The sequence below is a fragment of the Garra rufa genome, chromosome 15 (assembly GCF_049309525.1).
Source record: "Garra rufa chromosome 15, GarRuf1.0, whole genome shotgun sequence".
Taxonomy (NCBI): domain Eukaryota; kingdom Metazoa; phylum Chordata; class Actinopteri; order Cypriniformes; family Cyprinidae; genus Garra; species Garra rufa.
In genome coordinates this window covers 12,408,771-12,550,050 of record NC_133375.1, presented here as the reverse complement: position 1 = coordinate 12,550,050, position 141,280 = coordinate 12,408,771, and the positions used below count along the sequence as shown (strand labels likewise).

The 141,280-nt window shown below is 36.4% G+C and overlaps 7 protein-coding genes across 7 annotated transcripts in view; 3 read left to right on the top strand and 4 right to left on the bottom strand.

Moving 5' to 3' along the window:
• cabp1a (calcium binding protein 1a) overlaps nt 1-3,969 on the bottom strand; it is a 29,663-nt gene extending 25,694 nt beyond the window's left edge. Inside the window, exon 1 of the mRNA XM_073819154.1 lies at nt 3,070-3,969. Within this exon, the coding sequence (XP_073675255.1) occupies nt 3,070-3,762 (693 nt within the window). The 5' untranslated portion in view covers nt 3,763-3,969. The remainder of the gene's footprint in view (nt 1-3,069) is intronic.
• A 7,033-nt stretch (nt 3,970-11,002) lies between these two features.
• On the bottom strand, nt 11,003-19,847 carry asphd2 (aspartate beta-hydroxylase domain containing 2). The gene is made up of 4 exons (XM_073819279.1): nt 19,406-19,847; nt 17,537-18,722; nt 16,623-16,736; nt 11,003-12,183 (listed from the first exon to the last, which is right to left on the bottom strand). Exons 2-4 carry the CDS (start codon nt 18,429-18,431, stop codon nt 12,074-12,076), a joined length of 1,119 nt encoding a protein of 372 aa, XP_073675380.1. The 5' UTR covers nt 18,432-18,722; nt 19,406-19,847; the 3' UTR covers nt 11,003-12,073.
• A 7,822-nt stretch (nt 19,848-27,669) lies between these two features.
• ggt5a (gamma-glutamyltransferase 5a) lies at nt 27,670-38,252 on the top strand. The gene is made up of 12 exons (XM_073819387.1): nt 27,670-28,001; nt 30,653-30,780; nt 30,869-30,964; nt 31,186-31,375; nt 31,495-31,655; nt 31,735-31,881; nt 32,783-32,913; nt 33,210-33,394; nt 33,540-33,631; nt 36,759-36,871; nt 36,951-37,061; nt 37,152-38,252. The coding sequence occupies exons 1-12, from the start codon at nt 27,835-27,837 to the stop codon at nt 37,296-37,298; spliced, it is 1,668 nt and encodes a 555-aa protein (XP_073675488.1). The 5' UTR covers nt 27,670-27,834; the 3' UTR covers nt 37,299-38,252.
• Nucleotides 38,253-50,361: 12,109 nt separating this feature from the next.
• ggt1a (gamma-glutamyltransferase 1a) lies at nt 50,362-69,157 on the bottom strand. Its single transcript, XM_073819318.1, has 14 exons — nt 69,129-69,157; nt 65,757-65,858; nt 65,297-65,473; nt 65,075-65,205; nt 64,497-64,586; nt 62,425-62,617; nt 62,013-62,173; nt 61,774-61,923; nt 57,948-58,084; nt 57,526-57,713; nt 57,240-57,367; nt 57,029-57,141; nt 53,245-53,358; nt 50,362-53,155 (listed from the first exon to the last, which is right to left on the bottom strand). The coding sequence occupies exons 1-14, from the start codon at nt 69,155-69,157 to the stop codon at nt 53,009-53,011; spliced, it is 1,860 nt and encodes a 619-aa protein (XP_073675419.1). The 3' UTR covers nt 50,362-53,008.
• Nucleotides 69,158-75,234: 6,077 nt separating this feature from the next.
• lrrc75ba (leucine rich repeat containing 75Ba) lies at nt 75,235-123,431 on the top strand. Its single transcript, XM_073819347.1, has 5 exons — nt 75,235-75,831; nt 93,985-94,113; nt 98,076-98,188; nt 119,543-119,888; nt 120,927-123,431. The coding sequence occupies exons 1-5, from the start codon at nt 75,559-75,561 to the stop codon at nt 121,155-121,157; spliced, it is 1,092 nt and encodes a 363-aa protein (XP_073675448.1). The 5' UTR covers nt 75,235-75,558; the 3' UTR covers nt 121,158-123,431.
• Nucleotides 123,432-133,598: 10,167 nt separating this feature from the next.
• gpx8 (glutathione peroxidase 8 (putative)) lies at nt 133,599-136,104 on the bottom strand. Its single transcript, XM_073819202.1, has 3 exons — nt 135,853-136,104; nt 135,445-135,706; nt 133,599-134,203 (listed from the first exon to the last, which is right to left on the bottom strand). Exons 1-3 carry the CDS (start codon nt 136,057-136,059, stop codon nt 134,040-134,042), a joined length of 633 nt encoding a protein of 210 aa, XP_073675303.1. The 5' UTR covers nt 136,060-136,104; the 3' UTR covers nt 133,599-134,039.
• A 3,471-nt stretch (nt 136,105-139,575) lies between these two features.
• LOC141287648 (uncharacterized) overlaps nt 139,576-141,280 on the top strand; it is a 45,666-nt gene continuing 43,961 nt past the window's right edge. The window contains exons 1-2 of the mRNA XM_073819798.1: nt 139,576-139,681; nt 139,784-141,276. Of these exons, the coding sequence (XP_073675899.1) occupies nt 139,617-139,681; nt 139,784-141,276 (1,558 nt within the window). The 5' untranslated portion in view covers nt 139,576-139,616. The remainder of the gene's footprint in view (nt 139,682-139,783; nt 141,277-141,280) is intronic.

The window sequence follows — 141,280 nt, the reverse complement described above, 5'->3', positions numbered from 1 at the left end:
ATGACGATATCAAACAATAGGTCTTCCGGGCTAAAAGTGTAGTTTTTAAAATATATTTAAACTTCTTATTCTAAAATAAAAGGTATTTAAAGTTGTGATTTGGGCCATTGGCACAGTATCTGTCAAACTAAAACCGAAAGCACAATATGGCTTAATCCCTTCATCAAGTCTGTTTTTGTTGTTTTGCTCGTGATCCGGTGTTTTCCGCGCCTCAGAATGGCTCAGTTCACAGGGAATACAGTGAACTTGTTTATTGCATGTGTTGTGAGTTTAGCATGCATTTTGGGAATGCAACGACCACCATTTTGTCAGGTTATGTTTTATTTTTGTGGCAGATGATTATAGCATTTCACTAGATTTGTAGTGAGACATGATTTTGTAAGCCTGTTTTCACTGAAGCTGGAGTTTGCTGTCAAAATAAAAGCTTAAAAGTGCAGTATGAATTGCTGACAGCTAGCGGTGTAAAATGGGTAATGTTACTGAAGTTCAAATTCAAAACATCTCTTTCAAGTGTAGAAATTAGGAAAGAAGTATTGTTATTTCCCTATACTGTAGTGTACAGCAAAAAATAATATACCTATGAAATATTTATTTTTATTTATTTTACAGTGCAATTGTTTTATTTGTGAATGTAATTTAGACTAAGACAGTATACCACAAATAAAAAGAGAGTCTGACTTTTTTCTGACTTAAGTTTTCTTAGTTAAGAACATAGGTTGGAGCTCTATACTTTTGAACTCTCAAAGTGCATTAGATAGAATAATTTAACTTTAAAATGTACAGAAGTAAAAAAACTTTTCAAGCCTTCATTTGATTTTTTTTATCGCAATGAATATTGCAACGTGGACTTCATATCGAGATATTATCGTGTTGTGAGATTTTGATATCGTTATCCCTAGTGGTCACATTTACCATTGCTCGGCAAATTTGAAATTCAGTGATTTCAATAGGAAAAGTAGGTGATCGGGAATTCCACATGAGGGCGAAAGATTTGCCCACACAGATTTTGCAACAGGTTGGTCAAGATTCAGCACATTGACCAACAGAAAGCTGGTTTAAAAGTATGTGTCTGCTGTGTTTTATTGCTACACTATTGGTAATAGACAATAGACTTTTTGGCCTGCAAAATTTCACTAATTTTGCTAATGTGACTGCATCTTAATGAAGGCCTATGTGCAAGTGGACTGCCTCTGCCCAGTCTCTGATGATATGCGTACTACATCTACCAGGTTGTTACTCTCACATGACCTACCAGGCTCAGTAGCATTGTTTCAGTGTCATTCACAACTCATCTCTTGTGGCCTCATGGTATAGTAAAGTGTCCACTGAATGTGCACTCTAGAATCTTGGTGGAACTATTTGGTCATCTGGGAATTGTTTTATATTTTACTATGAATTTGGACATATACTCTTTCAGTGCATTGTTTTTCGCATATTATACTAATGGCATAGGACGTATTTAGACAGCATATGCATATGTGAGCCTGCCTGGACCACAAAACCAATCTTAAGTAGCATATCTTTGTAGCAATAGCCAAAAATACATTATATGGGTCAAAATTATTGATTTTTCTTTAATGGCAAAAATCATTAGGATATAAAGTAAAGATCATGTTCCATGAACATATTTTGTAAATTTCCTACCTTTAATATATCAAAACTTAATTTTTGATTAGTAATGTGCATTGTACTTCATTTGGACAACTATAAAGGCACTTTTCTCAATATTTGGATTTTTCTGCACTCTCAGATTCCAGATTTTCAAATGTTCCGCCAAATATTGTCTTATCCTAGCAAACTATACATCAATGGAAAGCTTATTCAGGTTTTTGTTTTGTGGTCCAGGGTCACAAATGACAAAATTTGTTTCGGCATATGACAAAACTTGTTACGTGTGTGCCCTGGGTACCTGGAAAGTTCAGTGATGGCACCATCTTAAAAACACTAAACTGTTTGAAACATTCTGATTAATTCTGCCTTTTTTTTTTTTTTTGAATAATTTGCTTATTTGGAATATGATATCATCCATTTTTCTACACGAAATAGCCTATGGCATTGCCTGTCCACCATTTTGAATTTAATTGAAACTTTTTTATACCATTCATTAGATTTTCAACACATAAGGGGCAGATTATGTTTAGTCCATGCTGGACAAAACATATCAAAAACATTTTGATAAATTCAACTGTTCTCATGAGACACATGGAAAGAACTTATTAGTGCCAAATTTATACCCATTCTTCCCTCTAAACATACCATTACTCTGACTTTAATAGTAGTGGACAACTCTTGCGATACTTTTATAGTGCATTACCTTCTCGAAAAGAGTACATGAAACATTTACATGAAACTTTTTGTCATTAGCACAATGCTCAATGACTGTACCACCATATAAACTTGGTGAGTGAACTGAAAGCATTTGTATGATACAGTCAAACCAAAAATTATTCAGACATCAGATATAATTTTTGATATATTTTTTTACTAGTGGGTGGAGGACACTTCATTTGTGTACATAAGGAAAGCAAAATAAAGTAAACTGTGACATAGTATACCCAAAAATGTGTCATACAGTGGACTACCAATAACACTGATAACAATTTGGGACCAAAAATTATTAAGACACATTGACCTGACCATGTTTTGCTTAAGTGTTTTTTTTTTTTTTTTTTTTTTCTTTAATTGCTAATGCATTTTTTCACACCACAGACTGAACAAAATTAAGCATTGCTTGGTAATTGGTCAACAAAGTATTTATAGTTGTGTAAATATTGTCATATGATCCATTGTCAAGATGAATTTGTTCTGACACAGTGAGTTATTGTAATATTTTATTACTGTTTTCTAAACTATAGTGAATAAACTGTGGTAATGTGAGAAATGTTGAAGGTGTCTGAATACATTTTGGTTTGACTGTACGTTTAAACCTTGCTCAACTAAAATCATGACTGGCTACTGACATTTACTATAGCATAAAGTCTATGTCGTTGGCCCCATAAAAGCAGCTTACAGCGATTTAAACAAGACCCATTATAAAACTCGTATTATCAGCGTGTGTTCAGGTCTTACCTGTCCAAACACTGAGCTGAGGAACGGCCGCAGGTTGAAGTCCGCTTCAGAAGATGCTGCGCTGGACCTCCCCGATCTCCGGGAGGAGCGGCTGGAGGATGCGGGCACCGGCGAGGATGAGGCGGTGGAGGCTGGACACGCCTCTCTGCTCGATGAAGACCCCGGTCGAGCCAGTTGAGGTGACTCAAAAAAGAGAGTCGGTTCGTCCCTGGACTCGGAGAAAGACTGAGTTCTGGTGGGCATGCGAGCAGCGTGAGAGTGCTTGGGTCGGGGCTCCTGAGGCAGGTCGTCCCGGGTAGCTCGGTGGCGGTGATGGTGATGATGACGGTTGTGGTGATGATGGTGATGATGATGGTGGTGTCGTCTGGCTGTCTTGCGCTCCCTTCCATCTGGAAGCTCCGACAGGTCCTCCTGACTGTGAGCCGTGGAAAGAGCGTGTCCATGGGAGTGGGAGTGTTGTGGGTGGCTCTTCTCTGCGCTATTCCGGGTACCGACCAGTGAGGGGTGACAAAGGGGTCTCCGCGAGCTCGCATCGCAATCTGCCGTCTCCGCTCCAGATGCCGTCGCCGCGGAACGCTGATGGTGTATCCGCCGGGCTCCGGGATGATCAGGCGGCTGAGCCGCGCTCCTGGCCGGTGCGGTGGATCTCAGTAGGGAGGTCGTTGATTCGCTTTTGGGGAGCGTGAAACTCATCCTCAGCTTAGTAAAATGCCCTTGAAGGTAAAGGCTGACCTCTGAGGTGTCACATTATTATCGTTTGAATATAATAGCCCGGTGTAGAGTGCTGAGAGTACATCGGCACCTCCTCGATGGCATGTTGGGCTTGAAATGATGCTGCCGAGATCTTCTCCTCTTGGAGTTGGTGCCACCTGATTGCTCCGTAAGGCGGTATAAGCGCTATTCTGGTAGGACGCGTAGGTAAGGGGAGATGGGCTAGAGAATAAACCAAAAATGATTCAGAGAGAGAGAGAGAGAGAGAGAGGACACGCGGAACGTATGGTGTGCATCATCAGATGCCTGTGGGTGACACAACACAACATGCAATGTATGGACCAAAACAAGGTTCTCATTCATTGTCTAAGCTTCATTTGTGATATTTCGTTTATAGGTTAACGATACTTAAGTATGCAAAAGAGAACTTCAAAAGCATGATTCATGTTGATCAAAGTCTTTCCTAGACGTTTAGAAATTAAGCAAATTAAATATTATTCTGGGACAAAAAAAGCAATTGCTTTATTCATATGCAAATTTCTGAGCTAACAGGTTTATCAGATAAAATAGTTTCATCTAAAACATGTATTTAATATTTAATCACGTTCTATGTAAACTTCAGAGGTAGCAGGTTTATATCTAATGCATAATGAAAAACCTGCATTTAATATTTAATTATGTCCTATATATACAATTCTGAGCTAACAGGTTTATCAGATAACATATATTAAAAAAACAAAGTTTACAAAGCATGTTTAATGAAAACATGTTTAATATTTAAATACGCCCTATATGTAAAATTATGAGCTAACAGGCTTAAAATGAAATATACACAAAATTATAGTTAACAATGCATGTTTATTGAAAAACGTGTATTTAATATTTTAATATGAGTAATACTGATAATCAAGCTTTCATTTAAAATTGGTATAGGCCTATTAAAAATCTATTTTTTTGTAACCTTCTATAATGATAAATGTAAAAATGTGACCCTGGACATTTTGCACCCTCAGATTCCGGATTTTCAAATAGTTCTATCTCGGCCAAATATTGCCCTATCCTAACAAACCATACATCAGTGGAAAGCTTATTTATTTTCAACTTTTTTATTTATTAATTTTCCTTAAATGATATAAATCTCAATCTCAAAAAATGACCTATATGACTGGTTTTGTGGTCCAGGGTCACAAATACGATCATAAAAATACTGATCATTTTTCAGCTTCATTCTTATATCCTAAAATATGTATTTTATTTCTAACCCCCAAAATCTTACACTAATGACCAATAAATATTGTGTGCGTTGTTCTGACTACATGGTAACATGCACTTTTAATAATAAAAACTAAAATAAAATAAAACACATTTCAAATTAGTTTGTGCAATATACTACACTATGTATAATTTGCTTGCAGTAGCTATATCCATTAAGTAGGACTGTAACCACAATGAATATTCAGATATTCAGAAAAGTGGTTGTTCCTAAGTGTTTGGTTCCGCCATTGCCTTAAATTAAGAAACATATTTTCATCAACTCCAATAAAACCTCCCCATCTACGCAGGGTTTTCAACCATCTTAAATGTGTTCTGTGTCCCCAGGGTGACAAAGTTTTCAGTACGCATCATGTTAAGGAGTTCTCTTCTCTCGCCCACATATTTTCACTTGATTAAACACAGCATCCCATTGCGCTGCGTGTGCAGGACATCCCAGCCTCAGGCCACTCCATGGTCCATTTATTCCTTATGAACCAGAACTGAGATAACCTGCATAAAACATGACATTTAGACCCAAATTCCACCTCTGCCTTGCTCATTCCAAGCCAAGCCTTATTTTTAAAAGCCATATTCAAAAGATGTATGCAAACATACACAACATTAATCTAAAGGGTAATGCCATAGTTCAGTCTAGGGTCAAAGTAATGTTACTAAGATTTTGTCTTTTGAAATTGTGCAGTAAATCATGCATAAGACGAAAGAGTAATTAACATTTTTATTAGATGTTTCTTACAATAGCGATCAGAAGAAGCCTATTTCTGTTTAAACGTCTGATCTATTGAATTTATATCATTTTTTTTTTCAGCAAAGGGCTCTTTTTTAGTTAGTTAAGGCCTTTAATACCAGGGGTTGATGCAAATTACAGGACTATGATGTGGTAATATCTAAACAGGTGGTTAAATTGTTCTCAATATTCATGAATGATTAATGAATGTCGCCTAAATAAATGTATTAATACAAAAATTTCATTTGATATTATTTAGCATACTTTTCTCCTACCTTTCTCACATCTTTTGGATTCAGCAGTGGTTGTTAGGGGAAAAAATGTTTGTAGTGTATGTGTGTGTGTGTGTGTGCTGAAGCACATACTGAGAGCTTGTCTGCTGTAGTGCTCAGGGAATGTGCCCTGCAGTGTCCCTGTCTGCTTCAGAATGTCGCTCCACTATGTTGCCAACCTCCAACATCCGTCACTGTTTTCTTTTTCAGACACTGCTATTGGTAAAAGGTGGCCTTTTGTGCTGATGCAGGCCTTGCTCATCCAATTAAAAATCTTAACCTTCACCTTGAAAAGATGAGTGGAAACATTCATCCAGACTTGTTATTAGCTGCTGTGCAGTCGCCCTGTCACTTACACTGAGAAATGGCTGTCTAGCTCCCTCTTGCGTCAATAACGCTGTAATGCAATAAATAGGCGAACGTTCTGTGCTGGTACACTCAGAATGAGTTTTTAAAGGGTAATTATTTGAACTTAAATGGCGCGTTTTAGAACGCCGTATCACGTGACACACGACCGCAACGGTTACAACGTATAGACCTTTTTCCTGAGTAAACGATGAGCGCCGCCATTACGAATTCTAACGTCAGATTGAATGCTTTTCTGTTCCGGTTTCCATAGGAACTCATTCAAATAGCGTCCATCTGTTTTTAATGTAGCTAACGTCCGCTGCTTCGTGTCATCTACACACTCATTAAAGTGAGGCACTGACAAATGACGGTCATTGCGACATTGCCAAGAGATGGCGCTATGGAGCCATGTGCTTTTTAAAAACATTTGAATAGGTTTAACATTAGTTTATTAGCTCGGAATATACCCTAATTTGACTAGAAACAATGCAGACCGGAAATGCAAAGCATTCTTTCAGTTAAGAGCCGGACTTACTTCCGTGTTCAGGAAAAAGGTCTATAGAGTGTGTTTACACAACGATGAAAAGCAGCGCGGCGTTGTGCGGTATGTAAAGTTTTCTTTTACATACATTTGAATGTATAGTGAACTTTGCTAAAAAAAAAGTATGGCCTGGGGCTAAATTATTGCAAAAACATTCGGTTGGGAAATACATTTTCAGTTTTTAGAAAGGTCTATTCATCGGAAAGGTTTTACTGGTTGACTTGTATTGGTTTTAATGGAAACTGTAATGGACCCTGTGGCCTTCTATTGTTGGCTAACCACTAAATCCTACTGGAATATGTCCCAAAACACACTACATAAAACCATTTTATGGATTTATTAGTTCAAAGTTGATGGTTTGTAATGTCTGTAATGATATCTGTTTTGGAATTTTAGCAGAAAAGTGTATCTGCCAAAAGTGGTTTCAACACATTTTACATGTATGTTCAAAGTCCATTAATATTAATGTAAGGAAACTATCATGTGAGCCTTTATGTGGATGTAAGTGTTGCTGTAATGCTATTCTAATTATTTTCTGCGTTATTAAAGACTTATGACACTAACAGAATATTATCAGATCTGCAACCTCTGCAAAATGCCATCCAGAGAACAGATATGGACTGTAGGTGGATTACATCTGCCTTTCATCTGCCGTTTCATTCATCTACTATTTATCTCTCTCCCCTCTGTGTTAGGCAAAAGAGGTTAGTTATGTAAATCTCCAGAGCTGCAGTCTGATAATGGATAACAATTGCAGCACTACCCTTCTATCTGCCACCCCCATATACAAAATCCTCCAAACATCCAGCATGTTGCGTGAATGTTTGTCAAAAAGCAGGTATGTTTTTGAGAAGCTCATTTTGTTGTCACCAGATCTCTCTTTCATAAACACCCACAGTTAATTTGCATTAATACAAAAGACTATGGTGCCTTATGCTATTTTTGAACATATTTAAATAAAAACATTGCCACATATGACAGATCCAGATATTAACCTTCAAATGTTGTATTCAAATCACTTTGACCCAGAGAGGACTCTTTCTTTCTTTCTGACTTTGCTCAGACATAGTATAACATCTTCCCCCAAAATTTTGTTATTTTTTGTTTGTTAGGTTTTTTTTTTTTCAAAGATTTTTCCCCCTACTTTGTTACATGTGTAATGTTTCTGGTCAAAAATGACTGGCCTACAAAATTGTTTGTCTCATTTTGCTATAATATCACTAGATACTGGATTGATTTTTTTTTTCATAACAATGACGTCTATGATCAGCCAGTTTCAAAAAAAGATATAGGCATACCAAACCTGTGCTAAGTGAATGAAAATTGACAAAAACAGACGGAATCCAAGTATGGCTGCCCTTGGCTAAAGACTTTTCTGGTCGACTAGTAGTTGTTCATTTTAAGCATTAGTCGACTATTAGTCACACCTTTATTAATAAACCATATAAATCATAATAAGCCTTTAATTGCCTGACATAGCCTAATAAGCGCTCAAGCGCACACAAAGGAAGCTTGCCACAGCACACCGGCTTATAATAATAATTATGAATGTCATGGAAAAAAGCATTAACGTTTTAATAATTTATTGTAAAACTAGTGCTTTCTTTGTTTTCAGCTTAATAGATGAAATCGGCCGCACTGACTCGTCATCTGCAGTAGTGATGCACCTGTATGAATGTTTCATACGGATTACATAATCTGAGAATATTTGTTTTCTATTTGAATTGGTTCACTTAAAAGTAGCCATTTCACTCTCTCTATATATATATGTTTCATGTCTGTAAGGCAAGTATACAAAGAGTTTCAAAGTTTTGCGCTCAAGTTCACAGAGACTAAGACGGCACAAATCTCATACTGTTTGCTTTATTTTACAAAAGTGCAACGTTTCGTTGTTATTCGGAGTGCACACAAATAAACATATAAGTCTTTACAGATTCGAAAGATGTATTACTTTTATCAATATGACCAAAAATGAAGGAGTATTTTAAGAGGAAGTGACTGCACCAGCGCCACCATCTGTCATGCAGTAAGCGCGCTACTGTTCAGCTTCCACACATTTTTCTAGGTTAACATTAGATTGAGCTGCTACGTAAAGATGCTTTCAGATGAAAAGCCATACTTGAGGTGGATAAAAGATAGGTGAGCGTTTAGATGTCCTGCCCAATGTACTACATTACCACATAGACCAGCCGTTACCAATCTGTCCGTCACAGACTGTGTGACTTCACCACTTCCTGTGTTTTTTATAGGGGTTACACCGACTAGCCAACTAGTCGACTTGTGCTAATGCACTACCATGACGCTTTAAGCTTGATGTTGACTACTCGCTGGTCCTATAGAGGGCACAACAGGATAAGAAGTCTTTGAAGTTCACATTTTCACATTTTTTACGCTCTGTTTCAAAACAGCTAAAATGATAATTAAATGCATACTCCGAAAGTGATACACAAGACGTGTGATTACACCATCTGGATGCTTGAAATTGAACAGGAGAATGCACGTTTTAAACAGCTTATTGTAATTGCCGTTCTGATCTAATGCACTGCTGTGTTGTAACGCACACACATAGGCTACAGACAGTAGCTTGTACATCATGTGCAGATTGTGCGTACACAATCATTCAAAAGTGTGGTGCGGAAATGAATTGTCAACTCTGTTCTATGACTTCTCAGTAATATAGCTTAGAAACTGAAAAGTTCTAGCATATATTTCTTAGTAATTAAAACCCATGGCTTTATTATTAGGCTAGAGAGACACTGCCAGGTGGAATTAAATCACACACGCAATTGCTGTCTTACTAATGACTATATAAATGTAATCTTTACAGTACTTCTTTATCTGTATCTGATTTAGAACGAGCAGAAATCTGAGCGAAAAATAACGACCCAAAGACAAAATAACTGATAAAAGCGAGCTATTATAGGAGCAGTATCCATGTAGGCAGCGCTGTGTCATATGCCATAGCTGTGCACCAAGTGTTCGAGTCTCAGTTCAAGGTTTAGGCGTATTTGTTCATTAATGACGTCATAAGCGACTATGTCGACTCGAATTTTATCACATAAATGTCAACTTAAAAAAATCTGAAGTTGTTCAACCCCTAGCGACTAAGCAACTAATAAACTTTTGGTCAACCAAGCCTCTTCTCATCGACTAACAGTTAGTCGGCTATTAAGGGGCAGCACCCCTAGCACCCTAGTCACTTGCGTCAGAAAGTTGTGATTGGCCCCGAGTAGACATTTAGCGCGTTCTGAACTCGCATTTGCTCATACCAGTAATCTCTTCTGCATTCACACTAGGGATGGTTCGATACGTGTATCAGTACCGTTCGGTTCTCGGACAAATTCCAAATGGAAGTGATCATCCCTATCACCTTTGTGGGCGGACTAAGCGAATCTGCTTAGTGCTGACAGACACGGGTGTGTTTGACGCTGCAGGCACCGATCGGTGTATGACATCAGAGCAACGCGATTATAATGAGAATATGGAACCATCAGCTGTCAAGCGCTTTCGCAGTATTTTGATGTCATACACATATCGGTCGCTACAGCGCCGCTTCAAGTCGAACACACCCGTGTCTGTCAGCACTAAGCAGAGTCGCTTAGTTATGCTAACAATAAAAAGACATTAATGACATTAAAACAGCGACATCTGCTGACAGAGACCATGCTGTGTTGTCACGTAAACATCCCAGCTGAAGATAATGATGAAATTACATCGCTCCCTTTGCTAAGTGCATTGCAAACGTCTGCATTATGACATGCACGTGCCCTAAGTTCCCCCCTAAAGGTGATAGGGATATCACTTCCATTTGGAATTTGTCCGAGAACCGAACGGTACCGATACACATATCAAACCATCTCTAATTCACACAGAGCACATTACTGGTAATTTACTGATCATGTTACAACTTCTTATACCAGTAAATTGCCAGAACAAATTTACCGCATTTCTCGGTAGGTCCTGCTTACACATGATCTCTTAACAGTAATTTAAAGGTGAAGGCTGTATGTGTGAAAAGCAATTTTTAAAACGAGATAAAGGATTTTCAGCATGGCACAAGGGTTAAATTAATTCTTTATTAAATCTACAGAATTACTCATTCATTGCAAAGTGACTCCATGGCACACAATTTGGAAACATGGAAGTAGGAACGTTGTCATAAAATTGATCTGCAACTCCAAAAGTCTCACAATGATATAAAATGTCACTTCTCACGAAACGGTCTCAAAACTGTCTGTCGTCTTACAAAAGGAATGTACCAATATCGATGCGACAACCACGAAAGCTCTGCTTACAAGCAGTACGACAAAGCACAATAAGGTAGAACCTAGCACATATTAACAGCCAGAACATTGTGTTTTCCAAAACAATAAGCGCCACGTCCCTCTTTAAGTTTCACAGAGATACAAAGCGATTTCGATTTGATTCGAAAATTCAGGGTAGGAAAGAGTTAAAGTGGAAAGCAGGCTGATTTGATGTGCTTGTATTCTTCCCCCATCGGAACGATCCGACCCTGACTCAGGTGTGGCAGCAAAACAACTTGCCACTAGTGCGTTTAATGGAGGTCATTTTACACAACAGCTGGTAGTGCTTCAGTTCACTTCGCATAACATCTCTGCCATATATCCACGCTCCTTCACGGGAAATGTCAAATCCCTTGTCATTGCAGCATATGTCATTTTACGACTGTTTAGTTTAGCTTCTGTAAGCCAACCTCAGTAAAAATGTACAGACCAAACAATGTGCTGTGCTTCCTATACAATCCTACCTGGCTTGGCAAAAAGTGCATTTCCATGTGCGATTGACTGTCGATGCTTTAGGTGAAATGATACTATGGTTTAAATGTGACCCTGCAGCTAAATTGTAGGAACAACATGAGGGCTTCGTCTCAAGCACAGTTCACCAGCAGGTTTTTGCTATGGTTAGATTTGAAGAGTTCTGTAAACACTGATAATGTACAATAGTGACGGTACATTGAAGTCTCTACTGAAGCAGTGCCAATAGGGAAAGTGAGAGTAAAGGTACGCATACTAGAGGAAGTGACTCATGTTCTTCACACTCTGTCTTTCCCTTTGCACTCATCTCATACTGTTACAATGGAAACTGTTGACCATTTTGTCCTCGCGGCTCTTTTCAGCGCCCAGGGGTGAAGATGTAGTCCAGAGCCTGTCTTTCAGCAGCGGCCACGTTTGGATGCCACAGGTCCACCATGAATACCACTCTCGGGCCATCTTCTGGAGAACCTGAGCACACATATATGCATATATGGAATTCATGAAGGAAGTGATAAATACTAACACTTGGTTCACTAAGTTTTCATATGTACAAATCTGCATAAGAACATGTTCACTAGCCATGATTCACCAATTACTTTCATACTAAAATGTATTTCAAATTTATAAAAACTTACAATTGAACAGTTCACGCATGGTTCTATATTCATTCATTGTGTGTATATTTCACTACATGCCAAATTCTGTCATGAAACTCTAGATGGCGCAGGCTTCACAGCTTTAAAGTACTTGACACAAGCTGATTGGTTCAAGCTGCATACGCAGCCAATACGATTCCTGCTTTACATTTAAATGGCTGGTTAGCATTTACTAAAGAATTTTGCAGTGCTCTTTGAGAGTTACTCTGAAACCCTCCACCTCCCCAGCTCCACCTGTATAGGTCTGCTACAGGTTATTTTGTATGCTATTTGTGCAGCAGCAGTATGTCTTATATACTCAGAGAACCTCTGCAATAATCTACAGCAGCAGCAATTCAGCAAAGTACAACGTACGCAAATACATTAACGTCATATTCCATTACCATGCTAAAATCTAAACTCTTCAGAAAGTTGTCATGATAAATATACAGTACTGTCATAGCTCAATCTGAGAGGTTTATTTGTATAACAACACAGTATATGTATGTTCCAGCTAGCTAGTTAGAGGTCTTTATCAAAAGCAGGGGTGATAGCGTTCCGGCACCACGCCGGATTTCCGGCGTACTGTGGCTGCGGGAAGAAAAAAAATCAGGTTTGCGGATATTGATCTGTCATTTCTCTGAGATGTGCAGGTCAGAGAGCAGCTTGACGCTCAACGACTCCAACAAGTCACATTCTAGCCGATGAGCCAATCAGAAGTAGGGAAGGGGCGGGCCTTGTGTCTTTGTCAAATAGATTGATACAGGTTAAGGCAATGCTCCATGCGCGAAGGTGTTTTTAGCTCCCATACTGTACAATTGTCTCCTACTGGCAACTCAAACCGTAAGTCATGGCTATGTTTATGAAGCCAGGGGAAGACATTAAGGATTTCGATAAAGGCATATTTACAGGGCTCGCAAAATCGCTAGCCCGACGTCCCGGAGCTATTGGGTTTTCCAGTCGGGCTACCAACATTATTTGACCGGCTGCCCGACGGGCTATCCTGAGTAGAGGGCTCATGGGGTCCTTAAAACTCCTCAATTTAGTTGTATCAAATTTAAGGCCATAAAAAGTGGTAAATATTTTAAATAGTAAAAGAAGAGGATTAATTATTTTAAGAGGTCTTACAGTTGGGGACGGAAAGACGAGAATCGCGATAGAGCTGGATTAAACTTTAAGAGGCAATGATTTCATTGAATAAATATGCTCACTGCACTTTCAAAGTCAAAACGCGGCACTGTTGTCTTTATATGAATGTATCTGAAGTGAAGCGACTGTCCTCAGAAACGTGTCGTTGGCATTTTCATTTCATTACTGATAAAACAGCGTTAATGCTGCTTTGCTTTCAGCCATTCTTAGGGAAACCGTAATATTTCAGCGCTCCTAAAGCGCCCCCTCGTGACATAGAATTAATTTGCACGTCCAAATTTTTAGCTGTTTTTGGTCAGATTATTGCAAATCTCGACCAATGTTTTTTATGCAAACACAGAGTTGTAAATGTGAAAGAAGTTAATGTGCTTTCTAAAAATCTAAACAATTAGGACATTGTTTTAAATAAATGTTATGCATTATATACTTGATTTATTCATTTTAATGGGATAAAGGCTGAAATGCCAATCTATAAGCTTTTTTTGTAAAAAACCTTTATCTGACTGAACTGAACCAACAAGTTATGTGTTAAAAGTGCGTCGCATACATAGTACCTCCACCCCACTCACCTCGGGGGGCACAGGGGAAAAAAGTTCAGGCTCAGGAATTTTTTCCACTATCAGGCCTGCAAAAGTGTCCATTGTATTTGAACTGGTTTTGAGGATGGTGCACTTGGCTTTGCTTGAGGATCTTGCCCTTTTTGAGAGCATCATATGTTTGCTGGGAGTCACAAAAGACTGTAAAGGTTGTTTGGAAAACCCTTATATGGTGATGGTTTAGACATGTTTTATGCAAATTTCTCATTTAGAATTCTTCAAATTCAATAACATTCAGAACAAATTCATGTGTGTAAGCATGTGTTGTGAATAAGGTGGACATTTTTGTAGTAAATACAAAATAATCCATTGAAATTATCAGTGAATGAGACACATTTCTTGCCCCTGTAAAACATTTTGACATGTCTCGAGTAGTTGCCAGAGTGTTGCCAAGTGACAGCTGTTTGGAGTAGTTTATCCACCACCTTATTCTTTAACACAGAAATAAGCCTATGAGTGAGATTTAATTAGCTGCTATAGGGAAATAATGAAGAAAAACAACATGCAGTAAACCGTAAAAAATGTTTGCACTACAAACCATTGTGCTCATAATTAAGACAGTGCATTAAAATAATATGGTAAAACACACCAATTTGCAATATCAAGCAGCAAAACTAGTTTTGGACAGCTAAAAAATGCTGGATGCAGATGAGACGCTCAAGCCAGACCCATAAAATTTACGGGGAGAAAAGGGTGGATAGTAGGGATTGTTTTGGGCTGCCTAATCGAGCTGTTTATGAATGCAAAAATGCATCCAATGTAATCACCTCCTAATTACACAGGGCCTCCTTACAACTGATTAATTGCAGACTCAGCGGAGCTCCTATTCTCCAGCTTTATTAGTTTACTTTTTCTGTTTAACAGTTCTGTGTAATAATTCAAAGGCAAATGCTCAAATACTTCTTTTCATTATCATATCCAGCTGTTAAATCTTCTAGTGTGCATAGCCTGTAATAAAAACCAGGCTTTCTGCAGGTCCCTAAAAAAAGTCTTACATTTAAAGACTTTTTAAGGACATAAAAAGTCTAATTATGATTTCAATAGGTCTTACATTTGGGAACGAAAAGATTAAAATGTCAATATTGCTTAATGTGACGATTAAATTTCAAAAGGCTATGATTTTATTGAATATGAGCGCTGCACGTCTGAAAGTCAGCTGGTGTGCTGCTTTGTGTACTGCCATTACCGAGGAAACAGTTATATTTCAGCTGTTCCAAAAGTGCCACCTGCTGGCAAAAATTGAATGTGGATTTTCAGCAAGCCTGTTGGTTTTGTTCAGACCAATGCGAAAATTGACGCATGTTTTTAACTTGCAAACACACAGCTGTAAATGTGAACTGGTAGATCGATAAGAAGAGAATGAGAAAAACAACTAAAATCAGCCTAAACTGGTTGGCTGGTCTTAGCTGGTTTAAGCTGGAACCAGCTGGTTTTAGCTGGTCTTCCAGCCTGGCTAGGCTGGTCAAGATGGTTTTAGCTGATTGTTCTAGCTGGTCTCCCACCCTGACCAGCTAAGGAAGTGGCCAAAGCCCTCTAAAACCAGCCTGCTGACCAGCTAAAACCAGGCTGGATGGCCAGCTGGTTTTAGCTGGGTTTTTTTTTTTTTCAGCAGACACTGCCCTACCCCACTCATATGGTATTAACTTTATTTGTGTTAGGCTTAAAGGCCCGGTTTCGCAAGCAAGGCTTAAGCCTAGTCCTAGACTAAAATGTAAGTCTGAGTTGTTTCAACTGAAATAAAATTGCACTGATTGATTTTAAAATATATCAGTGTCTTTGTTTTGTCTCAAGATGCACACCAGTAATGTTTTTTTTCTAAGCATGTTTATAAAAATTACTTAAATGTCCTAATTGAACTATGGTCTAATCCTGGCTTAGTCTAAGTCCTGTCTGGGAAACTGGGCCAAAAAGCCTTAAATTTGAGCTTATAAATCCTGCAGAAACCCTGAAAAACACATGTAGTTTATGCGTAATGATCCGTTCATGCGGACAGATGTGTTCTGCTGTCACTGGGTACTCACGAATGAACTATAAATCCTTAATTTCAAACTATGCTGTGCTATATCCAGTTTGCTCTGCCATATCATGAAATATTCACTGTGTACTGTATGTAAAATTAGCACTGGCTTGTTTTTATTTGAGAAAAGAGGATTCCCACCATGCACAAATTCACCAGATTACTGAGTAATCTATCAATTTCTATCTACAGAATAAATCTGTTCATTTTAAAGTTTATTTTTAATCAAGTTCAATTCATTTATTTTCAATCTATTTATTACTTATTATTTTTAGAATATATTATTTAAAATAAACCTAAATTGGATTGCAAATATGTAAATTTTAAACTTTAAATTAAATAGTGAGAGGTCATATATACTGGCTCTATATCAACCACATTGAAAAAATATCTTGGGCATCAGAAAGCAATCGCTAACTACTGCACATTTAGGTGTTTTCCTAATACTGGACAAAGACTTATGCACGACTATCTATTATATTTATTCTACACATTATTTCTGTTTCTCACCATCATGGAAAGCAGTGTGAAGAAAAGAGTCATCGAACAGCAGGCAGCTTCCCTCAGACCAGCACTGCGGCTCTCCACCAACTACCAACTCACAACCAGAGGGCACCTTCAATCCTGCACACACAGAAAATAGCTTACACACCTTAAACAGCCACACACAGCCAGATATATTGCTGCACTTAAATATAATGCTTACATTACCAGTCAGACATTTGGACTGCATTTGACTGAATTTATGTCTCTTGTGATCTTAAAAGCCTTTGCTTTAAAGGTTAATGTTTGAAATCAGTTTTGTAGAGAAGTATAAACTGTATGTATGAATTGATAATTTTAGCATTCAAGTGTCTAGAATACGTGTGAACTTCTTCAATACTGTTTAAAAAGCATCCCAGGATGCACATCATTAAGTTGCTTGAGTGGGTTGCAAATTTGAACAAGCTCAAACATATAATGACTTTCAAACATATAAAAACGTTTTAAATACATTACTGTTTTTACGATTGTGGGTTTGTAAATCTCTTATGCTCACAAAGGCTGTAATATTGTGAAACAGGACAATTTAAATAGCTGTTTTCTATTTTAAGATATTTTCAAATGTAATTTATTAATGTGATGGAAAGCCATTACTTCAGTCTTCAGTGTCACAAACTCGTGGACACCATGTTTCATTTTATCACAATTCTTTGATTAATAGAAAGTTCAAAAGAACAGTATTTGTTTCAAATATAATTTTTAGTAACATTATAAAACTTTCACTTTTATACAAATTAATGCATTCTTGCTTGATAATGTATGTACTAATCCCCTCCATATATTTTCATAATTTCTATACCGTTATTTGTGATATTTCTAAAATGTGAAAAATAGTTTTAATAAACAACAGGTACATATATTCACACCTTTTGACTTCTTACCAAGGTGGCAGCGCAGGCGTACATTGGTTGGCCCATAGTGCTCAGTGATGGTGGCTCCAGGACTGAGAACCGAGAAGCAGGCGTTTCCAAACACATTATTCGCAATAAAGGTACGGAGCTGTCCGAGCACCCTCCACGCACGTGGACACCTCCTGGCATTCAGCACCATCGGATTACCCTGGTTCACCAGATAGAAGGTCCACCACTGACCACGAGGTGTGCTGTTGGCTTTCCAGCCCAGTGGAAGCGAAGAGCCGGTCCGACTAGTCGGCAGCAGATACACGCTCTCAAATTCCGCCAGAAGTGCAGGAAAACTTCTCTCTAGGAGCTCCACATCATGCTTCTGCGCCTCCCTGGAGAAGAAAGGAGCAGAGGGAAGGTCCGGCAAGAAGAAGACCTCAGGTTTTTGGATGGACGGGCGATTGCAGAGCAGATATCGGCCTTGCTCACGTACGCCCTTGTGCACACGGCCCATGCCAGCCCAGGTGTAGCGCTTGGCGTACTCCTGGAGGCTGTGGTAGAGCCGCTGGTTCAGGCCTTCACCAGGTTTGGCACAACGGAAGCACTCAGGCGACTGGCAGTAGGCGAAGCCGTTGAGTTCTTCCTCGCCGACTCCACTTACTCCAGCCCCGCTGACCTGACGGAGTTTCGACGAGCCTACACGAGCAGAGAGGTCCGAGGCGAGAGATCCACCGGGAACGGCTCCGCCACGTGGCTCGGGGCTGAAACCTCCGCGGAGGGAAGGAGCGGCATGTTCGCATCCAACACGGTAGCAGTACCAGATAAAGAGAAGGGCGAGACAAAGAGCAGTGCCTAGAGCACTGGACTCACACTCTCGCACCGACTGCATGCCACCTGCCACCCATTCCCTCATCCGCTCTAAAGACCACTCCATCTCTGCATATGAACATACATACACACTATATCTCAAACGCACAGGCTCAGACGTGCATGTGTAGATATGATTTACAAATTCTTATTTGTTGGCTCGTGCATCGAAAGGATTGAAGGCATACAGGCTTTGGCCGTCATCAAGGAGCTTTTTGTGCAGTCTAATTCGCTTTGGAAGCTTTTTTCTTCCGTTTCAATGCATTTGGAAATGTTGACAGTGTGCCGCTGTGAGATAGTTCAGCTGCTCCTCGCCTCCTGATACAGACAAACAGGGACACAGTGCACCCGAGGGCACCTGGGAGAGAGAAAAAAGCAGATATAAAGAAATTTCATGATGAAGCGCAGCGGAATATCACTATGCCGACATTGCCATCGAGGCAAACTGCATCACACCTGCCTTGACGGCCCGGCTTGACCACATGATCATTTCTATATACCACCCACACACATTTGGCTTCTTCTCCCCCTCCCCACACTCACGCACAGACCGACGAGCAGCTTGATAGAGACCGCAGCACACACGGGTATGGCATTTGAAATTCAGTTTTTGCAACACCTCCGCACTGCACTTTTATAAAATCATGAGTCATGAGAGAATTCCAAGCCATACTGCAATGAAAGCATGCAGAGTCAACACAAACCTGCAGCAGGGACAAATTTCACCTTATCACCTAATTGTCTGCCCTAAAGACAACAGGGAATTGTTGCATTACTGTTGCATTAGGATCTTTCAGATGAAATGCAACCTGACAGGCTAGTAGAGATGAAAGACAAACCTAAGGTTCAATGCAACATCTCACGGCGGCTGTCAACACAGATTGAGAGTGAGAGAGTAACAGCAGGGGAATGCGTACAATAAAATAGCACAAAGAAAAACAAACCCCAGCCACCTGATGTAACATTTAAATTATAAGATTAAGCATGCAAAGTCTGTTACGAGGAAATGCGCAAATGACGCCCATTCAGTTGCATATTTACCGAGAGCTTCGCGGCACTTCTTGTCTGTCAGATTTGCAGCGACTGTTGTTCCGCCCGGCGCTGCCAGTTATTCTGCCTCTACACTTCCCTCTCAGACACCTCCCTGTCGCTGTGTTTCATTGCAGTTTCTAGTCCTGCCCGAATGTCCGTAAAGCGCTGTCAGGCGACGTCCATAATGCCGAAGACAACTGGGCAGAAAACAACATGACAGACGTCCGACGTCTCATCATTGAAATCTGGGCGTTTATATAACAAAGACGCAAACTGACTGGCTACTGAAACCATAACAAATGCTTCATTTTAATATTAACATCGATACTGCTCATAGTAACCACATTGACACGAATAATAATATAAGTAATAACAATAATAATTGTATATTGGCTATTAAAATAGAGCTTCTCATACAGCTCACTGATGCGTGCAGGTTGTAAACCGCATAAGGAGGGTGTCACGGACAGTCGGGGGAGATTTCGAATCATCCAAGTGAATCGAATCTTTATCCGTTCACCAAAACGACTCACTTAATAACAAAATCAGTGAGCCTTTCTACATGTTATCGTTATCGACAGAGCTGGGTAGATTAGTTAAGCTACAAGTTGTAATCCATTACTGATTCTAAATTACGCGATAAAAATTGTAGTAACGTAATCCATTACATTGAACATTGTAGGTAATAATTAGACTACTTTTAGATTACTTTGACCTAACTCGTTTATCACATTGGTTTAAATGAGGAAATCTTGTACCACACTAACATTAAAATACAAAGAATAAGAAAATATATTCAATTTGTTGTTATTAACATGAAGTGCATTAAACATTAGGCTATACTATGTCATGGTTTTCCAAACTGGCGTTTGTGAAGGAACTGCAGGGAGTTTATGGATTTATTGAAAAACTAATAAGTAATTGAATCATTAAAAAAAGTTAAGTTAAAATAAATCATTTTAAAATCAGTTAAAAAAAATAATATTTTATTTCTCTATCTGCATGTCATGTGATCATATCCAACGTCAGAGAACCAATGAACATGCAAATGTGATACCTAATTATTACAATATTTATTTTAAAATCTCTTCAAGAAAATATTTTAGGTGAAAGAGAATCAGATTACAAAACTAGTCTGTGAATTTGTACATTTTAATGTGTTTGAAAGCCTCCAAATGACAGAAATATATGTTTAAATAACCTACAGAGTGATAATTAAAATAAAAATCAGTGGTCAAATGTCGCCACCTGAATAATGACTGATCTTTGTGTGAATGTCCACAAAACTGGAAAACTTTCTGACGGTATATAAGCAGTAGGCTATTTCAGAAAGGAAAATGTAAAAGATGAAAAAGAGGAATGAGGGAGAGTCAATAAATATGAATAATTTATTGCTATTGTGTTAAAAATAGTCAATGAAATCATGTAATCCATAAAAAGTAACTGTAGTCTGATTATGAGTATTTTAAAATGTAATATAATCTTATTACATTAGATCCCTCCCCCCCTCCCCTCTTAAGGACTGTGTACTTTTGTTTTACAGGGAAAAAGTTAAATGTGTTCATAAAAGTTATAATAGTTTTAGTGACAATGACATAAATTATAAACAAAGTATGAAAAAAGTCTGACAAAGCTATTTGCTTTAAACAATTACAGCAAAATCAGTTGCAGTTTTATCTTACAATTAAAATATATATAATCAATAATTGTGAATTACAAAATTATAATAGCCTATTTGAAACATTTTGTTAAGGTTGGAATACACTACATGACTTTTAAAATCTAAACAGATTTTTTTAACAATAGGCATCTTACACTTACCGACTTTGTAAACAGTGACAGAGGAAAACTGGCCATCATACACTACACGACTGAGGATAATACACTAGCAGACTTTGAAGTCGTTCCGATCACAACAAACTCATGCCTTGCTGTTAGGAGACGCATAACAAATGAAAACAATATGGCATCTAAAATCGGCAGAAAACATCAAACATGTTTGATATCCTCCGACTGGATGGAATAAAAGTCTGAAACTAAAAAATCGGAGTCTGTCACCATCATACACTACGCGATTTTCTATGGAATTTGTCAACTCAAATCTGCAGACTCACTCCAAATATTCTACCAACTAGTTAGAATTAATTTGATGGAAAAACAAAGGATTTGATGTTCAGAACAGAATAACTACAGTTGCCCATTGCCCCCTGGGGGGCAGTTTACCCCACTGATTATGTTTGAGAAAAAAATTATGTCATTCTTAAAATAGAACTATATTTTTATTAAATAACACATACTTCCTATTTACAGGCCCTACTGTTGTCATATAACTGTGATGTTCTACAAAACCACAAGCTTTAAAACACTTTTTTTCTTCCTGCTGAAAATTAGATAATGTACTGTGAAATCCATTTTCTCTCTGGTACATCACCAGTGTAAGCTTTATGGTGAAAACTTTTACATCACTCTTGTCAATGTAGTCCATAGTTACAATAAAAATGTATCTTGATATCATATTGACTTTATTTTGGGAACAACAGTGGGTGGGTGAGGGCTTTTCCCCCACTCTACCCGACAAGTACTTAATTTTTGGAAACTGATTATGTAATCCAGATTACATGTAATCAGTTAGGCTACTACTCAGCTCTGGTTATCGATAACTAGTTGGCGACAAGTTTTCTGCTATAAGGGAGTCATCGAATCTTACACACAAACTATTCCTTAAACACAGAGTCTTTCATGACTAAACTATCCTTATTATCTTCACTATAATTGGCATATATATACAAATCTATAAGCGACTTTAGAAAGTGTTTAAGCACTCGAAATGGTTTCTTCAAAAATTACTAAAGCAATAATACACTATGCAGCACTAAACAAATTGAGAATTAACAATGTCACCAGTCATGTTCATAATACGTTCAGAATTCTGTCTCCCTTTCTTCTTGTTGGGAATTCGGTTTTTAGTTCATACTCAGAACACTGATTAGCGGATCAAACCCGAAAAGTGCTTAGAATTGATTTGTTCATTTAGAAGATTCATTTAAAACGTTGAATCGTTCAAGAACGATCAACCATCTGCACACTCACCTGTACAGCTGCGCACGTAACGTTAACAGTAAAGTAAAACCATAAGCAACAAAACTAATCCTGGAGAAATATGACAAAGAACAAAGTAAATCCCAATTCTGCCACGCTGTTAAGATATGTGACAGCTTTACTGTCCGCATGTAATTCTATATAAAAGCATTAGTAGTTGTTTACAAGTGACATCCCCCAACGGCCTACAATTCCCATGGTGCATTGTACGCCAAATAGGCTACTTCCTCTGACGCCATGCTCGTGCGCACTCAGCACTAGAATCCCCGCAAAAGGAGTTGCAACATTTGTAACGCTGTGTGGTTTGTTTAGAAATTGCGACTTTCCGTTAATACTAGGACATTTACAATGATCCTCGTCGATTAGTTTTTGCTTTAATTGGTTTGGTTTTGTTCAGCTCAGCTCAGTTGACTACAGGTACACGGAAATATGCGTTGCATTGTTTGAGCCTATTAACTACGAAACCAGGCTGTTCAAAATGCAGGTATGGAGGCGTAATAATTAAAACACGAATTTCCTGAATACCACAGAGACAGTGCACAATAAAAATGATTGACAGTGACAAATTTGATACTTGCCTTCAGGTGACACGCGAGATGAACAGCGTCCTGTTGTGCTGTGGGGTTGTTCGTAGGCGAATCTTGACAGATAATCTATCGAGATTTTTTGAAGGACCTCCCCTTTTTCCCAGGCCTTTATATGAGAATCTTACCAACAAAGCGAACTTGAAAAACAGATGTTTCCTAGAAGTAATCATATGAAAGTTACATGTATCTATAAGTTTAGCTTTCTAACAGCGTAGAAGTTATAAGTAACATCATTTAGCCTCTTGATCGAAAACCGACCATTCTGAGAGCTGAGGTGAAATTAACTGAAATATGGAACTTTTATAAATATTTTTTTCTCATGCATGCGTTAATTATCTTTAGACTTTTTTGTGTAATAGCAGATGAAATTGACAATATGCTTTCCTGTGTACATAAATACAGCTATTAATATGTAATGTATCCATACATTTTCTACTATGTGACCCAGGACCACAAAACCATTCATAAGGGTATTTTTTATTTATTTAAAGATTTAAATTTTTTAATTTAAAATAAATAAGCTTTCCATTGATGTATGAATTGTTATAATAGGAGAATATTTGACCGAGATACAGCTTTTAAAAAATCTGGAATAAAAAAAATAATAATTTTGAAATAAATTACCTTTACAGTTGTCCAAATTAAGTTCTTAGCTATGCATATTACTAATCAAAAATTAAGTTTTTATGGTAATTTATGATAAGAATTTAACAAAATATCTTCATGCATGCAACATGATCTTTACATAATATCCTAATAATTTTTGGCATAAAAAAAAAACATAATTTTGACCCATACAATGTATGTACCCATGCAACTTAAAGACTGGTACTTAAGACTACTTTTGTGGTCCAGGCTTACATACTATGGCAGTGATTCTTAGCCATTCTCAGTCATCCTTAGGTTTCACAGTAGCCTTACAGATTTCACTTTGGAACATCTTGAACTGGATAATTGAATGTTGCATTCCTGCTATAAAAACATGATATTAACAGCTATGACAGGAAACACCTGTTCATCAAGTCACTGTTCGGCCCTGTTCAGCCTGTTGTATCATAGCAGCATTGTAAAGTCAGGGACTATCCTCATATCTGAGTAGCCTACGCCTACTTCTATAATTCTGCATATAGTATGCCAAAACTGTATGCAGTATGCGCATGTAGTGGAAGTCAAAAATATACAGTTTTGATGCAAACTCTTTGCTTACAACTGAACGTGTACAGTCGTGGCCAAAAGTTTTGAGAATTACATAAATATTGGAAATTGGAAAAGTTGCTGCTTAAGTTTTTATAATAGCAATTTGCATATACTCCAGAATGTTATGAAGAGTGATCAGATGAATTGCATAGTCCTTCTTTGCCATGAAAATTAACTTAATCCCGAAAAAAACTTTCCACTGCATTGTTAAAAAGGCTTCAGGGCGTCCAAGAAAGTCCAGCAAGCGCCAGGATGGTCTCCTAAAGAGGATTCAGCTGCGGGATCGGAGTGCCACCAGTGCAGAGCTTGCTCAGGAATGGCAGCAGCCAGGTGTGAGCGCATCTGCACGCACAGTGAGGCCAAGACTTTTGGAAGATGGCCTGGTGTCAAGAAGGGCAGCAAAGAAGCCACTTCTCTCCAAAAAAAAAAACATCAGAGACAGATTGATCTTCTGCAAAAAGTTTGGCGAATGGACTGCTGAGGACTGGGGCAAAGTCATGTTCTCCGATGAAGCCTCTTTCCGATTGTTTGGGGCATCTGGAAAAAGGCTTGTCCGGAGAAGAAAAGGTGAGCGCTACCATCAGTCCAGTGTCATGCCAACAGTAAAGCATCCTGAGACCATTCATGTGTGGGGTTGCTTCTCATCCAAGGGAGTGGGCTCACTCACAATTTTGCCCAAAAACACAGCCATGAATAAAGAATGGTACCAAAACACCCTCCAACAGCAACTTCTTCCAACAATCCAACAACAGTTTGGTGAAGAACAATGCATTTTCCAGCATGATGGAGCACCGTGCCATAAGGCAAAAGTGATAACTAAGTGGCTCGGGGACCAAAACGATATTTTGGGTCCATGGCCTGGAAACTCCCCAAATCTTAAAACTTGTGGTGAATTCTCAAGAGGCGGGTGGACAAACAAAAACCCACTAATTCTGACAAACTCCAAGAAGTGATTATGAAAGAATGGGTTGCTATCAGTCAGGATTTGGCCCAGAAGTTGATTGAGAGCATGCCCAGTCGAATTGCAGAGGTCCTGAAAAAGAAGGGCCAACACTGCAAATACTGACTCTTTGCATAAATGTCATGTAATTGTCGATAAAAGCCTTTGAAACGTATGAAGTGCTTGTAATTATATTTCAGTACATCACAGAAACAACTGAAACAAAGATCTAAAAGCAGTTTAGCAGCAAACCTTGTGAAAACTAACATTTGTGTCATTCTCAAAACTTTTGGCCACGACTGTAGAATTTTCCATTTGAAAGATGCGCACTAGAAAAATTCATCCTTGTCCAATGTCTGGGCTATCAGAAATTTTGACTGATAAAGATGTTTTTGCAAACTCAAACTATGTTGTGGGTATATACTATCTTGTTTGTGAGGGAATACATAAGATTTCTATTTCAGATAAATGCTGTTCTTCTGAACTTTCTATTCATCAAAGAAACCTGAAGAATTTTTACTGTTTTCAACATAAGAATAATAATAATACATGTTTTTCATCAGAATATTAGAATGATTTCTGAAGGATCACATCGTTTTTCTTTATTTAGAAATAGCAGGGAACACTGACTGACATCATAGGTCAGATCACATGACACTGGCATTGTAGTAAAAGTAGTATGTTCAGACTCTACTACAGTTGAAGTCAAAAGTTTACATACACCTTACAGAATATGCAAAATGTTAAGTATTTTACCAAAATAAGAGGGATCATACAAAATGCATGTTATTTTTTATTTAGTACTGACCTGAATACAATTCACATAAAATAAGTTTACATAGAGTCTACAAGAGAAAATAATAATTGAATTTATAAAAATTATTTGGTTTTTCAGCATTTTTGTATATTTGAATCCTTTCCAACAATGAGATCCATCTTTACACACTGAGGACAACTGAGGAACTTTTTTAAAACTTTTTGAATTTGAAGATCAGGTTAAATTTAACTTATTTTGTCTTCTGGGAAATGTGTAAGAATCTTCTGTAGCTTTTAAAGGGCAGTACTAAAAAAAAAAAAAAAGATATTTAGGCAAAATAAGAAAAAGTACACAGCTTAATTCTGTTCAAAAGTTTACACCCCTGGCTCTTAATGCATCGCTTTTTCTTTCTTTGAACCTTCTGTAATAGTATGCAATAGTTGAGTCCCTTAGTTGTCCTCAGTGTGATGAAAAGATGGATCCCAAAATCGTACAGTAATTGTTGGAAAGGGTTCATGTTTTTCAAATGTTGAAAAACCAAAGAATTTGTGGGACCTGAAGTTTTTTTTTTTTGAAGAACAGCAGGCAGTTTAACTGTTCAGGTCAAACAAGGGACTCATGAACAACTATCACTATGCAAAAAACTCAGCTGTGGGTCATTCAGGTAACAACACAGTATTAAGAATTAAGTATATGTAAACTTTTGAACGGGGTCATTTTTATAAATTCAATTATTATTTTCTCTTGTGGACTACATGTAAACATCTTCTTTGTGAAATATCTTATTCAGGTCAGTACTAAATAACATGGATTTTGTAAGATCCCTCTTATTTTGGTAAAATACTTAACATTTTGCAGATTGTGCAAGGTGTTTATAAACTTTTGACTGTATATCCATGATTCCCCTGGTGCTGGTGATTATATTTACGTCACTTATGCTGTGCACATACTAGCATATGTGTTTAGTATAATTTGGGTTTTTCTGTCCTATTAGGCCGCTGGAGAGAAACTGTAGTATGTTCCACTTCTCAAAAACCACTTCTCAAAAATTTTCTTTAGCTCTGAATATATTGCATTATACCACAGCCTCTTGTCTTATCGCGTTATTTAAAGGCTATTCATACTGCACTGACAGATGCCGAAATTTACCAGGTTACAGTACATCACTTCCCAGACATTCCACACCTGACAAATGTATGTTCCAAACAAGCACCAACCAACACTAACAGACGCTGACAAGGTCTGATTCCACAGAACCCGACGAACATGTTGGTGCAATGTGACTTAGACTTAAGAGAGGCATTTCAAAACATGAATGATGACTTTTGATCAGCTAGTTTGTTGACATACAGTCTGATAGGGAAATAAGATGTTTGCATTGTACACTATAAGAAATATTTTGTCAGGAAACATGTGGTAACAATGCTATTATTTTAAAATATCAAAATAAAAAAGACTAAAGCAACCCAGTTACATCAGCAAAACTCTTTTAAGAGTCATGTTAGGTAGAAATAGTTGAAGCAACTTACTTTTAGTGTAGCAGTAATATGATACCATCCCCCCTGAAACTCAACATATGGTCGTAAAAAAAATTCAAAGCCCGGGTGGTCCAGCAGTCCACCCCTCGGCTGCTGCAGGGGGAATGTCTCTGTAGAAAGTGAAGTCTGCCTAATATCATTAGTGGGTGCGAATACACCTCTTACAAAAACACTTCACACAATCCAATTTAGACTCGACCTCTACACCTTGACAATGCGCTTTAATTAGGCGCTGACACAGTGAAAGGGGAGGGCTGATAGCGCACTTCCACTGTACAGAAGTTAAACGGTAAAGCAAAGCCGGACCGGTTGGAGATACAATGGCCAGACGAAAAGAGAAAGTTTGTTTGTGCATAAGTATTCCGATTATATGTATTATTATAATTATTATTATTTGCGCGACTCACTTCAACGCGGAGTGTGCTGATGGACTTTACAAAAACGGAGCAGTGGCAGCGGACTCAGAAACCTGCTCAAAGATCGGACGGTGAGTGATGGTACCTTGCATACTACGTACAGCAGACTACATAGTGCACTATCTACGCAGTGCACTATAAATAGAAGTAGTGTACTGCTTAGTGTGATGATTAGATTCAATATTTTATCAAATACCGGCTTACAAGACTTTAATTTAAACATAATCATGTGGAACATCGCGTTTTCCTGGAAAATAACAACAACTAGGTTGTTGTAATCACCTGGGTCAGGTAAATTTGAGGATACGAGTGGCTACTGAGGTGAAACGTCCGGTCAAATGTCCACAGCAAGTTTGAAGTTAATTAGGCGAAGTATCTTCACAGCCTAGTAGCCTAATCCTCTTGACACCAATCTCTAGCTTCCTTTTACCAGACATTCCCCTACAACAACTAATGATTTAGACTTAAATATCGCTAAATCCTTTAATAGGCTATTAAATTACTTTAGTTTCATATTTAAGTTTGTTACTAATTAAAAGTCAATTGTTTCATAAGTAAACGATACATATGGGTGTGTTTTGAGGGCTCGGATGGGGACAGAAAGTAGGCTAATAATGATATACTATTTAAATATAGATCATGATTTGTAATCATAAAAACATTAGTTATGCCAGCATCCAGCAGAGGCTTGACTGGCCTTAGCGCGTTTGTTACGTAACCGTCTCACTTCCTCATGTGTTAAGTATATGTTTTAGGTCATTATCGTTTTATTCAGTTGACTGCTTTAGTAATTGACAGTAGGTTAGACTGAAAGGATGATTTTACACTATAACTTTTGTTTCTGTGACCTATGTTTTGGTCAAATTGTGTTTGTTTGTTCACTCCCTTGTCCTGATAAGAGATAATGGAAATATTTGAAAAATTAATGACAAATAAACTCTCGCGTTCTTTGGAACCTTTCAATACGTGTTATGACGCTTAAGAAACAAAAGGTTCTAATACTTAAGTACAAAACTGAGGTGAGCAGCGCTGCTATTTTGCCGCTTTCTCCTGAGCAGTCGTTACATAGCAACAGAGGTAAACAGTTGCCACTTAAAGGTAATGACGTAAAAAACCGCAGTTCTGAATCGAAAAATACAGCGTGAACAGAATCCAGGGGGGAGGGAAGTAATCGAACTCTGATTCGGACCAAGCATTAAGCGAATTAAAGAAGTAGTTTACTTTCAGAACAAAAATGTACAGATAATGCACTCACCCCCTTGGCATCCAAGATGTTCAAGTCTTTCTTTCTTCAGTCGTAAAGAAATTATGTTTTTTGAGGAAAACATTTCAGGATTTCTCTCCATATAATGGACTTATATGGTGCCCCCGAGTTTGAACCAAAATGCAGTTTAAATGCAGTTTCAAAGTGCTCTAAATGATCCCAGTCGAGGAAGAAGGGTCTTATCTAGCGAAACAATGTTATTTTCTAAAAACATACAATTTATATACTTTTTAATCTCTACACAGAGTGCACACAGAGCTAGACAAGACGAGCATTTGAGGTTAAAAAATATATAAATTGTAATTTCTTTTAGAAAATAACAGATCGTTTTGCTAGATAAGACCCTTTTTTCCTCGGCTGTGATGGTTTAGAGCAATTTGAAGCTGCATCAATGAAATGTTTTCCTCAAAAACCATAATTTCCTTACGACTGAAGAAAGAAAGACATGAACATCTTGGATGACAAGGGGGCTGAGTACAAATTTTTGTTCTGAAAGTGAGCTACTCCTTTAAGGGTGCGTTCACACTTGTAGAAAAAAAGATACATTTGGTCCTGGTCCGCATAGAGTTCACACTGGCATTTTAACTTAAAGATATCGAACCTAAAGGCATAGTCATAGGTTCACAACCTGATTGGTCGGGTTGAATGATGTAAATTTTGTAACGGAACTTACCGAATACCTCAAACTATATAAAATAATATCATCGTACCCAAGTCAAATACACCTATTGCCCTTTCCTTGATTTACCGCGTTCATTGTTGCATGTACATATAATTTTATGTAACTCATGAAGAGCTCATAAAAGACACTTTTCCTCCTCGCTGCTCCAAGTTTGCACTCTGCTCATTTTGTTTTGGATACACTGCTCGTTCCGCGTCATCAAATCATGTTGCATAGCATCACATCTTGTCATTACTTCCTGTTTTTGGTTACTTTACAAATATTTGGTCCATGTTACGTTCATATTTAATTCCAACTGCACCAGAGTTCGTTTGGAAGCTGACCAAGAGCAGTCTCGGTCCACTTGTTTGGTGCACACCAGGGTTTAGATGGCAGCGTTCACACTTACTCAAATGAACCGCATTAACAGAGCAATCGCACCAGAGTTTGTTTTAATCGAATTAAACATGATAAGTGTAAACACACCCAGTGTGAACACACCATTAGAAATTGTGAGAATCACTATACAAATAAATTTGAAATCAGCTGTAAATGGATAAATTAATAGACACACTGTCAACTTAGTCAAAAGTGATCCCTTTCCAGATATTTAAATGAAAAAAAAAAATACTACAATACAAATACAGTTATTTCATTTTGGAAAACATATTTTCTATGTGCCTTTAAATTTTAGAAAGGGGTCCCTTTCCGGGGGGTCATCAACTTTGGAGTCCAGTAACATTAAATCGTTTGAAAACCCTTGTCATTGCTCAATTCTGTCTTCTTTTTCCTCCTAGAGATATACTGCAGTTGGGTGGCTCAGCGGTAGATGGCGCCATTGCTACTTTACTGTGCACGTCAATCATAAATCCTCAGAGTATGGGAATTGGTGGAGGCTCTATGTTCACAATACGGGAACAAAGTGGTGAGGATTATCCTACCATACAATAAATACATATTTTGTTTTATAACGCATATTATTATTAATGTTCATCCACATCTCTTTTATCTAGGCAAAGTGAGAGTAATCAATGCCAGAGAGACTGTCCCAAAAGCTTTTAAAACAGACCTTCTTTCCATGTGTCCAACAACGGTACAGCTACTGGAAGGTGACAGTAAACAGCGGATGATTTGTTTAAGAACGTTTTGAAATTTGCAGTTAATTTAAATACAGTTATTTACATTTACACTTAAATATGTGCAATGCCCCATGGCAAAATATATAAAAAAAAATTTGTTATGCCTTACACAGAAAGTAGCCTTCCTTTTCACTTTGTGTACTTAGAACTTTTAGGCACACATGATAGATATAGTTTCTCTCTTTTTATAGGTGCTCACTGGATTGGTGTCCCAGGTGATATCCGTGGCTATGAGCGAGCGCATAAACTTTATGGACGTCTGCCTTGGGCCAGTTTGTTTCAGCCCACTATCAAGATGGCTAGAGAGGGCGTTCCTATTCCCTATGTGCTTTCTCGATTTTTGCCACTTCTCTTAAAGGAGAAGCCAGAATCTCCATTACGGTAACAGATGCACTCAGATTCTGAATTCCCACATTCCCTTTAACAGAGCTTTTTAAAACGAAATCTGTCACATTTAAATAAGAGCGAAAAAAAATATTCTGAATTTGTTTCTTTTACAGCCAGTTATTCCAGAATGAACAAGGTGAGCTATTGAAAGAGGGCGACATAGTGAGATTTGAGAAACTAGCAGATACACTTGAGATCATCGCAGAACATGGGGCAGATGCTTTATACACTGGAGACCTCGCCAAAGAGCTTGTCAGTGATATACAAAGCGCAGGTAATTCAGAGTGTGACTATCTGCAATTGTGATTTCCATAAATATAGGCTACATGAATCACATTTTTATTGTTTTTCAGGCGGAACGATTTCTCTGGATGACTTGAGGTCGTTCAGAGCATCTGAATTAGGTGCCTGGGAAGTGACTGTAGGAGAGTATGATATGTACTTTCCTCCACCGCCAGCAGGGGGAGCTACTCTTAGCTTCATTCTCAATACTATGCTAGGTGGGAAAACTTATTAACCCATTTTTCACAATTAAAATTCGAATGTATTTTATTCTTGTGATGCAAAGCTGAATTTTCAGCCTCATTACTCCAGTCTTCAGTGTCACATGATACTTCAGAAATTATTCTAATATGCTGATTTGCTGCTCAAGAAATATTTCATATACTATCAGTATTATTTATTCAATATATACTACCAGTCAAAAGTTTTGGAACAGTAAGATTTTTAGTGTTTTTTGAAGAATTGTCTTCTGCTCATCAAGCCTGCATTTATTTGATCTAAAATACAGCAAAAGCAGTAATATTGTGAAATATTTTTACTATTGATTTTATGATTAAAATGTCATTTATTCCTGTGATCAAAGCTAAATTTTCAGCATCTTTACTCGAGTCTTCAGTGTCAAGAAACATTTGTTTTGGGAAAGAAATTATATAAATGAATACTTTTATTAAGCAATGATGCTTTAAATAATGTTACAAATGATTCCTATTTCAGATAAATGCTGTTCTTCTGAACTTTGAACTTTCAGAAATAATTCTACTCAGCTGTTTTCAATATAATAAAAAAATGTTTTTTGAGCAGAAAATCAGAATGACTTCTGAAGGATCATGTAACTGGAGTAATGATGCTAAAAATTAATCAGTGAAATCACAGGAATAAATTACATTTTAAAATGTATTCAAGTAGAAAACAGTTATTTTAAATAGTTTTTAAATAAGTATTGCTGTACTTTGGATCAAATAAATGCAGGCTTGGTGAGCAGAAGACACTTAAAAGCATTAAAAAATCTTACTGTTCAAAAACATTTGACTGGTAGTGTACATAATATGATAAGTTCACAAATGTCAAACCTTTTTATTTCCAAACGGTTACACTGATTTATTTCTCTGTTTCCCTCAGGTTTTAATCTAAATTCTGCATCTCTGGAGGGGGACGAGAAGGTCCTAACATTTCAGCATTACGTAGAAACCTGTAAATTCGCCAACGGCCTTAAGAAGTTCATGAAAGATCCCAACTATTCCTCTCAAACGGTAGGCTATGTAGGAGGAAATTGTTCGTTTTACATTTTTAACTTCTCTGTAAGGCATGATACCATTGGTCAGGCTGTGCTTTAGTATCTTAACAGAAACATTACAGTCATTACGCTCTCTGGAGGCGCTGGTGTAATCTGCTATAATGACTTAAGTGCTGTGTTCTGGGTGATCATTACTGCAGGCAGTAGAGTACAGCACAGCAACTCTGACATTATTGCTGGCAACCCACTGGTTGGGACACATAAAGTCATGCATTAGTTCATCATCCTCGACGTTCTGTGTGGCTTGAATAGGAGGCAGTTGAGATCATTCAGAAGCATTTTGCGGATAAAGTGAGAGCAAAAATCAGCCCTGACCACACTTACGATGCCAGCTACTACAACATCACTCCATACCTGGACTCTCATGGCACCACTCATGTTTCCGTGCTCGCTGAGGATGGTATGGCGGTATCTGTGACCAGCACCATCAACTACATGTATGTGCACTCAAATAATATTCACTGCTGGAACACAATGAAATAATATTGCTATTGTATAATTATTTTATTAAAGAATGCAATGCAGAAATAAAATTGTTCCTTAGAAATTGTCAAAAATGGTTGTTTCTTTTTCTCTTCTCAGATTTGGATCCAGAATTTTCTCCCCCAAAACAGGCATCCTCCTCAACAATGAACTTGTAGACTTCTGTGGAAAAACAGACCAGATTCATGCTGGTAAGTAAACATTCACAAATTGATTCTTGACATACGAAGCTACAAAATTTAAAAGAATATTTTAGGATTGGTACACATAGAATCAACTTTTGCAGTTGCAATAGGACACTTACAAGTGGATACACACAATTTTTTTTAGGGATGCACCATATATAAGTACCATACGGCCGATATTAGATATTTATTTGTTATTGTTTATTTGTTTATTTGCTCATTTTCCCTGTTTTTACTTTTAGATTACATGTGCCACTCTCTTTAAACATTAATAAGGATGAAATAAATGTGTAAAATTTACTTTGAAACTATTTTAATTTATAAATTGCTACCAAATTTTACAGATAATTACAAAGAAACAAAGTATTTTAAATGTTAATTTTTAAAGCAGAAAGGCTTATATAGTTTTCTTGTAAAATGCTCTCTAATAATCTTTGTTTTATGAGCAACTTTTAAAAATCTTTTTTTAGTGTAATTGAATAACAGTTAAATGTATACCTTAGCAAATCTTTAACTGATAATGTATTTTTTTACAGTAAATTTGAATGTTGTGATGCCTAAATTCACTTGCAACTTTGAAATTATTTATTTTAATGTTTTATTTTCAGTATTTTTTGAATCCCTGGTATTTATTCCTTATCAGACATGATGTTAACATAATTATCATCTTATCTGTATCAACTAGAATTTTAACATCAATACATCCATATTTTAAAAAATATATAGCCACATGACTGAAATCTTATATATGAAAACACATTAAAAAAAACACATTAAAAAATCTTACAGACACAACAAAAAAGATATTTGCTAATATTTTGTGAGTTTATCGTCATGTCTTTCTTTCACAGTTATATATTGACAAAAAGGTTTTATGAGTCATTATGTTATCTAATCAGACTAAATCAACCTGACAAATTCTACCTGATCTTATGATGAAAAAATACCTGTGGGAACTTTTACACAAGACGCGAAAAAATACATACCAATAAGTACATATCACTACAGTTTCCAACAGAAATGAACACTAGAGGTGGTAAAACATTGAGCACTTGTAATCTTTTTTGTACACAGTTATGATTACAGCTCCATAGGTTTCGCTTTCCGAACATAACAAGATTGATCGATAGCTCAGCCGGCACAAAAAATTGGACTTAGAATGAGGAATCCTTGGGTACGAATCCCGTGAAAAACATGACTCACGATGAAAGAGCTGAAAGATGAGAGATAGAAAAGCATGCGTTTGTTCATACTATCAGGTAGGTTTAGGTGTAGTGCAAATATTACAGAGCATTAGACTTATAGCACCACTCAACAGACATTTCAAGTCAGAACTGCAGTGACACGTACAAAACTAACGTCACAACAACCGAAGACTTTTTTTAGTGCCACCCAGTGGACATTTCACATAAAATATGTAACAAAACGTACATGGTGGTACATATTTCGCATCTTGCAAAAAAAAAAAAAAAAAAAAATCCCACAGGTACATTTTCATGATATCAGGTTGGACAAATTAGGATACACCAAGTCCTTTTTATGGGTTACACCTAATAAAAATAGGTCCTTCAGGTAACAATTGCATTTTTTTTTAGTGTAGAACATTATCCCTACGTCAAAAAGGATGATTTGCGCAAACAGGCGATATTCACAGTGTTAAACTACTTGGCACAAGCTGACTGGTTCATGTTAGCAGAACTTGCCAGTAAGCTTGCTGCTTTACATTTAAATGGCTGGTTAACATTTACTAAAGCATTTCGCAGAACAATTTGACAGTTCTTCTGAAACCCTCCACCTCCCCAGCTCCACCTGTATACATCCGCTACAGGTTATTATATATGCTATGTGTGCTGCAGCAGTATGTCTTAAACACTCACAGCACAATATCGGCATATGTATTAGCAGTAGCAAGTTCCTGCACTTATTTTACAGCAGCAGCAATAGTGTATAACAGCAGCACCAATTCAGCAACGTAGCAGATGTATTCCACCAAAATCAAATACATTACCATTGTCATTAGGGCTGACCCTAATAGTCGACTAACCATTAGTCAATAAGAAGAGGTTTGGTTGAACAAAATTTTATTAGTTGAATAAAAAAAACGCTGTCCGTGACATCCAAACACTCACCTATCATTTGTTGACCTCAAATATGGCTTATCATCTGAAACATGTCAGTAGCAGCAACTTTACATGGCCGCTTAATCTAATGTTAACCTAGAAAAATGTGCGCTATTCAAGTGTCTGTGTGGAGTGTGGAAGCTGAATATTAGCGCACTTATATTTCACGACAGATGGAGGCACCGGTGTGGTCACTTGCTCTTAAAATACTCCATCATTTTTGGTAATACAGATAGTAATACATCTTTCAAATCTGTAAAGACTTATTTGTGTGCACTCACAAAAACAACGAAATGTTGTGCTTTTGTAAAATAATGAAAGCAAACAGGATGCATTTTCTGACGTCTCAGTTTCTGTGAACTTGAGAGCAAAACTTCGAAACTCCCTGTATACTTGCCTTACAGACATGAAAAATATAGGCTATTTATAGAGAATGAAGTGTCTACTTTTAAATGAACCAATTCAAATGGAAAACCATTATTCTCAGAATATGTAATCCGTATGAAGCATCACTACTGCAGGGAGATGACGAGTCAGTGTTGCTGACTTCATCTCTTAAACCGAAAAGAAAGAAAGCACTGGTTCATCAATAAATTATTAAAATGTTAACGCAGTCACCTTGCTGTTTTTCCCTGACACATTCAATAATATAATTATTACATCTGCCTGCGGTGTGGTAAACTTTGTTTGCATGCACTTGAGCACTTATTAGGCTATATAGGCAATTAAAGGCTCCTTATTATGATTTATATGGTTTATTAATAAACATGTGACTAATAGTCAACTAATGCTTAAAATTAATGACTACTATAGTCGACCAGAAAAATCTTTATTCGAGAGCAGCCCTAATTGTCATATCCATTACCATGCTAAAATCTTATGAGAGTTGTCATGCTAGAACTTGTAGTGAACACAGAATAATCCTTTGAATACGAATAAGGGGATAGAATAGTTTGACACTTTGTGGATATGTGCTATGTATAAATATCTGTGCTGTGTGTTTTTGTATGAAGGTGAGCAGCCGCCTTCCTCCATGTCTCCAGTGATCCTCCATTCCCCATCTCAGAAGCACATTGTGGTCATAGGAGCCTCAGGTGGCAGTATGATCACCACCGGGGTGGCTCTGGTGAGTTTAAACAGCACTTAATCAGATTTAACACACTGTGATATAGCAATCCACCTCTAACCAAAACTCTTCTGACTAGACTCTCATGAACTTCCTGTGGTTCGGCAAGAGTCTGAAAGATTCCATCGACGCTCCTGTGGTGTATGTGGACTCCAAGAACGTACTTAACTTTGAGCCCTTGTTTGACAAGGTAAATAGATACAAATGTTTCCATGTAGTAAATTGTTTGTAAAAGTTCAAGTAAAATTTCCAAACCACTTTCATCTCTTTTCTTCCTCAGATTGTTTTGGAGTCACTTAACAAGATTGGGCACAAAGTCAAAGTCCCGCAGATGTTTTATAATGTGGTAAATGCAGTATCAAAGGAAAACAACTGCATAGAGGCCGTATCTGACTCGCGGAAAAATGGAAAAGCTGCAGGGTATTGACCTGGAATTTACACCAGCTCTGGTGCATCTGTGCCGTGTTTGGACGAAGTAAACCGGCCGGATGACAAACTGACAAATAATAGCAAACACCATCAATATGTGAAGTTTCAACGTTTTACTGTGAAAATCATGAAAATATATATTTTTCATTTTACTGTGAATAATGTGTGTTGGAAATACATATGTTGATGTATATATACACACAGTATGTGAATGTTATTTTATAATAGTTTGCAACACTGCTTTAGGCACACGTTTTTAAAAAATCACTTTGTATATTAGCTAACTTGCTTGTATAATGTTGATTTGTGCACATGCCCATCAAAAAAGGCAAAGGATTCAAAAGTTTGGGGTCTGCAAGATTTTTATTATGTTTTTTAATTATTACTTTTATTTAGCAATGATGATCAAAAGGCATTTCTAATGATACAGAAGATTTATAGTTTAAATAAAGGCTGTTTTTTCAAATTTCATATTGTTTAAAGAATCCTGATAAATGGATCACGGTTTCCACAAAAACAGCAGTTTTTCAACATTGATAATAATCAGAAATATTTCTTGAGCAGCAAAATCAGCCTATTAGATCATATTACACTGACTGTAGTAATGATTCTGAAAGTTCAGCTTTGCATAACAGGAATAAATTAAATTTTAAAATAGATTAAAATGGAAAACAGTTATTTTGAACTGTAATAATGTTTCACAATATTACAATATTTTAGATCAAATAAATGCATCTTTGTTGAGCATAGAAGACTTATTAAAAAAAAAAAAAAAGACACGCCCCAAATTTTTGAACGGTAGTATTTCACATTTTTTCTTTTTTAAATGGAAGGTTTTTTTTTTCTTTTTTTAATGTTAAGTTTATTTTAATGTTTCATGTCTTTCTCGCATAGTTATATATTGATAAACTTTCTTTTAGCTTGTTTATGAATGTTAAACCAAAACACATGAAGCTACAATGTTTTACATAAACTAATTTGTTGAAAATTTTTCTACATTTTGTGAATCTTTCAGTTCATGTCGTAGTTAGTTCTTTGTTGGTGTACTTTGGTTAAAAAAGGTATAGGGCGAAAAACTCCATCTCATCTTCTCCTCCAACTTCAGAATTGTCTGATTTATTTGTTTAACCTTTTTTTGTAAAGGCCGTGAGGTCGAGTTTGGTGCAGTGCAAAGAAAAAAGTACATTGCAAAAAGGCTATAAGTAAACAGTAGAATGGATTGTTTTAAGTTTAAAGAATGATTTTTTTTTTTTTTTTGCATATTAATTGAAGTTAATCAAATATTTTCTAAAGCAATTTGAGTCTTTGGTGACAACTTTATTGCATTTTCAGAAAAAAAATTAAGTTTGAAATGTTTTTATTTGCAGGTAATTGAATAATATGGTTAGGGAAAATCAATACATTTAGGTTCAATTAAAATGTTAAGTTGAATTAAGTTAAGAATGCAGTTGAATTGACTTTAAGTTAAAATTGAGTTGTTAAAATGTGCTTAAGTTGAAAAAACTTCAATTGGTAACACCTAAAAAAGTTGATCAAACTGTTCACTAATGCAGTTGAATTAAGTTAGTCTAATGTAAATATTAGGATTGAAAGAACTAAAATTATGTAAGTGTGATTGCCCTAGGAAAATTAAGTTAATAAAATGTAATAAATTAAGTTAAAAAAAAAACGTAAAATTTTTAGGTTACCAATTGAAGTAATTTTTTTAAAGGTCCCATATTGTCAAAACTGAAATTTCCTGGCTTTTTTCAGATAACTAAGGTCTAGGGGCTATGTAACTACCATATAAGTTTCAAAACAGTCAATCCACAGTAAAATGCACACAGTCTGCATAAAGTAGCTGTGCCTTTTTACGAGGCGCTGTGATTTCCGTAAAAATGTGACGTCCGATCTGCTCAGTCACCACCCCGAGCACCAACCACCGTCCCACCCTCCTTTTGTCAAACCCCCAGACAATATCACATCCATGCCATTGCTGAACAACAACACAAAAACATATCGAGAAAACGCTGTTCAGTTTATGGATGTCAGGAAACTATATCATTACACAGGCTTCCAAACAACATTAATATAAAAGACCAGTGGCACGTCAGTTCTAGCCTATTTCACACGAGCGGATAATGTGTCCCATGATTTGTTCCGGAATTGTTTGATTTGGTTCATTCACAAAGTAATGTTCTGGAATCTGTGCGTGCTTTATACACAACCCGTAACGACATGTAATGCGACGCCTACGTTGCACTAAACTGAAAGTGCCGAACGATAGTCAGTTTTCACATATTATTCGTTGTGAAGAGTCGCACGATAACGTACAAGTACATCATCACTACAACACAGCCTTTATGGCATTGGTTCTGGCTTTTGTTCACCAGCGTTCATTCCGGGACTGACTCCAGCAATGTTACTAGGTTCCCAACCCGAGATTGTTCCCGGAACTTTCGGGCAATTTTCCAGAATCAACGCACAGTGTGAAATAGGCTTTACTAAAGCAGTAGTTACAAAGCTTACTGCAATTTTGGCACTTATACCGCAAATATATATTTTTAAGGACATCAACTGTAAAATAAAGTACGACACCGACAGTGTTTCAATTGAACAAGAGCTTCTTTACTTCTAGATGTGCTGCGTTCAATATGCGTGAGGAGGAGGAGGAGCCTCACCGAACATACAGAGTCTGAAGTGTTTCTTAAAGACACACTGACAAGATGACAATACATTACATCTCCCCTCCTCAGCAGAAAACATTCAAACTCAAACAATAACCGTATATATATACATCTATACAGCTAATATGAATGTTAAACACCTGGTTGCTATTTTTCCTAACTCTTTTTTTTTTTTTTTTTTTTTTTATAACTGCAGATAACGAGTGAACATTCAAGCAAAACACTAACAAGTAATTGGCACGCATTCTTTGTAAAATTTTGCCAATGATACACGATACAATAACAACAAACTGTTTAATGTGTCATTAAACCTATCTAGGAAGGAGAGGTTGCTAGCACGTCACTTCCACAAGGTGTCTTTACCACACCTTTCCCTGACTATAAGCAGAGCCTGTTTGGAGGCTTTACCACTCTTCCCCTCCTAGTGACATACTGTCCAGCTGGCAGTGTTTTCTTGCCGGATAAAGTCTCTTTAGGCGGTGATCGGGGCAAACTAGAGCGAACTACAGATTCGTGTTCTTCATCACCCGATGTCTCTGACATTTCCGACCAATGTTTATTGTCAGGCCTGTGACGGGCCTCATTTGCTTTCACTGTGCTTTTGCGAAGATGCTGACTGTTGCGACGGTACTCCTTACATCCAGAGCTTACCACATAAGATCTTGGAGCACAATGCTGTCTCACTACGACACCAGGAGACCACTTAAGATTTCCAGGATATGGCTGCATCCTTACTTCATCTCCAGGATTCAGAGCAACCCGAGGACCACTTGCCCTCTTGCGGTCGTAGTAGAACTTTTGGATGCTTTTACTTTCATCCAGTCGTAGTTTTACCTTGAAAGGGTCATAGGCACTTGGTGTGAGCAACTGCCGAGCCGCAGGCAGGTTGTTACGGGGCCGTCTGCCCATTAGCAGTTGTGCTGGTGACAGGCCTACTGACTCTAATGGCGTTGTCCTGTAGTCGAGTAGAGCAAGATGCTTATCGGATGCCTTGCGCCAGAGTCTCTTAATGGTCTGTACTGCTCGTTCCGCTTCGCCGTTAGAGTGTGGCGTGTGAGGTGATGACGTTTTGTGTATGACTCCATAGCTTTGGCAGAAGTCCTTGAATTCCTCAGCGGAATACTGTGGACCATTGTCCGTTCGTAGAGTGGCAGGGATTCCATGTCTGCTGAATTGAGCCTTGAGAGCTTCCACAACAGCACTGCAATATAGACCTTTCACCTTGTCTACTTCAATGAATTTTGAATAGTAATCTACCAAAAGAACATAATGATTACCTTCAAATTCAAACAGATCTGAAGCTACCTCTTCGAATGGCAGTTCAGGAGTTTCTGTCGGCTTGAGCGGTTCTCTGGGCAGCCTATTCTGGAAATCAGCGCACCTGCTGCAGTTCTTTATCATTTCCTCTATTTCGGCACTCATACCTGGCCAGTATAGTACCTCACGAGCTCTCTGCTTGCTTTTCACTATTCCCAAGTGAGACTGGTGTACAACTTTCAGCATATGATCTTGCATGGAAGGAGGTACTACTATACGGAGACCTTTATAGATCACACCATCTGTTATAGCGAGCTGACTTCGAGAGTCCCAATATGGTTGGACTGCTGTGGGTGCCTCGCGTCTGTGATTTGGCCACCCTTGCTGTATCATTTGTTGGAGGGCGCTGAGCTCATTTTTCGATCGCTCTTTGAGCTCTGAGTACTTCTGTTCAGTAACTGAGACGAAACTGAGCATAGAGATACACTCCAAGCCTTCGATTTCCGACTTTTTCTCAGGCAATTGTGCTCTAGACAAAGTGTCCGGCAGCTCCATGTCTTTCCCTTGCCTGTATTTTACTGTCAGGTCATACCACTGGAGCCGCAGACGCATTCTTTGTAAGCGCATGGGGGTAGACAGAAGTGGCTTCTTAAAAATTTCTTCCAGAGGTTTGTGGTCATTGAACACTGTGACATGGTTTCCAAAGATAAAATTGTGAAACTTTGTACAGGCGTGAACTATTGAGAGCATCTCTTTCTCAATTTGCGCGTAGCGCGTTTCGGTATCTGTTAGTGATCGAGACGAGAAGGCAACTGGATGATCATCCTGCAACAGGACAGCACCCAAGCCGTTGCTGCTGGCATCACTGAAAATTTCGACAGGCTTAGACGGATCAAAGAATTTCAGCACTGGAGACTGTGTGCATAAGTCTTTTAATTTGTCAAATGCTTGTTGCTGTGCCGGCTGCCACGCAAACTCAACATCAGTCTTTAGAAGCTGACGTAGTGGTGCATCCACCTCACTAAGATTTGGCAAGAACTTCGACAAGTAGGTGACAAAACCTAAGAAGCGACGTACACCATCTTTGTTCGTTGGCGCTGGCATGGACTTAACAGCTTCGATTTTTGCTGGGTCTGCCCTTAGGCCTTCAGCTGTTATTAGGTGTCCTACGTAAGGCACAGACGATTGTTTGATGTGGCATTTATCAAAGTTGAGGCTCAGATTGTAGCTTGTGGCTCTCTGAATTACTATATGGAGGATCGCATCATGCTCCTTTTCTGTGGGAGCTGCTATCAGGATGTCGTCCATAATGCTTATCGCACCACTGATCCCCTCGAGCATTTCATCCATTATTCGTTGGAAAATCTCTGGCGAGCATTTCAAGCCAAAAGGAAGCCTCAGCCATCTAAACCTTCCTATGGGTGTGTTGAAGGTTGTCAACAAAGACGACGCTTCATCCAGTTCTATTTGTAGGAACCCAGATTTCGCATCCAGGACTGAGAAAACTTTGGCCCCCGGGATTGCAGAGACTACTTCTTCGATGGTGCGCATCGGGTAGTGTTCACGCTTTATGGCCTTGTTTAAATCACTCGGATCGATGCAAATCCTTATCTTGCCATTCCGAACAGCTGTTACCATCGAGCTCACCCACTCAGTCGGTTGGTCGACTTTGGTGATGTATCCATTTTTGACCATCTCTTGTAATTTCTCTATTATTTTCTTTTTAAGTGCTGCTGGTTGCCGTCGGACTGGATGAACTACACCTTTTGCATTTGGGTCAATTTTGATCGTGTACTTGCCCGGCAAAGTTCCCGTAGTATGCGCCAACTCTGGATAATCATCTAGTCCTGCTGGCACGTTCTGCATTTTAAATGCATCACCAGTGCAGCTTTCTTTGCTTTTGAGATTTATTGGCTGCAATGCATCCAGCCGAATGACCAGGCCTAGTGCTTCAGCCGTTTCGCCACTCAGCACATTTTCTTGTGATATATCCACAATCTCAAACTCTGCTTTTACAGTAGTACTCTTGTGTTTAATTTTTAGATCAACTGCTGCTACTGGTTTTAGCTTGTGATTGGAGTAAGACTGCAGCACTCTATTTGAACGTTTAAGCTCACCAGTGTGGACAAGTGCCTGATAATTACTCAGAGTCAATGTATTACACTTTGCACCGGTATCAATTCTGAATGGCACTTTCTGTGACAGGATCTCAATGTCTGCTGTCCATTTGTCACTACTCACATCATTTGTCTGTGTCAAATTGATGTTGAGAATTTCCTCATCTCTTGTTTCTGATTCCTCCTCAACACATATTGTGCTGACGGATCTTTTGCGACACACTGCCACCCAGTGGTTTGGTTTGTGACAGTAAGAACAGACAGAGCCTTTTGCTGGGCACTTTCCTTGGTTCCATTTATGCTGTGGATCTTTACCGCAGCTTGTGCACTTTTTGGGTCGGCTTACGTACTTTTCTTTCTGAACATATTTTGTTTGATTCCTCAGATAGGCTTTTTTGTTAGCCGTTTGATACTTTGTGTTCACGTGCACTGCTCGCACTTGAGACTCTTCTTCCCTAACGATTTGAATCTGCTTCTGTGAAAGTTCAAATTGCTGAGCGATTTCAAGCGCTTTCGGTAGCGACAAATCTTCACCCTTGTCTAGTAGTCTTTCTTGAACGCGCTTCTCTCTGACTCCAGCGATTATTGCATCGATCAACATATCATCTGGATCTGCATACTCGCAATCCATTAGTATAAGTCTCAAGTCCTTTACAAAGTTATCAAAACTCTCAGCACTCCCTTGCTTTCTTTGCTTAAAACGGTGTCTGGCTATCCTCTTATTCTTTCTCGGCCGTATGTAGGTGGCGAATTTGTCCAGAACTTTAAACGGATCATTTTTCTCACCTTCCGTCCAGCTAAACGTCTTGTAAATTTCCCGACCTTGTTCGCCGATCCACGTACCCAGCCAGCCTGCGCGCTGTTTCGCGGATAGTTCCGATAGCGGGCCTTCGAAGACAAACGTTACGTGGCTCCGAAACCTCTCGAACTCTTGATATAAATCTGGAGCGTCCCAGTCGATTCTTGGGTGATCGAACTGTGAGGTTGCCATTCCGTCTAATCCATGCGTATCAAACTTCTGACACCATGTAAAATAAAGTACGACACCGACAGTGTTTCAATTGAACAAGAGCTTCTTTACTTCTAGATGTGCTGCGTTCAATATGCGTGAGGAGGAGGAGGAGCCTCACCGAACATACAGAGTCTGAAGTGTTTCTTAAAGACACACTGACAAGATGACAATACATTACACAACAGCTAAAATAAACCTCCAAAAAGGTGTACAATATGGGACCTTTAAAGGTGCCATAGAATGCATTTATACAATATTTTAAATTGTTCTCTGATATCTACATAGAAGATATATGGCATAGGAACGGGCAAAAAATCTCCAGAAACGGTTTTACAGGTCCATTTACAACCCTAGGATTTGTCCCTAGAATGAAATGCTCTGTTATTGCCTTATTTGGAAGCTTCATGAATATTAATGAGCTCTGCTCTGATTGGCTGTTTCACAGAGCTGCTCATCTCTATAGCTGGCACATTGCTAAAAATATATATTTAATTAGGAGCTCCAGCCGCTTTTAATATGTGGTTTGTTGAATCTGCCGTTTTGAATCGCCAACGTTTTAGTCTCATTACTGTGATCGCATGTGCTCTGTGTAAAGTTATAATGCAGAGGGTGTGCTTACTTACCACACAAGTTCAGCTGCTTGTCAGTGATTCTCAAGATCTGTAAATCATTCACCATCATCAGCGCAGTTATTTCTCCATCATTCACCATCATCAGCGCAGTCATCTCTCTGTTCATGTGGTAAGTGAAATCTTTTGTACTGCAGTGTAACAGGCTAGCGCTAGCATTAAGCTAACTGTGTCCCTTCAGTGGCTTGCCTTGTTTTACTGATGTGCTGACATTACCGATGATTGGGCGATGCAAATGTTGGGGGTGTAACTATTAACGATTCTCAGGACTATTGCGTAACAGTCGGTGTTATGTTGGAATTGACCAATTTTTCGGTGGTCTTTTGCAAACACTAGATTTATATAAGAAGGAGGAAATGATGGTGTTTGAGACTCATGGTATGTCATGTCCATGGACTGAACTGTTATTATTTAACTATGCCAAGGTAAACACAGTTTTCCATTCTATGGCACGTTTAAGTTGATCCAACTGTTCACTTTTTACAGTGCAAAACAAACACTTGTGGTTAAAAAGTATACAAATTTGTATTTTTCTTAGAAATGACTGATTGTTTCCCTAGATAAGACCCTTATTCCTTGGCTGTGACCGTGTAGAGCCCTTTGAAGCTACATTGAAACTACAATTTGGACCTTTAACCTGTTGGAACCCATTGAAGTTCATTATATGGTAGAAAATTCCTGGAATGTTTTCCTCAAAAACCTTTATTTCTTTGCGACTGCAGAAAAAAAGACATGAACATCCTGGATGACATTGGGGTGAGTAAATTATCAGGAAATTTTCACCTGTAAGTGAACTTCTCCTTTAAAGGGGTTATGCCCATTTTCCGCAATTTTTTATTATTCTTTAGGGTCTTAATAATAAGTCTATAACATACTCTAGTTAAAATTTCTCAATGGTAGTGTTAAAACACTTATTTTACCTTGTCAAAATCAGCCCTTTTTAGAGTGAGCTATTCTGTTGCATAGTCCTTTGAATGCTAATGATTTCTGCTCGCCCCGCCCCTCTCTGCAGTGGGATGAGGGGCCGTAATGTTTACTTCAGCCGAATTTGGCCGCGGTTAGCTGCGAAACTTGCTAAGTAGCATATTAATAAGAAAGGTCATTTGCAAAGATGCTCACTTCTGCTGTGGCGAAGCTGCATCACAAATGATTCACACAAACATAGACGCATATGTAGATCGGGATCGGCGCTTTCTTTCAAAAACGAAAGTAACGTTAATCCTCTGCGTCTTCAGCGGCTCAGATGTACATGAGTAAATGAAGACTGCTATGTTCATTATTACATCCAACAACAGAACACCTCAATCGCTCAATCAGAGACATTCTTGTCTTCCTCTCCACCTGAGTCACACAATGGCTATCGGAGTCGGACTGTTTCAGCTCGGTGAGGGCGGGTCCTAGGTAAGGCGCTCATGTCAATCAACACAGACAAGAAGCTGAAAATGACCTGATTTTAAAAAGAGGATATTACTTATAAAGATTAACAAAATACCACTGGACGAATTTTTATCATTGTAGGATGGTTGTGTACACAAAAATTGCCAACACACATTAATGTTCAAACAACATGTAAAAGTGAGTTTTGCATTCAATGACCCCTTTTAGAATTATGAATGCTAGTATTCTTAGTCATTTAATATTGACTAAAGCAAACAGCCATTGAGTCACAAAAAAACTCACGTGAATTAGTTTTGAACTAGATTTTCAATTAGATTGTGTCAAAACATTTGTAATGGGTACAACAGCACTATACACACTTTTGAAAAGTGTTACAGTCGCTTTATTGATTGCGGTAGATTGCCTGTCACAGGTCCTTGGCATCTCTCAATAGCTCTGAAGTGTGCAGATGGATGGTCAAAGGGAATGTTTAGCTCAGCTGCTCACCAATGATGCCTCCACAGCATGACGCCCAGCATTTCGTTATAATTACCATCCGAAGCCCTGAAAATAGGATGTGTCTGACTCATGAAAGCGCACAGAGAGATCTCATCAGAGGCTATGAACAATATGAGTGATTGCATTAGCTTGGGCATCATGATCAGAAAGATAAACAGAGCATTATGAGCTCTAGCTATTCCGGAGCACGAGAATAAACAGTGTCGTGTAATCGCTTGGCATAAGCAGTTAGCAGAACTTGAGTGCCAGTCAGCAAACCCTTAGAGTCCGCGTCTGTGTGCGAGTCTGAAGCCCAGTCATTTCCATTTGAAGTCCACAGGGGATCTTTAGTCCTGATTCTGCCTGCTGGTACCCAAATCTTTCTCACTCTCATTCCTTTATGCTCTCCATCCTGGAGCTGAGAGCATATGGAAGCCAGAGGGTTTCCTGTCTGACAGTAGAATAATAGCGTCGACACTGAATCATCTCTCCCCAGCCCAAACGTACAGTCATCCTCAGCAACCGCAGGCCAAGGGACAATGCAGCTGTCAGACGCTTGTGCGCTTTTGGACGGTGCCTTTTGTGTGTCAATCAGCGGATTTCCTTCGTTTTTAGTTCATTCAAAGTGTGAATGTGCTCTTGAAAACTCTTTGACGGAACATTATGAGCACTCCAGCATCTGAACAAAGCCTCCGCACAGTGAGTTATGAGCTTACGATGGTGACCACACTCCTGTCAGTGAGCAGCAGCTGCAGGGCTGTTGTAGAAAATAATGATTTTCTTGTTTCCTTGAATAATTTAAGTTATGTCTTTTCCCTGCTGTGTTAAGTCAACACGGAAATATATGCAAATAATACAGAGACACAGCCTGAGGCCTTTTAGACTGTTTCCACAGGCTGCTACTGCATTAAGAGTAATGCTTACAATATACAATAAAAACATGGCAGATGCTTTTTAAAATAAATATATACGGTGCGTTTTTGCAGTCTTTAATGCTCATTAATTTAATCAGTAAAAAAGTGTATGGTGAAATACAACTATTTATTTCTGAGGGCAAAGGAGATTTTATTTTATATTTTTTTGCATCGTTCCTCCTTCAGTGTCACATGATCCTTCAGAAATCATTTTAATATGCTGATTTTGTGCTTGCGAAGCTTGTTAAAAAATTATCAATGTTGAAAACTTGTGCTGCTTAATATTTTTGTGTAAACCATGATACACTTTTTCAGGTTTCTTTAATGAATCAAAAATAAGCATAATGCATTCTTACTGAATAAATGTATGCATTTCTTTAAAATGACAATGTATTTATTTATTTAGCAATGATGCATTGTTTTGATTAAAGGCTGCATTATTTTGATAAATATGATAAATATATTATAATTAGTGTTGTCAGTTGATTAAAAAATACTAATTAAAATAACGAATTAATTGATTAATTGTGATCTATTGCATCTAACATTAAGGTTTTCAAATTAACTTTTATGCTGCAATAATTTCAATTATAGAAATTATTAAATTAATAAATAGAAAATTGTTATTTTTTTCCTAATATTTACCTATTGACTACAGCCATTTAACATTACAGTATAATTGAGAGCTATCAATTTAAATATTTATTAGACTTTAAAAAAATAACAACTACTAATTTAAGTGAACTTAAAACAAACTTCACATAAACCCATTATTCAAGGAGGAAATATACAGAAATTGAATAAAGTTATCAAACACTAAATTCTAACTTAAATATAGATGAATGCTTAAAGGTTATTATGAGGCTGCTATCACTTTAAGAGCTGCCGCTGCTGAACACGGATGTGACACACATGCTTGTAGTTTAATTTGTGCTTTAATATGAAATGATTATGGCAAGCCAACAGGCTCAGAAATTACACTATAAATAAATCCTGTTTACATACAAAGCGGCGTATTTCACGGCATTTAAAACAGTAAAATTCCGTACACACATGTAACACACCAATACCCACAAAAAAGTCTCCTGGCACAATATCCAAAACCCAACAGAAAGTGAGATCTTTTTAATTTCCCCTATGATTTTTGTGCAGTTTTTGCCATTTTCAGGCCGCGTACTCCTCCTACAGCTTTAAACGAACCATCTTCAAATTTGGGGAGTGTGATCATAAGGCCTTTGCGATGCTAAACTGAGTTTCATCGAAGCATGTGTCCCTGGCGACAAAGTTTGATGTTTCGCCATGAAACAGGAAGTTGCTGTAACTCAGGCAAACAATGTCCGATCTGCCCCATACATCTAAAGGCCATTTATTCTGTTGCAATCATTGCGCTATGATTAAAACTGAATATTGGCCTTAAAGGTTGTATCAGCGATTCTAGGCTGAAACATAAAGTGTCACATTCAGCTGACCTTTCTTCATGATCCACTCGCTGCCTGCCCCATAAATTGGCTGTAAAAAAAACGCGTCTCTGTGGTCAGCCTAGGGTCTGAGATATGCCAAAAAAACAATCGGTGCTACCAACGATTCCACAGCAAAACAAACAGTGTTCCAACCAATCACCGTCAGGGGTTTGGTGTTGTGGACTTTCCTACTGGTGCAGGGATGTGAGGGAGGCAGAGCGAAAGTCCACAACACCAAACCCCTGATGGTGATTGGTTGGAACACTGTTTGTTTTGCTGTGGAATCGTTGGTAGCACCGATTGTTTTGTTTTTTTGGCATATCTCGGACCCTAGGCTGACCACAGAGACGCGTTTTTTTTTTACAGCCAATTTATGGGGCAGGCAGCGAGCGGATCATGAAGAAAGGTCAGCTGATTTTGACACTTTATGTTTCAGCCTAGAATCGCTGATACAACCTTTAAGGCCAATATTCAGTTTTAATCATAGCGCCTACTCTTGGCAAAAGGACATAACTTGTTTTACATTAACTTAACATGCAATGTCAGATCTGCACCAAACTTAGCATGTTTGATAAGAGTCCTGGCCTGAAGACATTTACATGTCAATAATCAGTTATGTCTTAGCGCCATAGTCTGCAGCTTTAATTGAAATTGTATTTTGACATGCAAGGCTGTCCAAAAATATGTATTTCTCTAATATTATTAAAAACAAACAAACAAAAAAAACTCTCAAAGTATGTGATTGTAGTTTGTTGTAAATTTAAGTAAATTGCAATTCTGTTTGATGATAGTTAGAAATTACACACCACAGATTTTCATTAGCTCAGAGAGGTTAAATACTTGTTTACTTGATGTGTATTATTCTTTCAAAGATGAGCAAGTTTGTTCTTCTACCTTAATAAAAAATATATTCACATGTGGCTGGTGCAGGGGTGCCGCTAAGGGGGGGAAAGTTAGGACAATTCTAAGGGCCCACGCCATTTAGGGGCCCCCAGAGATCTGCTTTGGTGTGGTAGGGGGGGCCCAACCTCATATTTTGTCATAGGGCCCAAAATTGCGAGCGGCGCCCCTGGACTGGTGACTGGATTATTTACCATGCCTTCCATTTTTCAAAACATGTTTTTGCCTCAGAGCTGTTCACATGGCATTGTTTCATAAAATACAGCTTGCATTATTTAGTAATTAGCTCCTACAATATTTATATCAACACTTATGAATGTGACGACAAACATACATTGGTCCAAAAATTTAATTAACAGCACAGCAACAGCCACAGGACAGTGGATGTTTAAAAAAATATACACACATGTATTTCTCTGAATGCACTATACATTAACACAGTATCTCTTCATGATAAACATTAACATCTCTAGCTTTGTGAAATAGCTTAAATGTGAGCTGTACATTATACAGATTTATAATTATGGCGACAAACAGTCTAATGATAGCCCTTAAAGGAATAGTTCACCCACACTGTAAAAAGTTTTGACCAGTTTCAACTTAAAAACTTAAGTTTAGCAGCTGCCTTAAAATGTTAAGTTAAATCAACTTAAATCATTTAAACTCACAAGTTAAATCAACTAATTTTGATTGTAATAAGTTAAAATGACTTGTAGTTTTAAGCTGATTTAACGTAAAAACTTCCGCTGCTGAACTTTTTTAAGTTGAATCTGGTGAAAACTTTTTCCAGTGCAGTAATGAAAACTAGCTAAAAATGTAGTCTATCTCAGGACATCCAAGATGTAGATGAGTTTGTTTCTTTATCAGAACAGATTTGGAGAAATTTAGGATTACAATGGATCCTCTGTAGTGAATGGGTGTTTGTCAGCTGTTTGGACTCTCATTCTGATGGCACCCATTCACTGCAGAGGATCCAGTGGTGAGCAAGTAATTTAATGTTACATTTCTTAAAATCGACATCTTGGATAGCATGAGGGTGTGTAAATTATCAGCAAATTTATCTCATTTTTGGGTGAACTATTCCTTTAAATGTAATTTAACTTAAAATGAAACTAACATTAGACAGAATAACTATTCTGAAGAATATCTTTATACACATTGTGTTTAATATTAAGTCAAAATCTATGATGGACCTGGGTACATATTGGGGGTACATACCACATATTGCTCTGTAGACTCCTAATGTGTCCTAAATATTAAACACATTTAGACCTGAAGTGAGCATGTGTTTTTTCTGCATTTGGAGCTCAGGTTTCACATACATAAGTAATTTACTCATAACAGAATAACTACTCTCAGCATTTCACATTACACAAGTCACCTCATGAGAGGATGGCTGTATAAAGAGGCGAACGTGTCCAGTGAGGTAATCTGATGCCGTGCAAGCCGTTCTCCCATGATTTTTACTTCTGATTGGTCTGCTAGCTTCTCTTCACAATAATAATCATCGTTCCAGTTCATTATTAAAAAATGAATATGCTGGTTGCAGCTTTAAGTGAAACATTCAGCTTATAGATGGTAATATAATAGCTTCCCACACAGTGTGTCTGCCATAAAAAAAATAGAAGCTTAGAGATAGTTCACTGCTTCATGTTTTTCCAACATGAATTTGTTTTCAGGTGAACACAAAAACTGATTTAGAGACTGTTTTAGAGTGCATTTCCATAATTTTTTTAAAAACATCAATCATCTTCAATCATTATTCATTTTACTGCATTTTGTGTTCCAGTAATGATAAATGATGAATGAACATACATTTTGGGGTGAACTATCTCTTTAAAAGTATCTTAATTCCATGCAATTAGCATGGTTTGCAAATACAAATCTGTGAGTTTGTTATTACTGTGTTAATTTCATACTTACAGTCAAACCAAAATGTATTCAGACAGCTTCTCTGTATTCAGACAGCATTTCTCACATTATCACAGTTTATTAGCTATTGTTTAGAAAATGGTAATAAAATATGATATTCAATTCTGTGTCAGAACAAATTAATATTGATAATGTCAGATGCCTTTGGTAAAAAGGTATGTAATAGATTACAATCAACCAAACATTCAGACAACTGTTAGTATGACAATATTAACACAATTGTCAATATTTTGTTGACCAATTAAGCGATGCTTAATTTTGTTTAGTCTGTGATGTAAAAAGGTTACATTAGCAATTAAATTAAAAAAAAAACACTTAAGCAAAACATGGTCAGGTCAAAGTGTCTGAATAATTTTTGGTCCCAAATTTTTATCAATATTACTGGTAAATTTTTAGGGTATAATATGTCACAGTTGACTATCCTCACTTACATAAATGAACTATAGTGTCCTGCACCCACTAGTAAAACAGATATCAAAAATTATATCTGGTGTCCGAATAATTTTTGGTTTGACTATATATCCCTGATTTGGTCACTTTTAAAGGCACTTTTTGTTTTACTCATTTTAACATGTCCATTAACCCAAAGAACACCATTAACACAACAAAGAAACCCGTACAATTGAATTAGGTACCAAAGATCCCCACATACCGATAATCAATCCTCTTTCTCTACACACAAACGGAATAAATAAGCTTGGTAAAATCATAGACCGTTCAATATGAAAGTTAGGCACCGTTGATACCAATGAAACATTTTCCCATCAAAAAGAAAAAAAAAAGAAATGATGATAAATATAAGAAGTCTTTGCGCAGCCTTGTGCATTAGGGTCCATATTGTCTGTTGGACTGAGAGGTGTGTTGCTTTACAGTTTTTCCTGGTTCTTAACTGAGTCACCAATGACTGAAGGTTCACACATTTGAGAAGGGAGGGAGAGAGTGGTGTTCAGTATCCCGCAGGATAGCCACCTTTCCTGGGGTCAGATTCGGCGCAGAGTTTGTCTCCTTGTCGCACAATGGCCTGGACTACTGCTCCTGGTGTTTTCTCCAGCTCTGTTATGTGATTCTTCTGAGCCAAGCCATCAAGAACGCTCTGTAGCATGTGTGGACATATTCACAAATTGACTTATTAAACTTTTATCATGTCTTAGAAAAGTAAGATTGTCAAGTCTAGGGACCCACCTGCTCAAAGTCCTGTTCCACAACTGTCATATTGGGGTTGAGTTGGTTGTGGACTCTAGGCTCCAAAACTGCTTTCTTCAGATCATAGTTGAAGAACAGTGAGTTCAGGATCACCTGGAAGAAGCATGTTTTGATATATCAGGCCAATTATATTTAGATTTTTGAAAAATAATGCAAAACCTTTCATTTTCTTATTAAAAACACTAGGAAATCCCTATACTGATTGCTTTTAACCTCTGTGCGTTCAAAAAAAAGTTACACATAGGTGCAAAATGGACAAAAATGTCCATGTCCAAAACTGTCATAAAAATATGATTTCTTAATATTTTTTTCCACTTTCACTGATATTGATTTTTTAACCAGCATCTGTTCTATCCATAGATACCAAACATTCATTAATTTTCAGAATTGTAACCCTTTAAATGCTGGTTTGTTTACATAATGCCACAGGTGTTTTTTATGAAAAAAAAAATTAAAAATAGTAGTTAATTTCCATATACTAAATGTTAAGCAAGTATTTTCTTTGCTTATTAGCTTCTTGGGTGTGTCAGTAAAGAACAACTGAGGCATTTATATTTTTTATGTAGTGTCAGATTTTTTTTTTTTTTTAAACTAACACTTAGGTCCATAATGGACAAAAAAGGTCATATCAAAAAAACTGTCATAGAAATATTACATATCACTGATATATCACTGACTGTTGTTGTTTTTATCTGCATCTCTTCTATTCATAATTACCAAACATTCATTTATTTTCAGAACTGTAATGCTTTAAAAGCTGGTTTCTTTACATAATGCTGACTGTCAGTGGCCAACACCAGCTCCAGAGCTTCCTCTGCTGAGTAACGTCTCTTCATCTTGCAAGCAATGAAATGACCAAGCCCTCAAGCACCAAATATGTATAGGTTTTGCTTTGCAAACACCTGTTTGGCTCTGCGAACACTCAAACTTTGTATAAAATCTACCAGACTAAACAATCAGCATTTTCTTGTGGTGAAAACAAAAACAATGTGTTTAGGAGCTTCTGAACTTCTACATCAAATTCAAGCTCACCTTTTATCTCTGTACAAAAACAATAACAAATGAAAAAGTGCAATCAAGTATTAAGATGTGTGTTTGGGTAAAAAAAAAAATTTCTCAAAGCTCACTGACCTTCTTTGACCTCATTCATAGCTTTCACATGGCCCTATGACCCTGCCAAGGGTGAGACTCATATACATGGAGTGGTATTTTTGATTGCCAGTACAATATAATTTCTTTCCAACTAATTACACATACATTTTTCAGTAAACACATGCAAACCACACTCTGACATCCTTGCCAACATACCCACACAATTATAGCTGCATTATTTTTCCAATTCACTCTATAATCGACTATAATATGCATAAGCAGAAAACACGAAAAAAGAAAGTATTTCTTTTATATGCCAAATTTGAAAAAATGTCACAATCTAGTAAAAATTTAAAAATAGAAGCCTTGCCAATAGAATGAATGCCTTTTTTTTTTAAGTTATATTTTTGGACTTTTTTATGCCTTTAATGGACAGGACAGTAGAGAGTTGACAGGAAATCAATGGGCAGAGAGAGAGTGGAGTAGAATTGGCAAAGGACCTCGAGGCGGGAATCGAACTCGGGTCGCCGTGAGCACAGTTGCGCTATTTGTCAGCACACTAACCACAAGGCTATCGGCGCCGAGAAATGAATGCCTATTAACAAATAATGCATCATTTGTGACCCTGGACCACAAAACCAGTCATAAGGTTAAATTTTACAAAACTGAGATATATACATCATATGAAAGCCCAATAAATAAACTTTCTATTGATGTATAGTTTGTTAGGATAGGACAATATTTGGCCGAGATACATCTATTTGAAAATCTGGAATCTAAAGGTGCAAAAAAATCAAAATACTGAGAAAATCACCTTTAAAGTTGTCCAAATTAAGTTCTTAACAATGCATATTACTAATCAAAAATTACATTTTGATAGGTTTACAGTAGGAATTTTACAAAAAATCGTAATGTAACATGATCTTTACTTAATTTCCTAATGATTTTTGACATAAAAGAAAAATCAATCATTTTGACCCATGCAATGTATTTTTGGCTATTGCTACAAATATACCCCAGCGACTTAAGACTGGTTTTGTGGTCCAGGGTCACATTTTATAGTCAATTTTATAGCCCTGGGTTAAAAAATTGCAGTTTTAATGGGTTTCAATGTGGACATTTTTGTCCTTAAGGTCCTGAGTGTGAGTATTTTTTGTACGGAGGGTAAGGATTTTTTTGAAGGAAATGAGGGTGAAATATTAAAATTTCAATAAAAATACACACCTGAGCCAAGATTTATGCAGTTGGCATTAACACAGGTACACAGGTACAAAACAAAACTGAAATGGACAAAAATGTCCATAAGGTCGCAAAAGGGTTACATTTTTCCTTAACCATAATTTTATGTATGATATATGGTCAAACACAGGTTACATTTTAAGGGCTTTAGATTTGTAGGGGTTTATAAGTTTTATAACATATAAAATCCCCTTAGTAAATGTGTATGCGCATATGCGAAACATTTTTTTTTAAATCAAGTATACTAAATTATCAGCTAAGATGTTATGATAGTCTTTGGTTCAGTATTTAAAACTAATGAATCTACTAATGAAATCAGTATGATCAACTTTTTGCCTTTTACACAAATAATTGGATTCAAAATACAACAAATCTCATAAATTACACTTGAAATATTGTTACTGTTGTAATTATTATTGAAAACTTTTTAATAAAATAGAAAAATATATATTGACAAATCTTAATAGGTCAATATAACCCTTCTCATTAAATTATTATTATTGTTTCGGGTAATGACAAATTTGGGGAGAGGACAAATATTCCAAATCTTTATGAAAATACAATATGAGAATTAACTGCACAATTACTAGAAATGTGTACTTTAGATATTATACAATTTGCATAAAAACAAAATTTGTGGAAAAAGACACATTTTCCAACTCTGACTTTGAACCAATTCTATAGAATGGCCAATATACAAAAATCAGATTTTTTTTTATTAATTGATGTATAATTAATTTTTAGAGTATAAAGTCATATATAATATCAACATGACAGGTTTTAGGATGGATAAACATGTTCATATGTACAAAAATGTATTATACATATTTAAACATGCATACAGTACATATTTATCTAAATCCATTGTAAGACATTTTAATAACTGACTATGACTATTGTTTTTACTTCACATGACAATACATGTCATATATGGAAATCTTGATTTTAAAAATGTAAAAAAAGAACATTGTTTTTTAAAGGAAAAAAACAATAGCCTCTAAAACAAAAACGAATTCTCTATTCTTTCTGTGTTCTATTTGTTTTCTTTGTATTTTTTATTTAAAAATTATCCTATAACACTAGCATTCTCTATTATTTTTCTTTGACTTGTTGTATTTTTATATAAAAAAAACTCTAACCCTAGCGTTTCCTATTCTTTTTCTATTTTATCTACTTGTTTTCATTTTATTTATTATAAAAAAAACCCTGTGTACTGCGTTTGACTATCTGAGAATTGTCACAGCACTTACATATTATTGCTCTTTTGTTGGATTTGATTGCTTCTATTGTCCTCGTTTTGGATAAAAGCATCTGCTTAATGACTAAATGTAATATACTACATTTGCATATGAGAAGCCAGGGTTGGGAAACACTGCTGTATGTTGGCAATATGCATTCAATAATTATAGTTAAAAGCTGTTTAGGTGTTTACCAGAGCAGTTGCAGTCGTGATTTTCGTCCCACCTGAGGCACCGACCACCATTTTGACTCTGTGGTGTTTGTCAAATATTATCGTGGGGCACATCGATGAAAGTGGTCTTTTACCTTGACAAAAGAGAAAAGTCGTATGTCAATACATGTCTTTATTTTAATCACCTGTGTGTCAGTGTCTAGAGAGATAATTTAGCATTTATTTTAGGCACCTGGCTGAATGAAGTTGTTGGGTGAAGGAGGAACCCCGAAGCCATTGGTAATGTAAGGCGAGCTGAAATCATCCATCTCGTCATTAAAAATAATGCCAGTTGAGCGTGACATCACCTTCGAGCCGAAACTGTGAAAACAGCATGAAAGATCAAGACAATCAGTTCAAAAGGAAGAGAACAAACAACACTGCGTTTACCCCTGAGTTCCACTTATGTTTTCTGGCACAAAAACAATCATACTTGTCATTCTCAAGGGCTCCAGACTAACTCATGTGTTTTCTCTTACTAAAGGTTGATGGTGCTGGTGGCTGCCACTGCGCTCCCATCCTCTGCGATGACTGACAGATGAGCCGTGCCATGGTTATCGGGGACGAAGTACTCGGGATCATAGTAGGTGTCTGGGTGAGTAGTGTCATCTGTGATTTTACTCCTAATGGTGTCTGCAAAGTAGTCTGAGGTCATGTTTTGGATGAGCTAGGAAAGGAGATAATTGAAAATAGATTTACTAGAGGCCATTGAACTTGCAGGTGCATGAAATGGGAACAGTTAGAACCCTTGGGAAAATACTGTCTGCTGTAACAGATATTATTTATAAAGGACTCTTTAAACCATTCCACTGATCTTGAGTTGAATTGCATGAGATCAGGTTGCATTAGTCCTCAAAACTCACCCCAAAAAATCTAAATAAGTACTATTAGTTGTACTCACGTCAGTAATGTTGAGGTAACGTGGGTCTCCCAGTTTACTTCTCTTGGCATAAGCAAAACGAAATGCCTCTACGATGCGATGATACGTCAATGTTTTCTTCTCTGATGTGGACACGCTGCTGTCTGAGAAATTGTAACCTAGAAAAAAATTTTAATTCTTGATGTGAATTATCACTGTTATACTTACAGTATATTCTATTTATTATGCCTGATATAATTGAGAAAGCCTTAGTTCACACATAACACTATATCGTCCAAGATGTTCAAGTCTTTCCTTCTTCAGTTGAAAAGAAATTGCGTTTTTTGAGAAAAATATTCCAGGATTTTTCTCCATATAGTGGACTTCAATAGGGATCAGTGGGTTAAAGGTCCAAATTGCAGTTTCAATGCAGCTTCAACGGACTCTACACGATCCCAGCTGAGGAAAAAGGGTCTTGTCTAGTGAAGCAATCTGTCATTTTCTAAAAAAAATTAAAATTTTATACATTTTAACTACAAATGCTTGTCTTGCACTAGCTTGACTTCAAGCATTAAATAGTCAAGTTACATAGTCAAGGTGGAAGTATCATGTTTGGAGAACATGAGATGGAGTTTTTCACCCTACCCTACCTTTTTGAACAGAGTACACAGACGGAGAGCTAACTGCATGTGACATTTCCAATTTGATTATGTATAATGTATTTCTGGTTAAAAAGTAAAAAAAAAATATATATATATATTTATTTTTATTATTATTATTATTATTATTATTTTTTTTTTTTTAGAAAATAACCAATCGTTTAGCTAGATATGACCCTTATTCCTTTGGGATTGTGTAGAACCCTTTGAAGCTGCATTGAAACTGCAATTTGGACCTTGAACCTGTTGGGCACCATTGAAGTCCATTATATGGAGAAAAATCCTGGAATGCTTTCCTTAAAAACCTTAATTTATTTTCGACTGAAGAAAGAAAGACATGAACATCATATCTCGGATGACATGGGGGTGAATTATCAGGAAATGTTTTATTTTGGACATGAACTAATTCTTTAATTTATAAGTTCAAGTTTTAAAAAAACCTCTCAAGACTTTGCATCTTGTGTTTTTCAACACAGAACACATTTTTGAGGTTTAAAAATGTGAGACGTAGGGCAGTCTGAAGGCAAAATGAAAAACATAAGGTCTTGAGACCTATTAAAAGTTGAACTTATTGTGCTTAGAGCATTGCATTTTTACTTTTTAAATGCCATGTCATCTACAAGACACTGAAAAATATGTGAGATGTCTTCAAAGATGTTCTTCTAGTGCATAATTACATGGAAAAACAAATGGAAAAGCAGCACAGTGGAATGCATAACAATGTTCTGTGTTTAATTCACACCACTCGTGAATAATTTGTGGAATTTTGCAGATAATTGCTAATATTCTGTCTTCTACGGCAATACTGTGTATCAGTAACAGAAAGTGACACTACATCTCACATACTCATTTTTCTACATTAATTTAAACTCCGCTGGCATCATCTTGCTCTTATGGAATGCATTGTATATGACCCCAGATGACTTCAGTACTGAAGAAATAGTTCACCCAAAAAGTTTGTCATCATTTATTCAGCCCTGTCAGTTTCTTTCTTATAATAAACACAAAAGAAGATGTTTTGAAGAATTTTGAAGAACCAAACAAATGCTGGTCCCCATTGACTTCCGTAGTAGGGAAAAAAATACTATGGAAGTCAATGGAGACCAACAACTGTTTGATTGCAAGCATACTTTAGAATATCCTCTTTTATCTTCAACATAAGAAAGAAACTCATACAGGTTTGAAACAACACAAGGATGAGTAAATGATGACAAAATTTTCATTTTTGGGTGAACTATCCGTTTGATATTACTTTTTTAAATATGGTTTTTTTTTGTACATTGTAATGGACTAATAATACACAATACACAAGTAAAATTACAAATTAAAATATAAAGTCTAATACATTTTCTAAAGGAACTTATAATGTAATAAAGGCATACAATGTAATGCTAGCATCAAACTCTACTGTTCGAGCTACAGGAAAGCACTGGTACATTTATTTGGTGATAATTATCACCAAATGAACCACTTTAGGGTGACACAGCACCTTATTCTGCTTACCTAAGCTGCATTGAACCTTCAACTCATTGATCCCCAATAAAGTCTACTAAATGGAGAAAAATCTTGGAATGTTTTCCTCCAAAACCTTAATTTCTTTTCGAATGAAGAAAGAAAGACATAAACATTTTGGATGTCTTGGGATGTAAATTCTAAGGAAAATTTTATTCTAAAAGTAAACTAATCCTTTGATATAAAATAAGTTCAAGTAAAGAAAAAATACAATTCAAGACCTTGCATTTTGTGTTTTTTAACACAGACGCAGGGCAGTCTGAAGGCAAAATGAAAAACATAAGGTCTTCAGACTCATTAAAAGTTCAACTTATTTTGACTTGAGCTTTACATTTTTACTTTTAAAATGCCATGTCATCTACAAGATGCTGAAAAATATTTGAAATGTGGTGAAAGTTGTTCTTATTGTGCATATCTTCATAGAAAAACAATGGGAAAGCAGAGCAGTGGATAACAATGTTCTTGCGTTTAAGTTACAAGACTCTTGAATACTTTGTGGAATTTGGCAGATAATTGATTCTCCGTTGCCTACAGCAATATTGTGTATCACTCGATTCTTCTGAGTAATAGAAAGTGTCACTACTTTCACATCTCACATACTAATTGTTCTACATTCATTTAAACTTAGCTGACACCATTTTGCATCTCACTTCATCATCAAATGCACTGTATTTGACCTCAGATGACTTCAGTACTGAAGGAATAGTTCACCCAAAAAGAAAGTTTTGTCATCATTTACTCACCCTCATGTCGTTCCAAATAACTTATAAGTCCTGTATAAGTTACTTTCTTATGTTAAACACAAAAGAAGACATTTTAAAGAATTTCCAAGAACCAAACAGTTGTTGGTCCCCATTGACTTCCATAGTAGTGAAAGAAATACTATGGACGTCAATGGGGACCAACAACTGTTTAATTACAAGCATTCTTTAGAATATCCTCTTTTATGCTCAAAATAAGAAAGAAACTCACACAGGTTTGGAACGACACAAGGATGAGTAAACGATGACAAAAGTTTCATTTTTGGATGAACTATCGAACCATCCCTTTAGTATTAATGTAATATTATTTTAGTGTTCTTTTACTTTTTTTTTTTTAACTCTACTATTTGAGCAACAGGAAAGCGTTGGTGAGTCCATATCCTGATTAATATACAGTCATCTTCAGGGTGACACAGCACCTTATCCTGTTTACCTTGTTTGCGTTTATTTTGCAATAATGATCTGCTGAATGTACATTCTTACTTAATGCACAACATGATGCTGCTTGCCCTCATAAATGAAGATCTTTTGAAAATGAAATCACTGGTTTACTCATAAAGACAGCGTTTGACATGATAGTGTCTCTAAATGAGTTAGTAAGCGTATGTGGTGATGGATGATTATTACATAATCAGGTACTTGAATCCTGTTAAATTTTCAGCTCAAAGAACAACACACCTTCTCATAGTTATCCATAAACACATCTACTGATGTGAAGACGAAAGGGTGCACTGCACATTCAACTTGTTTATTAAGGATATCAATATATTTTAATTCGCCCATATCTTAGTTAATCACTACTTAATCACATCACTTAGATTTTAGCTTTTTGGAAGTCTGCCATTAAGATCAATGGGAATGCTAATGAATATTTCTCTCCAGGTATTCTAGAGATCCTTGATGTAAGCACACACACAGGAACAATATGAGACTCACCATCCACTATGTTGAGAATCAAAGCAAGTACAGGTCCGCTGGATGGAGCATCAGGAACATTAATGGTGTACTCTCCAACATTTAACTTCAGCGGGGCCTCATTCAACACTGGCTTGTATTCCTTTAGGTCCTCAAGGGTTATAATCCCTCCTTTGGAGACAGATTGATTTGCATATTTTATTAAAATGAGGTAATCTGACCACCAGTGAAAATGTCAAATAAAGAAAGCATGTAAAGACCTGCAGCCTGGATATCATCCACTATGTTCTGGGCCATAGATCCACTGTAAAAAGCATCTGGCCCTTCTTCCGCAATCTTCTCATAGGTGTCAGCGAGTTTGGGAAATTTAATGATATCATTTTCTTTCAAGAGGTTTTTGTCTGAGTCACAAAACACTTCACTGGAATACAGAGACAGGAAAAGATCAATATGACGTCTTAAAAAACTACTAGTAGAGACAGTGCTTAGAGTGTTGTGAGTCAGATTAATTATATGCGTGACGCCAGTGGAATTAGTAATGTGTGACGCAGTATGATGCAATCACAAACTAGTACACATTGGTACACTTGACACAATGTGCTTTTTCATTTATAAGTGGATTTTCCTTAAAGACTGCTCTGTTTATGTAGTGTCCAAAAGATAAATCCTCACCACAATGTCACGTCACTCAGAATCGAGTCCTTGTTTTTTGCAATCGCATTGGCCAAGGCCCTGCCGACTGGAAAACCGTTTCGTGCAAATTTTATACTGGGCTCAAACAGTTCCCTCCATGGCAGTCTCCCATGTCTTTTGTGTGCCATTTCGTAACCACGGATTTCCCCTGGTATGGCGATGGACAACCCTCCTGCAATTCAAACAACACAATACAGGCATTATTCATTGGCCAAAACTGCAGTTAGGTCAGTGACATGATGCTTATTTTCTGTCCTGTTATTTTTTTTTTTTCAAAATGCTTAAATGCAATTCAAAAGTCTCATTAAAGGATTAGCTCACTCCCAGAATTGTCATCCAAGATGTTCATGTCTTTCTTTCTTCACTTGCAAAGAAATTCCAGGATTTTTCTCCATATAGTGGATTTCAATGGGAGCCATCAGGTTGTAGGTCCCAATTACAGTTTCATTGCAGCTTCAAAGGGCACTAAACGATCCCAGTTGAGGAATAAGGGTCTTATCTAATGAAATTATCCGTCTTTTTCTAAAAAAAATAAAATGTATATACTTTTAAACCACAAATTCTTGTCTCGCACTAGCTTGACCTCACGCATTATGCAAGGTCACGCGTGGTTAGTTCTTTTTCTGTGTACCTTGGTTTAAAAAGGTTGGGTAGAGCAAAAAACTCCATCTCATTTTCTCCTCCAAATTTCAAAGTCCTCTGACATTGTTGTTTTACATTTTTTTAAAGGGCATTTGACTTTCTTTGCATGTTTGCTTTGTTAACACTGGGTCAGTACTTCTGCCTACACTCTTAAAAATAAAGGTGCTTCACGATGCCATAGAAGAACCTTTTTTGTCTAAATGGTTCCATAAAGAACCTTTAACACCTTTAACAAATGGTTCTTTGTGGCGAAAGAAGGTATTTCAGATTATAAAAAAGGTAAAAAAGAGATGGTTCTTTAAAGAACCTTTGACTGAATGGTTCTTTGTGGAACCAAAAATGGTTCTTCTATGGCATCGCTGTGAAGAACCTTTCAAAGCACCTTTATTTTTAAGAGTGTAAGTCACACATGAACTTTCCATGGGATTACTTAATGCATGAGGTCAAGCTAGTGCAAGATGAGCATTTGTGGTTAAAAAGTATATAATTTTGTATTTTATTTTTTTTGAATGACCAATGACCAATCGTTTTGCTACATAAGACTCTTATTTCTCGGAGCCCTTTGTAGCGCTGAAACTTCTGTTTGGACCTTCAACCTGTTGGCCACCATCGAAGTCCACTATATGGAGAAAATGTTTTCCTTAAAAAACCTTCATTTTTATTTCGACTAAAGAAAGACGAATATCTTGAATGACATAGTGGTGAGTAAATTATTAGGACATTTTTATTCTTGAAGTGAACTAATACTTTAAAGATCAGAAAAACACTACATTTTTTTTCTAAGTAATTTTATTCAACTTTAAATGGATAAAAATTGAGAGTAAAGACTACAATGTTACAAATTTCTATTTCAAAATAAAACTCTTTTGAACTTCCTATTCATCAATGAATCCTGAAAAAAATGATCATGGTTTCCAAAAAAGAATTAAGCAGCACAACTAAAATGTTTACTGAATGTCAAATCAGCATATTGCAATAAATTTCAGTTGTAATGATATTTTACAATGTTACTGTTATTACTGTATTTTTCATCAAATAAATGCAGCCTTGGTCAGCACAAGAGACTTCTTTCAAAAACATTAATCTTTTGAACAGTAGTGTAGTTTGGCATAGTCTTAGAAATAATAAATTAAAAAGATTTACAGTACTGCTTCACTGCTTTTAAACATTTGAAAAACTTCCATCCTCCAAATCAAAGTCATGTGATGTGACCAACATGCAGAAACATGCAGATCTTGAAAAGATGCCATAGAGAAGAAGTCTAGACTCCAATGACTGTGTGTCAAGGTCAATAAGTCTCTCAAAAGATTGGATAGTGTGACATATATTTTAAGGGAAGGCTAGTTCACAGGCAGATTAACTCTATTTTCATTTATAGAATGGTAATATTTACATTAATGGTAATGTACCTTTCCGTGACAGCTGGGTGTTATTGCCAAACATGTTCTCTGAAGCATTCCTTGGAGCAGTTTCTCTTGCATCAATCGTCTCCACCTTTCCTGTGGACAAACACATGGAATTTTTAATTTAGCTTCCATTTCATTTTCAGTGTCGTCTGTCAAGACAAAAAAATCACTTGGACATAAACCCAGGCTTTTGTTTAACTCACTCTTGTTAGCTTCACTTGAAAAGGCAATGCTTATTCACAACATTTGCTGATTTGAAGCAAGATTTGTGGTCACTATGATGAGTAAACACTGTGCCCTTTTGCTACTGACCCCAGGTTGCTCCAGGGTCATGCCACTTCAATTAATGTACTGTAAGTCACTTTGGATGACAAGTATCTGCCGAATGGCAAATAACCTCTGTGTCATATTAAACTCCTAAAGCATTGTCCTTTAATGCCAGAATGACTAGAAAAAGATGTCAATTTTAAGAATCCCTTAAGAAAGTTTGAGTTTTATGTTTTTTAGACCATGGTCGGAGAAAGTCTTGGATTTGATTCCTAGGTAAACATCTGCTGAATGCATAAATGTCATTGTTTTACCTGTTGACGCATTGTATATGGTGAAGAACAGCCCTCCTCCAATGCCCATGCTGTGTGCGTTGAATAGCCCAACACACAGCAGAGCAGCAATGGAAGCATCAACCGCTGAACCATTGCGCTTTAAGATGTCCCTGCAAACATGAACAATAGTGGTTGTGTAAGATGCCGTGCATGATGTTCAACAAGCACGGAAACTTTGACTCTATGTATTTGGACTCTTACCTCCCAACTTCAGAGCACTTCCCGGCATCTGCTGCCACAGCTGCTTTCGAGTAGAAGTGGTCAGAGGATACAGTGAGTTTTTTATTTCCAATCCCCAAATACACACCCAGGAAGAAACCCACTGCAGCCACAAGCAAGACCACCAGCCCGGCAACAAGGGACTTCTTGACCATTTTCCTAAAAAGATACAGAATATGAATACAGGATTGCTAAGATAAAAAGTGACACTTATGAGATTGTTATTCATTACATAAAATACAAACGTGATTGTTTTACATGCATTTTGCAGGCTGGCATGTGCTTATCACCACCACCTTAATGTAATTGACTTCATCATTGTCAGGTATCCACAACAACACTGAGTTTCATGCAAAATCATGCAGCAGTATATAAACATCCAAATTTTTGTTGATCGTAGAGGACATTTTCCCCTCAAAATAATCATACAAAGTTACATCACCTTTTCAATATGTGCTGTTCATGAATAGAAGGGCGGGTGTAAACCTTTGGTAATTGTTTAGGAGACGAGGACAACAATGAAATGTCACCCAGCTCATCTGACCTGTAGAATAAACTCTTTACAGTTACACATCATCATCATCAATGTTTACAGCCGTTCTGTGAGTTTAATGATATGTTTTAGCATTCATTCTTCCAGTCAAGGCACTCCAGCATGCAGAGTTCAGAGAGGATTCATTCATGTGTAAATCCAAGCCTTTTAACAGTCACACACTATACAAGACCTGAATTTGATTTCCAAATTGTACACTCTCATGTCAGGACAGTCAAAACAGGTGTGGAAGTAATTTAGGGCAGCTAACAACATCTTAAAACATGTCACACTTCAATTAGACAGACAGACAAGACAGACGGACACTGTAAAAAATTACTCTATAGTGCCATAGAGTGCTGTAGCTTTCTGATATCTACACAGATGATATATGGCTTCGGTAAGGGCATAAAATCTCCAGAAATGGTTTTACAAGTCTATTTACTACCCTAGGATTTGTCCATAGAATGAAATGGTCTGTTATTACCTTATTTGGAAGGTTCATAAATAATAATGATGAGCTCTGCTCTGATTGGCTGTTTGGCTCATTTAGCTCTCACACAGCAGGAAGGAAACACATGGAGGGAAATATATATTTAATTGCTCGAGCCGCTATTAATATGCGGGGCATTAAAACTGCCGTTTTGAATGCACCATAACTTTTTACTTTCACTTATGAGATTTGTGATCGCACGTGGCAGTACTTAGCACATTTGACAAGTTTAGATGCTGTCAGCGGTGATCAAGATCTGCAAATCATTCGCCATCATCCCTGCAGTCATCTCTTCTTACTCTGTTTATGTGGTAAGTGAAATCTTGTGTACTGCAATGTAACAGGTTATCGCTAACAAGAAGCTAACCATGTCCCTTTAGAGTACAGACACCAACCCATCCCTGCACTTAACATCTCCTGCACAACCTGGAACATAACATTTATTTCCATGATCTGCCATTTACGCTATTGTCCTAGCTTTGTTTTTTCACAATAGCCTAGTTACCTGCAGAATGTCTGATGATTGATGATTAATGATCCTGAGAGTATAACGTCATAGTCTGTGTTATGTTGGAATTGGCCTCTTTTTCAGCGGTCTTTTGAAAACACCAGATTTACATAAGAAGGAGGAAATGATGCGTTTAAGACTCACGGTATGTCATGTCCATGTACAGAACTGTTATTATTCAACTATGCCAAGGTAAATACAGTTTTCCATTTTATGACCGTCAAAATAAATCTCAACTGCAGTTTCCGCCAAAACATAAGCTCATAGGTTTATCTCTTGCAAGCAAGAACTAAATTTAACAGACACACTCAAAGAAAATATTATACAGGTAGGGCAAGCTCACTGTTTTTTGTTTGTTTGTTTGTTTTAATAAAAATATTGTGGTGGATGTTTATATAAATGTATTTCTGAAGGGAACTGATTTCAGAAAAGTTTTGATAGCATTTGTTCTTATTCCCTTTTATCACTGCTGTTCCATAAGCACCACCTGCTGTCTGTGTTTTTGTTTTATGCAGGTTTTAGCATAATTTCACAAAGTCAGATCATTCTGTTTTTGCTTCAAATGTTGAAATGATAAAATCAAATTTAAATAAAAAACTGCTCATGCTGCATGTGTGTAGCATCTTTGTTTGTATCGTGAAGGTTAAATACTAATTTAAAATCATAATGTGATGTAGTTTAATAGCTATGATATTGTTTTTGAAATAAATGCTTTGCATAGCTATGACAGGAAACACTGGCATCTAACAATGCCTTGGAAGACAACAATTATTTTTTTTAGAAATAAATCAAATCTCTTAATGATTACAAATGGGGGTTACATCTAAATATTTTCACACAAACACACACACACACACACACACACACACACACACACACACACACACACACACACACACACACACACACAGATTTGATTTGTTAAAATATTCAGATGTAACCCCCATTGTAATCATTAAGATTTTCATAAGTAACTGTAATTTAATTACACTTTTTTTTCTCAGTAACAGTAACATATTACAGTTACATTTATTTTGTAATTAAAATACGTAATTCTGTTACATGTAAATTACTCCCTAACACATACATAGATGATAGATTTTGAAACATTTAGAGCAAGCAGGGTTAACCTTACAGTAGTACTCAATGCTGATTACTGTCAGACTTTCAACAACCTTCATCACTTGAATTAAGATTATAAGCATTTAATTTTAAAGCACAGCCACCACAAAAGCAGACTTTAGCACCTCTGCTTACTTTGTCATTCTGAGGTTAAATACAGATTCAAAATCATATACGATGTAGTTTAATAGCTATGATACTGTTTTTGAAATCAATTCTTTGCATAGCTATGACAGGAAACACTGGCATCTAACAACGCCTTGGAAGAAAACAACTAATTTTTTAGAAAGAAATCAAACAAATGTGTGTGTGTGTGTGTGTGTGTGTGTGTGTGTGTGTGTGTGTGTGTGTGTGTGTGTGTGTGTGTGTGTGTGTGTGTGTGTGTGTGTGTGTGTGTGTGAAAATAATCAGATGTAACCCCATTTGTAATCATTAAGACTTTCATAAGTAAATTTAATCTCAGTAACAGTAACAGATCTATCTATCTATCTATAGGTAGTCTAATAAGTAGTGTAACTGTTTCAATTACTTTATTGAAGTAATGTAACTGATTACATTTGATTACTTTCCTAAATCTAAATTTCTATTTTTTTTTTCTAAATTCTTCTAAACTGTTAATCATTTTCAAACATTAAAAGCAATCAGGGTTAACCTTAAAGTAGTACTCAACGCTGATTACTGGCAGACTTTCAGCATCCTTCATCACTTGAATTAAGATTAAAATCATTTAATTTTGAAGCACATCCACCACAAAATCAGACTTCAACACCTCTTTTTACTTTGACGTCATTCTGAGGTTAAATTCTGGTTCAAAATTATAACAATATGTAGTTTGATAGCTATGATAATGTTTTTGTCAAATCGAATCTTTGCATAGGTATGACAGTGTCCTATGTGTCTTAAACATATGAAACATTGGTTTTCAATGCATTTCCATTAGTAACTGTAATTTAATTACACATTTTTCTCAGGAACTGTAACAGATTACATTTATATGACTTATGATAAGATAGATAGATAGATAGATAGATAGATAGATAGATAGATAGATAGATAGATAGATAGATAGATAGATAGATAGATAGATAGATAGATAGATAGATAGATAGATAGATAGATAGATAGATAGATAGATAGATAGATAGACAGACAGACATACCTCACTGATGATTTAGTCTGGTGAACCATAATCCAAAGACTGAATACTTTTTCTTGCACAAGTGGATGTATCAAGACAAGTGTGGATAGGACCGTGGACAGATATAATGTGTGCTAATTAAAATTTAACTCCAGAGGTTATAAATCAACCTGGTCCCAACCTTACATGGTGATTGGCTAAGACATTTTACATTTTTTCAGTCCTGACGGTAAAGACAGGTATTATTCACATTACCTCACCCTGTTTTTAAGGGCTTAGGAGCTTCAGAGGTCAAACTACCGCAATCTTGTTGACAATGTTTTCACTCCACCCTTAATCTTACACATTTGCCAAAAAAATAAATAAAAATACACAGTGAGGTGTAAACACCAGATTGAAAATATTATATTTTATTATACATTTAAAACTCAAACAGTTCAGAAAATTCAAACAGTTTTACAAAGGAAAAAGGAAAATTTAATTATATTAAAGAATTGGCAGTATTTCGCTCACTACTCAAATAAGAAAATGTTTGACGTTGGTCTTGTAAGCTCCCTTTTACAAAAGGTCAAATGTTCTGTTTCCCATTGAAGAACAAGACGCTTTTTGGATCGTTCTGAAATCATGATGGATAACATGGATCATCAGGTTTTGAACAAACTGTCCATGTCAAACTGAGTTACAGAAAAATGTCCCATACACATACTTTGTGTAAATTGTGAAATGAATGTTAATTAAGTCATCCAGGTTATTTCAACATTTCCATAGAATTTTCTTTTCTAGAAATCAATGCATAGAAGCATCTTCACTGGTCTCATAACCGTAGTAAGCGAGTCAGCATTGCCTGTTACGTAAGACTTCTGAGAAACATCTCTGATGCAGTACGTTGGTGTTGACTCACAGCTAAATGAATGACAAAACATCCGTTGAAAGATTCCTGACTTTGGAAATGTCATTTTTTTTGTTTGTAAAACCTCCAGGGACTTTATTCAAGAGTGAGGGATGCTAAAGATAATTTCAGTCCCTCTGCACTTCATACCACTGACAGAAAATTCTAGAAACTTCTTACAGTCACAATACTGGCATCAAAGAGCACAGTTACGTAATAATGACACCATAAAAACAGTCGGTCAGCAATTTTCAGCGCAGAACAAGACACTATAAGACGTTCAAGAGACCTTTTGTCCCACCTTCCACAATTCAATAAGCGAGTGTCAGCAGGGACTGTAATTTGTCAGAGTTTGCCTTCAGCTCCACCTCCATTATGTGTTGCACACTGTCCTGGATTTATTAATATGCTGTCACTCTGCAGTCTTTTCATGCCATAAAACCTCAATTATTGTTGAGTAAATGGATAAAGAACGTGTCTATGCATGAGTATTTACATGTTAGTAGTTTTCTGGGAGAGAGAAAGTTAGCTGTTCACCTGCTAGAAATTCACAAAATTGATTTGGTATTAAGGTTGACAAACAGATCATGACACATGGTTTGATTAATTAATCCCATGCCATGCTTATGTCTCACAACTATTCAAGCCAGTTTGAAACAATTTAAACAACTGCTAAACAATTTAAACAACTGCCCTTTCTTTGAATTACACTAACAAATGATGCCAATTCTTGACGCCCTTTCGAAAGGCGTATAAACTATCGTTTATTTTGATATATGTACAGTCTTGTTTGGTTATTTAAGGGGAGCGGTGACTTGGATTGCAAGATTTTTTGAAAATGAACAATCACGAGTCAGCTGAGTCAGAAATTGCACATTATCATTATTATTTAATCATGCGTTTCACTAACATTGCAGGATGACAGCGTTATGCTCGTATATGAAATTATTCATGTATGAATATATATGAATTTCATTTCATTTCGTTTTTATTTTAGTAGCAGCAGCATTTGAGTGAAAGCAGCATTCATTTATACACTCTTAAAAATAAAGGTTCTTTATTGTGCCAAGAAGATCATTTCACATTCATGCAACCTTTTCATACCGCAAATTATAAAAATGTTCTTCTGTGACATCAAAACCCTTTTGGAACTTTATTTTTTAGTGTGTAAAACAATGGTGTATAAAGCTAAATAACTGATTCCCAGGTGAGAAAATTTATATTTTGACCCATACTAATATTTTTTTGTACACTACAGAAAGTGGTAACCTAAAAATTGTGACATCTATCTTAACTGAATATACATTCATTTATAAAAACCATTTTTTTATGTGTTAAATCAAGTAGAAACAGAAATAATATTACAGTAAGGTGAAAATCGCAGGTTACCACCTTTTACAGTGTAGACTACCAGTCAAAAGTTTTTGAACAGTAAGATTTTTAATGTTTTTTTTAAAGAAGCTCATTAAGAAGCTCATTTTCTGCTCATTAAGCCTGCATTTATTTGATCCAAAATACAGCAAAAGCAGTAATATTTTGAAATAATTGTAATATTTTAAATAAGTGTTTTCTATTTGAATATATTTTAAAATGTATTTCTGTGATCAAAGCTAAATTTTCAACATCATTACTCCAATCTTCAGTTTTACATGATCTTCATAAATCATTCTAATAGGCTGATTTGCTGTATAAGAAACTATTATTATTATTATTATTATTTATTATTATTATTATTATTATTATTATTATCAATATTTAAAACATTTGAGTAATTTTTTCAGGGTCAGATAAATGCTGTTTTTAACTTTCAGATAAATGTTCTTATGAACTTTCTATTCATCAAAGAAACCTGAAAAAGTTTCTACTCAGCTGTTTTCAACATAATAATAACATAAAATGTTTTGTTGAGCAGCAAATCAGAAAATTAGAATAATTTCTGAAAGATCATGTGACAAGAGTAATGATGCTGAAAAAAAAACAGTTTTTAAATATTTTAAAATATATTAAAATAGAAAATAGTTATTAAAAATAGTTAAAATATCTAAAAAAAAAAAAATACTGTTTTTGCTGATCAAATAAATGCAGGCTTTGTGAGCAGAAGAGACATATGAGATATTTTTACTTATTTTTTTATTTTAAATAACTATTTTCTATTTGAATATATTTTAAAATGTAATTTATTCTTGTGGTTTCAAAGCTGTTTTTAGCATCATAACTTCAGTCACATGATCCTTCAGAAATCATTTTAATATTCTGATTTGCAGCTCAAAAAATATTTTATATTATTATTATTATTATTATTATTATTATTATGTTTAAAACAGCTGAGTAGCTTTTTTTCAGGTTTCTTTGATGAATATAAAGTTCATAAGAACATCAATTATCTGATCCTGAAAAAAATTATTTTACTGTTTTAAATATTGATAATGATAATAATAATAAATGTTTCTTGAACAGCAAATCAGCATTAGAATGATTTATGAAGATCACGTGACACTGAAGATTGGAGTAATGATGCTGAAAATTTAGCTTTGATCACAGAAATAAATGTTAAAATATATTTAAATAGAAAACAGTTATTTAAAATAGTAAACATATTTCACAATATTACTGCTTTTGCTGTATTTTGAATCAAATAAATGCAGGCTTGATGAGCAGAGGAGACTTCTTTAAAAAACATTACAAATCTTTTGACTGGTAGTGTATATATAAAAAAGAAATCTAAAGCAGAAATTTCTTTTTAAGTAAATTTGATGTATTACTTTTATGTCATCATACGGTCATACAAAAACAATTTAATATGCAAAAGCTTATGGACAGGTTTTTGAAAACCAACCCTAGGAAGAACTCTTCTTTTTTATGTTTGTCTATTTTCTAAGCTTGCCTTCAGATTGGAAATGAAAGACAGATGGGCAGATATTTTGAAAAAGGCTGCAAATCAGACGGGGACATCAGTAAGGTCTGTTGCTAAGGTCTATTCCATCTGTCATGTCACTTTGGACAGATAATGAAAAGCTTTAGAGCAGCCAAATAACAAAGGCTTAAAGCAGTGTCTAGGCCACAATATCAGCTGGAACGCTTCCAATGAGACAAAATATGTCATGGCCATTCAATACCAAAAGAAGAGCTGTGACTCTTCATATATGTGTCTAGAACATTTTCTAGACTATCAGTGCTAATGTAAAACTTGTTCAAATGTGGAATTTGGTTTAGGAAGCACATCAAGAAAACAGTCAGCACCACACCTTAAAAAAAGAAGACACTGTGCAGTGCCAAGTTGTAGAAAAACTGTCTTTGCATTGCCTTCCGTCTGATACCAAAATTAAGAAAGAGTGAATGAACTTTATTTTAATGAAGTTCCAAACCTCCTCAGTAAGCACTTGGTCCTTTATTCAATATATTTTACCACAGATTTTTTTACACACAACGAACAATTTGACACAGGATTTTCAGAAAGATTGAAACTAAAAGACGTTGCTGTGCCAACTATATTGGATTCGACAGTAATGTTGCACCACACAAGCAATGAGTAACAGTTTTTATTATGTGGCCACTATTGCTTTGTCTGATATTAAATATCTTTGATATGTACTGACTGAGTATTTTTGCATTTTTGACCTAAATCACAGCAGTGTCCATCTTTTAGGAATGTAGGTTGTCAAATATACACAACTATTAGCCAATCATGTTTCCACACTACACTCTTAAAAATAAAGGCTCCAAAGGTGTGTTTTTGCAGTGATGCCAGAACAGAGCTGCCCAACCCTGTTCCTGGAGAGCTACCTACCTGCAGACTTTAGTTCCAACCCTGCTCCAACACAGCTGTCTGTAATTATCAAGTGCTACCTAAGAGATTAATTAGCTGGTTCAAGTTTGTTCAATCAGGGTTGGAACTGAACTTTGCAGGATAGTAGATCTCCAGGAACAGGGTTGGGCACCGCTGACATAGAAGAACCATTTTTGGTTCCCCAAAGAACCTTTCAGTGTACAGTTCTTAAAAGAACCATTCACTTTAAAAATCTAAAGAACCCTTTTCTGCTTTTGAAAGGTTCCATGGATATTCAAGGTTCTTCATGGAACCATTGATTCCAATAGAACCTTTATTTTTAAGAGTGTATGTAATGTTTGTTTCTTTAGTGGTTAAATCATAAAACTGCCAGTAACTTAGAAGGTTGTTTTGGTAATTACTTGAAATGCTTTGCTTCTGCTCCTCCGCATGAAGAATCTGATGGTTTCAGATGTAGGCTACATACTAATGATAACAGATGATCATCTTAGTAGTAACAGGCACTGTCGAAACACCCTTTCAAGAAGCTTTTAAACATTTTTGAATCTTTTCTTTCTTTTCAGTGGATCGGAGTCTGTGTTTCGCACACGTTGAATCATTTTGCGAAGCAATTCATTCAGAGTTTTGAAAGCTTATTTTCTCCCATTAACTTATAGTGTTTTCCCAAATGCTAATAGGCCATATTGGTGACATTGAACATAAACAATGCCATTGAACCAAATGAAACTCGCATATTTAGCTGATTATTGCTGCTGAAAATGGTCAATTATTGTCATGTTTTGGGCTGTATTAATCGGTCAGACAGAGATAAAACATCTGGAGTACTACAGACTGCCAAAAGTTAAAACAAATCAAGGAGAAGAGTGCAAAAAAACTGTCTGAGGAACAAAAGGCGTTTACGGTTAGCCAGGATTATCAGGGCAAAAATCTTAACAACATTTGTGTTTGTTCTTATAATTTCCGGTCCGGTAGGTAAAATATTAGGCTAAAATCTTTACCACCTATTAACTTTAGTTTGTCAAAATATTGTGCCCTTTCCTGCTTACTAAATCCTTCTCTATATGATTTGGCAGCTTCCACATATTTTTTCACTGGTTTAGATAGCATAAATAAGCAGAACAACATATTCAGTAGTACATTAACCATGCAATCCATGCTGTTGTTTACATCCGAGTAACTGACCAAATCGTGATGTACGTGCAAACTCTCTATTAGAGCAAATTCCACCTGAAATCCAATAGAGAGCTGTTGTGTAGCAACATAGTGATTTCTTTCATAGGACCTCATACTCTATTCGTGAAATGAATTCACCCTCAGTTAAAAAAAAAAAACTTACTTAAAATTCTATTAAAATGTTTAGACTTTGCCACCACACATTTCTCTTTTCTTGGCATGTGGAGCACACGAAACACCGTTAGCCAATGGCAGGACAGTACTCAGTAATAATCCACGCGTGGTGCTGTGGAGAACATCACCATCATCCACTGAATACCAACTAGAGCATCAGGCGGACGTGTCCTACTGACAACAAACACAAATACAAGGGTGCGAGAGCTGGGATAAAGAACAAACACTGGCATTTCCGCAGCTAAAATTACTCCTTGTGTCGTCGGGCGAATTGCACAAAGGACATTGACTGTAAGCAGAACGAGTGCGTGCAACCCAAGTTCGGACCGATGTGGAAACCTCTGGGCGTTATCGTCCAGGCTGCCATGGTTACGCCGTAAAAGGGTACTATTTATCGTAACATTTGTGATTTCAACGCAGTTCAAAACATGGGCTCCAGGCTCAGCCGCCAAAACAGTCTCGACAACGAGAATTTTTCAAGGAGGCGACGAAAACATCTAGACAGTACGGGAGAGAGCGATCGGAGCGGAGACTTCTTGTTTACATCCCTGATGCTCAGGTCGGATAAGCTGCCAGGGATGCTGAGGAGAGCCAACCACAGCCCGTATGTCAGACGAGTCGCCTGGATCCGAGAGATTCAGAAGCTCCTTCGGGAGAGAAAGAGAGAAGAAGCGACGGACGTGCTCAAACTGTTGAGGAAGGTGAGGGCAAATGTCCTGCAGTGCTTAATAACATGTGCATCTGACAGACACAGCTGTAAAACATGCATGAGTTTGTCTGTCTCTCCCTCTCTCTGATTGACTGGCATTGCATGTGTTGCAATCACTGACACAAATATTGCACAGATGCACCAGTAGTCTAAACACACAAAGACATGATCTTAAAATGCAATGCATGAAGAAAACACTTCAATATTCCTGTTCTATGGTCAACATGTTTACAATTTCTGAATAAGAAGTATTTTTGATATTTTTGAGGGCTTTAAGTATGCACTTCTAAAGTGGTATAACTGTCTTAAAATTGCTAAAAAAAACATCTTCAGTAATTTTTTTAAATAAATTGTAAATTTTAATTAAAAAAAATATATTTTAATATGTTGTTCATAATAATTAAAATGTTTAAATAATATAACAATATATTATAATTATATGGGCCATTGTACAGAGTTGGAAGTAACTTGAAAATAATGTGTCGTTTCCACAAATTTTGTATGTATGAAATTTGTATCATATCCAAGGTACACAATTTCTAGTAACTGTGCCATTAATTCTCATATTGTATTTTTTTAGAAAGTATTGGAATATTTTCCCTCTCCCCAAATTTGTCACTACTGAAACACAGTAATATATAATTTATATATAATACTAATTTATATTTTTTGCTATTTTATTAAAAGGTTTTCAGAAGTAAATCAACAACAGTTACAATTTTAACAATATTTCAGATGTGATTTGTATTTTGAATGCGGTGTTTCTTTGTAAAAGGCAAAAAGTTGACCATACTGGTTTCAAAGTTAAGGATTCATTAGTTTGAATATACTTTGAACCAAATATTTTCATTTCATCTTAGTTGATGATTCAGTTTAATGGGTAGCGACCACATCATATTACAGAATTTTAACTAACATACTAAAACACTACTAAAACATACCAAAATACTCAAAATGTATGTAACTGTACTAAAATTTGGTTTATTTCCCCTAAATAAAGGATTAAGTGTTCCTTTTTCTCACTATACCGAAACAATGATTACATGTTTCGGTAGTGACAATTTTAGATACTTTTGGGCACAGCTCAAAGATGCTAATTAGCACATTATTAGCTAGCACAGTTCTAAACAGTTGTACACACATAAATATTACATTTTATGGAATAACACCCGGAAAAACGTTGATGTCACTACCGAAACTTCAAATCAAGTCAAGTCACCTTTATTTGTATAGCACATTTAACAATACAGATTGTGTCAAAGCAACTGCACAGTATTTAAACAGCACAATAGTGTGTGAGTAATGCATTATTGTAAACAATCAATTTTCAGTTAAAGGCAGTTCATCAATGAATTGCCATTCATATCATTGTCCAGTTCAGTTCAAATAGTATAGGATATCGCTGGAAAGTGCCCCAACTAAGCAAGCCAAAGGCAACAGTGGCAAAGAACTTAAACTCCGCAGGTGACAGAAATGGAGAAAAAAAAAAACCTTGGGAGAAACCAGGCTCAGTCGAGGGATGAATGAATGAATGAATGAATGATGCATTTGTATAGCGCTTTCATGTGTATTTCCGTACACCCAAAGCGCTTTACAATCATATGGGGGGGATCTCTCCTCAACCACCACCAGTGTGCAGCATCCACTTGGATGATGCGTCGGCAGCCACAGTACAACGGCGCCAGTGCGCTCACCACACACCAGCTACAGGTGGAGAGGAGAGAGTGATATAGCCAATTTAATGGAAGGGGATTATTAGGAGGCCATGATTGACTAGGGCCAGTGGAGGGAATTTGGCCAGGACACCGGGGTTACACCCCTACTCTTTACGAGAAGTGCCATGGGATTTTTTGTGACCACAGAGAGTCAGGACCTCGGTTTAACGTCTCATCCGAAGGACGGTGCTTTTTACAGTATAGTGTCCCCATCACTATACTGGGGCATTAGGACCCACATAGACCACAGGGTGAGCACCCCCTGCTGGCCTCACTAACACCTCTTCCAACAGCAACCTAGTTTTCCCAGGAGGTCTCCCATCCAGGTACTGACCAGGCTCAGCCCTGCTTAGCTTCAGTGAGCAACCGATCTTGGGCTGCAGGGTGATATGGCTGGACCAGTTCTCCTCTGGCCAGACGAAACCAGCAGTTTGTAACAATGTCCGATTGTAGAGAACTCATCAGGTTCCTGTGGTGTAGGTCCGATGGCCGTCTAGGTTGGCGACTTCACCCAATGTTTTGGCTATGACTGTTTCGGTCGTGACAATTTTAGATACTTTTGAACCTAACTCAAAGATGCTAATCAGCACATGGTTAGCTAGCACAGTTCTGAACAGCTGTACACATATCAAAACTAAATGTTACGGAAAACCCAGCCGAAAGGTATGCTTAATTTCATAAAAATTGTTTGGTAGTAACATTCCTCAAAGTTACAGACAGATTTGTCAGACTTTTGAACACATTTGTCTCAAAATGATGGGGCCTATCTCACCTTGTAGCTATAAGAGAAAGTGGGGTTAGATTTCAGGACATGATTTCATATATATTAAGCTTACTGATATTTGAAATATTATTGTGGGTTTCAAGGATTTAAGATTTGAAAACTTAAATGCTTTTCAAATGTATTTTTTGGTTGTGGGACAGCAGTTTGCACAAATTCTGTAGAATGTCCCATATATTAGAATGTAAAAAAAGCAGTTTAATTTTGTAATATCTGCCAAACTTATGTCTACCCTAATCTATTTGAAGCCAATGTGTTATTACCAGCTCACAGGAAGCCATTTTGTCATGTTTAATAATTTCATTTCAGTTTTAGTTATTTTGGTACATCAAGTTAAACTCAATTAAAATGAGAAACACTGCCTTGGGAACTACCTAAAAAAACATAATAATAAGTTTTTTAATGCAAGTGAGGAAAATGTTATTTTAATGGTTTTAGTTAATCCATAATAACCCAGCTGTCTATGAGTACCTTTTGTGACTCAAACAGTATGCCATTTTAAAAAAATTATATTTTAAATGAATTAAATAAGTAAATCAAAGGTAAGTAATAATGTATGATAATATAAATAATAATAAAAAGTTGTGCACACAGTGCAGTAAAAATATTTTAGTACTTTGACAGTTTTTAGCCAACTTAGTCTTGAAAATACCCCTTTTTTTGCATAAAAAATGCTATAAATGATTTTCAAACATGTATGAATCCAACAAGAATACAAAAGTTAATCTTTTCAGAACATGGCACATGCGTTTCAAACTAGATTTCTTATTTTCGTCATCTCAGACATTCTTATGTGTCATTGACCCTTATATAGTATCCAGTTGGTGAAATGCGGCTTGGCATTTCCACTCAGACTCCCGCCGTGCGGCTTGCTCTGTAGTGCTGCAGTGAGTCACCTTGTGCGAGGAATCATTTCCCTGGATTTGTTGCTGCCGTTATTTGTTGTCAAGACTCTACACAAACACTAATACTAATGCCTGGATGCTTCTATGGTACATTTGTACATTTGTTCTGTCAGCGTGACCTATATACTCAAATTTAACATAGAGTGTCAGTACAGAGCAGCGGAGAGAGCTGACCACGGATGACAGAGGAGTGCAGCAGATCAGGAGGTCACTCGCATAAGTGTGTCATGTGATAAATCAAAAACTGCTGTTGGTAAAAAGCAATAAAGTAAATAAACAATATAATGTATTTAAGGCATGCAAAAATAATGAGTGTTTTCGAACAGGTTTCTTGAACACAGAAACCTCAGACAGAAGGTCCCGCTTTGTTGGCTGTTGTGTTGTTTGCTATAGTTAGCTTTGCAGGCAATTAAGGTTGTCTCTTCATATTGGGACAAGAAAAAGTATTTTAACATTAAAAAAGTGTCACATTTATTCACTGTAAATGTGAACTTTTTTACTATTATTTTGCCTGGAGCAAAAATGAAGGCTGACATTTTTCTCCTGCTGTGTTAAAAGTGTTGATATGAGGCCAGAACTTGTCACAGTTTATGAATTCCTGTTCTTCTTACAGTCTCTATCTGATATTATATGATTATTGTATCAAAATGACAAGGAGATGCAGCCACACCTCATCAAAATGGAGTTCTAAAAGCATTCTTAGTTCTTCTATTATTCCCTTGCACTCTTAAAAATAAAGGTGCTTCACGATGCCATAGAAGAACCTTTTTTGTCTAAATGGTTCCATGAAGAACCTTTACCTTCTGAGGAACCTTTCTGTTTTACAAAAGGTACTTTTTGCGAAAGAAGGTTCTTCAGATTACATAAAGGTAAGAAAGATGGTTCTTTAAAGAACCTTTGACTGAATGGTTCTTTGTGGAACCAAAATGGCTCGAAGAACCCTTTAAAGCACCTTTATTTTTAAGAGTGTACCCAAAGATACATCCATATAACTTCATAAAACTTACACACAGCCCTGTCTCTTTATCTCTCTCTGTCTCAATGTTCTCGTCTTTGCAGCTGCTCATTCCCTCGTTCCAATTGCTGTTGTCTTGCTCATCTAAATTGGCTACTGTTGATTTTCATCTGTTGTTTTGATTAGAAAGCATCTGCCAAGAATTATAAATGGATCTGTTGCTTGCTGGCTTATCAAAGATATTTCAATAAGAAACAAGAACTTCGAAACTAAACTTTTTATATAATATAGCTTGAGGCCAAACATATTTTCATGCACCTACACTGTAAAAAATATTTTATAGAAAGTAAATCCCACAGAACAGTCCTTTTAATTAGTTTTGTTACCTAAACATACTGCCAGTCAAAAGTTTTTGAACAGTAATATTTTTAATGCTTTTAAAAAAGTCTCTTCTGCATACCCAAACCCTCATTTATTTAATCCAAAGTACAGCAAAAACTGTAAAATTTTAAAATATTTCTATTTGAATATATTTTATAATGTAATTTATTCCTGTGATCAAATCTAAATTTTCAGTATCATTACTCCAGTCTTCAGTGCCACATGATCCTTCAGAAATCATTCTAATATGCTGATTTAGAGAAAGAAATTATAGAAATTAATAATTTTATTTAGCAAGGACGCTTTACATTGATAAAAATTGATGATAAAGACATTTATAATGTTACAAATATTTCTATTTCAGAGAACAGTTATTTTCAATAGTAAAAATATTTTAGAATTTTTTGCTGTACTTTGGATCAAATAAATGCAGGCTTGGTGAGCAGAAGAGACTAAAAACATTAAAAATCTTACTGTTCAAAAACTTTTGATTGGTAGTTTAAATATGTAGAGAGACAATGCAAAATAAGCAAAGGCTAAAGCCTACACATTTATCTGTCATTATGTATCTTAATTTAATATTTATTGTTATAAATTCGGTCTGTGAAAACCGATAGAATTTGTTGAACTTGAATTATAGTGGTCTGTAATCAGGAAATCGGGCTGTATATTACAGTATATTAATAAATTAAATGCAATGCATATAATGTATGCAAAAATGACTTGTTCCTGGTAGACTTTTTTAAGAAAAGGTAAAGGCTTTCACATGCTACTACTCAAAACATTAATGCGTGTTCTTTTATATATTTAAACAAAAAGGTTTCCTCTTTATATTTGCTGTTAAATTAATACAAAGTTTGTTTAGGCATGAAATGTTCCAGCAGTAAGAGTACAGCCTCGCAGAGGGTCAACATTTTAATATGTACAACAGGCCATCCAAATCAAGAACAGGAGTTGCACAAGCCTGTACCAGCAGGTTTTATATCTATTAGTCACTTTTGTGAATTTAATATTCACACTGTGCGCTCTTCTCTCATGTTTAATCTTTTATGTAATTTCCCCCACAGTTTGCCTGTTGTCATCCCTTTGTTTTATTTTTTTAAATCCAGTTTTTTTTATAGTCCCTTTTCAATGTCTCCTTCTCTCAGGACGTGCTGTTAATTACATTTGAGAATTTGACATCCCAGAGCAGAGAGCGTTTTAATCAACACAGACAGATAGTCTTGGATACCTATGCTGCGGCAAGCATGTCGCCGGAGACCCGCGGTGTGGTCCTCTGTGTGCATTCACAGTCTTTATTAAGGCTTTCTCCCATTATCAAGAAACAGAGAATTAAAAATGGGTCTCGTGTTTCAGAGCCGCTAACAGGACCACAATTAGAGTGGACATGGAAGGCACTGATAAGAGAACATGGGATAAGTAGATCAGTGTCTTAAAAACAATGTACAAATGCTGATAAAATGCAACATATGAATTTAGCATGTGCATTATGATGATGCATCATCCTGTATATTATTAGGGGAAAAGACATTTGCTGATATACAGTGCCTTGCGAAAGTATTCATACCCCTTCAATTTTTTCACATTTTGTTAAGTTGCTGCCTTATGTTAAACTGCTTTAAATTGTTTTTTTTTCCACATCAATCGACACTCCGTACACCATAATGACAAAGCAAAAACTGAATATTTACAACTTCGTAAATGTATTATAAATAAAAAACTGAAATAAGTACATTGCATAAGTATTCATACCCTTAACTCAGTACTTAGCTGAAGCACCTTCACAGCCTCAAGTCTTTTTGGGTATGATGCGACAAGCTCTGTACATCTGCATTTGGCAATTATATGCCATTCTTCGCCTCACCTCTTCACCTCTCAACTCTGTCAGGTTGGATGGGGGCAGACGTGCATTTTCAGGTTTCTCCAGAAATGTTTGATTGGGTTCAAGCCCAGGCTCTGGCTGAGCAACTCAAGGACATTCAAAGAGTTGTCCTGTTGTAAGGAGAACCTTCTAGCTAGTCTGAGGTTCTGAATGCTCTGGATTGGGTTTTCATTAAGGCTATCTAAATATTTTGGTGCATTGAGCTTTTCTTCTACTCTGATGAGTCCTTTAGTCCCTGCTGCTGAAAAACAGCCCCACAGCATCAAGCTGCTACCACCACACTTTACTTTTGGGATGGAACTCTACAGGTGATGAGCAGTGCCTGGTTTTCTTTAAACATGATGCTTGAAATTGAGGTTCATCAGATAGGTTCAAAAACTTTTGATTAGTAGTTTACAGTAAATACCAGTTTAGAGAGACAACTCTGGACTGGGTTTTTTATTAAGGCTATCTCAACATTTTGGTGCATTGAGCTTTTCTTCTACTCTGACGAGTCCCTCAGTCCCTGCTGCTGAAAAACAGCCCCACAATATGAGACTGCTACCACCACACTTTACTTTTAGGATGGTACTCTACAGGTGATGAGCAGTGTCTGGTTTCCTTCAAACATGATGCTTGGAATTGAGGTTCATCAGACCAGAAAATATTGTTTCTTGCAGTCTGAGGGTCCTTTAGGTGCTTTTTTTTTTGCAAATTTTCATGTGTCTTCAGCACTGACAAGAGGATTAAGACTTTCCACACCACCATAAAGCCCAGATCGGTTTTTGCAGTGATGTTTGTTCTTCTGTAAGTTTCTCCTATCTGCATATATGATCATGGAGCTCTACTAGAGTTATCAACAGGTTCTTGGTCACTAGTCTAACCAAAGCCACCGATAGCTCAGTTTTCAGGACTCTAAAAAGAGTCCTGGTTGCTTTAAACTTCTTCTATTGAAGCTAATGGAGACTACCTACTTCTGTGAACCCTCAATGCAGCAGAATTTTTTCCGAACTCTTCCTCAGATGTATGGCTTGATATAATTCTGTCTCTGAGCCCTACAGGCAGTTTTTTGACCTCAGGGTTTGTTTTTTGATGTGATATGCATTTTGCAGCTGTTAGACCTTTTATTAAGACGTCTGAGCCTTTTCAAATCATACCCGTTCAACTGAATTTGCCACAGGTTAACCTCACTCGAAGTGTAGTAACATCTACAAGCGATATGAATGCTCCTCAGCGAAATTTCAACTGTTCCAAATAAGGGTATGAATACTAATGCAATGGAATCATTTAAGTTTTTTATTTTTAATAAATTTGCAAAGATGTTAAAAACCTGTTTTTGTTTTGGCATTATAGTGTAAGGAGTGTAGACTGATGTGGGGAAAAGTAATTTAAAACAGTTTAACATAAGGCAGCAACATAACAAAACGTGGAAAAAAAATGAAGGGGAATGAATACTTTTGCAAGGCACAACACAAGTCTTTTTACAGCACAAAACTGGGGTATAAGGACCTCCTACCAGGCAAGAAACCCCCTGTAGGAAACCATCTGTTATCTGACTTTTCACAGAAATACATTTATTGTATAAAAACATTTAATAAATTAAAATCAAGTATTCTTTAGTAAGTAAACTATTAAGTAAACTATAATAGCTTCTATTTGAGTATAATATATAGTAAACAAAAATATTTGGAATATTAGATTCCATTAATGTTTTTGAACATTTTTTGAAACACATAACCTCAAACCTGTTCAGATATAATAAATCCCTCAAAAGTTGATATTCAAATCTCAAAATAGTTGACCTAGTAAATGCACTGAATGCGATGGTCAAGTAGAAATCGAACAGATAACGTCTTACTCTGGCAGGCGTTTTGCCTGGTCTTCCTCTGCTGCTTACAAAGATGTGAGTTGGTGACAGGACTGCTGTAGTGATCTCACAATGATGAAAAATTCTTTTGGCATAAAGGATCTAGAGATACCAGCTAGCCGGACTGCATCTAAAAAACAAGCTGACAGCCCCAGATCTCGCATGATATAACTTGAAGCAGCTGTCATCCAGTTCTTGGTGTTTTACTCAAGTCTCTTTTTCAAAAGGCTTGTCATAGAGATGATATTATTAGGATTCTTGGAAGTCACAGTAACAGGATTTTTTTTTAAATCCTAAAAGGTTTTTCATCATCATGTCCTACTTACCATCTCCCAGGCCTCACAGAACAATTAGAGTTGACTTTCGCTATCATTTCTTCGTTTGGCTTAGCGTGTGTTGTTCATTCTAAGATAAAATGGTTTGTTAGAGTAAAGAGACAATATAGGAGCCAGGCATCATTAGACATCCTCACAAACAAAAATACATCCATCTTGCCCACCCTCTGGGACGTGCATGTGCGCATAACTGGCCCCACACATCTTGTACACGTGCTTTTTTCATATTCTGCTCACTTGCTGTCTGGATCTCATAGAACACTATTGACATTTACATTTCTCGGACAGGCAGTTTAACCCTATAAACACTAGACTTTATTTATTTTTGCAGATAATGCATAGCTGCTAATTAGCAAGAAAGAAACCAATGTAGACTCATTAGGAAAATGGAAAACACCAACAACTTTTAAAGCTAAAATGGCATGATTGCTTCAGCAAGTGCGTATTTTATTCACAATTGCTTCTGTTAAAGAGATAGTTCACCCAAAAAATTAAAATTACCACAGGTATTTTTGTTTTGTGTTTTGAATTTGTTACCATGTTTTGTTTTGCGCTCTCTGGTGTGTTTCTGCGTTCAGCATTCAACATTAAAATTTTGGATGTTTTCTTCCACAAAATCATCAATTCAATTCAGAGGGCCTTTATAAACTCCCCGGAGACATGTGAAGTACTTTTTGTGATAGATGGATGCACTTTATTGGATCTCAACAGAGATTCACTGCCATTATAAAGCTTGAAAGAGCCAGGGCATTATTTAATATGGCTTGAAAGGCTTGGCTTGAGAGCAAATAAATAATGGAGTAATTTTCATTTTTGGGTGATCTCTTTTACACTATCAATTGCCGCTTTTACACATTTTGGGCCAGTGCGAGCCAGTACTTTAAATGGCTAATAGCCTCGGACGCAACCCCTCACAGAAGTTATTTGGAAACGAATCAGAAATAAATCACTAGAACTAGCGAGTTTACAAAACGAACATGATAAAAGCGGCCGTTTGTTTGCATTTTTAGTTTACTTAAAGATTCTAATTCAAAAAGCATCAATGTTCTACCAGTTTTACAATAATAAGTGATCACTCATCAAACATTGATCATAATTAATTATTTGTCAGGACTGAAAATGAGTCACACGGAAATAAAGTGGTATTTACTGGTATTTTACAAAAGAAAGAGGACACACCTATTCAGTCACATCTGTTTCTGTTTATTTGTAGTCACAGAAGCCTGTACATCACATGTAGAAATAATGTGCATGGGACTGGGAGCTCCCGAACAAAAGCTATTATTGTCATTATGATATATTTTATGATATACGTAGAGCTAAATATGAACATGAGACAGTCAGGTAGAAAGAGATGAAACTTACTGACTTAAATAAGTAACTAAATAAATGCACAATTGTAATAGCGATTTGTCTGATTTCTTTATGCGGTCGTATTTACCATGTTTACTATTGTAATGGTTAGTGTGAGTCTTTTGCATCGCTTATACATATTTCTGCCTTGTATGGTGATCACAATCCACGTCGGATCTCAAACATAAGTTTTTTCAAAAACTCGCTGCTTTCTAAGTGAGTTTTGAGCCAAAATTATTTTAACAATTTTAAATGCTGGTGTTATAGCAATATAAAATAATATACAACGCTGACGCTCTCCAGACACAGAGAAACTCCGCTTTTGTTCATAACCACCCCTCAAGCCCAAGCTGGCTCACTTTGGCCAAAGATTTTTGGCGGGCCAAAAAACCCTGGCCGTTGGCCCCCGAGGCACGTAGCCCAGACGAGGCACGATCAAGCCCCGGAAGTGACAGTGGAAACACGACTGGTTTAGTTTGGGATTTTAAAATGCACATTCAGTTCAGCAGACTGGCATGAAATTTACAACAACCAACATCGTAAAATGTAACTAGATTCCGGTTATCTGTTTCCAACCTGATCTCATGACGAAAACATACCTGTGGGAACTTTTTCGCAAGGCGCGTAATATGTTGTGCAATGTACATTTTCCACTGAGTGGTGCTAAAAGAGTGTTCGTATTTTGTCCTCGAAACAGATGAACATACAGTCAAGCCCGAAATGATTCATACCCCTGGCAAATTCTGGCAAATCATTTTCCTGTAATTGCTGACCAGCTTTTTGCATGTCTCCACTGGTATTTTTGGCCGTTCATCTTTAGCGATGAGCTCCGACTCTTTCAGGTTGGAGGGTCTCCTTGTCATCACCCTGATCTTTAGCTCCCTCCACAGATTCTCAATTAGATTTAAGTCAGGACTCTGGCTGGGCCACTGCAAAACGTTAATGTTTTTGTCTGCTAACCATTTCTTCACCACTTTTACTGTGTGTTTTGGGTCGTTGTCGTGCTGAAATGTCCACTGATGCCCAAGGCCAAGTTTCTCTGCATGCAGACTGCCTGATGTTGTTGTTGAGATTTTTGATGTATTGCTCCTTTTTCATGGTGCTGTTTACTGTGATTAGGTTTCCTGGTACACCGGCTGAAAAACACCCCCAAAACATTAGGTTCCCAGCACCATGTTTGACAGTGGGGATGGTGTTCTTAGGGTTGAAGGCTTCTCCTTTTTTACGCCAAATGAAGGCTACATTATTGTGACCAAACAATTCAATTTTTGTTTCATCTGACCATAAAACAGAAGACCAAAAGTCTTCTTCTTTGTCCAGATGAGCATTTGCAAAGGCCAAGCGGGCTCTTGTGCGCCTTATTTGGAGAAGTGGTGTCCTCCTTGGTCTGCGTCTGTGGAACCCAGCGGTGTGCAGTGTCCGTTGGACTGTCTGCCTTGAGATGTTACCACCAGCAGAGCCCAGATTTATCAGGATGGCCTTGGTGGTGATACTTGGATTTTTACCTGTCTCACTATCCTCCTGGTCAGCACAGGTGTCACTTTTGGCTTCCGACCAGGTCCTCTGAGATGTTTCACAGTGTGAAACATCTTGTATTTTTTAATAATACTTTGCACTGTAGCCACTGGAACTTAAAAACATTTAGATATGGTCTTATAGCCCTTTCCTGACTTGTGAGCAGCCACAATGCACAGCCGCAGGTCCTCAGTGAGCTCCTTTGTCTTAGCCATGACTATCCACAAACCAACAGCAGAGAGCTTTTGTTTTTCACCTGTTGAGTTGATTAAAATAGCTGTTCCCAATGAATCAGGCTAATTAGGATGCTTTAGAACACCTTGGACTATTTGGAATGGTATAGAACTTTGGATTTTCCCATAGACTTTTGCACATGCCACTTTTTGTTCAAATGTAAATAAAAGCTGAGATATATTTTTTTCCACAATGATGCCTCTTGTACATCCTCTTATTATCTTTTGGGAGAAGCCTGTGTCATTTCCGGTCAAAAAAGACTTGCTGGTTGAATAAAAGTAACTTTAAGTCAGAGTTTGCCAGGAGCATGAATAATTTCGGGCTTGACTGTAGATATGTAAGTTTTATATGACATTGGTTTTGTGTCACCGCAGTTCTGACTTGAAATGTCCATTGAGTGGCATTATAACTATAATGCCCTGTGACGTTGTAAAATAACATACCATCTGAAGTACACCTAAGCCTACCCGATAGTATGAACAAAAGCGAATGTAAAATCGCAATCGCAAGTATTCCGTTTTAGCCTGTTTTTTGATCTCTCATCTTTTAGCTCTTTCACCATGAGTCATGTCTTTAACATGATTTGTACCCAAGAATTCCACATCCTAAGTCCACTTCCAGGCCAGCTGAGCTACCAAGCAAGCTGGTTACGTCCAGAAAATGAAACACATGGAGCTGTAATCATAGGAAAACGATTACAAGTGCTCGCTGTTTTACTGCCACTATTGTTAATTTCTGTTGGAAACTGCAGTGATATGTACTTATTGGTACCACCGGTACATTTTCATCATGAGATCAGGTATTCTCTTTCAGATAAAACTGAACATGCTTTTAGAGCCTTTCACTTTGAAAGTAATATCATTTTGCAGAAATGTTGCCACGGGCACGTTTCTTTCCAATGAGTCTGGGTTGAAAGAAACAATACAAGCTCAACCTTCAAACCAGCACTATCCAATATTCATTCTGGAAATTCATGCTGGTCTAAGCAGGTCTTTCCAGCAGTTGAAGTGACCCCTGTGCTCTTTTTGTTCTGTGGGATTGAGATTCAGCACACGGTAATGGGAAAAAAGAGAAGGTGTTTGGTGCTGGATAGATGGAGAAGAGTGGACAGAGAGGTGGGTAGGTGTGGGTGTCTCCTTCTCTGCAGCTAAACACATTTAAGCATGCACACTCCAACCGCACTGAGTGCAAAGACCTGTTCCAATCAGAATATGCAAGTCACCATAGATAAAAGCATCTGGTCTTTGAATATTAATATCCCAATGGAGGCAGTTTCATAATCCCCTCTGTGTTATTGAAAGTCTGCGGCTCTCACTCTGTCTCAGTGAAACACCCCAATCTTGCCATTCTAAAGTTATTCTCGTCTATGTAAATCAAAGTTGCATAATACATGAAAGTTATGTTCTCGGTTTTTCCTCAACACTGGGACTTTCCCAAAGGGCCAGTTGACTTTTTTGGAACAGCTGTCAAAACCAAATTTAGATGCAGAATAAGTAATCAAAGATTTTAAAGACCCCCCCTGTGGTGAAAATCAAGTTTTTAAAATCTGGTGTCCAAAATCAGTCTCAAAAATGCAGTTTGAAACTACCCCTGTTTCCTGCATCACAAACATATAACCAATCCCTTCAATCTGTGGGGCGGGGCTTTTCTATTTATTGCCTGTTTTTGCAACATTGAGCATTGTAGCCAATCACAGACCTATCTGTTGATTTCATGAACGCAATGGCCAATCAGAGGTGTTTTAGTAAATCAGAATCTCCTCATCACTCAAAACAGCAGAGTTTTGTTTAGTGCCAAGTTCAGCACACTCACAAATCCTCTTATTATAACAAACAAGCTGCAGACACAATGTAAATGAGAGATTCATTGTGCAGTGTATAGCTTCATTGATTATAACAGAACTTTGTGAGATCACAAAGAAAAAGATGAGTGATGGCTGTGATTATAAGGTCACACTTTCTTTGTACGCTTTCTAGGCTATAATCCATTTAGAATTTCCATGAATTCACTCACGGATTCACTGTCTGATAACCAAGATTGCCACTTGCTATTGTGTAGCATTTACTACTTAAGTTACCTGAGTGAAAGTAGGTCAGAGCTGGTGTGATTGAGTGGAAGTGGGACTATTTTGCATATTCATAGAGCTCTGTATACTTAATGAGGTTAGGGTGTAGTTTTATTCAAGCCATTTTAAGACATAAATTATTTTCATGGGAAACATTTAAACATTTACATAATTTTGATTATTAAAGATTATTTTTAAGGGATAAAATTAGTATCTGCAGAAGAGAAAGAACTGAAATATTCAGGCCTATTTAAGCCATGATGGTGGTCTTAGCTTAGGTGACATGGACTGTGTTCTCTCAAGTCAGTAAAATCACAAATCTTGTTTAAAAAATACAAAATTTGAGCATTGGTTTCTATCATAAAGAAACTAGAGATTTTTTTGTATTAACAATTTTATTTAAGTAAATATTTAATTGCAAAGTCTGATTTATTTTAGTGAATTGGGTCAAATGCTTCGATGGACTGAAATAAAAAAATATTTACTTAAACTCTGCTATTCTTCGATATGTTTTTATCTTAGTTTCTGTAAATACATTAATTTCATTTAAATCCTTTATTTAAATCCAAATGTTTTTGTTACAGACCACGCACAAACATCAGTCCAACAAATTTTAAAGAGGAACCCAATGAACATGCAAAACTATGAAAGCCAGTTTCCACCACTGAATTTAAAAAAAAGGTCATTGCAACTTTTTACATTACAATTCTGACTTTTTCTTGCAATTGTGAGTTTACATCTTGCAATTCAGACTTTTTTTCTCAGAATTGTGAGATATAAGCTTGCAATTGTGAGTTATAAAGTAAAAATAGTTTTATCTTGCAATTTGGAATTGCATTATATAAACTTGCAATTGCGAGTTATAAAGTAAAAATTGCAAGCAAAAGAAATGCGTTTATGTCTTACATAGGGCTGGACCAGAATATTCGAATATTCGTTCGGTGGGTTGGCATTCGATTTTAAATTTTGAGATTCGAATATTCGTTTTTTTTTTTTTTTTTTCATACACCTTGCATCCCCCGCGAAACGGTTCTCATTCACACTTAAATGAATGAAGAAGATCAGACTGCTGCGCCACTAACACAGAAACAGCAAAAAAAGAGAGAGAGAGAGAGAGAGAGAAATTGAGTAATATTTAAGAGACACCATAAAGTACAGTCGGACCCACTTGAATGGTTGAAGCAAAACTAGGGCTGTGACTGTCCTAATGACAACCGCGCCTCTGCATTTAAATGCACGCAGTAAGCTGGCTGCAAAGCTCCAGCAAAAATAATTACCATGAATGTGTTGGGAAAAAGTAAGGAGATATTTGAATTATTTATTAATAAACTAGTATTTGACAAAAAGATGAAGTGGACGATCCTGATGCCATTTGCTCATTGGACTCGCCTTTAATACCTAAATGCATATGCATTAGGCCTATAGCTAAAGGAAGAGTTTTGTTTTCGATTTAAATTATTTAAATTATTTTTTTATAGTTTCGGATGATATATTAGTCTTACCTTTATGAGCAAAAATGAAGTTTCACATAGTGCTGGCTGGCGCTTCATGTTCTGCAAAGCGTGCTTATATCTATGGGTTTTAATTGAAATCGTGATGACTTGGTCGTTACTTTAAAAAACAAAAACTTAAATTTAACAAATAAAAAGTGTTCCAAATATATTTCTAAATTAACTTTATAACCTAAGTAAACGAAAATAAATGTAATCACTTTGCTATTAAAAACAACAGCTGTGCAATGGGGAAGAGAAAGAGAAAACAGACCGGTTCCAGTCAGACTCGGGCCAGTAATTCTGATGAGCTGTCGGAGAAGGTCCGGGCGAAGTTTTAGTAATGTTTGCAACGAATGTTTGTTTAATAGCCGATTTAACATTCTTATTTAGGCTAGATTCATATTTAAATGTATTATTTATTTGATTTATTTTAGCGTTTTGTAGGCTGATTGTTCACTGACTGAAGTGCTCAAATAAACACGCACGTTTGTTAAAAATGTTTGGGCCTCATTTATTTTGGGTTTCAAAATAATATACTTAGGCTATGTATTTTATATAGGCTTATATACACAAACGTTATGTATAATGTATATATATTTATTAATAAATCATTTAGATATGAATAATTTATTTATATATAAACACCGCGCCATTTTTTTCGTTCTTCTTTTTTAAACAGCCTACCCTTTACGGTGCCATAATTACTGTGCTAATTTCTGATTTGGGAGTGATTTGTTTGTTAAAAAATGTTAGGCTACCTTATTAAAAGTATTGCACTTAACAGACCTGTGTGTTTTGTATCACTAGCGCGGTGTCCGTTCATGAAGCATATAAGCTCTGCCTGCGTGAGGCGCGCCGCATCCAACTAGCAATGTTCTATTACAATTTATTAATTCTGAACGTGTGGTGTGTCCATATTACACCAACATGCAACACTGCACTCCCTTGGGTCCACAGCAAAAATCGTTTGGATGTACTGTTCTGGACATAATAAAAATGCAAACAGAAAGGCATACAGAGATTCCTGCCTTTATTAGAGAAGAATGTGTTCAGCCCCTCCCACCGAAGCTTCGAATATTCGATGTTGATTACTACCGAAGCTTCGAAGCTCAAAAAATGGTATTCGGACCAGCCCTCTTACAACTCTGACTTTATAACTTGCACTTTATATTTCACAATTATGAGATTATGACAATTATGAATAAAAAAAGTCCGAATAATGAGATATAAACTCACAATTGTGAGAAAAAAGCAAGATACAAACTCGAATTTGCGAGAAAAAAAGTCAAAATTGCACGTTTTTATCTCGCAATTCAGAATGCAAACTCACAATTGAAAGGTATGAAGTCAGAATTGCAAGATAAATTCGCAAATCTGACTTTTTTCTCAGGATTACATGATATAAACTAGCAGCTGCGAGTTATAAAGTAAAAATTAGAAGATAAACTCATTTTTTCTCACAATTCTGACTTTATAACTTGCAACTAGAGTTTATATTTTACAATTCTGAGAAAAAAAGTCAGAATTACAAGATATAAACTTGCAATTGTGAGAAAAAAAATCAATCGCAAGATACAAACTCGCATTTGTAAATTATGGAGTCAGAATTGTAAGATAAATTCGCAAATCTGACTTTTTTCTCATAATTGAGTTAAAAAGTAAAAATTACATCATAAACTAATTTTTTCTCAGTATTGTGAGTTTATATCTCACAGTTGTGACTTTATAACTTGCAGCTGGAGTTTATATCTCACAATGCTGAGAAAAAAAGTCAGAATTGTGTGATATAAACTCGCAATTGAGAGTTATAAAGTAAAAATTGCGATATATAAACTTTAAAGTTATAACGTTTTTTTTCTCAGAATTGTAAGTTTATATCTCATGGTTGTGACTTTTTTTCTCTCTGATTTGTGACTTGATTTTTCAGAATTTCAACTTTACTTTTCAGAATTTTTTGTCTTATGTCTTATGCGTGTTTATGTCTTACAACCTGACTTTATAACTCACAATTGTGAGAAAAAAAAGTCACAATTGCAAGATAATTTGCAAATCTGACTTTGTTTCTCAGAATTGCGTGATATAAACTCACAATTGAGAGCTATAAAGTAAAAATTGTGATATATAAACTTTAAACTCTTAAAGTTTGTAAAGTTTTTTTCAGTTTTTTTTTTTCAGAATTGTGAGTTTATGTCTTACAATGTGACTTTATAACTCGCAATTGTGAGTTTATATCTTACAATTCTGAGAAAAAAATTCTGAATTGTGAGTTTTTATCATGCAATTCTAAGAGAAAAAGTCAGAATTGTGAGATAAAAAGTCACAATTACCATTTTATTTTTTTTATTCAGTGTCAGACTTCCATACAAACGTACATACTCCCAACCATACAAAAACTTGTTGTGCTTTGACAATAAAGTCATCTAATGGAAATGTTGTGTGAGAACTAACATACATAAATTGTGTGAAATTATTAGTTAATGTGGCCCCTTGTTTTCTTTGCTTAATCACTGTGTGTTACCTAACTATATGGATATAGATTTCAGCGTGAATCCCTGACAGTACCAATATGAAAAAGGACAAAAATAAACATTCAGAGGCGTACAGTACATCAAGAAATTGCCAGAAAAGACAGCTTGAGTGAGTGACAGATAATATGTGCTTCCTTTCTATCTTTTTCTTTTTCAGGACCTGGGATTAGAGGGTACGTCACTCAATGATATCCTCTATAAGAACGCATCCTTTCTAAACCTGGTGGACCCCATATCTCATGAGCTCCTGCTTAGTCTGGCTAGAGACATGCAGTGCCCAAAGAAGGTGAGTCATTCAGCTTCACTACAGCATGTAATTTCTTCACTTTGTTGATTGCTTGTTAAAGTAAATGAAATGTATTTGCATAGAAATTAATTTGCATCTCTAATTTGTCTAATTTGTGTTTCGTCATGTATTCATTTCAAACTATGCATCACAGAAGTTGAATCTCCCAAGTCTTGATAAACTGTTGTTGATTTTTAATGACATAATTTGTTATTTTAACAACTTGCGTCACAATGCTTAAATGAATAAATTCTTAAAACATATTCAGAGTGTTATCTGAGGCACTGTGTCTTAATTCACTGATACGCTGAAAGTACAGTATGATTGAAGATCAGCAAAGCATTGGTGCGCCTTAAGTCAGCCCAACAGCTATCCAGGATCTTTGAATCAGCACCACAGGCCATTCCATTGAGACCGGTTTCCTTTTCCTGCTGAAGTCTTGATTTGTAAGCCATACCAGCTGTGGGCCACAATAGAAACTAACTTTCGGATGAAAACTAAAGTCTGCTTGCTTATCATTTTCATAATCTTGCCCATTAAAGATTGTCTATAACAGCATGGAGATTTTTCTCCTTCTCATAATGATTAATGTCGTTGCTGAACCCTGAGGCTGCTGCTGGGTATAGGAGCAGATACATTAAATTAGATGGAGATCTTGCTGTGCATCTGTCAGAGTCACAAGGAGGTGGTTCGTAACAGAGATGTACAGTCGGATCTAAAGATTCAGCTCAGTGTGACAGCCAGTATAGACTATATAGGACTGTGAGCAAACTGTCACTAGGAGACTGCACGCTTCAGCCTGATCTGCTTTGCAAGTGACAGTGGCTGAATTTGATTATATCAGAGAGATGACTGCCAAAAAAGGCTTTGAGTGTGGCAGACATTCAGGTGGGAATTGTGCCCACTGATACCCAGTTCACTAAAAGAAATTAAATAAAATAATTATGCAAATTAGGTAACGATTCAGACACAGTTGCATGATGCTGCTGCACAAGATGCAATACTGTGAAAAAACATACATTACAATTAACATAATTATGACATAAGATGTTGAAATAATTAGATACATGTAATTATTATGACATAAGAAGTAGAAATGATGATATAAAAAGTCACAATTATATGACATCACGTTACAATTATGATAGAAGTCACAGTATGACTTTAAAATTATGACATAAAAAGTCATTATAGGATTAAGTTTTAATTATGAGAAAAGTAGTGCTGTCAAATCGATTAATCACTATTAATCACATCCAAAATAAACGTTTGTGTTTACGTAATAGATGTTTGTGTACTGTGTATATTTATTTATACACTACCAGTCAAAAGTTTTTGAACAGTAAGCTTTTCATTGTTTTGAAATAAGTCTCTTATGCTCATCAAGCCTTTATTTGATCCAAAATACAGCAAAATTGGGGGGGTGGAGAAATTATAGAAATTAATACTTTTATTTAGCAAGGATGCTTTAAATTGATCAAAAGTGATAATAAAGACATGTATAATGTTACAAAATATTTCTATTTCAGTAAATGCTGTTCTTCTCAACATTTTATTCATCAAAGAAACCTGAAAAAATTCTACTCAGCTGTTTCCAACATAATAATAAAAATGAATATTTTTTTGAACAGAAAATCAGAATATTTGAATGATTTTTGAAGGATCATGTGACTGGAGTAATGATGCTGAAAATTCAGCTTTCAAATCACAGGAATAAATTACATTTTACATATATGTTCAATTAGAAAACAGTTATTTTAAATTGTACAAGTATTGTTTTTTTGCTGTACTTTGGGTCAAATAAATGCAGGCTTGGTGAGCAGAAGATACTTAAAAAAAATCATACTGTCCAAAAACCTTTGTTAATCACTAGAAAGCACTAGAAAAAAGTTTGAATTATGATGTAATTATGACATAAAAAGTGCTAATTATAGAAAAAAAATTATGAGATACAGCGACAAAATTATGAGATAAAAGTAAAAATGATAAGAATCTAAGTTAATAATAAGAAAAATTATCACAGAGTAAAATTATTACATTAAAAAGTCATAACTGAGATAAAAAAAAGTTGAGTTTACCATAATTATGGCAAAAAGAGTTGTTTTTCTCACATTATTCAAACTGGTATGCCATAATTATGATTTATCTCATAATTAAATTTTTTTTAATCTCAAAATTACGACTTAGTATCTCATAATTTTGATGTTTAATGTTATAATAGACATAATTGTGACTTGAATAAATATATAATAATATAAATATTGTTTACCAAAGCATTTTTTGTTAGTTTTATGTGCTGGACACTGTTTTCAATAAAATATACCACCACAATCTGGCATAAACTGTGCTCGCCTACACCACAAATCCAGATTTATCCACAATTATAACACACTTATCCATCATACGATCCCCAATATAAAATATGATCACTAAAAATTCACGAACTTTTTATGTAAAATTCCAAAGGTGAAAATAAAATGCTACTTGTAGCCAGACACACTTTTGTGAATACGGCACATTCTATAACAAGCCTTATCTGCATAAAAACAAACCTTGTTTGAGCTGAAAACAATGGGAAAGGCTTCATTTGAATGCGCAGCATTTTTAAAACACACTCTTAAAAATAAAGGTTCTTTATTGGCATCAGTGGTTCTATGAAGAACCTTGAACATCCATGGAACCATTCCAATGCACAAAAGGTTCTTTAGATTTTTTAAATGTCTTCAAAATGGCTCTTTTAAGAGCTATTCACTGAAAGGTTCTTTGAGGAACCAAAAATGTTTGGAACATTTATTTGTAAGAGTGCACATAGTCTAAATACTAGAGACTAAAGTGCAACTGGATTGAATTTGCCCCTCAGCTTTTTGCAATTCACGTTACAAAGCAGAAATTTAAGGGCATTGGATTCACATGGGTTTGAAATGGCATTGGTTTAACATCACACCTGTTCCAGCATAAATATTTGATGACATGATTTATTCCACCTCCTACAGTCTGCAGTGTACCGACAGTTTTGCATCTCTAAATGTGAAACCGTCACCTCGCTTGTGCCAGTGGGAGGTCCAAAGATTTCCATCAAAGCAGGGTGCAAGTTATTAATAGAAGGCAACACAGCAGTGATATTTTGGTTTAGAGAGTCAGGTTGGATTGTGACATCCAAATCCACAGCAATCCACAATAATCCAGTTAGTACACTTCAATCTGGGGTTGACAAATAGCGTTGTCTAGTGACTACGCCCCAGATCCAATGTGATCATGGGTAAAGTTAGCTACAGCAACCAAACAGCCCTTTAAAAGCAGACAAACTTTAGCAAGTGTCCAGATGACATTGTATGGATGTCAATAAAAACTGACTTTCACTGAAATTAAAATCGATGAGTTTTGTAATTTAATTTAAAGGCATAAATATGTCCCTCATCCAATGCCATGCCCTCTGACAGCGGTCTTACACACTTTATCGAGAATTTTTGTACAAGGCAGAACAGACAGAGATGGATCGACCCACCCAGAAAAGCTCATTCGTTTAAAGATGATTTGAATTAATCATCATGAGTTTTTTTGTTCAGTCTCGTCTTTCACTGATCTGTATCTGAGGAATTAGTCTGTTTAATGATTCAGAGCTTTAGATGACCATCTTTGTAAATCCACAAGGCAGAAAAAGGACACAAAGCCAATCTGGATTATATATCAGAGGAGATTACTGCTTTCAGTCTCTGAGAAGATTATTTTTCTGATGTACTTTTTGTCAAAATCTAAATTTAGAGCTAAAAAGCACATCAAACTTCAGAAAAAAATCACTGCAATAAGAAACTGTCCTGATCTGCTTCTTATAGTATGTTATTTGGTTTACTCGCAGAAAATGAGAACGTTGTGCCGCAGGTTCTACATTTGTCTTGTCAAATTTAATCAAAGGTCTCTTTTTCATTTTATATTGTGTCTTTCTATTCATGTGGTTCTTTCAGGACTCAGACACGGTGAAGTCTTCTGATAAAATCTGCAGACAGCTCATCTACCACCTGACCCCTCACTCCAAATGGCTTAGAAAAAGTATGACCCGGAGAAAGGCCCAGGCCTGGTGAGAATTTTTCCCTGTCCTCTATACCATCAAAACATCAGAAAGTGCTGATATGGACAAAATAAACATTTTACATGTTAATCTAGATATAATGTTTACTTCAGCTTCTATTTGATATATTGCAAAAGAATGGGGCATTTATATTACTGTGTATTACATCATATAGTATTTATAGTACTATCATTACTTCCAAAAATCTTTTTCTTAATCAATATTTTTGTCCAGTAAAATATGTAGACATTCTAAGAAATTATTCTTATTTAGGTATTATCAAATATTACCATTTCTTGAGAAGCAAAATCACTTGAGATATTTAAAACTTGATTTCAGAGAACATATCTTTAAGTAAATTTTCTGTATATATATATATGTGTGTGTGTGTGTGTGTGTGTGTGTGTGTGTGTGTGTGTGTGAATGTATATTTATATATTTATACAACAGTTCTTTCTGGTCCTCGATTGGCTGAGAGGAGTGCTATGCTATATTCTAGTGATATCAGAACTCCAACTGTTTCCAGTGTTGGGGAAAGTTACTTTTAAAAGTAATGCATTACAATGTTGAGTTACTCCCTAAAAAAATAAACTAATTACTTAGTTTTTTTGGAAAGTAATGTGTTACATTACTTTTGCGTTACTTTTTAAATCTGGGAAGGGCTTGCTTGTTTTTAATATAAAAAGTTCTATTTTTGGCAAATGTAAAAGCCTTTTTACACCAAAAGCCTCAGGCTTAGAGAAAAGTAAATTCATGTCTGTACAGTAGACCGCAGAAGAAAAAATATCAGCTCTTCAGCAATAAAAAAAGGAAAACAAATGCTAGATTATCTTGAGTAATTTTTGCTTATTAGTATGGATGAATTGGGTCGAAGGTCGGTAGCAAAGACATTGGTTAATAAAATGGGATTAAATACATTAAGGATACTGTCACAGTCTGGCTGGTTGAGGAGTGAAGATGGACGAGGAGAACCGGAGTAACTGAATAATGGCAGTTTATTAAATAAAACACTGCAAAATGAACAAATAAACAAAACCGGGAGCAGGAAATGAGCACATGTAACAAAACCAATGGAAGTAACATAATCATTGACCGACAAACGAGGTGTGCAAACACAGACTCTTAAATACACTGAAAAACAAGGCGTGGTCACAAACAAGCTAACAAGATGAAGAGGGGGAAATACAAATATGGGCATGGATGGAACCAAAAACACTAAACCAAAAGGGGGAGCAAAAGGGACAAACCAAAAGTACTGGAAACAGAGGGGGAAAAACACTGGGAAAACAGAACAGAAACAGACTAAAACCTGACAGATATTTGTATTATTTAACATATTTAATTTTTGCAGGTTTGCGTTGAATTTCTATTTTTATTCATTTTGAGGAATACTGTATCTGTTTTTTTAGTGAGTGAGATGAATTAATGCATTTTTACATTTATTCTAGAACTAAAGTAACATCTTACTTACAATTTCTCTCAACATGGGGACAGGAGAGTTTTTAATCATAAAATGGGGGAAAAACGTAACTAGAGTTTCTTATTTGAAAAAGTAACTTAGATATTTTCTTGTCAATTAAAAAGTAATGCATTACTTTACTAGTTACTTGGAAAAAAATATATTATTATGTAACTTGTGTTACTTGTAATGCTTGTAACCCCCAACACTGACCATTTTACAATTTGTATCATTCCGCTTGAGGTATTTCTCACAGCGAGTGTCATGGTGGAAGCCCAAATCCACTATAATTTTATAAATGCTACTGTTTTTGTGGCACAGTTTTAAGAGTTTATTACGTGAGAATGTACTTTTTTAGACTTCAAATATGCTTCGATGTTTTCTGAGATGTGAGCTCCAAGGCGTCAGCAGCCATTTAGCACTCATGAACCTGCCGAGCCTGCTGGCTCTGATGTGTCTATAGTGGTTAAACATGAGACATAATTTGTTTAGGGTTAATCTAAAAGGAAGTCTGTGGTCTCATTAATCTATTATTTGTTCCAGAGCAAATAGTTTTGGCTGAGGGCAAAATCCTATCACGTCATATTTTATGTAAATTTAATTCTGTATACCAGAGCGCTGCCTTTGTACTTTCGACTGAATTGCCTGAAAAGCAACTTTTATGATATTATTATTCAATAAATGATATTTATATAAATAATAGGTAGTATTTAATAATGGTATTTAGTATTGCGCAGGTGTGTGATTCTGATCATGATTAGTTTCATTGTTCTGCCATTAGATGGCTGTTTTTATGAGTCAGCAATAAAGACTTATATTGAAAGAGACTGAATCAGGGTTGTAAACAAGGAAGTTATTTTACTCTGAAATCACCCTTAACAGATGAAAGGATAGCACGTTCCTCAGCAGACATTCAAATAATGTTTTATTGTGAATATGAGACTGAGCTGAAGAATGAATGCTGTATCAGATGCAGGTAATCACACTCACTCAGTCTAATACATAATACATAATATCTCATAATACTGTACTCTACAGCTTTTAATACAGTAATACAATAAGCTTTCAATTAAGCAACTAAATGTTCCAAGTTCTAAAGTGATGTTTTCAAATTAGTAACGGAGGTTTAGGCTCAGCTGTTAAACTGTCAAACTGACATTTGAATCTGTGACGGAAGGTAGTAGTTTGCACAAAACAGGGATTTTAATAGGGATGCACGATATTGGATTGCAAATGCAAAACATTTTATTTAAAGATTTAACATTTGTAGATGGTTTGCTTCAGGAATGAGCCAAACTGCACACCCTGAGCACATGTGAATTATTCCTCTTATCGGGAAGACATATTTTTCATATCAGGCTGATGCCGTTATTTACATTTAAAGTTATTACCAGCCGATTCAGATATATGGGTCCGATAATATCATGCTTCCCTAGTTTTTAAATAAACTCTGTTGTTGTTTCTTATGTGTTAACTTGTGCTGTCGAACTGTTGCATAAACGCAATATCACACTCGTAGCCGTGCAATATGACTATGATCTGTTTTTTGATTGATTGATTGATGTTTTTTAATCATTTTAGTTTTAGTTAACACAATCCTAGCCCACATAATTTATCCTTCCCATCTTTTTAGGACCTCTGAAGTCTTCTAAAATTTGCATAAACTACAGATCTGTTCCTTGATTTACTGAGCAAAAATCTGGTAGCAGTTTCAGACAGTGTGATTATGGATGAGTGTAACAAATTAGAGCTTGTTTGGCCTGCCACCGCCGGCCCATTAATCTCAGCCCCCCTTCATCTCTGCTATTGATTGGTAGAGTCTTTTTAACAGCACTGCTGCTGGATGTGGGAAGTGCCGTCTAAAGAGAGAGCCATAATGCCCTTTGTGACTTGTGTGCGTAATACTCTACGAGGTTGACCTGAACCTTATTTATCCAACATATACCTGTTCACTTCACCTGATTAATTAATTTCATTAGAGCAGCCAGTTGCAGTGTGTTAAACAAGCATCAGTCCATGGTTGCAGAATATATTTTGCATATTTGCGTGCTTGTTGAAAAGTGAATAAATGTCTGGATGTATGTGTTCCGCCCACATGGCCATTACATGCGCCCTGAATTCATTGCCTCAACTCAATACATGTTTTCCACATCCTGAATTAACCATGCTGCCCTGCTCCATTACCTTTAGGCTCTCAGGGGAGGATAAAGCAATGAGTGGATGAGAGACAATGAAAAAGAGAAGGGTACTTTCACACTGCATTTCTCATGTATTATGCAGGGTCGCTAAACATAAGCAAGTGTTACTGTACTGGTCATTCTGAAACAAGGTCATATCGCTTATGAGAAATAATGTGGTAGTTCCAATGGTTCAGTGATGCTACCAAATGGTTCACCACCCTTTACGACATCATACAGGGCCAATGTCTCAAATGTCTCAAAACTTATGCAAACCCTCAAGGATTGTATTTGGTACAGAAATACTGTCATACAGCTGAGGTCAAAAGTTTACATACACCTTGCAGAATCTGCAAAATGTTCATTATTTTACCAAAATATAAGAGATCATATAGAATGCATGTTAATTTTTTATTTAGTACTGACCTGAATAAGATATTTCACATAAAAGATGTTTACATGTAGTCCACAAGAGAAAATAATAGCTGAATTTATAAAAATGACCCTGTTCAAAAGTTTACATACGCTTGATTCTTAATACTGTGTTGTTACCTGAATGATCCACAGCAGTTTTTTTTTTTTTTTTTTTTTGTGATAGTTGTTCATGAGTCCCTTGTTTGTCTTGAACAGTTAAACTGCCCGCTGTTCTTCAGAAAAATCATTCAGGTCCCACAAATTATTTGGGTTTTTTTTAGCATTTTTGTGTATTTGAACCCTTTCCAACAATGACTTTATGATTTTGAGATCCATCTTTTCACACTGAGGACAACTGAGGGACTCATATGCAACTATTACAGAAGATTCAAACACTCACTGATGCTCCAGAAGGAAACACAATGCATTAAGAGCCAGGGGTGTAAACTTTTGAACAGAATGTAAATGTGTATATTTTACTTATTTTGCCCAAATATCTTTTTTTTTTTTTTTCATTTTGTACTGCCCTTCAGAAGCTATAGAAGAAACTTACATGTTTCCCAGAAGACAAAATAAGTTAAATTTACCCTAATCTTAAAATTCCAAAAGTTTTCACCAAGTTTTCATTTTGGTGTACTTTTGATACTTCTCTGTTACTAAGTGTTCTGTGTGTGTGTGTGTGTGTGTGTGTACCTGGTATTCATCACGTTGTGGGGACCAAATGTCCCCACAAGGATAGGAATACCAGTAGATTTTGACCTTGTGGGGACATTTCTCAGGTCCCCATGAGGAAACAGGCTTATAAATCATGCACAGTGAGTTTTTTTGATAAAGTAAAAGTATGCACAATCTCCTGTGAGGGCTAGGTTTAGGTGTAGGGTAGGTGTAGGGCGATAGAGAATACGGTTTGTACAGTATGAAAACCATTACGCCTATGGAATGTCCCCATAAAACATGTAAACCCAACATGTGTGTGTGTGTGTGTGTGTGTGTGTGTGTGTGTGTGTGTGTGTGTGTGTGTGTGTGTGTGTGTGTGTGTGTGTGTGTGTGTGTGTGTGTGTGTGTGTGTGTGTGTGTGTGTGTGTGGGTGTGTTCAGCTTGGGATCAGGAGCTCTGTTGAGGAAGATCTGTTATACTCTCCCTAGAGCTTTGTGTTCATATAAGTCAATCTGACAAACAGAGAGTCCGCAGGTCCCTGCTGCTCTACACTACAGAAACCAGACACAGCATGAGGAACGTGCTCTTCTAAAGAGTGTGAGAAAGAAATGAAGAAACAGGGTATGGCTTTAGAGCAAAGGACTAGACAAAACAAGACACAGAAGTGCCAGAAGTGTTTGTTATAAATCAATATTTTCAGTAAAATACCTAAAAGATGCATTTACTTGATGCATTGTAACTTGAGACTTGTTTTCAGAGGATATATCTTGAGATATTTTATAGTTTACATTGTATGTGTGTCTTCTCATTCGCTATTTTTCATTTCATGATTGCATGCTTGTCCTATTAGGTGCCATCTCGCCGTAATCCAGCTCAATTTACATGGAAATGAAAAACGAAATGAGAAAGAGAGTTGGCTATATTTGAATTGACGGATTTATATGTGCCTATTCACCTTTGATGGATCTGCATTAGTTTGCTCGCCTCTTATAGAGACATCCTCAGACTTTTAGTGGGGTTTAACTCGCATGGATGGCGACTGAAGATAATGCAATTATACAGTGGGTAAAATGATTAATGTAACATCACAGTGTGTTACCTGATAGGAAAGAGAGAGCAGAACAGTCTGACAATGCTAAACAGAGGGAATAAGAGAGATCCAAGCTCTGATGAAAGAAGCAGGATTTCATCTTGTTCTGGTTCTTTTGTGTGCGGATTTTTGAAGCTTGATCAGGAGTGTAGAACAGGCATTGTGAAGAATCTGTATGAAACAAGACCATCTTTCTGACACCCTCATGTCTCTGATTGGCAGTAGAAAGCGACAGTCTGTGATGACTATGACTGTCTGATTTATCCAGACCGCACACATGCATGCTCAGACATACACAAACACAATCTGTCAGTCAGCCTAATGTATTATTTTTGCTTCCGCATGTATTAGGGATGCACAATTAATTCTGCTTCCCTTGCATCAACATTTTCTGTTTGCAATGTGTTTTGCAGACTGAGTATTGTAATTGATCAGAGATATGTATGCCCATGAATACAATGATGAATCTTAAATATTTAAATTACTAGTGGTCAAAACATTTGCAGTTGGTGAGATTTTTTTATTTCTCTAGTCCTCACTAAGGCTGCATTTATTTGATAAAAAATACAATAAAACAGTCACATTGTGAAATTATTACAATTTGCTGATCAAGAAACATTTATTTTTATTATCACTAATGCTGCTTCATATTTTTGTCGAAACTGATTCATTTTGTTTAATATTCTTCAATGAATAGAAAGAGTAAAAGAACAGTATAATCTTGAAACAGACAATTTTGTTACATTTTAAGTGTCAATTTAAACATGACAATTTCATTGTCCATGAAGTGCATTCTTGTTGAATAAAGGTTTTAATATTACATTAATTTTTAACATTGTAAATATGTTTACTGTCGATTAGTATACATGAACAAATGACAATTCTGTCATTGTTTGCTCACCCTCATGTGGTTTCAAACCCGTATTTGTGATTTGAATTTCAGTGGGAGTGGGTAGTGATTTTGCTCTCAGGTGGCAACTAATTGTTAGTGTTTCTACTTCTGTGTTGTATACCTGTGCTCAGTTAAGGCCATGATGTGTTAGTGCTATTTGCAGGCCTTCATAGAAAGACAGACCAGCATCTGCTCCTGGAGGCGGGTGTGAGTCTGAATCTCACGCTGATCAAAGGTGTGAAAGCATCCACTCAGGTAGAAAACAGCCATTGCCATGCCAACGGCGGTGGGAGACATGTCTTTGTACCACTCTTTTCCTCTTGTCTTCCTTTTCACTGTCACTCATTCTGCTTGGTTGGTTTTAAGCTTTCAGTATCCTCTGCATTATCTGTCACCTCTCAAACCCTTTCAGACTCATTCAGGGTTGAAGAACAGGCTCCGGAAACCGGCTTTGCTACTTGTGCACCGGTTTTACTAAATTATCATACTCGCAATCATGTTTGCTTTGCACTGAAGAATCTTTTATATTTTCATTAGCATAGTCAGACAAACAGACACTATGTTAGTGTTCCCATTCATCTCAGTGGCAGTGGAAACTAACTCAAGGCCGCTATTAAGCAGTAGGGACAAAATCGACCAAATAGTGGTGTAAATGATGCCTTTGCCAGTGGCAGTGCCCAGCTATAAGGTCACTGTGGTCCAGACCTCGGTAAATTTTTCATGTTCAAAAATAAAATTGTTCTCTAAATGACTTAATGACTGATCTGCTATTTAAGCTTCTTTTTCAGAGCCAAAATTTAGTCAGTATCTCCTCTTAGAGCTTTAAAGCTACAACCACCAAACTTGGGTCAGACCTTCAGACTGTTCTGAAGATAGTTGCTATATCTTTTCTGATTGATCCGGCTTAGGGTTTTCAAAAAACAGAATATTAAAACCTCCCAGAATCCTATAGACTTTCATTGAAAACTTTTATACAATGAGATGTATGATGTATTTAAACTGTGTTTATAGCAAAGCTTAACAACTCTCTATTGAAAAGACAGCTAAAACCAACTAAGCTGGTTGGCTTCTTTGGCTGGTCTCTAAGGTTGGTTTTAAAGTGGTTTTGGACACTTTTTGGCTGGTCTTAACTGGTTAAACTGGGAGAACAAACAAGCTTAAACCAGTTAAGACTAGACAACCAGCTTGGGTTGGTTTTAGCTGGGTTTTAGTTTTTTCCAAGCTAAACCAGCCTAAACTGGTTGGTTGGTTTTATCTGGTCATAGCTAGTCAGCAGGCTTGTTTTAGAAGGGTTTTGGCCACTTCCTTAGCTGGTCAGGGTGGGAGACCAGCTGGTTATTCCAGCTAAAACCAGCCTGAGCAGCTTACAACATCTTAGTTCTAAACTTTAAAACTACTTCAAGTTATTAAAACATTTTCAAACTTTCTGGCCTGGCTTTTTCAAGCTAACTTTAAAGTTTTGTCATTACAGTTTTTTCATCTTGTTTGCTGTCAGAGAGTTGTGAGTGAGAGCACGGGCATAGACTCTGCTGTGTTGCCAGACCCAGCTATTATAAGCGTCTTTAGACTGGTCTTTTCCACTTAATTTGACCATTTGGAAAGTAAAAAAAAAGTGGAAAGTTGCAGTTTAGGATTTGCTAAATATTTGAAGTAATTTCGGTTTATTTTTTATTAATTTTTCGTTTTTTATTTGTTTTCATACAAATATCTGGCAACACTGCATTACAGGAACTTAAGCTGACAGTAATTAAAAATGCATTTATTTGATCAAAAATACAGTATTATTGTAAAATGCCTGTTTTCTATTTTAGTGTATTTTAAGATGTGTGATGACGAAGCTGAATTTTCAGCAGCTATTTCTTCAGTCGTCAGTCAGTGTTATATGATCCTTCAGAAATCATTCTAATATGAGCATTTTGTGCAAAATAATTGATTTTAAATGGAAATCTTTTGCACCATTCTAAATATTTACTGTCAATTTTGATCAATTTATTGCATCCTTGCTGAAAAAAATATTATGTAAATATTAATCAATCAAATGTGTGTTTATTTTATGGGTAACACTTTTATTTGAAGGTGTCAATAATATAGAGTAATTACCTAGTTAAGTACGTAATAGTAGCTGTTGTACTTATATAAAACAAAATGTACTTATCATGTAACTAAGTTTTGGAACAACCTGTACTTACAGTTTGTAATTATATGTAATAGTCAGCTACTGTTACACATATGTAACAGGTGAGTCTGGTACACAGCTACTTATGTAAGCAAAAGATTGTTGCATATATGTTGCAAACTTTATACAACCTAATTATAAATGTAAGTACACAGACATAAGTTACTTAAAATAAAGTGTATCAAAATTGTACTTAAGTGTACTTCATGTGTATCTATACTGTACACCTTATCAAGCTGCACCTTATTTTGATTTAACCCACCAGTACACAGCTAAAATACATGTAATAAATTTGTAATTACATTACAATTACATAATATTACACAATAAGCTACTTAAAATAAAGTGTATCAAGATTGTACTTAAGTGTACAAGTAGCTACAGAAGCGGCCTATTACATCTACATAATTACAAACTATAATTACAGGTTGCTTCATAACTTTGTTACATGGTAAGTACATTTTGTTTTATGTAAGTACAACGGTTACTACTAAGTACTTAATTAGGTAATTACTCTGTATTATGACACCTTAAAATAAAGTGTTACCATTTTATGTATATTTTTGTGACAAAATCAAAGTCTCTTTCTTTATATATAGAACATTTTGGCATGAACAGGTCTTTGGAATCGCACAGACAGAAATATTTTTAGTATTTTTAGATTTGCCCTTTTTTTCCCAGAATTTCATGGGAATATACAAAGTTGCATTGTGGGATGACAACTACCCGCAGTACTTTAACATTCCCAAGGTCTTAACACTAGCTTTTGGTCATGCTTGACTGCCATACCACCGTGTAGGTCTTTTCACTGCCAAAGCAGAACAATTTCTAGACAAAAGTCTAACAGATGATGAAGCTGTATGCACAAAAGTAACTGTTGACACCACACATATGCATTACCATAAACTCAAAGACCTGTTCATTTTACGTGTGTTGTGTTTAAGATGCAATCAGCTGGTTTGAAGCAGTTAGCTGGTTTCTCATGCCTCTCATTAGCATATTAGACCCTTATTCCTTTGTTCATTTAAACAGATCACTGAACGAGAAATTCATATTTAAATGAGGGTTCTGCGGTAATGCTAGAATACATTGTTCGGGTTCAGATTTGCATATCTGCCTTTTAATGAACAAGCTGTTCACTGTTAAGAGACACTAAGCTATGCTACTTGCCTCTTTTCAACCATTTGTGAACAAAATCAGATTGACATAGGTGCTAAAAGGCCGATTTCATACCTTAAATGAAGCAATTTGGGTTGAGCGAGACGAGAAGAGCCTGTTGATTACTGACTATGTAATATGCCAGTAAAGCAGAGAAGATCTTTACTCTTCTTTTTCTTTTTTCCTCCAGTAAATTCTTATGGCCAGACATACAGTGGGTAAGGAAAGTATTCAGACCCCCTTAAATGTTTCACTCTTTGTTATATTGCAGCCATTTGCTGAAATCATTTAAGTTCATTTTTTTCCTCATTAATGTACACACAGCACCCCATATTAACAGAAAAATACAGAATTGTTGACATTTTTGTAGATTTATTAAAAAAGAAAAACTGAAATATCACATGGTCCTAAGTATTCAGACCCTTTGCTCAGTATTTAGTAGAAGCACTCTTTTGATCTAATACAGCCATGAGTCTTTTTGGGAAAGATGCAACAAGTTTTTCACACCTGGATTTGGGGATCCTCTGCCATTCCTCCTTGCAGATCCTCTCCAGTTCTGTCAGGTTGGATGGAAAACGTTGGTGGACAGCCATTTTTAGGTCTCTCCAGAGATGCTCAATTGGGTTTAAGTCAGGGCTCTGGCTGGGCCATTCAAGAACAGTCACAGAGTTGTTGTGAAGCCACTCCTTCGTTCTTTTAGCTGTGTGCTCAGGGTCATTGTCTTGTTGGAAGGTAAACCTTCGGCCCAGTCCTGAGCACTCTGGAGGAGGGTTTCATCCAGGATATCCCTGTACTTGGCCGCATTCATCTTTCCCTCGATTGCAACCAGTCGTCCTGTCCCTGCAGCTGAAAAACACCCCCACAGCATGATGCTGCCACCACCATGCTTCACTGTTGGGACTGTATTGGACAGGTGATGAGCAGTGCCTGGTTTTCTCCACACATACTGTTTAGAATTAAGGCCAAAAAGTTCTATCTTGGTGTCATCAGACCAGAGAATCTTATTTCTCAGCATCTTGGAGTCCTTCAGGTGTTTTTTAGCAAACTCCATGCAGGCTTTCATGTGTCTTGCACTGAGGAGAGGCTTCCGTCGGGCCACTCTGCCATAAAGCCCCGACTGGTGGAGGGCTGCAGTGATCTTTGGGTTCTTCTTTACCTTTCTCACCAAGGCTCTTCTCCCCCCGATAGCTCAGTTTGGCCGGACGGCCAGCTCTAGGAAGGGTTCTGGTCGTCCCAAACGTCTTCCATTTAAGGATTATGGAGGCCACTGTGCTCTTAGGAACCTTAAGTGCAGTAGAAATTTTTGTAACCTTGGCCAGATCTGTGCCTTGCCACAATTCTGTCTCTGAGCTCTTCAGGCAGTTCCTTTGACCTCATGATTCTCATTTGCTCTGACATGCACTGTGAGCTGTAAGGTCTTATATAGACAGGTGTGTGGCTTTCCTAATCAAGTCCAATCAGTATAATCAAACACAGCTGGACTCAAATGAAGGTGTAGAACCATCTCAAGGATGATCATAAGAAATGGACAGCACCTGAGTTAAATATGTCACAGCAAAGGGTCTGAATACTTAGGACCATGTGATATTTCAGTATTTCATTTTTAATAAATCTGCAAAAATGTCAACAATTCTGTGGTTTTTCTGTCAATATGGGGTGCTGTGTGTACATTAATGAGGATAAAATGAACTTAAATGATTTCAGCAAATGGCTGCAATATAACAAAGAGTGAAGCATTTAAGGGGGTCTGAATACTTTCCGTACCCACTGTATAAGAATAATAAAACATCAAAGAAAATATGGAAATATCCTTCCCTCTTGCATCTGTAATTTTTATATATTTAGTTGGACAGTCAATTTAGCATAATAGTTAATTACTTTCTGTAAAGTCTGTTCAATGGTTTACTCATCTGCCAAAATAATATTATGCCTTTGAGGCTATTTATTTGGGGGATTTTCATGGCAAATAATAATATATGTGATTAATTTGAGTATCATGTTCAGTATAAAAGCATTCTTTTTTTTAACTGATTGGCAGTATATATTTATTATTGAATTATGGGATGAAAGTCCAGCAGGGTATTGAGTAAAAGAGTGAATGAAAAATAGAGAAGATGAGGAATGTACCTTTGGGCCAGAATTAATAATGGAGGTATTTTGCATCATTGATGACTCTGCAAAAACAAAATTGAGTGAGGCTCGAATCACACATGTCAGAGAAGACTGGAAGGAGAAAATTAGGGTTCAGGAGGAAATCTTTCATCTCTGGGTGGTCAAAATCTTCGATAGGTTTCAAACTCACATATTTCTGTAGACTAGAAATGTGCTGCACAGGGAACAGACACTGGTGCCGTCTGAGTGCAGAATGCTTAGTGTCTGTGATTGTACGAAAGCTGACAGTAAGGAAAATGAATGTCACTCATAGCTGCTGGTTGCCAAGGAACGCGAAGTGAGCCCGAAGTGACTGTAATTCAAACTGGCACCTGGTCGTAAGAAAAATAAACAGATAAATAACACATTAAAATTTCATATGTGACCCTGGACCACAAAACCAGTCTTAAGTCGCTGGGGTATATTTGTAGCAATAGCCAAAAATACTTTGTATGGATCAAAATGATTGATTTTTCTTTTATGCCAAAAATCATTAGGAAATTATGTAAAGATCATGTTCCATGAAGATTTTTTTGTAAAATACCTACTGTAAATATATCAAAATGTAATTTTTGATTAGTTATATGCATTGTTAAGAACTTAATTTGGACAAATTTAAAGGTGATTTTCTCAGTATTTAGATTTTTTTGCACCCTCAGATTCCAGATTTTCAAATAGATGTATCTCGACCAAATAGTGTCCTATCCTAACAAACCATACATCAATAGAAAGCTTATTTATTGAGCTGTCATATGATGTATACATCTCAGTTTTGTAAAATTTAACCTTATGACTGGTTTTGTGGTCCATGGTCACATATATTATTCTTTCACCCATTCTGCAGTGGCACATATGGTACATTTGTGTTTTAGTTTATGTTTCGCAACCTGAAAGTCACAGTTTACCCTATTTTCCAGTAAAAATATCTAATATATAGTGAGATTATGTTTTAAAACAAGAAGAAAATATTGTATGCAATGCAATAGAGTCATTTCTCAATGATTTTGAAATGATTTGTTCAATCAGTTCTGAGCGTAATGTCTGTAAACCCCTCCCTTCCATAATCCTACTCTGCTCTGATTGGTCAACTGGCCTAGTCTGTGATTGGCACAGAGAGGAGTACTTGAGCATGTTAGTGAGCGCTACTATCTGTGTTGCCAAGTCCATGGTTGTTTTTAATGTTCGCAGGTTAAAGCGACCCCAGTAATGTCATATTCAGCTTCTGGAATGCGGATTTACCAGGGAAACCCTAATCTCGCGTAACCAGACCTTCAGACTGACGGCTGAAGGTCTGGAATTCATGACAGCTTTCATTGGCCAAGGCCCGCCCATAAGGCCGTTTGACCGACATGTCAAACAACCAATCACAGTTTGTTTTGTTCAGCATCACGTTTCGGTGCATGGAAATGCCCCCACAGCAACAGACTGGCGTGCAACAAGTCAGTCATTGAAATAACCAGCATTGAAAGTTAACGAAGAAGAGGGAGAACAAGCAGTAAGTCAGTAATTTGTTTGTGAACGTCGCAAATGTGTATAACAACAATGGCGTCTGCATAAGCACCTTTTAGCAAAATGCCGTGTAAATCAGTCTGTGCTTTGTTTTCCGGCGGACCGAAAATAAACGCGACACTTGCGTCTCCTGGAAATCCGATCAAATTCAACTAATCAGATCACGACTTCGACATTCCTGAAGTGTTTCCAGTTAAGTGTACCATATGTATCAGACGTTTAGCCAACATTCCGTGGGCGTAACGTCTGAGGCTGAGACTAGGGAAACCCTGACAAAAAAATGAGTATTTTCCCTCGAAATGCAATTGGGCTCATTTTTGCAATTGGCTGGGTTTTGTTGTAAATACTTGGCAACCCTGGCTACCATTGACAAAGCATGCACCTTTACATAAAACAACAATACAGTGCTCCAATCCGTTCTTAAAATAATGACATAAAAACATTTTGGTTAACACTTAAGCAAGTGAATCATGCCCACAGCTAAAGTTTAGCTGCTAAACTGTAAACACTTAACAAAACAGTAATGGTGGATACGTTAGCCGAGTGCTAACATGACTACCTGATGAAACAATACAGTTTGTAAACCAAAATATGTCTACATTTTTTATTATTAAACAAAGTAATTAGAACAATGTCAGTCAATGTGAATTGACACATTCTTAGGAAATAGTGGGTACACAGTGAATTATCAGAACTATTGCAGTAGGACAGTAATATTGTGGTTTACCTGGAAATCTAAAGCTGCACTAGGTGTACATCATGTATTAGCACAAAAAACTTTGTGGTTTGGAGACTCTTGTTAGTCCAAATAAACAAGATTAGAAGCCAACAAAGATAAAAGGCAAGGTTAGAGAAGCAGTCTCTGTAAAATGTTTCAAAAACCCATATGACCTGCTCTTTAAAAGAATAGTTTAGCCAAAAATGAAAACTTGCTGAAAATGTACCCTCAGGCCATCCAAAATATAGATGAGTTTGCTTCTTGCTCACCAATGGATCATCTGCAGTGAATGGGTGCCGTCAGAATGAGAGTCCAAACAGCTGATAAAAACATCACAATAATTCACAAGAAATCCAGTCCATCAATTAATGTCTTATAAAATGCAAAGCTGTGTAGTTTTCAGTCACAAATCCATCAAGACATTTTAAATTTAAACTTCACTTCAAAATCCACTGACATATTGTTTAGAACTGTTCTGAACTATTTACACTTGTAAACAGTGTTTGATTTTCGCATATTTCTGTCCTGATTCAGATTAAACATAATTTTCACTGGAGAAAGCAATATCAAAGGACTTTAAAAACTATTTGTTTCTTACAAACACAAATCTTTTCACTTCACAAGATGTTAATTAATGAACTAGAGTGGTGTGGATTACTTGTGGATTATTGTAATGTTTTTATCAGATGATTGGATGCTCATTCTAACGGCACCCATTCACTGCAGAGGATCCATTGGTGAGCAAATAATGCAAAATGTCTCTATTCTGATGAAGAAACAAACCCATTTACATAATATGAGGGTGAGTACATTTCTTTAAATGTTCTACTGTTTAAAAATAGTGTTTTTGCAGTGCTTAAAATGGCAAAATGCAAAAGAAAAAAAAACTGTTTTTAATTACCAATTTGTCCTTACCTTTAAATATTTCAGATCTGAAGCAAGTTTGGCAGGTCAGACTAATCTTATTTTCTGTCAAAAGCACCTCACTGGCTGACTTTTTATCTAAATTGATCCCTAAAGCATCTTCAAAGAATGTCTTCAGCATTTCATCAAAGCACGCAGTCTTTTCATGGGCCAACCTATTGCTATTTAATCACAGAGATCCCTCAAATGTCACTGTTAAAAGGCAGAGCAGATTGGCTTGCGAGTTAGCAGAAATGAGGCAGCAAGCTTAAAAGAACCACTGTATGTCAAAATAAAGCCTGTGGATACTCGTACACAGCACAAACCCCAGGGGGGTTGGACCTGGAGTTATATTTGGCAAATAAATTGAATTTGGGCCCAAACACAGAAGAGCGATGCCACCTGCTACCAGTGATAGGAAAATAGAGGAAGACTGTCAGTGGGATTTCATGAAGAGATATCAGCCTTTGAGAGGATTGTAATAATACATTTGCATCTCAGTGTGGGTGTATGTGTGTGTGTTTCCTCGGCAAATGAATATTCCTTTGATGTCTGTACTGTGGTTTGTGTGGCAATATATATTACAGGACTATCCCTATTTCCATTTCAATCTCTTCATTGTTACCATGTGACCCAAATCGTGAAGAAAGTATCATGTGAATCTGGAGCTGAGTGATTTTCAAGTGGATGTATGTCTATGTGTGGCTGTGTTTGCATTTTATTGATCCTGTTAATGGAACCAGGTCAAAATAAAGCATAGAGACAGGCACAGAGATGGTAATGGTTTTAGATAGAGGACTGAGGTAAGAAACTCTGCTTTTTTGACAGAAGCATCTTTCCTAATTCACTTTATTTAAAAAAATAAAAAAAATAAAATGATTTTGTGTCAGCATAAACATTTAACTTAGTTTCAAAGGTGAAATGTATAATTTTAGTACTATTACCTGCAACAAATAAAAAAATAATGTTTACAAAAAAAATTCCTGAACACACCCCCTGTCTGCCATTGGTCAATCAAAGAGATAGCCACGCCCCAGACTCACGTCATTGGTTGTCATGCTAGTCTAGATCTTCATACCACAGAGACACTGAGAAACCCACTTTAGATGACACTTTAGCACGCCTTTAAAAAGAGTACCTGTTGAGGAAATAATATATTTAGTTAATGGTGAAATTAATGTAATGTTTTCAGACACTTAATTAAATGTTGTTTACAATTAATTGAAAATGCATTATAATTTAAATGTATGCAATTTCTTGAACTTGACAGTGCTTTTTTGACCAGCCTAAGTAAGTCATAACTATGGTGCCAAATGGACATTTATGGTACATTAAAATATACTTTTAGTACCATTTTTGTTGAAACACTGATGTAATGTATTTAAAGGAGTGGTATACTAGGAATTTGTGCTCTGCATTTAACCCATCCAAGTGCACACACACACACCGTGAACACACACCCAGAGCAGCGGGCAGCCATTGTTGCGGCGCCCGGGGAGCAGTTGGGGGCCTTGCTCAAGAGACTCACCTCAGTCGTGATATTGAAGGTGTACATTCACTCCCCCCACCTACAATCCCTGCCGGACCTGAGACTCGAACCCGCAACCTTTGGGTTACAAGTCCGACTCTCTAACCATTAGGCCACGGCTGCTTAAATATATTTAATATATGTGACCCTGGACCACAAAACCAGTCTTAAGTCGCTGGGGTACATTTGTAGCAATAGCCAAAAATACATTGCATGGGTCAAAATTATTGATTTTTCTTTTATGCCAAAAATCATTAGGAAATTAAGTAAAGATCATGTTCCATTAAGATTTTTTGTAAAATTCCTACTGTAAATGTATCAAAATGTAATTTTTGATTAGTAATATGCATTGTTAAGAACCTAATTTGGACAACTTTAAAGGTGATTTTCTCAGTCTTTTTGATTTTTTTGCATCCTCAGATTTCTGATTTCAAATAGATGTATCTCAGCCAAATATTGTCCTATCCTAACAAACCAAACATCAATAGAAAGCTTATTTACTGAGCTTTCATATTATCTCAGTTTTGTAAAATTTAACCTTATGACTGGTTTTGTGGTCCAGGGTCACATATATATAAATATAATATATTTTATACTTAAATATATTTAAGTATATTTGTGACCCTGGACCACAAAACCAGTTATAAGGGTACATTTTCTGAAATTGAGATTTACACATCATCTAAAAGCTAAATAAATAAACTTTCCATTGATGTATGGTTTGGTTTTTGGTTATTGCTACAAATATACCCTTGCTACTTAAAGGAGTAGTTTACTTTCAGAACAAAAATTTACAGATAATGTACTCACCCCCTTGTCATCCAAGATGTTCATGTTTTTCTTTCTTCAGTCGGAAGGAAATTATGATTTTTGAGTAAAACATTTCAGGATTTCTCTCCATATAATGGACTTCTATGGTGCCCCTGAGTTTGAACTTCCAAAATGCAGCTTCAAAGGGCTCTAAACAATAAGTACGAGCATTTGAGATTAGAAAGTATATAAATTGTAAATGTTTTTAGAAAATAACCGATCGTTTCGCTAGATAAGACCCTTCTTCTTGGCTGTGATCATTAAGAGCCCTTTGAAGCCTCATTTAAACTGCATTTTGGAAGTTCAAACTCAGGGGCACCATAGAAGTCCATTATATGGAGAGAAATCCTGAAATGTTTTCTCAAAAAAACACCATTTCCTTACGACTGAAGAAAGACATGAACATCTTGGATGACAAGAGGGTGAGTACATTTTCTGTAAATTTTTGTTTTGTAGTCCAGGGTCACATTTGTAGTTTTTACATTTTAATGATGTTGTCATTTAATGCATTTAAAGTATATTAACTTTAAACGTAATATCAAACACACTAGAGTTAAGGTACTTCAAATAAAGTGGTAAACACAACAAAACAACATTAAAGCCCAATAATTTAAAATGCACTTTAAAGTAATCTTTTAATTTGACATTATTACAAAATGCACTTTAAATACACTTAAGTGGCCCTTTGTTCCATTAATATTATATTATCTGAAACTCCTAAGAGTGTACTACAACTGCACATTCATCACAATGAATTGTTTTTCTTTTTCACAAGGGAATGGCTGACTTATATTTAACTTTGCATATTAGACTGGTAAAGTTTTTAACATTGAATTAAACGTTCTAATAAAGTTGTTATTCTAAAACAATAATGTTATTTTCCAGTCAAAGGAGCAGGTTTTGACTAGCCTAATATTCAAATCTAAAAAGTACAGTTCCGTTGAATGTTAGACTTTGAACAAAATATGGATGTCTTAGCAACTTCAGAAACAAAACAAAGCAAAACAAAACAAAAATCATAACAGCAGCTTTCACCAGCGGCAGGGATCCAGTTTTCAGTGTGATTTGGCAGAACAATAGTGAACTCTAACTGTGAACCTTACTTCAGAAATAGTTTAAGAAGAAAATAATACTTTAGGAGGCTTTATCAATCTCTTACAAAGCTCTAATATTATCTCCTCTTACAAACTGTATGTGCCACTTTTGTACACTCTTAAAAATAAAAGTGCTTCACAATGCCATAGAATAACCTTTTTTTGTCTAAATGGTTCCATAAAGAACCTTTAACATCTGAAGAACCTTTCTGTGTCACAAAAGGTTCTTTGTGGCGAAAGATGGTTCTTCAGATTATAAAAAGGTAAGAAAGAGATGGTTCTTTAAAGAACCTTTCACTCAGTGGTTCTTTGTGGAACCAAAAATGGTTCTTCTATGGCATCGCAGTGAAGAACCTTTTGAAGCACCTTTATTTTTAAGAGTGTACATCTATGTTCTTATGTACAGCATTTGACTTGCACACATATAGACATGCTCATGCATAAACAAATCGGACACATTAAATGGTGTCGAGAAGTCACAGATTTCCTGGTTTGTTAAGTTATTTAAGCTATTAGGTAATTTACACACAAGTTTTATCAAGTCTATGGTAAAGTAGACTACATACTAAAATAATATTGTGTGACAGCACAATTTTTACAGACCCAAGTCATCACAGAAAAAAAGCTTATCAAAAGAAATGTATAGTTTTGCCAAATAACATAAAATAATATCAAAGTGCATGATGGTAGAAGCACTATGAGCTACATTTCAGGCTACTATGAATTTTTACATTGCATCATAGCATACCTCAGAAGACTTTTCGTACTGAAAATGAATTGTGCCTTGCAGATAGACTAAACACTGTCCAAATAATGACTCAAAAAGAAGAAACAGACCGTTTGGTCTGGCAAGTCAAAGACCATGCCATAACTGGCAATACATGCAAGAAAGCTCTCAAAGCTATCATCTGATTTCTGCAAAAGCTCTCAATGCGAGCTACTGAAGATAAGCACAAATAAATTGTACATACACTCTCAGAGGGAGAAAAAAAGTGCAAAACTGTCACTAGGGCAGAACCCTTTCAAAATATATGTACACTTTAGATACTAATATGTACTTTTAAAGTACTAATGTGTACTTTGAAAACACTAATATGTACATTTAAGGTACTAATATGTACCATTTACGAGTCAATAAAGTACAAAGATGTACCTTTTAGCTTTTGTACCTTAGGGTATTGCCTAAATGACAGCTTGGCAAGTCATTGAACAAAGAATTGCAAAGGATAATATTCACTGAATAGATGTTTATCAGTATTGATACAATGAAGATGAAATTTACATATTTAACAGTGACAACTAATGGTTCTCACGATGTTGCAAACACAGCTGTCAGTCAAAAACAGACTGTGTACTTTTTCTTCTCCTGTTTCTTGTTTTATATCTGCAGTGTTCTTTTAATGTACTAGACATTGTACTAAAATTACTTGCTTATGATTATGAAATAATTAAATTTAAAGGCAAAGGATGAGTTTGAGAGCAGTAAATATAACGACTTATAACGACTTCAGCTACAGCTATGTCTCTGAGAACTCATTTCAAATGAGGCACCTAAGTCAACAAATTTTTATACTGGTTATTTGTTGTAAAGTCCCACCTGTTTCAGAGATTACAGTATCCTCATATAGAGAAGCCAGGCTTACGGGTGTAACAAAAATTCATGAATGGTAGACAATCAGTGTGCATGTATCTATACAGGACACAAAATGATGTGTTTAGAGTCTGCTGTCCAATCAACATCCATCTATGCTCCATTAAAATCTCCCATACATACAGTATATTGACATACACTGCCGCTCAAAAGTTTGAGATCAGTAAGATTGTTCATGTTTTTTAAAGACATTTATTTGATCAAAAATACATTAAAAAATGTAATATTGTGAAATATTATTTTGATTTAAAATAATGGTTTTCCATGTGAATATATTTTAAAATGTAATTTATTCCTGTGGTACAAAGCTACATTTTCAGCATCGTGACTCCAGTCTTCAGTGTCACATGATCCTTCAGAAATCATTTTAATATGCTGATTTATTATCAATGCTGAAAACAGTTGTGCTGCTTAATTTTTTGTTGGAACCTTTGATTCTTTAACAAATAAAAAGTTGAAAAGAAAAAGTTGTTTATTTAAAATAGAAATCTTTTGTAACAATATAAACTACCATCTAAAAGTTTGGGGTCAGTAAATTCATTTTTGAAAGAAATTAATACTTTTATTCACCGAGGATGTGTTAAATTGATAGAAAGTGATAGCAAAGACTTATATTGTTAGAAAAGATTTATATTTTGAATAAATGCTGTTCTTTTTAACTTTTTATTCATCAAGAATCCTGAAAAAAGAATCATAGCTTCCAAAAAAAAAAAAAAATTGAGCAGCACAAGTGTTTCCAACATTGATAATAACAGCAGCCTTTGTACCCCTGTCACTTTATTTTTAAAGTACTGGAAAGTACCTGCTCCTAGCCAGAAGAAAACGATTTCAATAAAGACCAAAATTCCAAATACATTTTCTTATTTGTTGTAAACGATCAGATTTCCAATCCAAATCACCCCAATGGTTGTGTATCTGTTTTTAGTTTCCTCATTGAATTCCTTAGTGTATAATAATATTTTCCTTCTCTTTTTAGTCTCAAAACAACACTTCAGAAGAAGCTCTGCAGTGACTCTGTGGACCTCTCCGGCATCCCTTTATCAACTCGTGACATACGGCATGTGGCGTATTACCTCCAGACCAGTGGGGGCGCTGTGATATCCGTAGACCTTAGTTTCACTGAGCTCCGCGACGAGGGCCTACGTCTACTTCTGCCCTTCCTGGGTTTATTGCCCAAACTCACAACACTGGCTCTCAATGGGAACCGTCTGACTCTTGGCATCCTTAAAGATCTGACTGAAGCCTTCAAAGATCCCAAGAGGTTCACTTGTCTTGCCTGGATTGACCTGGGCAACAACGTGGACATATTTACCATGCCACAGGTAAAACAACAGAATCTTAAAAGCAATCACAGTCCCACTTATTGTAATAATTACACTGTAATAAATGCGTCAGTTGTACTGCAAGACATGTTGCCTGCTTTATAAGAAGTACAACATGGATTAGCCTTAGTAAGATATACTTGATGCTCCTGGAACAATATTTGTTGACGAAATAGTCATAACCCTACTTTTAAGCCTAACCCTATAATTTGAGTCAAGAACATTGTCTGCCTGTCTATCTTACCTAACCCTAGCCTTAGGCCTAATTATATTCCTCACCCAAAATCTAAAATATTATTGGCTGATTGTAATGTTGTACCAGGACTATCATCTTGTTGATCCAAGATCCAAGATGTTCTACTTGGAAAACTTTCGTACAGTAAATATATCAAAACTTATTTTTTGATTATTAATATGCATTGCTAAGAACTTCATTTGGACAACTTTAAAGGTGATTTTATCAATATTTCTTTTTTTTTTTTTTGGCACCTTCAGATTTCAGATTTTTAAATTGTTGTATCTCAGCCAAATATTGTCCTATCCTAACATAACCATGCATAAATGCAAAGCTTTTTTCCAGCATTCAGATGATGTATAAATCTCAATTTCAAAAAAGTGACCCTTATGACTGGTTTTGTGGTCCAGGGTCACATATACTTATAAATAAACATGAATTAAGAATTAACAATAATATATTTCTAGAGTAACATTGACCTAGATTAATACATTTTGTTTCTTATTGATAGTTCATTATACCTAACGCATTAACTGATGTAAATAATTGAACTATATTGTGAAGTGTTACAATTATATTTTACAATATGCTTCTCATATAGTTTGACCTTTGCTGAATACGATAAGTTTAGACCTTTTTGAATAACTTTCTCTGTAACGGTTATTAATGTACTGCTGGTATAACATCTAACTTATGAAAAAAAAACTGGTAAGGAGACATGTTTGTTTGTAAAACCCACATCGAGACACTAAACATTCTAAACAAGTAATTGTAACCCAAAGTTGTTTCTACTCTGTTATCAGCCTCTTCTGGTGGCCCTGCGGCGACGCTGTAGTCTAAAGAGCAGTCTGCCCACCATCTATGAGTACACAGAAGGTCAACCCTATTGCTACCGCATGGAGAGTTCCATTGAAGAACCCAGCCACTATGAAGACGAAGAAGAAGACGAGGAGGAGGAAGAGGACCTAGAGCCATGGAGCATCGGAGAACAAAAAAGTTCAGGTAGTTTTACCCTGCGCCATTGCGAGAGGTGAACCAATCACGCTCAATGTCACCTGACGATGGAATAAAGAAAGAACGGGAGAGCGCAGGCAAGAGATCTCTCTTCTCTCAGTACCATTTCTCCCAATCAACACCTTTTACCATCTCCCTCCTCCACTGCAGCTCCATGACCTTCCCATTGCGGTTATGTGTGAACCAACAGCATCGCATTTAAAGAGCCAACTAACCACCTGAACACAGCAAACGGTGAAACACGCTGGTTTGAAAACGCTTTCAAAGCTTCACCATTGACTTACTGTGTTGGCAGATGACGCTCCTCGACTCGAGGTGGGGGTTCATTGGAGGGGGCCACAGAGAGTTGCGTAAAAGATGCTTTCTTACGCCCCTCTTCGGTCACGAAGAACCAGTGATGGACAGGAAAAAATACCAATAAAAATCCCAAAGTCAGTCGACTGGCTGATGCATACCAACGGTGGGTTTGAAGCTCTACGGACAGGTATGGTTAGGGAAATTTGTAGGGTCTGGTCAGGTTTGGTCGTATTTGTCAGTGTTGCATTGCTGAGGCCGTCTCTGCCGCAGCAGACCGGACCTATCACCACTCTGTGTGTGCTCTACTAATCTCTCAACAAAAGCCATGAAACCAGCTCAACAGACTATACAGCCGTCCCACGTCACGTGACGCAAGCAAAACTGCTATGTCAAGACTTTTGCATTCCCCCCCTTTCCAAAATGTTCACTTGTGAATACCCACGCACCACTTGTCGTGTAGTTGTGAATGATGATACAAAAAGGTAATGCTGTTGAACTGCCAGCGTCTGGTTTTTGTTGTCTGCTTATGATAAACAAAGCTATCTTAGAAGACAACAGGTACTGTATATTGCCGCAAAGAAACATTTTAGTTGTATATGAGAGGATTGTTCACCTTTTTATGTTCAGGTCATCTTAAATATACCTCTTAAAATACATCTTGCTGTGTCATTGCACTGCTGCTCCTTGGAATCGTTCAATTATTATGCTACATTTCTGTATGGTGTATTTTAATATCTCAAGCACATTGATTAATCATGTCTGGTCAACTTTACTAAAACTTTCTTAAATGTTCATGCTCAAAATGTCACAGAGTTGCAGCAACACCCCATGTATTTCTAATAAAAATCTAATTTTGGCAGACAAGTCATTAATGACAAAATAAATGGACCTCCAACTAAAGAGCTATTGATTGTTCCATGGCCTTCGATTACCTGAGCACTTTAGTCTGTGTTTTCATCAGGTTTGTGACTGATAAACTTGTTGTAGCATTGCCGTCTTGTAACACGAACCTCTTTATGTCATTCTGAAACAAAAATGAGCCAAACAAATAGTTGTACTAACCAGCACTTAGTTGTTTGGGGGTAAAGCTCAGATGATCAAATAGTTAAATGTCAGTGTTATTTATGATATATGTATTCTTTTAAACGTGTCAGATGTGTGTATTTGTTTAATAATGTTATCTTAATGTTTTCTCAGTGTTGTTGTTGACTTCAGACTATTATATTATATGTAATATCCCACAACATGTGCTAATAAGTGTCCAGTTTCACAGGGCCTCAACAAATTCAAATATCAATTTGGTCTATTCATAAAAACAATCTTTGCATTTGTTGTATGGCCCTGTGTCTAGTTTATATCAATTACAAGGCTTGTGATCTGCTTATCTGGGATGTTTAACCTCCGTAATCTGCGTGAATCTGTTAATCATAAACACCATTGTGGTGTCAATACCCACAATGCTAAGCAAGCTAATACACTTTTTATTGATAGAGGGCAGCTTATTTGTCATGTTGTTTATGTGTCAGTCTGAATGAGCTTTCTCTGTCTGTCATATACTGTGTCCTCTGAATCTGTGCTTCAAACAGTTTATAAGACTGACTGTTCAACGCTTCTGTAATAAACTTTTATTAATAATACCATGGGTGTGGCAAAATAATGCTTGTTTATAAGATGGAAAATCGGTGTGAATGTGTTTGGTGGTTGAAAGTGCCTGTGGGAGGCTGGTGAGGTACCCATCTGCCGATTGATGTGCGGGAGTGCATGGAGGAAACGCAGAGAATATTATTATTTTTGGGTTTTTTGGTTTTTATGAAGGGGGTGGTGCTAGGATCTGTGACAGCTGAGGGAATAATACACACACTCACTTCTGAAATGTTAAAATAATAGGTGAAAAAATAAATATAAAATAAAATTCTGTCATTTAAACACCCTCGTGTCATTCCAAATCCATATTTGTTGCTATTTTTCCAACGTTTTTAAAGACCTGTCATATAGCTCTTTTCTTATACAGTGACAGTTCATAGGAAACTGACCTGTTTAGCTCCAAAATGCACAAAAACAATAAAAACCTTCACAAAAGTAGTCCATACCCAGCTAACAAAACACATCCAGCTTTTTGAATGTTTTAAATTTTTGATATGGTTATGCAAATGTTATTTATAATAATGACTATAATAATTTGTTACATTTATATAGCACTTTTCTAGGCACTCAAAGAGCTTTACATTGTGAGGGGGATCTCATCATCCACCACCAGTGTGCAGCATCCTCCTGGATGATGCAACGGTTTGTCAAGTCAAGTCAAGATTATTTATACAGCGCTTTTTACAATACAAGTTGTGTCAAAGCAACCTTACAGTATTAAAATAGGACAATAGTGTGTCAATAATGCAAAAGTTCCATGTTGCATCAAAGTCAGATTGCAGAGGACTCATCTGGTTCCTGTGGTTCTTGGTCCGAGTTCTTTACTGATGATCTGTCTCTGGGGCTCATCTAGTTTACATGTTTCCTGCTGACATTCAGCTGTAGGTGCTGATCAACATCTGCTCTTGGTACGGACTGGATCCAGGGGACCACAGTGACCATCTGATCTGAATACAGACTGGATCTGGTGGCTACGGTAACCTCGGAATAAGACACAAACAGACTAATATTAATGTAGATGCAAAAGTTCCATGTTGCCACAAAGTCAGATTGAAGAGGACTCATCTGGTTCCCGTGGACTTGCGTCAATGGCCGTCTAGGTGATAAGGTCTTCACTGATGATCTGTCTCTGGGGCTCATCTTGCTGACATTCAGGGCTGTAGAGGTTATCTCTGGGTGCTGATCCACCATCTGGGCTGGGTACGGACTGGATCCGGGGAACTGCAGTTACCGTCTGATCTGGCAGCCTGGTTAAGATAAGATATTCGTAATAAATGCCTTTTTAACATTTTATTAATAGCGATTTCGATTTGTAACCCCTTAACCCAGCGGTTCTCAATTCCAGTCCTCGGCCCCACCGCTCTGCATATTTTGCATGTCTCTCTTAGTTAACACACCTGATTCAAATAACCAGCTCATTAGAAGTGAACTCTGTGCAGGAACTGTGTTCCGATTGACATGGAATTGAGAACCGCTGCCTTAACCAACCCCCGAACCTAAACCTAACCATTTTATAGCTAAAATGCATTTTTATCATTTCATTAATAAGCGATTTAAATTTTTAGCCCCCTTAACCTACCCCCAAACCTAAACCTACCCATTTTATAGCAAATATGCATAGATTTATAGCCCCCTCAAACTACCCCAAACCTAAACCTACCCTTTTTTTGCGAATATAAAGGGATATAAGACGTTATTGACAAGGGAATTACCATTTTGATAACAATATAGCATAAAAATATGTTTTATAGTCGCTAATCTCACTCCTACCTCTAAACCTAACGTTAACCATAACTTTCTCTGTACGTTACAGTAATAAAGAAAAACAAGAAAGATGGAAAAGTGCAATCACAGTCTTTAATTCATTGCAAAATGTCAACAGCCGTACCAAGAAGTGATCCAAATGACGATGCGTTTGTAGCCGCAGTCCCCTCTGGCGAAATACAGATTTGTTTGAGGTGCAGAGCAGAATTTAAGTTGTTGATATCTGAAAATATTATCCAGATTATTATCCTGGGGCCTGTTTCAATAAGGAGGTTCAACCAACTCTGAGTTTAAACTTGAACTCTGAATTGACTTACCCTGAGATGGGAAACTCTGAGTTTTTGGTTTCAGAACAGCTGAACTAAGTTAGTTCAATCCACTCTGAGTAGGTTTACTCTGAGTTTAGTGCTTGCACCATGACTATGAAAAGCCCTGATCAATGGAGCTCTGAAATTATGATTCACCATGGCAACTGCTCCCGCCAAAAAGACCTCTGCATACTTTGAGCCAATGCTTAACTTTAATTCTTAATAATTATTAAGAATATAATAATTTAATTATTAATAATTAGAATATCAAAGATAAAAACTGGCAGAACGGTAAGTTCCTGAACTATTCATTTTCATGGTATCCCACAGGCAAAAAATAAAATAATAATAAAATAAGAATGAAACAGCTAAACATGAAGTATAAAAACATAATTCAACCAGGTAAAGCTTTAAGCATAAAGGGTCCATGGGTGTATAGGCAACATTACTTTACTAATATTTGACAGTAAAATATAATTCTGTGTCTAAATGCAGCAGCTTGCACATAGTCTAATGCTCTTTTCACATAATTAAATGTTCTCTAATCCAAACAGTTGCATTTCTTAATTAGAGTAATGAAATGAACATTTGACGCCTACTCAGCCAACAGCAAGAAGGCTCAGATGAAGAGGAGATGGAAATACTGGAAGAATGTTAAAATCCAACATATATATATATATATGTGTGTGTGTGTAACATTTGTTTGTCACTTTCACAGTGTCTGCATTATGAAAATATGTGCAATAAATTAATGCACCTAAAAAATGCTTTTCTTACTTAGTATTATTGTCTTGTTTCCAATTTAAAAAAATCTAAAGATTCTTAAATCAAGATGCATTTCTAAGAAAAATGTCTTTCTTTTTTCTGTCAAAAAGGTTTTTGAGGAATTCCAGGACTTTTCTCCATATGTCGATGGGAGCCAACAGGCCAAATTTCAGTTTCAATGCAGCTTCAAAGGACTCTACATGATCCCAGCCAAGGAATAAGGGTCACTGGAAACTTGTAAAGCCCTTTGAAAGCTGTATTGAAACCTTCAACCCACTGGCTCTCACTGAAGTCCACTATATGGAGAAAAATCCTGGAATGATTTCCTCAAAAACTTTAATTTCTTTTTGACTTGAAGAAAGAAAGACATGCACATCTTGGATTACATGGGTGAGTGAATTATCAGGAAATATTTTCTCTGGACGAGAAGTTGTCTTAAGTGGAATATATATTTAATTAAACATTTTGATTAAACTGTATGTTCTTCATCATCACAGTATTTTAAATGTAATTGTGCTGTATTTCTTAAAAAAAAAGAGCTTAAATGTAAAATGTAAATTTAATATGGCATTTGTGCAGACTTTGAATTTTGTCTTTTAAATAAAACTGTTAATTTTTCACCTTGAGCATGCTTTTACACTTTATTGAAGGTTTTTTTTATTGTAATGATTTGTAAAATAACAGTGTTTCTCTGTAGAACATTTAGTGTTTTTATTGTAATAATCTAGGTAAAATCTGTCAAATAAGGGTTTTACACTGTAAAAAAAAAAAAAAACGCTTAAACGAGTGGCAGCTATGGCTGCCAGACAAAAACCATAAAATTATATATATAATATATCCTAATTGAAACAAGGAAAAAATCTGTAAAATAATGTTTTTTTTCTTTCTGTAAAACCTTTAATGAAAATCTCTGTAAAATTACTGTTTTTGCACTTTATTTCAATAATTTTATTTTTTTAAAAGGTGTTTATTTAATCTTTATAAGTGTATTTTTCTTATTTTGTATATCATCTGCCAATTGGGTAAGAAAAATAATCGTGTTTCCATTTGCATTAAGATTATTTTTCTTGTTTTAAGTAAAATGCTCTAAATTTACATTCCAAATCACTCACTAAGAAAAGCATTTTTGAAGCATAAATGAATGAATGATGTATTTAAACACCACTTACACTTTAAAAAGGGGGAGGAGACCAAAAGAAACTCTGGGTTTACAGAAGAAAACCTGCTCCTGACCAGGTTTGGTTCACAGAGTAAGTTACCAAGGTAACTGACCCTGAGTATAAGTTACCTCTCTTTCAGAAACAGGCTTGACTTACCCTGCTTTCTCAGGTTTGATAAACCTCCTATTCTGAAACGGGCCCCTGTTCTTGGAAACGAGCTGGCAACAGAAATCACACAGAACAGAATGAAATGTTATAATTTCATATTAAGTAAACTTAAATTATTTAATAATGCAATTGAAAACACAAGGTTGTTGGTGTGACAACTAAAAACAACAATAATAAAATTAATGCCGCGATTTCAATATTTATAAGGATTCGTTTTTATGTGTCCTCAATACATGAGTATTGTACGTTAAAATGCTAAAAAATACGTATGTATTTGTACGTTCAGATGCTGTAAATACGTTTTAGTGGCTGGAAAAACTTAAATAAATGTACGTTTTGTAGAACCACATTTTACGTAAAATACATACGAATTATCATGAGATCACGTTGGATCTGGATACATGATCTGGTGGCTATGGTGACCTCGAAATAAATAAGAAAGATACTAATATTAGCGTAGATGCCATTCTTCTTCTAATGCAACAAGTACATCAGGTGTTATGAGAAGTGTTCCCGGTTCCGGTTAACCTATTTAATGAAGCCTAACAATCCTTTAATGGATTTGGATTATAGAAATGTGTTAAGTGTAGGCCAGGTTAAAGAGATGGGTCTTTAATCTAGATTTAAACTGACAGAGTGTGTCTGCCTCCTGAACAGTGTTAGGTAGATTATTCCAGAGTTTGGGCGCTAAATATGAAAATAATCTGCCGCCCGCAGTTGATTTTGATATTCTAGGTATTATAGAATGCCCACCACACACCAGCTTATTGGTGGAGAGGAGACAGAGTGATGAAGCCAATCAGTAGATATGGGGATGATTAGAAGGCCATAATGGTTAGAGGTTAGATTTTTTTTTTAATGACCACTGAGAATCAGGACCTTGGTTTAAGTCTCATTTGATAGATGATGCTTGTTGACACTATAGTGTCACTGTCACTATACTATGGTGCCTGGACCACAGACCACAGGGTGAGCACTTTCTGGCCTCACTAGCGACTCTTTCAGCAGCAACCTAATTTTCCCAGGAGGTCTCCCATCCAGGTACTGACCAGGCTCAACCCTGCTTAGCTTCAGTGGGCGACCTGCAATGTGATAATCTGCAGCTTTCTGTTAAGGGAACATGTTTTTTTTTTATTGTTTTTGTTTTGTCTTGCTACGGATTAATGCACAATAAAACATTTAAAAAAGAAAACTATATGAGTGCAGACCATGGTTTCATATACTGCGTAACTTAATAGATTGATGCACCAAAACAAAATATTAAGTGACAAAAGAGCATAGTGCAAACGGCTTTGCTGTGTGACTTCAGAAGACTTGGAATATTGCACACAAAACATATGGACTGTTTTTCTGGTGCCTTTTTTGCTTGATAGCTTGATAGGAATGGTCACTATAAAATGTTTAATGAAAAGAAGATTCTTCACATTCTTCATGTGTTCCATTAAAAAAACCTAATAAACACAAAATATAACCGCACTTACATTTTTGCAAGTTTTGCGGTTACATTTTGTCTTCGTTAAGTTCTTTTCTCTAACTCGCACCTCAAAAAGACGTGCATTTGCATCATGACTTGAAAAAAAAAATTGAATGACATGGAATGACATAAATTCTGGGGTTAACTGTTACTTTAAAACATCCCTATCTTCATAGAGACATGAAGCAGGATGCAGACGCCCAGCACTCAAATATGGAGCTGAGCTTGGACTGTGGTTCTTTTGTCAGTGTGTGTATATAATTGTGGTTATAAGGAGAGAGAGAGAGTGTGAGTGAGTGAGAGTGTGTGTGTGTGTGTGTGTGTGTGTGTGTGTGTGTGTGTGTGTGTATGTGTGTGTGTGTGTGTGTGTGTGTGTGTGTGTGTGTGTGTGTGTGTGTGTGTGTGTGTGTGTGTGTGTGTGTGTGTGTGTGTGTGTGAAACATCTGTAAACAGATCTTCAGCAATGTGTACTCTTGCTTTTGTCACCGTGATCTCAAACAAGAAGTGCAGACTGTTCTGCTCTGCTACATCTGGTTGTATAAACAGTGACGCTGTAACAGCTTTCGAGACAGTCCCATTGAGGTCTTGGGAATTATGCATGTCATGGTCTGTGCTGGTGTGACAAGCATACAGACCTAGGTAACTGCAGAAGAAATAATACCAGAGTCTGCCACCCCATGGCTAAACAAAACAAAACATAAAATAATGGTTTAAAAAAAAATCATAGACCGGAATAAATATGAATTTTACCACATTAATTTTACTTGTTCCTGAAATTACTTTACATTAATTATTTGTCACCTTCATGTATCACTAACAAAAGCAGTATTAAAGTATCAAAAAGGCTGCCCAAACGATGAATTCCAAGTCTTGAGTCACACGAGAGCTTTGTGTGAGGAACAGACTTAAATGTAAGCCTTTATAAGAAAGACAATGTAGAAACTCGCACCACCTTAAAGGTGGTTCTTTTGCGATAACCGCCTGCATGACTTACAAAACAAACAGTCTACCTTGCATTGCACAAATACAATAAAATGAGTCATGTAAGGTCATTTTTACCGTCATTTTTACTACAAAACTTAAAACTGTTGCCAGTTGTACAAATAAGGGAATATTAATATTACAATATTAACTTGTAAATTGGCATCCCAACTTGTTTTCACGACGCGTCATCAGTTGGACATATTGGCGGCATTGAACGTAAATGCCGCTGAACCAAATAAAACTGGCATATTTTGCTTTTTATTATTGCTGATTATGGTGAATTATTGTCATGTTTTGTGCTGTACTAATTAAGACGGACCGGGAAAAACATTTGGAGTACTATAGACTGCCAAAAGTTACAGGGAATCAAGGAGAGGAGTGCAAAAAACTGTCTGAAGAACAAAAGGCATTTGTGGTTGGCCAAGCTGAACCAGAATTTCCAGGGCAAGAATCTTGACAACATTCGTGTTTTTTCTTATAATTTCCAGTCAGGTATGTGAAATATTAGGCTAATATCTTATGCTACGTTCCAGGCAGGTTTTTTGACTGGTAAATCACCACTTCAAACCACGACTCACGACTTTGTAGCGTTCCAGGCAAGTCAAGCCAAACTACCTGGGCACATTTATGAATTATTATTATTTTTATATTATTATTAATTTGATTGCAACGTTATATGTGACCCTGGAGCACAAAACCAGTCTTAAGTCGCTGGGGTATATTTGTAGCAATAGCCAAAAATACATTGTATGGGTCAAAATTATTGATTTTTCTTTTATGCCAAAAATCATTAGGAAATTAAGTAAAGATCATGTTCCATGCGATTTTTGGACTTAATTTGGACAACTTTAAAGGTGATTTTCTCAGTATTTTGATTTTATTGCACCCTCAGATTCCAGGTTTTCAAATAGATGTATCTCGGCCAAATATTGTCCTATCCTTACAAACCATACATCAATAGAAAGCTTATTTATTAAGCTTTCATATGATGTATACATCTCAGTTTTGTCAAATTTAACCTTATGACTGGTTTTGTGGTCCAGGGTCACATATTGTCCTAAGCTCTATTTTTCCACCGTGTACTACTTGCATAAACACTGCAAACATTAGGGCTGATGTTGTTGTTTCGCGGGCTATGTTACGTCAGAACTCGAAACTGGGAGTACATCGATCTAGTATGAGTTCACGAGTGGGAAGTCACGGGTTTGACTGCCGTTCTAGTGCACTTTCACTGGTAGAAGGTTGGAAAAACACGGGTTACGGGTTGCCTGGAACGCGGCATTAATTAATACTGCTCGTATGTATCTTTACCATCTATTCATTTTAGTTTGTCTCTCTGCAAAGAAGTCAACATTATGTTTACAGAGGTAAGAACAGTCAAATACATATATTGTTTGAGAAACTAAGTTTGTTTGCGATATATATGACTGGCGGTGGTGGCAGAGTGATCTGAAACGTTTAACATGAACGCGCTTGACGTCACATCCGCAGACAGCGCGCGAAAAATCCGACCCGACAGAAAATAGGAAAAATAGGATACAGGCTTATAGATGCACCCACTGTGAGCTGACAAGGTGTCAGTATGCCCATCAGGAGATGTTTGAGTCATAAATGGTCAAATAAAAAGGCTATTGTTACATTTATTTGGGGGAAAAAGTTACATATAGCCCCTTTAACTGTTGCAAATTAATAAATTGTTGCGCTATATAGTTCAATATAATTTAAATATATCATTAAGCGACATTTTGGCATAGTTGGTATAATTTTATTGACATTCCAACATAGCTTTTTGCATTAAAAAATTTAATTCATTATGCTCAGTCTTGAAGGTTCCCATGGAGTTTTAGGCCCAGTGGTGCTCCTTATGGGGTCTTCTGCGCTGTCAAAGCAAATGGGGCCCTTTTGATCAGAGCTCACAAAATGTCAGAGCACAGTCAGGCAGCGGTAACCCCACCAGGATGAACTTTGAAGCTTAAGAATGCACGCCTTCACTTGTCTGGACACTTGGTACATTTAGTTCTGAGGATGTTTTTCCTCTAAGAACATTCGGTTCAAATAACAACAGCGTGATGAATTGGCTGGGTCAAGATGAATCTGTTAAACGGGGGGCAGGGAAGGTGATTGCTGCAGAGTTGGCAGAGATGGACATCAAACTCATTACTCTGTTCTTTGCAAAGTGTCTTTGCCATTTCTGCCTCTACTGTGACATTAATCAGAAGGATGAAGAATGGGGGCTTTTTAAGATACCTGCTTAAGGCCTCTTGGAGAAAAACACAGCTAGAACAAATCAAATTATTAACATAAAAATACATAATATTGGCAATGGACAGAAGCAACAGCTAAACAAAGAAAACTGGAATACTATTTGTCCCCCCAAAAATTGCCAGTCTACCTTATACCTAAATTATGCTACGTATAGGCCACATTGTAAGCACTGCATCTGTTTTTGATTGCTATAATGTACATCTACAATCTATCTTCTGTAGAGCATACTAAGTAGTAATGCTCACTAGTTTTACAATTACATCAGTAGACAACATAAGCTACAATTGTACAATGCATATTGTACTATCATAGATTTCTCTTCAAACAAACGACCATTTGCAGTTAGTTGAATTAAAATGAAGCAAGTGCAAACACAGCAACCATGCAACCTGAAAGTGAGAGAGAGAGAGAGAGAGAGAGAGAGAGAGAGAGAGAGAGAGAGAGGAATTTGTTATGTTGCACGATATTGCCATCTAGTGGGCATGGACAAAAATACATTATTGGACTTTTTTTTTTTTTTACAGCAAATCAGTAAGGTGCAAAATAGTTTTCAAATAGTGAATTTCCACAATCTATCCAAGTGTCAAAAGACTCATCATTAAATATAAAACAAGAAAGTGAGATCTAACAAAACAACAACAAATAATTGCCATTATTATTAGGACTGAGGTTTGGTCCTTCATTACCTAATACTATATAAGTGTTTGGCATTGTGGTTTAATAAACTACAAGAAAAGAGTTTCAAATTCCTCTGAAATTTCCACTGAATTTTATAATGATGGATTTTGTTAAGCTTAAAGGCCAAAAAAAAAAAAAAAACACAAGTATGTAAACTGAAAATTGTAAGCACATTGTTTTGAACCCATAAAACATAAAAAGTGCAAATTCAGCTCTTCCTAAATAGCTCTTGGCTAAATAGGTGCTAAAACCAAACCAGTAAAACAAAAAATTATTCAGACATAATTTTTAATATTTTTTAGTAGTTGGTGCGGGACACTATATTTCTTTTTTGTAAGTGATGATAGCAAAACAAAGTAAACTGTGACGTTTTATACCCAACATTTTTTCTTACAGTAGACTACCAGTAAAATTTATACAAATTTGGGATCAAACATTATTCCAACACTTTGACCTGACCATGTTTTGCTTAAGTGTTTTTTCTTTTATTGCTAATGTGACCTTTTTACACCACAGGCTGAACAAAATTAAGCATTGCTTCGTAATTGGTCAACAAAGTATTGATAGTTGTGTAAATATTGTCATACTAACATACTAATATAATTTTTTAATAGTTTTCTGAATTTTTGGTTGATTGTAATCCATTTCTGTCAAACATTATCTGACATAATCAAGATGAATTTGTTCTGACACAGTTTAACTCTGAGTTCTTGTTATATTTTATTACCATTTTCTAAACTATAGTGAATAAACTGTGATAATGTGATTAAAATTGAAGGTGTCTGAATACATTTTGGTTTGACTTTAAATACTGGTCCAGTTTTCCCTCAGATTGTTCCAAAATAACAGTGCACTTGTTTATCTTTATGATATTCGTAAAGATACACATTCACATTATCATAATTCTTATTATGTCTTGAAATGCTAAAATGTACACTGCTTGACATGTTAAGACACTGTTCAGACATTTATTCCACAACAGTTTGATAACCAGAGACAATGGCAGAAAATTTTTTGAAATTTTGAGTAAACACTACTTGCATCAATCTGCAGTACTTTCTGTTTTATCCAAAACAGCAACATACAATTACAAACTTGATTGTTCCGTGGTCTTCTTGTCACATGCCAGAAAAGTGGTCTGAAACATTTGCATAGTTGCTTCCTTAAATATTCCAGCTTGATTGTAAAAAGACATTTTAAAAGGTGTTTTGTTTTACTAAATCATACTTGTTTTCACAAAACTCATAAACACATACATACAAGCACACAAAGACAGGCCTCAACTGACACATCTTCTGCCAGTCATTCACATTAACCAAAATAACACAGATGATCAATACGCACTTAAACGTGCACAATGATTCGCTTTTGAGTCTCTGAGGGAGTTTGTGCACATCATAGTTCCTGTCTCTTCTTCAATATGATATTCCGCACAAGCGCTGTGGCTTCCTTTCGGATGTCATCTATGGGTTCCTCCGGCTTCCAGAAACGCACCACCTGGCCCTCAGGACTCACAAGGTACTTCCAGAAGTTCCATTTTGGGATTTTCTGTACTGAATCTAGAAACAACATTTAATTTAGTAATTGCCTCGATTTTAATCCAGAGGTTGTTATGATTATCTTAACTGTCGACTGAATTTAAAGGGTCTGGGACAAAATCTTTGAGTGATTTTTGTGATCTAACACCCCACCTCGTGCTGTTGTTGTTGTATTGTTTGGTTAGCTTATTTTCTTTAGATGTGTTTTTATGTTCATGTGTTTGTAAAATATCTTGAACACTGACTTGTAAATGTTCTAATTATTAATACCTCACTATTAGTAGTAGTAGCAACAGCTGATCATAGGATGTCAAAATGGCAGTGACCATGAGGGGTCGCCTTTCCCCGCTCTGAAGAATTAAACAACTTACCAGTGTTGCCAGATTGGACGGGTTTCCGCCCAATTGGGCTTCTTTTGATCGGCTTGGACCGGAGAATAACGCATTGGGCGGGTAGACAAAATTTGGGCTGCTTTAAAAAAATAAAAGCCGCCCAATCAGCTGCTTTTTTCTTCGCTCTTATCATTAGTCATTGTTATTTTAATACCTTCGAGCTCAAAGTATCACAGTAATATAATGTGTAGTGCAGTCATCAACTCATTTTTGCTTAACGCAACCCTACTGTTTAGTTTAACAGAGACCTGTCAATCAATTTACGTCTTTAACGTTAGTGAGATGTGATGACTTGTGAGTTGTGAATATGCAGCTTATTCATTTATTCATTTTAAGCACACACCCACGTTAAGAAAACGTGGGTGTGTGCATGAACGTAAATGCCAGCTACATTACATTTGTTTCTCATCACTTTATTGTGCACTTTTTGCACAGGAATTAGCATATTTTTACTGTGGACATTGAAAATGATGCATGTGTTTTTCCAAGGGTTAAAGTCATCGGTTAATTTCCACTTTGAAAAGAAGACATTTTATGCATATTTTCGGACTGTTTTGATCCATATTCCTGTGAAATTGATTTATCTTTATTTTATTTTGTCATTATTCTTTTTTTAAAGAGATAAAAATGCCGCTTAAAATTAAAATTAAAATTTGGGCTGGTTTTTGTTGAAGTGGGCGGGTTTTGGTGAGCTTTTGGGCTGGAAATCGTCAACCCGATCTGGCAACACTGCTTATAGCCTATAGAAAAATATGCCTGGAGTTTTAAACTCGTGTAAATGTACATCGTTCTCACATTATTATTATTTTTTAAACGTGTTTATTTTATTAGCGAGTTACAAAATGAAGATTATTCTCAGGTAAAACCCACCTGTGATGAATCTGAATGCGGGCTCCGCCTCAGACCCCATTATTTTGATCTTGCCGAAAATGGGGAACGTCACACCGTAGTTGGATTTGGCAAAAGCCTCGATTTCTCGACTGGTACCTGATTCGGTGTCACCGTATTGCGAGCAGGGAAACGCGAGCACGTTAAAATGAGATGTGCCGAGCTCTCGGTGAAGCTCTTGCAGAGCCCGGTAATTCTGCTCCGTTAACTCGCTTCCACTCGCCACGTTTACAACCAGAGAGACCTATATCAGACACAGCGAGACCTCGAGTGAAAATACCGCTACACGGGACACATTTGTACAATTATGCATTTTCAAAAGCCTCACAAATGATGTTAAACCATTTAAGAGAAATTAAACGTTTGTGCCTGTGAGATAGCATAACTTACTTTCCCCCGATACTTTTCCAGTGAGACGGTCCTGCCTCTCGCGTCCTTCACTTCATACGAGTAGAAATCTTTGACTTTTCGTGATTTCGACAGTTTATTTTGCAGTAGGTAAAGTGAGCCCATGCACACGGCAACACTCAGTAAGACCTTGATCAGTCCTGCTCTAGAAGCAGATGATTTGGTGGGGTATCCCCCGAGAGCCTCCATGACGGAGGATAAATATGTGGAGGAATCTCGGTGAAAAAATTTCAAGTATGGTTCTCTGCTGCCTGCAGGAATAGTGGGCGTGTCGAAGTGCAGGGGCGTTTCTGGTTATTCCAATTGGTTGAGAATGCTGTCAGTTTAACATAAGGGGGGCAGTTGGGAAGTGAAGTGATTCATCTCAGTCAGTACCTCAAATTTACTTACATCCATCCATAATGCTCCGTACTTTAATCACTGTGTAACAGTTGAAAAAACAACAACATATGACCTAAAGTCTATAGATATATATTTTTTTATTATTGATTGGTATCTTTGTTATTAATCCATAAAACTGTTTCCTTCTTCTCACTGTAAAGCGAAGATTGATAGGTCTGCACCAAAAACCCAGTAAGAAAGAACACGTTGCAACAGTCTTAACATTGCATTGCAATCAGAAAGAACATTATACCCAAAATAACATGTATACTACAAGTTAGTCGCCTACTTTGCGTGATGCTATCATGTGACCATTGCTGTTGACAAATGAAAGTAAAAGTATAGGCTGCATTATGTTCAAAGTTGGTGTTCCTCATTTTAAACAGACAGAATCGAATCTTACGGACCATCAAAGTGTTTAATAGAGACGTGAGTAAGAGCAGGAATTTAATTTGTTTTACTGATCGAATTGCTGAAAGATTTTGCTTCTGTATGAAGGTAAATTTTGATCAAGGTGCAAATGTGTTCAGAACAGACTTTACAGGTAACTTCCGCATTCATCTTCTTTACGAATATAGTATTAATTTTCTCTGGCGTACGTGTTTATAGTTCTCGTCTTGTGGTATGAAGTGGATTCTGTGAATCTTTAAAAATGTAACATTGTTTATCTAATTGAATTTTGTCGCCTGGGATTCTGTAACATACAGGATCCGTTCAACTGAATTATGGCTGTTTAATTACCTTCCGAGATCCGACACTGCGGGTTCAGCTCTATTATGGATGACACACAAACATCAAGAGATGAAGATTTTCTTCCAGGATGCAGGTACTGTGAATAAACAAGATATTAAGTAACGTTTTTATATTATAGAAGAAAATGGGACTCTTTAAGCAATTATTTTTGTAACTTTTTAAAAAAGTTATACTGTTGATAAAATAATTGTTTTATAATAGAATGTTTCTGAACATAAAGATTGAATTCAGTTATACAAAGCAATAGGCCTAAACTGAATATGTTTTCTGTTACAGTTCAGTCCAGCAGGAGAAAGCAGATTTACCAGAGCCCAGCTGTGTGTCTATGAAGAGTGACTGTTCTATGGAGAAGCCACTACATTTTAATAGTGGGGAAACATGGCCTCATCCTAGGTATAACATTTTCTATAAATGATATGAAATAAAGTATGCAAAAGTATCATTTTGTATCAGAATCACAATTGATCTAAACAGTCAGTTTATGCGAAACAATGACGTGAACTTAGTCAAAATGGAGGCAAGAAACAATATACACTGCATATACAGACATGTTTGCAGTCTGTACTTTCCCACTTTTAAAACTGTTAAATTATAACTTAAATTAAAGGGCAGGTAAGAAAACTACCACTTGTGTATTTGATCTATGTACAAATTTGTTGAAATCCTGTATTCATTTGTTTTGTTTCCAGCTGTGCTCACATGAGACTGTGTTCTGGTGTTGTACTATTGCATCGAAAAATACTGCTGTTACTGTTACAATTATATGCTATTTACACTAAATGAAATAGCATATTTTCTTAGCAATATATTTATTTACACTATGTGCAAACAACGATAGGTAGCAATGGATTCTATACAAATAGCAATGAAAAGTGAAAATAGCATTATTTTCTTAATGATGTTATTTTGTCACTCTGGCTTTTCTTTTTCTCTCTCTAATAATCCACACATTTAAAGTTAAAACAACTACGTTTTCACCTAAAATCTTTAGCTTCATTCTGTGACACAACAATTACTGTATATAGTGGATTATATAGTGGATTTGGTTCTCCGCCAAGATGCTCACTGTGAGAAATACTGCAAGCGGAGTGATACAAATAACGGTTCCTTTGCTGACAGTAGTACATTATCATGGCAGGAAAGACTCTCAGCTAATCAGATACAAAGACCAGAAGTAACTGTTATAACGTGATATAGAATGTGATTTTGGTGTATTCTCATAATATAGGATGAATTCAGTAACCAAAGAGATTAAACTGAACCTGTTCTTTTGCAGTTCAATCCGGCAGGAGAAATCAAACTTACCAGAGCCCAGCTGTGTGTCTATGAAGAGTGACTGCTCTATGGAGAAGCCACTACATTTTAATAGTGGAGACAAATGGCCTCATGTCAGGTATAATCTTTTTATTGAACTTTAATCATTAAAGATATGAAATAAAGTATGGCAAAAGTTTCTCAAAACTGTTGAGTAACAATGACATGAACTTATAATGGAGGCAGGAAAAGGTCTTTTGTTAATTGGCAGGTCTCTTGTTACCTGTTATCAGTGCTTGATTCTGGCTGAGATATGGTCTAGAATGTTCATTCATGTTCTGTACATGTGTGAAATTGTTCCAGATTTTGGCTGCATTAGTTCCATGTCACTTTACCAAATTGTTTATTTCAAAGATCCTGACAGCAAAAGAACAAAAATTAAATAAAGCTGAAGACATTTTTAAATATTACAGGGATATACAGTGCTGATAGAACACAACAGTCTGCACATTTCCACAGTCAGAATGGCAGTTTAAATAAACTAAAGGACATGTACCACTTAATAATTGATCCTTTATGTACAGATTTATTTAAATCGTGTTTTGATTTTTTTCCCCTTCTGTTCTTATAATATATATATATATATGTAGATCATTCAAATAGTTTAGATCTCAAATCTTCCTTTTTTGCCAAAACTTTTTAAAGCATGTTTTTGCTTCTGAGTTAAATAGCCACCATAAAGTCAAAATATTATACAGTAAATGAAAAGATCATCGGTCCCTCTTTTAAATGATAAATGAATAGAGTTTGTGATTTTGGTGTATTTTCATCATGTAGGATGAATTCAGTAAACAAAGGGATTAAACTGAATCTGTTACAGTTCAGTCCAGCAGGAGGAATCAGACTTACCAGAGTCCAGCTGTGTGTCTATGGAGAAGCCACTACATTTTAATAGTGGAGACACAAGGCCACATCTTAGGTACAACATTATAAGATATGTATTTATTTAATATTTATGATATTTAAAATGAATTATTCTTATAAAACACTGTAAAAATTAATGTAGGTGGAATTATTCATTTAAAAAAAGAAAATACCAAACATGACATGCAGTAAATCTAATGACACTGAGCAAATATACAAAACACACTCATTAAATCAGACAACTGATTGTGCAGGTATGTTTCTACAAGGTTTAAAATGTGAACTATCACATCTGTCCTGCAGCAAGTGCATCGCTTATAAATAATTAGTGTAACAAATGTTATAAATGGATGTAATAATGACAAAAATTCCATCAATGTTTAAGGTCAATCACGCCACCTAGACCAGTCATAACAGAACCTGCATGTAAGAAAATGAAGTATGACCAAACTGTAAATCAAGCACAAGACTTTAAAGAAAGCATGTATTCAGCATTAAGGTAAATTGTATGATTTTTATTTTGAATGATTTTTAAAGTATTTTGCTCTATACATTTACCTACGTAACTCATTGTAAAATGTTTTTTTTTTCCATTTTACAGTCTTGACGTCTTCAACACATTGAGATCAAATCTAAGGAAAAGGTTTCAGTGTCTGTGTGAGGGAACAGCAAAGCAGGGAAACCCAACACTCCTGAATGAGATCTACACAGAGCTTTACATCACAGAGAGTGAGAGTGGAGAAATCAGTAATGAACATGAGGTGAGACAGATTGAGACACAATCTAGGAGAGCAACAACAGAGGACACACCAATCAAATGCAAAGACATTTTTAGACCTTTACCTGGACAAGACAAACCAATAAGAACTGTGCTTACAAAGGGAGTTGCAGGCATTGGAAAAACAGTCTCTGTGCAGAAGTTCATCCTGGACTGGGCTGAAGGGAAAGAGAATCAGGACATCCAGCTCATATTTCCACTTCCATTCAGAGAGCTAAATCTGATGAGGGACAAAAAACTCAGTCTTTCAGATCTTCTTCATGTCTTTTTCCCTGAAATAAAAGAAATGGACAGTTTTAGTGATGAACATAATGTGTTGTTTATCTTTGATGGTCTGGACGAGTGTCGCCTGTCTCTGGATTTTCAGAGCGCTGTGAGGTTGTGTGATGTGACTGAATCAGCCTCAGTGGATGTGCTGCTGATGAACCTCATCAAGGGGAATCTGCTTCCTTCTGCTCTCATCTGGATCACTTCACGACCTGCCACAGGAGATCTCATTCCCTCTCTGTGTGTCCATCGAGTGACTGAGGTACGAGGTTTCAATGACCCACAGAAGACGGAATACTTCAGTAAGAGAATCAGTGATCAGAGTCTGGCTGACAGAATGATCTCACACCTGAAGTCATCCAGGAGCCTCTACATAATGTGTCACATCCCAGTCTTCTGCTGGATCTCAGCCACGGTTCTAGAGAAGATGTTGAGTGAAGCAGAGAGTGAAGAGATTCCCAAGACTCTCACTCAAATGTACACACACTTTCTGATCATTCAGACCAACATTAAACATGAAAAAGATTACAAAAAGACGGTGAAAGATGAAGATGTGATTTTCAAACTGGGGAAACTGGCTTTTCACCAGCTAGTGAAAGGCAACCTGATCTTCTATGAGGAAGATCTGAGCGAGTGTGGCATTGATGTGACAGAAGCATCGGTGTACTCAGGATTGTGCACTCAGATCTTCAGAGAAGAATTTGGCTGGTATCAGGGGAAAGTCTTCTGCTTTGTTCATCTGAGCATTCAGGAACATCTAGCAGCTCTATATGTTCACCTCTCCTTCACAAACAACAAAATAAATGTGCTTAATAAAAGAAACAAACAGACTCTTGGAGAGCAGGTTTCATTTCCTGAGCTGCATCAGAATGCCTTGGATGAGGCTCTTCAGAGTAAAAATGGGCATCTGGATCTTTTCCTGCGTTTCCTTCTAGGTCTGTCAGGGAAGTCTCATCAGGTTCTCCTACAAGGTCTGATGACACAGACAGAAGGCAGCTCTACCAGTAATGAAAAAACAGTTGAGTACATCAAGAAGAAGATCAAGACGACTCG

Excerpts from the sequence above, each read along its gene's own strand:
- asphd2 (XM_073819279.1), bottom strand. The coding sequence starts at position 18,431 with ATGGAGTGGTCTTTAGAGCGGATGAGGGAATGGGTGGCAGGTGGCATG. Across the intron at positions 16,737-17,536 it reads ACGCCTGCGCTGCCACCTTG|GATTGAAGGTGCCCTCTGGT; the intron begins GTAAGAAGTCAA and ends CTGTGTGTGCAG. Across the intron at positions 12,184-16,622 it reads TCACACTGCTTTCCATGATG|GTTCTCCAGAAGATGGCCCG; the intron begins GTGAGAAACAGA and ends ATGTGTGCTCAG.
- ggt5a (XM_073819387.1), top strand. The coding sequence starts at position 27,835 with ATGGCCAGACGAAAAGAGAAAGTTTGTTTGTGCATAAGTATTCCGATT. Across the intron at positions 30,781-30,868 it reads CACAATACGGGAACAAAGTG|GCAAAGTGAGAGTAATCAAT; the intron begins GTGAGGATTATC and ends TCTTTTATCTAG. Across the intron at positions 31,376-31,494 it reads AAGCCAGAATCTCCATTACG|CCAGTTATTCCAGAATGAAC; the intron begins GTAACAGATGCA and ends TTTCTTTTACAG.
- ggt1a (XM_073819318.1), bottom strand. The coding sequence starts at position 69,157 with ATGGTTCACCAGACTAAATCATCAGTGAG. Across the intron at positions 61,924-62,012 it reads GGATGATATCCAGGCTGCAG|GAGGGATTATAACCCTTGAG; the intron begins GTCTTTACATGC and ends CTGTCTCCAAAG. Across the intron at positions 57,368-57,525 it reads ACCAGCACCATCAACCTTTA|TTTCGGCTCGAAGGTGATGT; the intron begins GTAAGAGAAAAC and ends CTGTTTTCACAG.
- lrrc75ba (XM_073819347.1), top strand. The coding sequence starts at position 75,559 with ATGGGCTCCAGGCTCAGCCGCCAAAACAGTCTCGACAACGAGAATTTT. Across the intron at positions 75,832-93,984 it reads TGCTCAAACTGTTGAGGAAG|GACCTGGGATTAGAGGGTAC; the intron begins GTGAGGGCAAAT and ends TTTCTTTTTCAG. Across the intron at positions 98,189-119,542 it reads CGGAGAAAGGCCCAGGCCTG|TCTCAAAACAACACTTCAGA; the intron begins GTGAGAATTTTT and ends TTCTCTTTTTAG.
- gpx8 (XM_073819202.1), bottom strand. The coding sequence starts at position 136,059 with ATGGAGGCTCTCGGGGGATACCCCACCAAATCATCTGCTTCTAGAGCA. Across the intron at positions 135,707-135,852 it reads TGGAAAAGTATCGGGGGAAA|GTCTCTCTGGTTGTAAACGT; the intron begins GTAAGTTATGCT and ends TGTCTGATATAG. Across the intron at positions 134,204-135,444 it reads CGCATTCAGATTCATCACAG|ATTCAGTACAGAAAATCCCA; the intron begins GTGGGTTTTACC and ends TGTTGTTTCTAG.